At 41.2% G+C, this 144179-nt stretch overlaps 1 long non-coding RNA gene across 1 annotated transcript; it reads right to left on the reverse strand.

Moving 5' to 3' along the window:
• Nucleotides 1–5684: 5684 nt before the first annotated feature.
• LOC124777978 lies at nt 5685–110374 on the reverse strand. The gene is made up of 4 exons (XR_007015816.1): nt 110308–110374; nt 10397–10540; nt 5861–5926; nt 5685–5751 (listed from the first exon to the last, which is right to left on the reverse strand). It is a non-coding gene; the product is annotated as an uncharacterized LOC124777978 (long non-coding RNA).
• Nucleotides 110375–144179: the final 33805 nt, after the last annotated feature.

The following is a 144179-nucleotide window of genomic DNA, read 5'->3' on the forward strand; positions in this document are numbered from 1 at the left end:
GTGTGTGTGTGTGACACCCGCCCCCACAATCACCGCTCTAGGTGCACGTGTCACAGCCGCCTCCTGTCGTGGTGGTGTTGATGTCACCTGTGTAACATACGAATAATTGGAAAAATTAAGCACAGTGCACAAGATTTTTTAAAAATACATGCTGTAAACAAACAATAACAATTAGGTAAATCACCATTCGTGAATAATAAATGCATATTTTAGCGATGGCGGTCACATTATAATCACCTTTTACATTCTAGGTCCCAGGATTGAGCAGTTCAGTCGATCTTTCTGGTAGTTCTCCCATCCAATCAAATATCCCCACCTCCTGCTCCAGAAGGGAGGCATCATACTGCCTTTCAGCAGCCATCATCTAACGTTCCCACTCAAGCATCTCATCCTCACTGGAACTGATGTTGCTGTTGTTCAGCCATCTATCCTTCTTACGGATGTCGCCTACAACAAGATGTTGATTATCAGAAACGACAGGAAAAATTATGTACTGAATGTGACTACAGTGAGATATTGATTAAAACTACGAAAAAATTAAATAAATAAGTAAAAAGTTCATACCAGGTGGAAGTGATGACACCAGGTCATCATTCTCGACAATTACCTCTATAGGAATCTCATTTTCCTCTTGAGCAGTATATATATATATATATATATATATATATATATATATATATATATATGTGTGTGTGTGTGTGTGTGTGTGTGTGTGTGTGTGTGTGTTTATTTTATGTATTTAAAAAATATATATATATTTGTGTGTGTGTGTATGTATTTACTTATATATACCACACACAACTCTATATGATAAAAAGTCTAATGGCAACATATTACAACTGTACTTACTCTCTTGCTGCACTTCAGACTCCAGCAGCAGCAGCTCAAGGGCCCTCAGGTGCTGCTCTGATGCTGCAACAGCGAGATCAAAAGTTTTATAAACACGTGGTAGGATCTGAATACATCAAGAGCTGCTTTCTGAACACGTAAACTACCACACAGAATTTAGAGATGTACTTACATGCTGCTAGCACAAGCTATTTCACTTGGTGGAGACTTCCAGTTACCAGCTGCTGCTGCTCTAATGCTAGAACAACAGTAGAAATGTTATAAGCACTTGTTACGATTGGAATACCTTAAGAGATGTTTTCTGAACATGTAAACTGTCACACACAGAATTTTGAGATGTACTTATATCATGGTAGCTCAAACTCTTCCGCTTCCAGGTGGCGTTCTAGTTCCATGAACATTTCGGGAATGAATGCTGTAATATTAAGAAAAAAGAACTGTAGTAACCAGCTGTTACAAAGACCTATCACAATTTAGAAAAATTTGCATACTTTGCTACGAAATTTTATAACTGTCGCAATTTGAACTAATATTTTATAAACATTTACGTGGTAGTTCACCCAATTTTAGCCGTTTCCCACCACCCCTACCGCTGGCATCACTGCTGGCTGACCGTTTCATGTTGCAGGAATCACGCTGACACAACTATGCACTGTCAAAGATGGTGAACATCAGACTCCACCCTTTTTTTTGCAGAGGACCAATAATAAATCAGAATGTCATATCAGCAAGTTAGAACTTGCCTTCTCTTTCCTCAAGCAGGCTGAAGAAGGCTTGGTGCAGGTGTTTGAAGAACAGAACACTGCTGTGTGAGAGAGAAAAAAAAATTCTGAGACAAACAGATAGGGGGACCTTTCGAAAACATTCTTTGTTAGCTGGCAAGTGGCTGGCATGTTGCATGTGGCTGGAAAAGTGGATGCAGCTGCTAGCTCTAGAAAAACACTGTCATTCTGGAACAAACAGATGTCCTGACATTTCTGATATCATCTACATCCCTCAAAATACGTGTTGTTCGTTAGAATACAGCTGTCGGTGGAGGACTCTAACCTTACCTTCTTTTTCATCAAGCAGGCTGAAACATGCTTGGTGCAGATGGCTGCTGCGGGGGAGAAAAAAATTCTGAGAGAATCAGGTAGAGGAACCTTGTGAAGACATCTTTTGTGTACTGGCAAATGACTGTATGTGGCCGAGAAACAGGTATATTAGGAATCCCAATGCCAGCTGTATCCCTCGAAATATGTGGACTTGTTCATTAGGGCATAGCTGTGGGAGGAAAATGCCAACGAGAATTCTTCCGGGTTGTATGGCCGTGGTCCGTGGAACTCTTCTATCCCTGACGTTTCGTCCAAAACTACGCTGGACATCTTCGGAGCTTCTCCTGGTTGAGCTGAGTCTTGGCAAAACTCAGCAGAACTAGGAGCACCTCCGAAGATGTCCAATGTAGCTTCGGACGAAACGTCAAGGATAGAAGAGTTCCATGGACCAAGGCCATACAACCCAGAAGCATTCTCGGCAGCTGGAACATCCGGTGGTGAAAGCGTTCTTTGAATGAAAGTGCTAACCTTCGAAACCAAATCTTTTGTTCGCAGTAGATGCCCATCATTGCACATGTGCAGCTAACATTACAATCATCCATCAGTTTCTCTTCCACTGCGGGCTGCCACTCCAGTTAGCCCCTGTGGCAAGGAAGCGGAGAAGGCGAGGGTTCTAGTGTCTGCAGGGAAGGTAGCCGAGTGCGTTTGGTCTCCCTAGGCAGCTGCAAACTGCCAGACACCACACCAAGCTGGCCCCATCACTGCTCATTCATCGTCAGACTCCAGTGCGACCGACACACTTCCCTGGAGAGACACGTCTATCAGTCAGCAGAGCGACCGAAGTATGCGATGCAATCAGTAGATAAATAGGAAAATCCCTGCCCTACGAAATGCGCCTATCAACATTGTATAAAAAATTTCCATCAACAATATGCGTTAATATTAACCCCTATTCACGGATTCATGGATTTTATGTTCACAAACAACAATGGAATATTTATGGATGACATTGTGCCATGTCACCAGACCATAGTTGTTTGCGATTGGTTTGAAGAACATTCTAGACAATTCGCATCAATGATTTGGTCAGTGACATCACCCGATATGAATCCCATCGAACAGTTGTAGGAATAATTGTGAGGTCAGTTCACACACAAAATCCTGGACTGGCAACACTTACTCAGTTTTGAAAGGCTGTAGAGGCAGCATGGTTCAGCATTTCTGCAGGGACTTCCAACGAATTATTCAGTCCACGCCATGTCGAGTTGATGCACTATACTGGGCAAAACGGAGGTCTGTTACGATATGAGGAGATACCCGTGACTTATCACCTCACTATACAGGGTGAGTCACTAACTATTGCCACCTAGAATAACTCCGAAAGTATGATAGTAGCTGAAAAGTTTGTGGGACAAATGTTGCGTTGGACAATGGGGGCCATAATATGACGTTGGTGTTTTGTTGCTAGATAGCGTCAGAGATACGATGGTCAACTTTTTTTTTAATGGGATGCTTTTTTGGTACTTATTTTCTGATAGCGGCTATCGAGACGAATCCAATGATGTGTAACAGTAAAGGAAGTGGGGCATGTCTTTAATCCAATGTAATGCTGATTATCACTTTCAGAGGAGGGCAGCACTTTTACATGAAGATCATGCTCACCTGCACATTTCGAAAAATAGAGTGGACCAACTACATTAAGCTTGTCCTGCTCATCTGGCTTGCTTTTCTTCTTCTTCAGATTATAAATGTGAACTGACATTCTGGGATTTTGTGCGACGAATTTTGGTGTATTCTGGATCCTTATAGGAAACTTGATACCATCAAAGTTATACCTCCTCGGGACCATATTTTTGCACATGTGGTATTGACCTGTATGCCCTGGATATACATTGTAAATTCTCTTGCAAGCCAGGATTGACCATGCCAAACAAGCCTTATCCTTTTCATTTTGGACATTAATACATGCTTTCTTATCAGCTGTATCCCTAGGGAGTTTGATACAATTGTACCCTTCATTTAACGGATCGAAGACATGAATATGGATGTTGAGGTGTGGTATTTGGCTGAGTGCTTTAGCTGACCCTCTTACTTACATCTCAGAAAACCAGGCCAGTGTAGCACCCAAGGTGGATTCACAATACCACTCGGCTATTCATGTACTCTGAGATATAACGCCGTTACCACCCCTGTAGTGCAGCGTTTTCTCCTCAGCAGCACCCTGCTGTATGGCTGTATGGTCAACTCTCATCCGAGTACTGCATTACATTTCATGGCAATATATCTTGGATCTTTGAGGGCTTTGAGGAACTCTGCCTGCAGCATCGGGAGGTATGCTTCTAGAAACCTGTGTCACGATACCCCAGCTGGATTCTCAATTCTAGTGAACGAGATACGCCCCTCAAAGCAATCGCCAAGTATTATAGAGGGGTCATGATGCCATTAATCTGATGTGCTTCACTATCAGAATGGGATAGAGCACTACAGCTAGCCACAGGTGCATCATCATTAACACTACAACTAGGAGACGACTGTGTACACCCGGTGGGTGACAGCGTTGGGGGATCAAATGGCTCTGAGCACTATGGGACTTAACAGCTATGGTCATGAGTCCCCTGTAACTTAGAACTACTTAAACCTAACCAACCTAAGGACATCACACACATCCATGCCCGAGGCAGGACCTGCGACCGTAGCAGTCACGCGGTTTCGGACTGAGCGCCTAGAACCGCTAGAAGTTGGGGGTTGGTGCCTTCTGGTTTGAGGGGTATGAGCCAAGGCACACATACCTTTTGCTGCTGGCGTGGATGAACAGCGAGAGGAGGAAGAGGTGGTGGTTGTGAGCTGCTGAGGAAGCATCTAGGCTGTGGAGAGGGCACACGCTGATGCCGCTGCATCTTGGAGCCTTCACCATCGCCAGCCTCAGGGGTGGGAGATCGTTGCACGACGGTGCAGACCGCTCGTGTGTGTGTGTGTGTGTGTGTGTGTGTGTGTGTGTGTGTGACACCCGCCCCCACAATCACCGCTCTAGGTGCACGTGTCACAGCCGTCTCCTGTCGTGGTGGTGTTGATGTCACCTGTGTAACATACGAATAATTGGAAAAATTAAGCACAGTGCACAAGATTTTTTAAAAATACATGCTGTAAACAAACAATAACAATTAGGTAAATCACCATTCGTGAATAATAAATGCATATTTTAGCGATGGCGGTCACATTATAATCACCTTTTACATTCTAGGTCCCAGGATTGAGCAGTTCAGTCGATCTTTCTGGTAGTTCTCCCATCCAATCAAATATCCCCACCTCCTGCTCCAGAAGGGAGGCATCATACTGCCTTTCAGCAGCCATCATCTAACGTTCCCACTCAAGCATCTCATCCTCACTGGAACTGATGTTGCTGTTGTTCAGCCATCTATCCTTCTTACGGATGTCGCCTACAACAAGATGTTGATTATCAGAAACGACAGGAAAAATTATGTACTGAATGTGACTACAGTGAGATATTGATTAAAACTACGAAAAAATTAAATAAATAAGTAAAAAGTTCATACCAGGTGGAAGTGATGACACCAGGTCATCATTCTCGACAATTACCTCTATAGGAATCTCATTTTCCTCTTGAGCAGTATATATATATATGTGTGTGTGTGTGTGTGTGTGTGTGTGTGTGTGTGTGTGTTTATTTTATGTATTTAAAAAATATATATATATTTGTGTGTGTGTGTATGTATTTACTTATATATACCACACACAACTCTATATGATAAAAAGTCTAATGGCAACATATTACAACTGTACTTACTCTCTTGCTGCACTTCAGACTCCAGCAGCAGCAGCTCAAGGGCCCTCAGGTGCTGCTCTGATGCTGCAACAGCGAGATCAAAAGTTTTATAAACACGTGGTAGGATCTGAATACATCAAGAGCTGCTTTCTGAACACGTAAACTACCACACAGAATTTAGAGATGTACTTACATGCTGCTAGCACAAGCTATTTCACTTGGTGGAGACTTCCAGTTACCAGCTGCTGCTGCTCTAATGCTAGAACAACAGTAGAAATGTTATAAGCACTTGTTACGATTGGAATACCTTAAGAGATGTTTTCTGAACATGTAAACTGTCACACACAGAATTTTGAGATGTACTTATATCATGGTAGCTCAAACTCTTCCGCTTCCAGGTGGCGTTCTAGTTCCATGAACATTTCGGGAATGAATGCTGTAATATTAAGAAAAAAGAACTGTAGTAACCAGCTGTTACAAAGACCTATCACAATTTAGAAAAATTTGCATACTTTGCTACGAAATTTTATAACTGTCGCAATTTGAACTAATATTTTATAAACATTTACGTGGTAGTTCACCCAATTTTAGCCGTTTCCCACCACCCCTACCGCTGGCATCACTGCTGGCTGACCGTTTCATGTTGCAGGAATCACGCTGACACAACTATGCACTGTCAAAGATGGTGAACATCAGACTCCACCCTTTTTTTTGCAGAGGACCAATAATAAATCAGAATGTCATATCAGCAAGTTAGAACTTGCCTTCTCTTTCCTCAAGCAGGCTGAAGAAGGCTTGGTGCAGGTGTTTGAAGAACAGAACACTGCTGTGTGAGAGAGAAAAAAAAATTCTGAGACAAACAGATAGGGGGACCTTTCGAAAACATTCTTTGTTAGCTGGCAAGTGGCTGGCATGTTGCATGTGGCTGGAAAAGTGGATGCAGCTGCTAGCTCTAGAAAAACACTGTCATTCTGGAACAAACAGATGTCCTGACATTTCTGATATCATCTACATCCCTCAAAATACGTGTTGTTCGTTAGAATACAGCTGTCGGTGGAGGACTCTAACCTTACCTTCTTTTTCATCAAGCAGGCTGAAACATGCTTGGTGCAGATGGCTGCTGCGGGGGAGAAAAAAATTCTGAGAGAATCAGGTAGAGGAACCTTGTGAAGACATCTTTTGTGTACTGGCAAATGACTGTATGTGGCCGAGAAACAGGTATATTAGGAATCCCAATGCCAGCTGTATCCCTCGAAATATGTGGACTTGTTCATTAGGGCATAGCTGTGGGAGGAAAATGCCAACGAGAATTCTTCCGGGTTGTATGGCCGTGGTCCGTGGAACTCTTCTATCCCTGACGTTTCGTCCAAAACTACGCTGGACATCTTCGGAGCTTCTCCTGGTTGAGCTGAGTCTTGGCAAAACTCAGCAGAACTAGGAGCACCTCCGAAGATGTCCAATGTAGCTTCGGACGAAACGTCAAGGATAGAAGAGTTCCATGGACCAAGGCCATACAACCCAGAAGCATTCTCGGCAGCTGGAACATCCGGTGGTGAAAGCGTTCATTGAATGAAAACGCTAACCTTCGAAACCAAATCTTTTGTTCGCAGTAGATGCCCATCATTGCACACGTGCAGCTAACATTACAATCATCCATCAGTTTCTCTTCCACTGCGGGCTGCCACTCCAGTTAGCCCCTGTGGCATGGAAGCGGAGAAGGCGAGGGTTCTAGTGTCTGCAGGGAAGGTAGCCCAGTGCGTTTGGTCTCCCTAGGCAGCTACAAACTGCCAGACACCACACCAAGCTGGCCCCATCACTGCTCGTTCATCGTCAGACTCCAGTGCGACCGACACACTTCCCTGGAGAGACACGTCTATCAGCCACCAGAGCGACCGAAGCATGCGATGCAATCAGTAGATAAATAGGAATATCCCTGCCCTACGAAATGCACCTATCCCCATTGTATAAAAAATTTCCATCAACAATATGCGTTAATATTAACCCCTATTCACGGATTCATGGATTTTATGTTCACAAACAACAATGGAATATTTATGGATGACATTGTGCCATGCCACCAGACCATAGTTGTTTGCGATTGGTTTGAAGAACATTCTGGACAATTCGCATCAATGATTTGGTCACTGACATCACCCGATGTGAATCCCATCGAACATTTGTAGGAATAATTGTGAGGTCAGTTCACACACAAAATCCTGGACTGGCAACACTTACTCAGTTTTGAAAGGCTGTAGAGGCAGCATGGTTCAGCATTTCTGCAGGGACTTCCAACGAATTATTCAGTCTACGCCACGTCGAGCTGATGCACTATACTGGGCAAAACGGAGGTCTGTTACGATATGAGGAGATACCCGTGACTTATCACCTCACTATACAGGGTGAGTCACTAACTATTGCCACCTATAATAACTCCGAAAGTATGATAGTAGCTGAAAAGTTTGTGGGACAAATGTTGCGTTGGACAATGGGGGCCATAATATGACATTGGTGTTTTGTTGCTAGGTAGAGTCTCTAGTTCTCACTGAATTTCGTTGGCATTCTTCGTAAACGAGAAGCATATAGACTTGTTTTTCGAAGGAATGCATCATTCACATTCGCTTGATTCGACGATAGTAGTCTTAAGTTCCTATTGGTGTTGTATTGCGAAACCGTCGAATTGTGTTTACATATCAATGACACGTTAGATGGATACGGGAGAGAATTGTCAGAGCATGTGCTTCGATAAGTGCCGAAGTGATAAGGAATACTACTCAGTCCATGATAAGAAGATTGCACCACTGCATTGATACCAATGGTCTTCACTTCGAACACCTTCTGTAAATGGACGTTCATGCCACCTTTTTGATCTTCGTTGACCTTCAAAGACTTTGCTGTTACACATCATTGGATTCGTCTCGATAGCCGCTATCAGAAACTAAGTACCAAACTACAGCATCCCATTTAAAAAGACAAAATTGACCTTCATATCTTTGAAGCGACCCCATCTAGCAACAAAAAACCTACATCATATTATGATCCCCGTTGTCCCATGCAACTTTAGTTCCACAAGCTTTTCAGCTCCTATCATACTTTCGGAGTTATTCTTGGTGGCAATAGTTAGTGACTCACCCTGTATATCTACAGCGAAGGTGGAGTTAGTCATTTTTGGTGACACTACTGTTGTTGAGCTCCATAAAGAATCTATAGTCGAGACAATTCTAAACGCAGCATGCATCGACTGAAAGGAACAAGGTAATTTTTCAAATACAGACATGCGGACAGGTTACTGGCAAATCGAGTGCCTTTATCACTTCTGATCGCCTCTTTGATTTTAAAGTTATACTGCTTGACCTGTGTAGCACTGCGGCTGTCTTTGGACGTATGGTGAGCAACCTGCTTCAACACCTCAAATGGATGACGTGTCTTTCCTTTTGAGGACATTCAACGAACACCTAAGCCATCTGACAACCGTGCTGAAAAGTGTTCAGACTGCCGGCCTCTGCCTGAATCCAAAAAAGTACCTCTTTGTTGCCCAAGGAACAAAAGTATTGGCTCATTTGGTGAATAGCAATGGCATCCATTCCAATCCAGAGAAAATAAGGGCAGTCATAAATTTTAGACCTCTCAGAAAGTTTGTGATGCGAGAAGTTATCTCGATATGTGTTTATACTACTGGCAATTCACAAAGGACTTTGGCACCAAAACATATCCCTTTACAAGAACTTCTGCACGGCGGTGCCAAATTTTCCTCGAACAAAGACCAATAAAGATTTTTTGTACTTAAAAATGAGCTACTATATTCTACATTATATTAAGAGAAGCCAAAACAGTACTTGACGCTGGTGCTACCAGTTATGGGATACGTGCAGTTCTAGTAGCAATTCGCAGAATGTGCTGGAAAGGTGATAGCTTATGCTTCCAGAGTACTCTGAAAGACTGGGATGAACTGCAGTAAACCGAGAGAGAGTGTCTTGCAGTTCTTTGGGCCATTAACAAGTTTTGGCCATACTTATTTGTTGAACCATTCACTTTTGGGATGTACAACCATTCTCTGTTCTTGTTGACTATCTTGAAGGTCGTCAGGCAAGAAGGGCACTGAGGGTTCAGGAACATGACATCATAGTGGTACACATAAATGGATCCGAGGACAAGTACACTGACTGCCTTTAGAGGGATTCTTTGGCAAAACATAGCAGTGTGGAGTAAGTCTGAGCGATCGCTGGTTAAATGACATTTCTGCTGAGCAGAGGGAATGTTAAGCACTGCTGAAAATGACAGAAGTTCTGAAGGAAGAGAAACTAGTCAGAGGAGAATTCTGTTATATTATCTTCTCTCTGGAAACAGTCACGTAACGAATGCAGATTCATATTGCAAGATCCATTTGACCAGAATACTTAATTGACATGGAGAAATACGATGAACACCAGTGCTAGTGATTGTCGGTGAGTGGCAAGCAACTCTTCTATTACTCTAGGTTTGAATTTGCCTCCTTTGCAGAAGTGAGAGAAAGCTGAAAGCATTCTGAGCAGTGTAAAGAACACATGGGTTGCCAGGGACAACAGAATCAGTTACCAGTCCCAGAGCCAATTCGAACAAAAAGCCTGTTGAGGGAGAGGCTAGGATCAATATCCCTCCAGCCATCATCCGTAGTAATAGAGATAGAATTTCGCATGGCACAGTCTCCTGTTGGAACCATTTTAAAAACTGGGTGTTGAGTGAGAATACTTACTTTGTAACAGAAGGCACTATTACGTCCAAATATAGGAAGCTGACTGTTTCTCCACAAAGCACCAGACACCAAAGACGAACATCTCGAAGACGCCTTGCGGTTTTGGACCTTTGAAAATATGAGACACCGTTGAATGTGTTGACTCTGCAAGAAACAAACGTTTACACAATGTAAGAACCACCAGCATTGGCTGAAGTAAATAAACTACAGGTTAGAAAGGGGAACAGGATTGTGAAGACGAAGAGTTCCCCATTGGTTAGAGAGAGATATAGGCAGAGACTGAGGCGACTTTCCTCTGTGGAAGATCGTAGGACGAACATTATTATTAACCAGCTAGAGGAATGGAATTAGTGTTTTCCAAGGAGCTTTTTTATTGGTTGGTGCTTAGAAGATCCAGTGCCCAGCCAATTAGAATATAGTAAGAGAGACAAAATGCAGCAATATGAAGTTTCCTTATAGTAAACATTTCATCACAAATCAGCTTCATCTCCAAATCCAACACTTCTCTAGGTGTAGGATCCTACACGGACAGACTGCCACGCTGAGAGCCACCATCGACTCCGACAGCCTGCTGTGCCACCTGAGCTGATATATTTGGAAAATTTCGAGTTGGTTTGGCCTTAACTGCTGGCGAGGGTCGTTGGTTCCGCCAAAGACCGATTCTGCAGTCACCTCAGTCCCCATCAACAATACTATGGTGAGACCGAGCCACAGCCAAAAGATGAAATGCAGAGACATTAAGCCATTCGGTCACTCTGAAGACCTGTGTTTTAGGTTAATGAACAGTCCACAGGTGTGACTTATTCCATTTTGTTGTACTACCTGTTTTCAATTATCATGACAATTACTGGGGACTTTGCGATGATTACAATTAATTCACTTGCACGATTATTAGCATCTACCCCTCCCCCCCTTTTCCATACACAGAAACACATATGCCAAGATCTTACATTAATGTTACCACTGTTTGTCATTTGTTTTGTCAATAAGTTTATTGGAATAAATGAAAGTAATTGTGATTTGTGTCTCACTTAGTAGTCATTGTTTTGGAAGGTATCTTACGCTTCCTGTGACTCCTGCTAACCTGTTCTTGCAGTTTCAAAAACAAGTCACCCTGTAATTCCATTCGTGTAAGAGGAACTGTAATCTCCTGGGGCGGAAACGGTTGCACGTCATTGTCCTCTCACTGCACTTCCTCGCCCGGTGGGTTTTTCTGGATTTTGAGAGCACCGCTCTCTGCAACTTCAAGCGACTTTATCGGAGAGTCTTCCACTTGACATCACTGAGAGTCAATGAAAGTACAATGACATACAAACCTTCAGCTGCTTAGAGGCGTTGATAAATATCAACGGGGAGAGTTGAAAATACACTTCTGAAAATGGAAAAAAGAACACATTGACACCGGTGTGTCAGACCCACCATACTTGCTCCGGACACTGCGAGAGGGCTGTACAAGCAATGATCACACGCACGGCACAGCGGACACACCAGGAACCGCGGTGTTGGCCGTCGAATGGCGCTAGCTGCGCAGCATTTGTGCACCGCCGCCGTCAGTGTCAGCCAGTTTGCCGTGGCATACGGAGCTCCATCGCAGTCTTTAACACTGGTAGCATGCCGCGACAGCGTGGACGTGAACCGTATGTGCAGTTGACGGACTTTGAGCGAGGGCGTATAGTGGGCATGCGGGAGGCCTGGTGGACGTACCGCCGAATTGCTCAACACGTGGGGCGTGAGGTCTCCACAGTACATCGATGTTGTCGTCAGTGGTCGGCGGAAGGTGCACGTGCCCGTCGACCTGGGACCGGACCGCAGCGACGCACGGATGCACGCCAAGATCGTAGGATCCTACGCAGTGCCGTAGGGGACCGCACCGCCACTTCCCAGCAAATTAGGGACACTGTAGCTCCTGGGGTATCGGCGAGGACCATTCGCAACCGTCTCCATGAAGCTCGGCTACGGTCCCGCACACCGTTAGGCCGTCTTCCGCTCACGCCCCAACATCGTGCAGCCCGCCTCCAGTGGTGTCGCGACAGGCGTGAATGGAGGGACGAATGGAGACGTGTCGTCTTCAGCGATGAGAGTCGCTTCTGCCTTGGTGCCAATGATGGTCGTATGCGTGTTTGGCGCCGTGCAGGTGAGCGCCACAATCAGGACTGTATACGACCGAGGCACACAGGGCCAACACCCGGCATCATGGTGTGGGGAGCGATCTCCTACACTGGCCGTACACCACTGGTGATCGTCGAGGGGACACTGAATAGTGCACGGTACATCCAAACCGTCATCGAACCCATCGTTCTACCATTCCTAGACCGGCAAGGGAACTTGCTGTTCCAACAGGACAATGCACGTCCGCATGTATCCCGTGCCACCCAACGTGCTCTAGAAGGTGTAAGTCAACTACCCTGGCCAGCAAGATCTCCGGATCTGTCCCCCATTGAGCATGTTTGGGACTGGATGAAGCGTCGTCTCACGCGGTCTGCACGTCCAGCACGAACGCTGGTCCAACTGAGGCGCCAGGTGGAAATGGCATGGCAAGCCGTTCCACAGGACTACATCCAGCATCTCTGCGATCGTCTCCATGGCAGAATAGCAGCCTGCATTGCTGCGAAAGGTGGATATACACTGTACTAGTGCCGACATTGTGCATGCTCTGTTGCCTGTGTCTATGTGCCTGTGGTTCTGTCAGTGTGATCATGTGATGCATCTGACCCCAGGAATGTGTCAATAAAGTTTCCCGTTCCTGGGACAATGAATTCACGGTGTTCTTATTTCAATTTCCAGTAGTGTATATACCCCGACCTGGACTTGAAATCGGGATCTCCTGCTTACATGGCAAACGCTCTATCTGTCTGAACCAACGAGGACACAGTGGATGGTGCGACTCCAGGGACTTATCACTGGCACGCTCCCCGTGAGACCCACATTTCCAACTTACTGTCCACACACTACATTTCTGGTACCCCTGCGGCAGTCAATCTACCGATTCCCGTAAGAGTTCGGGCAGTGTGAGTGCATCCACACTGAAGAAGATCATTGGCCGGTAAGCCTTATCGATATGAAGATGGTATATGTTCTTTCGGACATGCCCAAATGAACATACCATATCATATATCATTGACAGTTTCTTTGAGGTTCTCGATCGGGCTTAATAAACCCGTGAAGAGCGCGTAGCGTTATTTTTAAGCCGTCTTCTGTACCCCTGCCCTCAATCCATCGTGGTAAAGGTTCCAAAGCGACGATCAACGGGCAAGGATTTGTCGAACAAAGGTCTGGATGCAACATCATTTGTGGGTAAAGTGCATTTCCTTAAGCTTTTCCTGATAAATCTTAGTCTGGCAGCTATCTTTCCCACTGTTAAATTGACGTGAACATTCCACATTCAGTCACTCAGCCAGATACTCCTTGACACTTGACGGATACAGCTGTTTCCAGTCTGCCAAGTGAAGGGCAGTATAGAGTCCGTCTACCTCGGTCTCATGAGAATCTACAGCTCTCCCCATCCCACGATCGCTGGTAATAGCCCAAGTGTGCTATCCAAATACTGTAGTGGAGATGGAATGTTCTGGGTTTGATTACAGTCATAAATATTTACTTAAATTTCGTCTGTTTTCCGCCAATTTCTGGATGGTGGATATAACTCAAGTGGTAGGGTTGTTGGTTCCAGTGCTGCAGGTTATATATTACAGATGTTTTCTTCCAATATGGCGGTGCCATTTTATTTATTATTCCCTGTGTAATGCTGTAAACAATTTACAGAGAACTGTTTGTGTGCAGACTTGCTACAGTCTGGAACCGCGCGACCGCTACGGTCGCAGGTTCGAATCCTGCCTGGGTATGGATGTGTGAGATGTCCTTAGGTTAGTTAGGTTTAATTAGTTCTAACTTCTAGGCGACTGATGACCTCAGATGTTAAGTCCCATAGTGCCCAGAGCCATCTGAACCATTTGATTAGCTTTTCAGAGCATTCACACAACGTTGGCGCCGGTGGCGACACCTACAACGTGCTGACATGAGGAAAGTCTCCAACCGATTTCTCATACACAAACAGCAGTTGACCGGTGTTGCCTGGTGAAAAGTAGTTGTGATCCCTTATGTAACGAGGAGAAAGGCGTACCATCACGTTTTCGACTTTGATAAAGGTCGGATTGTAGCCTATCGCGATTGCGGTTTATCGTATCGCGACATTGCTGTTCGCGTTGGTCGAAATCCAATGACTTAGCAGAATATGGAATCGGTGGGTTCAGGAGGGTAATACGGAACGCCGTGCAGGATCTCAACGGTCTCGTATCACTAGCAGTCGAGATGACAGGCATCTTATCCGCATGGCTGTAACGGATCGTGCAGCCACGTCTCGATCCCTGAATCAACAGATGGGGACGTTTGCAAGACAACAACCATCTGCACGAACAGTTCGACGGCGTTTGCAGCAACATGGACTATCAGCTCGGAGACCACGGCTGCGGTTACCCTTGACGCTGCATCACAGACAGGAGCGCCTGCGATGGTGTACTCAACGGCGAACCTGGGTGCACGAATGACAAAACGTCATTTCTTCGGGTGAATCTAGGTTCTGTTTACAGCATCATGATGGTCGCATCCGTGTTTGGCGACAACGCGGTGAACGCACAATGGAAGCGTGTATTCGTCATCGCCATACTGGCGTATCACCCGGCCAGATGGTATGGGGTGCCATTGGTTACACGTCTCTGTCACCTCTTGTTCACATTGACGGCACTTTGAACAGTGGACGTTACATTTCAGATGTGTTACGACCCGTGGCTCTACCCTTCATTCGATCCCTGCGAAACCCTACATTTTTGCAGGATAATGGACGACCGTATGTTGCAGATCCTGTACTGGCCTTTCTGGATACAGAAAATGTTCAACTGCTGCACTGGCCAGCACATTCTCCAGATCTCTCACCAATTGAAAACGTCTGGTCAATGGAGGCCGAGCAACTGGCTCGTCACAATACGCCAGTCACTACTCTTGACGGACTGTGGTATCGTGTTGAAGCTGCATGGCCTTCTGTTCCTGTACACGCCATCCAAGCCCTGTTTGACTCAATGCCCAGGCGTATCAAGGCCGTTATTACCGCCAGAGGTGGTTGTTCTGGGTACTGATTTCTCGGGATCTATGCACCCACATTGAGTGAAAATATAATCACACGTCAGTTCTAGTATATTTGTCCAATGAATACCCGTTTATCATCTGCATTTCTTCTTTGTGTAGCAATTTTAATGGCCAGTAGTGTAAACGACGTGACTATGTCAAGCAGTTCACTACTAATGTTGTATCAGAACATTACAGGTTTGTTTTTCCTACTCATCACCATTAACGAGAAGGCTTTGTCAAAGTCATCCTATATCTTCCCACAGTCACCCAGATTCGTCACCTTAACTTACACCACAGATTCGTCAGCAAACAATCGTTGATTGCAGCCCGCCCCGTCTGCCCGAGCTCCGTTTGAGACATGGTGCTGCAAAAGATTACGGAAAATTAGGTGGACTGATAAGGTAAGGAACGAGGAGACAGAAAGCAGAAACGGGGAAGAAAGGAGAATATGCAAAACGCTGACAGTACTTAGGAACGGGTAGATAGGACATGTGTCAAGACATGAGGGAACAACCCGCATGGTACTAGAGGAGGCTTAGAGGGTAAAAACAGTGAAGGAAGACAGAGGTTGGAATGTTGTTGTTGTTGTTGTGGTCTTCAGTCCTGAGACTGGTTTGATGCAGCTCTCCATGCTACTCTATCCTGTGCAAGCTTTTTCATCTCCCAGTACCTACTGCAACCTACATCCTTCTGAATCTGCTTAGTGTATTCATCTCTTGGTCTCCCTCTACGATTTTTACCCTCCACGCCCCCCTCCAATACTAAATTGGTGATCCCTTGATGCCTCAGAACATGTCCTACCAACCGATCCCTTCTTCTGGTCAAGTTGTGCCACAAACTTCTCTTCTCCCCAATCCTATTCAATACTTCCTCATTAGTTATGTGATCTACCCATCTAATCTTCAGCATTCTTCTGTAGCACCACATTTCGAAAGCTTCTATTCTCTTCTTGTCCAAACTATTTATCGTCCATGTTTCACTTCCATACATGGCTACACTCCATACGAATACTTTCAGAAATGACTTCCTGACACTTAAATCAATACTGGATGTTAAGAAATTTCTCTTCTTCAGAAACGCTTTCCTTGCCATTGCCAGCCTACATTTTATATCCTCTCTACTTCGACCATCATCAGTTATTTTGCTCCCCAAATAGCAAAACTCCTTTATTACTTTAAGTGCCTCATTTCCTAATCTAATTCCCTCAGCATCACCTGACTTAATTAGACTACATTCCATTATCCTTGTTTTGCTTTTGTTGATGTTCATCTTATATCCTCCTTTCAAGACACTGTCCATTCCATTCAACTGCTCTTCCAAGTCCTTTGCTGTCTCTGACAGAATTACAATGTCATCGGCGAATCTCAAAGTTTTTATTTCTACTCCATGAATTTTAATACCTACTCCGAATTTTTCTTTTGTTTCCTTTACTGCTTGTTCAATATACAGATTGAACAACATCGGGGAGAGGCTACAACCCTGTCTTACTCCCTTCCCAACCACTGCTTCCCTTTCATGTCCCTCGACTCTTATAACTGCCATCTGGTTTCTGTACAAATTGTAAATAGCCTTTCGCTCCCTGTATTTTACCCCTGCCACCTTTAGAATTTGAAAGAGAGTATTCCAGTCAACATTGTCAAAAGCTTTCTCTAAGTCTACAAATGCTAGTAACGTAGGTTTGCCTTTCCTTAATCTTTCTTCTAAGATAAGTCGTAAGGTCAGTATTGCCTCACGTGTTCCCGTGTTTCTACGGAATCCAAACTTATCTTCCCCGAGGTTGGCTTCTACTAGTTTTTCCATTCGTCTGTAAAGAATTCGTGTTAGTATTTTGCAGCTGTGACTTATTAAGCTGATAGTTCGGTAATTTTCACATCTGTCAACACCTGCTTTCTTTGGGATTGGAATTATTATATTCGTCTTGAAGTCTGTGGGTATTTCGCCTGTTTCATACATCTTGCTCACCAGATGGTAGAGTTTTGTCAGGACTGGCTCTCCCACGGCCGTCAGTAGTTCCAATGGAATATTGTCTACTCCGGGGGCCTTGTTTCGACTCAGGTCTTTCAGTGCTCTGTCAAACTCTTCACGCAGTATCATATCTCCCATTTCATCTTCATCTACATCCTCTTCCATTTCCGTAATATTGTCCTCAAGTACATCGCCCTTGTATAGACCCACTATATACTCCTTCCACCTTTCTGCTTTCCCTTCTTTGCTTAGAACTGGATTTCCATCTGAGCTCTTGATATTCATACAAGTCGTTCTCTTATCTCCAAAGGTCTCTTTAATTTTCCTGTAGGCGGTATCTATCTTACCCCTAGTGAGATAGGCCTCTACATCCTTACATTTGTCCTCTAGCCATCCCTGCTTAGCCATTTTGCACTTCCTGTCGATCTCATTTTTGAGACATTTGTATTCCTTTTTGCCTGTTTCACTTACTGCATTTTTATATTTTATCCTTTCATCAATTAAATTCAATATTTCTTCTGTTACCCAAGGATTTCTACTAGCCCTCGTCTTTTTACCTACTTGATCCACTGCTGCCTTCACTACTTCATCCCTCAAAGTTACCCATTCTGCTTCTACTGTATTTATTTCCCCCATTCCTGTCAATTGCTCCCTTATGCTCTCCCTGAATCTCTGTACAACCTCTGGTTCTTTTAGTTTATCCAGGTCCCATCTCCTTAAATTCCCACCTTTTTGCAGTTTCTTCAGTTTTAATCTACAGGTCATAACCAATAGATTGTGGTCAGAGTCCACATCTGCCCCTGGAAATGTCTTACAATTTAAAACCTGGTTCCTAAATCTCTGTCTTACCATTATATAATCTATCTGATACCTTTTAGTATCTCCAGGGTTCTTCCATGTATACAACCTTCTTTCATGATTCTTAAACCAAGTGTTAGTTATGATTATGTTGTGCTCTGTGCAAAATTCTAGCAGGCGGCTTCCTCTTTCATTTCTGTCCCCCAATCCATATTCACCTACTATGTTTCCTTCTCTCCCTTTTCCTACACTCGAATTCCAGTCACCCATGACTATTAAATTTTCGTCTCCCTTCACAATCTGAATAATTTCTTTTATTTCATCATATACATTTGACAAATAGCTGAGGACAGAGGTTGCTCAAGTGCTACTCTGAGATAAAGACGTTGGCAGAGAACAGGAATTCGTGGCGGGTGTCAACAAACCAGTCATAAGGCTGATGACAAAAAAGAAAAAAAATGTTCATGTGGAGAAGATTTAAGTTTGTTTACCTGACTAAGCCACCTAGATTCGGTTCTCCCTCAGTTTTCGCACGTTATCTCAGGTGAATGCCAGAACGGATTCTATTAATAGACCATAGCCGACATCATCTGTTCCATGTTCACTATCAAGCGCTAAAAAAAAATCTGTGTCATCATGTTATGGTTACTATCATTATAAGTATTATTTCCTTTCAGCATTTTTTAGTTCATGTTATTGACATTTTTGGATTTCTGATTAAAAAAACGTCCTGAACACGTCATGAAATCTACAATCGAATATTGGGGACAGAGAGTTACAACAGAACTAAATAAATTTTCTAGGCGCACACAGTAGGACGTTATCAGCTGCTGGTTATTGCTCTGTACAAACAAGTTTCCTGGTACCTGTTCCCTTATTATTCTATCAGTTTTGAGGTAACATGGCTTTCACCGTGAGGTACATGCCACAGATGCATGGTGCAAACAAATTCCCAAAATATATTTACTTGATTCTCTGGAACCTTACATAAGCATTCCCACTTTCCAATTCTATGTCAGCAAGTCCACAGAACCATAGAAAAGGAGGCTCACTTAAACTCGATCAACTCGAGCTCTTCTCTCAGCAGACAAACTACGCGAAGTTCAATTTGCTGACAGGTATGTGCATGTAATGTGTCAAAGAAATTAATATCTACAGTTTACTTTACTAGCTTTTTAGTAGCTTTTTGTTTTTGTTGTTTATCATCAGTGTCTTACTATTGTACACAGGCGTATCCCCATGCTTAAATTGCTGTATTTCATTTGTCACCGGCCACTTATCTTTCATACGTTCTTACTCACCTTTTTTGCTCTCTCCCACTACTCTTTTTTCGCAGTAGAGGAATACAGTTATTATCATGAAATGTCGCTGCATCTGTCGTCCGTATTTATTATGGCATGTCCTGCGCATTGCTATTTCAATGTTACGGCTAGCGTCAATAAGACCTTTACCCACTTTGTGGTTCTCGTTGTAGTTTCTTCTTTACAACTTTAACATGATTTTTGCGAAGTACCTAAATGTCACTCAGAATTAGTTTCCCTGACAAGTTCAGCAACTTTTTTAATCAAATTAGCCCAGAACTGTAACTCCAGAAGTTTATATGCATCCAGTCAATAAAAATGCAGAATTAAGTAAGGGGTTATCAATAATCTACATGACATGGATAGATTACTAGAAAATCTTAGGAATAAAACTTGAAAAAAACTTGACGTTGTAACAGAAACTGAATTTCGCATCGGTGCTAGGCAGAAAACGATGATGACGTTGTATTCTTCATTGGTTATACAATACTTTTCATTCTCCGTAATACAAAATAGAAGATGAATTTTACATCAAAAGAGGCAAAATTCTTTTCGTCAACTTTACAGCAAGAATTCTGGAAACTCGACTGAGTAGATCTAAGAATCTCCACCACAAGGAAGAAACGTAATCCATATGAAAGGGAGATGTCAGGGGAACTCAGCGAAATGAAGCATTCTAGCCTACACGTGTCACATCAAGCTTATATCAGCTGATCTGTAAGAAACCAGCAATAAATTTATGCAATATCCCCCTTGAATAGGCTCAGTTTATCGTATACCTCGACCAATTTTTTTTTCCTGCAAACTGGACCGTGACAATAAGGAACACGTGTAAGAGATAAGGTAACTTTGTATTTTACGTGGAGGTGAATTAATTCTCTACCCTGAGAGGACAAGCGTGAACTCGATATTATTTTTAAAGTTTCATCAAGTTAGGTTGCGCTTGCACTCGAGGGTTGCATAATTCTTCTATCCTAATTTAAGTTTTCCACATTTTTCTCAAAGCACTTACAGCGAATGTTCAGAGGTTACTCCAACTAGGAACCCAATTCCACCAAGGGAATATCAGGCCTCTGAAGACTGACCCCCATGAGAGGCAGCTGGAGGAGATAAATATTTCTTGCTTCGTGAGACCAACGAACTTTTTGGAAGTTTGGAAATTTGTGGTAAGGTCTTATGGGACCAAATTGCTGAGGTCATCGGTCCCTAAGCTTACACACTACTTAATCTACCTTAAACTAACTTACGCTAAGGACAACACAGACACCCATGCCCGAGGGAGGACTCGAACCTCCTACGGAGCGAGCCGCGCGAACCGTGACAAGACGTTCCTGACCCCGCGACTATCCAGCGCGGCAACAACAACAAACTTTTAAAAACCATTTTTGAGTTTTGTGTTTAATGATGGAAGTATCATGACCCATACTTTGTTTCATATTTCTGGAAACAAAACCGTACTTACTGAACAGACGCCCGTATTGAAACAATAAGCGAAGTATGGAATCAATTGTTTATCTGAGCAGCTTTAATGGGGACCAGTATTTTTATGATGCAGCTCGATTTTTTTGTTTTAATACAAAACAGTTTGGTGTGTCACACGCGATGCTTCTTCTGAGTTTTCGGTAGATGAAGAACTGATGCAGGTCAGAAATATAATTTGAGAACCACTCGATTAACGGTTTGTTCCATTGGTGGTGAGCGAGATAAAAAACTAAATTAAATTAGAAAACTTTTAAGTAAAGACTGACGTAAAACGAGTAACTTACGTGACACTTTTGTTGATAGTGATCTCACTTGCAAGATTATTGCAGAACAAGTCAGTGATCCCTTAGCACACGTAACCAATGTTGCTTAGTTACTACCCTCAAGCATTGAAATCTGGTTGACCATGCTGCAAACAGCGTGCATTACACATCGTTTTAGGTTATTATAAGTTTGCTAAGATTGTGTTTTGTGCTGTTCAAATATTGGCCCTTACTTAGGCCCGCACTGCACTGTAAAATAACATTGTCAAAGGTTTTGTAAAACAGACGTTTTATAAGCCTGATATGTAATCCTGCAGTAGATTCGGTATGAGACGATCCTGGACAGTCTCTATGCTGGATGAAGCTGCTTGTCGTGTCTACAACGTTATTTTGTAAACGTCTCGATGTTATTGCCTCATCACACCTCTGTAGGCCGCTTTTGTTTTCGCCCACAGCCGTGCGTGCTTTGCAGTTGAAAACTGTCAAGCGCTGCAGGTGTGAAGGTTCTTAGCAGTGTCTTAGAAGTAGGATAGAATAGACCTCTTAAAATTTCATACATTATGGGGCATTTTTTTCACGTATCTCAGTCTTTATGACATCATACCTTTTGCTCTACGTCTCTTTTAAGGATATAATTTTGTAGGTACTTTTAACGGCATATGCGGATACTGTCAGTAAAATGTGTTCCGCATAGAGTCAGTAACAGTGAAGCAATAAATTTAAACGTCATGCACAATGCGGAAACTTTTCACGCATCTAATTGTTTATAACACCATACGTCAAGAACTATGATAGGTAGGTGATTCTTACCCCCACAGCAATTGTTGCCTGACAATAAGGGACATGTGTACCAAGTTTCGTTGAAATTGGTCCAGTGGTTTAGGAGGAGATATGGAACACATATACATACATACATACATACACACATATACATACTCGTACATTCATTTTTAGATATGTACGGATTTATCATACACCTTTGACAGTGTAATATACACCCGTGGATATCTTCTCTTCGATTTTCTCCTTAACGTATCTCGTAATTTCGGAACACGTCCTTCACGGGCTATTTTCTCTTCTGGAACGAAGAGAATGATTTTCAGTTTCTTGAAAATGGACGTTTCCTTATGGAGATACTGTAGCTGTAAATGTTAAAAAATCTTATTTTTACATTTCATGGAGCAGATGTCTGATAATTAATTTTTATTAAATATAATACTCGTCATAGGTCGCGAGTGTTCACAATTGGTGATCGGTCAAAATCTTTCAGACAAAAGTAATCCGCCAGGATTTGCACAATAAAGAAATTATGTAATATCAGTATCAATCTCTACTAATAGTTTCTACTCGTAGGGTAAAACTACCCAAATGCGTGACATACTTTGTTTCGTGATAGCAGACATATCCTTTGTCCTAAAGTAAGGTAGGCGTTCCAACCGTCCTCAACAAATGTCAGGGGTTTCTTCACACGAGAAAGACATCCCGAGCGGGAATATTGGCTGGTTGCAGGACAGGTACTTCATTGTGTGTTGTGTGGCGGGATACACGCTGTTTGCAGGGCTCATCTTACAAGTTTATGAAGTTCAGTTATTCAAGTAATTATAAAGACACTTCCGTGGAATCGTATTAACAAAGAAACATACTTACAATCTTAATCATCAGAGTAGGATTTAAATGCATTATTACTGACATAAACGCATAGGAAAACGACGACCACGACTCTAGCGTGTTGTGGCCATTTCAGGCACAATGGCCCTAACTCGAAGCGTGCGAAGTAGGAAAGCAGCAGAAAGAAAGGGTGATACCCTTCCAAACGTCACAATGGCCATGTCATAGAGTGGATGGATTATCAGTGAACTTTCTCAAAACTGGTTCAATCAAATTGTGGGAGGCCATGATGCGGAAAGAATATGGATTCTGGTTTTGGTGTTCGGTATGAGCTACGTGACACCAGGCAGTGGAAACTGCATCCAAGAATGACATCATCATTGCCACAATATCTCCGCATAAGAGCCACATTAAACTACCACTGGATGTTTCAGTCCCTGAAAAACGCATAGCAAGAAAAACGGAAGTACTTTCAGGAGCTAATCCTTTCCTCAGACATGGTTCTTATGATATTCATCGTCTACTCCGCACAGATTGTCTGAAGGCAGTTTCATGCGGGAACATCATACTTACATTCAATAAAACGAAACTTTTTCCTGAATACTGACGAAGTTTCCGATTCGAATCCCACGGAACAGCTCCAAAAAGTCACAGCTCTTATGTGGAAGAAGCATGTAGGCCTATGGATGTTCGGAATGAGCCTTCCATTTCAGCAATGAGCCTCACACCATCTGTTGAGAGTCTTTGATGGGTGCTAGCCTTAAATTTGCCTGAGAAGAGACCCCCTCATTTGGCGGTGAACAGTAAAGAAAAATCCTAACGAGTAACGGCAGTTACCATTGTGGAAAGTATAAACGTTCCTGGATTCTGCGTTGTTTCTGTCTGTGATGATTCCACGAAAGTTGTCAGGTTTACTACTGAATGCTACTGAATTTAAGTTCAATATTAAATGAAACAACAAGTTTACTGTCACCAGTCACTGTTTATTTATCTCCACGACGCGTTTCAAAGGTTTAAACATCCATCATCAGGTGGATTTACATTTGTTAGTATGATATTGGTATGTGTGTTGTGTTACGATTTTTTTTGGAGGAATTGTGGCACTGTCTCCAGTGGTCACAGGCTCCTTTCACTGTCGTAATACATCACATGTATACTGTCATGTTTTGTGAACAAATATATTGTTTACAACATATGACAATATACATGTGATGTGTTTCGACAGTGAAAGGAAACTGTGACCACTGGAGAGAGTGCCATAAGTTCTTCCAAGAAAAATCCAACACGACACACACACAAATGTCATACTAACAAACGTAAGTCCACCTCATGGAGTTTTAAACCTTTGGAACACGTCGAGGAGATAAATAAACAGTGATTGGGGTAATAGTAAACTTGTTGTTTCATTTAATGTCAATAACACTCACGGTAAAGCATTTGAAATTAAGTGCCATATTTCTACATCTGTCAGTTACAAAGACATTGATGCTGAAAGTGAATGGAAAGTGTGTTAAATGAACTGTAACAATGAAAGGCAAATTATCACGAAGTTAAGGACATTATCACCAAGTTAAGTGATTAGTATCACGGAATTAGGTATGCTATAACGACGTGGAGTAGCACGCATACTTAGTTCCCTGCAGTTAGTAAATTCAACACTTACATTTCTTGGATGTTCTGTATGTGGTTTAGTACACCAATGTATTGGTTTATTACGTATAAAATATACATTTTTTAATTTCTCATTTACAATCCTTAACATCAGGAAATTGAGTAGGTTTACCCCACACATTATTCAAATATGTTGTTTACCAACAGGAATGGTTCTCAAGGGATTGAAGCTGGTACAGTAGAATTTCTTCATTGTGTAACTCCTAGCAGAAAACTGTAAAATTTTGACCAACTGCCAATGATAAACGGTCAAATGTGAAGAGCATTATATATTATCAGATCAGAAATATATGGAGACCTGTTAGTGGAGATTCATATGGGTTGTATCCACCCTTCGCCTTTATGAGGCCTTGAACTCTGCTGGGTACACCTTCAGTGAAGTATGTGAATTTCTGTAGAGGAATGGCAGCCCATTCTTCCTCAATAACCGAGACCAGAGGAGGTACTGACGTTGGATGCTGCGGTCTGGAGCGAAGTCGAAGTTCTACTTTATCGCAAAAATGTTCCAATGCGTTCTGATCGAGCATCTGGGAGGGTCAGTTCATTTCGGGAATTGTCACTGAACAATTGCCTAAAGGCTCTTGCTGTATGACAAGGTGTATTGTCATGCTTATGCAGTCAACATCTCTCAGGTGTACCTCTAGCGTATGAGGTACATACTGTTATAAATGAATTTACATCCTTCCGCATTTAGACGTTTGTAAATGGCAGTAAGGAGAACACACCCTAAACACGAGAAACACCTCTACACTGTAACACCAACTCCTATGCACTTCACTGTTGGCACTACACAGGTCGGCCTCTACCAGTTTTTCCAATTTCGCGATTCGTGGTAGTATTTTGCAACCATGACTAATGAAACTGATGGTTTGTATAAAGAAGATAAGAGAAAGCACTCTCATACGTCGGAAGCCGACACTCATGTTTTCCCAAGTGCACTCGCAAATGGAACAAAAGAATGTGTACGTGATAGTGGTACGGTATAACACCCACCATTATAAAATGACCTGCAGATTTAGACGAATGGGTGCTGCGCTACGTCACTCGACAGATGTCTTTTGCTGATATTGCCACCTAGTTCTGTGAGGAGCAAGGAATAACAAGTTTTTTTGGTCATTGTACCCCTGTTTGTGAAGTTGTGGTGGCGCATTTACACGTCGTAGTTTCTGGTGGTGGTGTCTGGGACTTCTGCAGCTTCGTCTTAGTCTGCAGTAGTAGTGGAAAGCGTTTACGTAGGGTGTCTGAGGAAACTTTTCAGTCTTCCTTGAAATAGTGCTTTGAATATTGTGTATTCGAGGTCAAATGATGAAGCAGCCATACGATTGCAGGAAACTGCCTGAAAATAGTTTCCAGACTGTAGTTGCATCTAAGAGAAATGCATCAATAGACGAAAGTTTTGTGTCGTCGAGAAAGGCAAAGGTTTTGGTTCAGGTCTGGCATAGGCTGTAGTTTTAATATGTCAGGAAGCCTCACATCTACGACTAAAATTGACATTCCCTACGAAGATTCAAACCGCGTGTGCTTCAGAAGCAAGTGATATGTTAGTTAGTTCCAGCTTCCGTATATCATATTCACGATCATATTACGACCTTAGACTTGTCAAAGGAACAGAATATTGCAGACAGTTGAAAATATGCTACATGCTGGTCGTTTATAGATTGTTATTTAGATTCAAGAGCCGTTCTACGATACATAAGGAGCTGTTAAAGAGAAATTCCTTTATTTTGTTTGCGTAGGAAGATTACCGAAGTGTTGTACAGTTGTTTATTTCTTGTGTATTTCACTCCATTCTCTGCCGAAGGTCAAGGGACGCGCAGATAACTTTTCCTTGCCTTACTGAATATCCCTAGTGCTCTAAAATGGCGACTAATTGTCAGCACCATATTTCATCGGTGAATAAATGTACTAAGATGTTAAAATATCCCATTATTTCAAGAGTTGCGTGAAGTTCGTACGTGCCTTAACCCCCAGTTACTTTCCATCGTGTAATTAATTCTTTTTGTTAATGTGAGGATTTATCCAAAATATTACCACAAAGGACGTCTGTGAATGAAAATATGCAAAATGTTTTAACTTACTGATTTGTTTGTTTCTTAATGTGGTGATGATTCTTATGGCAAACAGTTCAGTACGTCTATCATATGGTTTCTCCAGTTAAATGATGTCATCAATATGCGCACTCAAGACCGTAGAATCTTTTATTTGTATATCACCTTAATGTGAGGTGCTGTATTTTTGACTGTCCAAATCTCAATGAACTGTATTTTTGTCGTTGTTTAAAACTATTTCATTTTTACAGAACTAATTACAATTTTTAAAAAATGTTGATTGTTTTTTCCTGCTGATGTTTTTCTGTTCAGTTTGACAATAATGCTTGCGTTTTCTGCGAGAAGGATTAATTTTGGACTCTTGATTCAAATAAAACGATAGAACATTAACACAGGGCAGGAACAGTAACGAGCCATGTTTGAAATCTCCGACTGTGATTTCTTCCCATGTTCCTCACGTGGCGTCCATGTTTGTATTACACGAGCAACCCAGTTTACAAATTTCTGCCCCATGTTTGTGACTAGTAGCTAAACGAATCTTTATCCCAGAAAAATTTGATAGTAAAATACTATGATTAACACATAGTTCTGTACTTTTTACAATGTTTCTTAAAATCCAGCAGTACCGTTTATAACACGAAAATATATTTCATCATCCTGACTTGCTCTGGTTACAACATGATAAGTGTAGCGATACAGGGTATATTTGAATATTTAATAGTATCGCATTAGTTATGTTTTGGGAAAACTGCTTTCAAAAATCACACAAATTTGCTAAGAAATATATAGACTTTAAAACTAGCATTAGACACACCGTAAAATTCACCACAGTTGAAATTTTGTGAACTATCTCTTAAGTTTACTTTGCCTTGTTTGAATGTTCTTTGTCTGTGCACGTAGTTAAGTTATATAGTTGACAAACTGGCTCGTGAACTAAGACTCCATTTACCACAAGTTTGCTTATCTTCCGCTTGTTTTATGTATTTGCTATCCACCAGCTTACTACTGTCTGAAGTTACTCTTTTAGGAAAATTTATAATTGATGCTACAACGTAAGTGTCTAATAGCGTGTATGTCATTGCATTATGCTAAATGGGTAGTTAGTAACGCTCACGAAATAAATTTATATAATTGTGATAAGGAAGACGACAGTTTAATTGTGATAGGGGACTAGAAATCGACAGCAGGAAAAGGGAGAGAAGGAAAACTAGTAGGTGCATATGGACTGGGGGAAGGAAATGATAGACAAAGACGCCTAGTGGAATTTTGTACAGAGCATAATTTAATCATCTATAACTTTTGGTTTAAGAATCATTAAAGAAGGTTGTATACGTGGAAGAGGTCTGGGGACACCGGAAGGTTTCAGACTTACTATATAATGATGAGAGACAGATTTCGGAAAAAGATTTTAAACCATAAAACATTTCCAAGGACAGATGTGGAGTCTGACCACAAATTATTGGTTAAGAACTGTTTATTAAAGCCTAAGAAATTGCAAAAATGTGAGAAAGTAAGGAGGTGGGATCTAGATAAGAACAAGAGGTTGTTGAGAATTTCAAAGGGAGCATTAGGCAATGATTGACTACAAGAGGGGAAAGAAATACAGTGAAGATGAATGGGTAACTTTGAGAGATGAAATAGTGAAGGCAGCTGAGGGTGAAATAGATAAAAAGACAAGGACTAGTAGAAATCACAAGAGATACTGAATTTAACTGATGAAAGAAGAAAATGTAAAAAGGAAGGAAATTTAACATGCAAAAGTGAATACAAACGTCCAAAAAATGAAACTGAGAGGAAGTGCAGAATCGCTAAGCAGGAATGACTAAACAGCAAACAGGTATAGAATGAAAGGTTATAGATACCGCCTGTAGAGGCCTATGTAAAAAAGACGAACAATGGTATGAACATCAAGAACTCAGATGGACAACCAATTCTAAGCATAGGAGGGAAAGCTGAAAGTTGGTGGAAGTATATGGAGGGTCTATACGGGAGAGTCGAACTTGAAGGCAATATTATAAAAACGGAAAACGATGTAGATAAAGATGAGATGCGAAATATGATACTGGAGAAGAAGACGTAAGTCGAACATGGTCCTTTGAGTAGACGACATTCCATCATTACTACTGATATTCTTGGGAGGCCAGCTACGACAGAACTATTCCACTTGGTGTGCAATATGTATGAGACAGGAGAAATACCCTCAAACTTAAAAAAGAATGTAATAATTTGAATTCCAAAGAAAGCAAGTGCTGACAAGTGTGAATATTACATCACTATCAGTTTAATGAACCGTCGTTCAAAACACTAACACAAATTGTTTACAGAAAAATGGAAAAACTTGTAAAGCCGAGCTCGAGGACTTCTGTTAGAAGAAAGGTTAAAGAAAGGCAAACCTACATTTGTAGCATCTGTAGACTTAGGGAAACTGTTGACAGGAATACACTCTTTGAAATTCAGAAGGCAGGACGGGCAAAATACGTGGCGCGAAACGCTGTCTACAACTTCTACAGAAGCCAGGCGGCAGCTGTAAGAGTCGAGGGCAATGGCTGAGAAGGGAGTGAGAAAGGGTTGTAGCCTATACCGATGTTATTCTATCTGTACACTCAGCAAGCAGTAAAATTTGGAGGAATTATAGTTCAGGGGAAGTAAATACAAACTTTGAGATTTGCTGATGACATTGTAAGTCTGTCAGAGACAGCAAAGAACTTGTAAGAGCAGAGGAATGGAATGGACACTTACTGAAACGAGGGTAAAAGATGAACGTTAACAAAAAAAAGAAAGGGTAATGGAATGTAGTCGAATTAAATCAAGTGGTGCTGAGGTAATGAGATTAAGAAACGAGACACGAAGTAGTAGAAGATTTTTGCTATTTGGGCAGTAAGATAATTGAAGATGGCCGAAGTGGAGAGGATATAAAGACTGGCAGTGACAAGAAAAGTGTTTCTGAAGAAGAGAAATTTGTTAACATTGAATATAGATTTAAGTGCAACCTTGTATAGAAGTGAAACGTTGACAGTAAACAATTCAAGAAATATATAGACGATTTTGAAACATGGTTTTACGGAAGAATGTTGAAGATTATATGGGTAGATAGCGTCGTGCTGGGTACATTTGGAGGGAAAATAATTTTGTGGTAAAACTTGACTAAAAGAAAGGATTGGATGATAAACACGTACTGAGGTATCAAGGTATCACCTACTTAGTATAGAAGTATGTATATGGGAGGTGGGGGGGACTGTAGATAGAGAGCAAGAGGTGGATACAGTAAACAGGTTCAAAATGATGTAGGTTGCAGTAGTTATTCGGAGATGAGGCTTGCACAGAATAGAGGAGAGTGGACAGCTGCATCAAACCAGTTTTAGGAATGAGGAACACAACAACAACAATAACTGTGATATACTTATGGAAGACGTGCAATGGCTTGAAATTCCAGAAATGTCAAAATGAAGTAAATCAATGACTTTAAGCACTTGTGTGCTATGTTTCCTATGCAGAACTGGCAAACGACATACATCCCGGTAAGTACATATTGTTCCCACGAATGACACATATAACAGAAAACTGCACTAAGTCTATAATTATGAATTCATTTATACTGAATCGATCGATTTTATTTTGAACGTTCAAATAGTAGTAGACCTGCGATTCCTCATTTCACTGAGTAGTGGACCTATGGTAAGCAAGTTGTTTCATACTGTGAGAAGCAGAAGTACTTCATAAGTATAGCTCGATTTAACAAGTTAGAGAGGTTTTGTGCTCATACTATTTCAACTGTGACAAGTTAGTCACATGTTCCATAGAATATAGTCGCAATAAACAGTGGCACAATAACTACACACATTTAGTGAATATATAATATATAGGGTGTTAAAAAGTATTCCATGTTTTGAGAGGTGGTAGTGTGGACCAAAATAATACAAAAATATCCAGTAAGTATGAGCCCTAAAATGCATACATAAAGAGCTGTGAGCAATAATACTGGAATGTGTGTCCGAGTTGGTGCAAAACACTTTTGTTATTGATCTATTTATTCCCCCAATCTAGTTCCAGCGACAAATATCGCCATCATCAGTGGGTTCTATGATTCTAAAACAGGCAGAAAAAGCATACTTAACAAAATTTTGTAAAATATCGTTATATGTGTACTGTTTTGTTCCAGATATTGTTTCTGTGAATAATCTCATAATATCTTATTCACTATAATGTCACAGCATGATTTTACAATTGTTACCGCTGTTTCCGTCATATTTTCTGCAATTTTGTTTGCCATTTTTCTTGGCATGCCTCATGTCATCTGCAATTGAATTAGTGGCTATTAATAAATACAAAAAACATGAACTTCTGTATGTCAGCTTTACACAATTGAGATTACATTGTGCTGTGGATATAGTTTTGGCGTGTGCTAGGTTGTTACGTAGTTTGTCATGTACTCACGTTTATTGGACGACTTGTAGCAACTTTTAGACGCACAGAAACATAACTTTCGCACCTTCTTCGTCATCCAAAACATCACGCCATCTTGCTGTTCGCGTGTGTGGCGAGAAATGTATCGCATATTACGAGAGGCTATGAAAATTGTAGCGGGAGCTCTGATGACTTCTGTTCCTTGTTTGTGTCTCCGTGTGCTGGGGCAGTAAATGTGTGTTCGTGTGTTTTCCTGTTGCGTCGCATGTCCTGTGTCAGTTCTTTTACAGCGGTAAAGAGTGTGTTGTTGCCGAGTACGTATTATGTTTTCGTTTATTACGTTTTGTCCTTCCACTGTAGCCTTTTGTCTGTAATAATTTCCTTTTATTGTTAGTTTTCGGTATAAATTGCTTTCGTGTTTCGGGATGTGTAGATCACTTTCGATATTAGTGGGGTTGTTATTTTTGTTCATTAGGTGTTCTGCGAAAGTGGAATGTGTGTTGTCACTCTTTAGAGCTCCCATGTGTTCTATGTGGCTTGTTCGGAAAATTACGCATCTTTGTCCTGTATATTGGGCCTGACATGGTTTACATGTGAGATGACATATTCCAGCACTGCTGAATTTGCCGCAGGCTCTTTTGTCTGATCTTAGACTTTGTTGAACTGTGTTGTTTGTTCTTAATGTTATTACCTTACCTTTTCAATATGTTCCCAATTCTATGTGCTATATTATTGTTGTTTGTTAGTGTGTACCATGTGTTTCTTTTTCCTGTTGTGATGTGGACTGCTGTGTCGTCTGCGTGTTCTGCCTATGAGCTATCTTTGCTATTGTGAAATATCTCTTGTACTCCACACTCTTTGTTATTACGAATATTGTATACTCTACAGAACGCTAAAAATAAATGAGTAAACAAATGAGTAAACAAACTGATAAAAAATGAGAACAAATTATTCTGCTAACAATTAATCCTCTTGCTGTTACATACGACCTGCACTTGTTAGCCAGTGCTAAAGTAAATGCTCAATGTGCTGACCATTCACAGCAGGGCATGCCTCTGTCTGACGACTTAGGGAATCACACACTCTCTGAAAAACTCCAGTTGATCTCGCTGGCGCCTGTAGTCATTGCCGACGCATTCCTGCATTGGTTGTACATCACTAACGGGATCTGCATAGATCAAAGATTGCATGTGCCCCCACAACCAAAGATCTTGGGGTTAAAATCTGGGAAGTAACTGTATCCATGGACAATAATAAAGGAATGTGTCCTCATTTCTTTACAGCATTCTATAGGACGTTCATAGAAGAGATGTGTTTCACAATAGCAAAGGTGAACGACTGTTCATAGCTCTTACGGTATGCATTTTAGGGCCCATGCTAACTGGAAATATGTGTCTTGTTTAGGTCCCTACTACTAGCTCTCAAAATATGGGATACTTTGTTTCTACACGCTGTTGCGGCTATGCTTCTCACTCAGAGGTATTTTCTATCGAAGAATATGTGGTGTCACCGCCAGACACCACACTTGCTAGGTGGTAGCCTTTAAATCGGCCGCGGTCCGTTAGTATACGTCGGACCCGCGTGTCGCCACTATCAGTGATTGCAGACCTAGCGCCGCCACACGGCAGGTCTAGAGAGACTTCCTAGCACTCGCCCCAGTTGTACAACCGACTTTCCTAGCGATGGTTCACTGACAAAATACGCTCACATTTGCCGAGACGATAGTTAGCATAGCCTTCAGCTACGTCATTTGCTACGACCTAGCAAGGCGCCATTACCAGTTACTGTTGATACTGTGAATAATGTATTGTCAAGAGCGACGTTCACCATTTATGGATTAAAATTAAGTATTCCACCAGCTACGTCCGTTTTTTCTAAATTCTAATTTCCTTGTCCTGTTCCAGACCTCACGCCAGCCTGCGTGAGCTAAAACGCGTGCCTTTCGGCTTCCTCTTGTATCCCGGTGTTGGCTCTCCTGCCAACCCACAACAGAATATACCTGTCTTATAAAAGTGGCTGTAAATGAGAAACAAAACAACTGTAACATGCATTTTATTCTCGTAGGTATCTTGTCCATAGTTTTATAGCTGAATTTTACGCTCCTTTCTATGCCAATGTTAGATCATGTTTTTTTGCATTTGTTGAATATTGTTATAATATTACTCTCAGACTAAAATTAATTGTTGGCAACGACGAACCTAAATATCGTTCTACACTACCTGCCAGTCTATCAGTCTAAACAAGAATTGGCAGTTAGGGAAAATGGGTGCAGGGATGGACGGTGCAGCAGAGGTCACTATCCCACTACAGGCATTGTTGACAACAATATTCATATGTGGAATGGTGTATTGTGACGCTATTGCTGAAATTTCCAATCGTTTAAGATGAAATGCAGATGTTTGTTTGTAAATCACACCCTTTCTGATATGAACATTTTGTACATCACCGAGAAGTTACTTGGAAAAACTGGCCCCAATGATATTCAATCTGTACACTGAGCAAGCAGTAAAGGAAGGTAAAGAAAAATTTGATGGAGGAATTAAAGATCAGGGAGAAGAAACAAAAGATTTGAGATTTGCTGGTCACTTTGCAGCTCTGTCAGAGACAGCAAAGAACTTGGAAGAGCAATTGAATGGAATGGGCTACTAGCAGTCCAAGCTCATTTATTTTTAGTTGTGTTTCCAAAATTTGATATCTTTTACGCTACAATGGACTAAATCTCAATGGTTTTCACGCTTAGTATATTAATTATTATAGTTCAACTCATCTCAATAATTTAGGACTTTACTACATACATGTTTTTACTAGTATAAATCTGAATGAGGTGATTTCTTAATTATTTTTTTTTTCAAATCATGTAACACGCCTGCTTGGTCATTTAATATCTTTCAGGAATCATTATATTACCTTACATTAATACTTGTTTCATAGAGCGTGAATACGATATTTCGTAATGATGTGGAAGGTGTCAGTTTAACGAAAGTTTTCTTTAAACGATACAAAGTTTTTTTATTATTTCTATTAATTTACGAAAAACCTGATAAAAATGCCTGTATCATCTGCAAAATGAATTAATATGCCTCTCTATTAAAAAGAAATTGTGGCTTATTCGCACAGAGTAAGGAATTATGTGAAATGGACATTGAAGTTTCTCCAAATTATACTAACATATGAACTTTCGAGGGCTGTTTGAACAGTGTTGTGTAAACGTCTGCACTCTACAATGTAAACAAATTATTGAGTGCGATTTAGTATAGAAACACGATTTTGTTGCCTAATGAGTTAACTGAAATGGATTCCGGATCTAAATTACAACTATGGACCTCCTATGCTTGAGGCCAATAGAAATGACATGAGTTTACTGCGAAACGCACTACCTGAATCATTTATAACAGGGCTATGATCAAATTTACTCGTTGTCATTTTCAAAGTCATTTGCCTGAGTTCAAACCCCTCTGTAAAGAAAGACGACTGGTGGAACAATAACGAAAACGCACAACACGAGAAACATTCGACTGAAACCTTCTGAAACAAATCATATCTGCAGGCGTACGAGGGTGGTTTGAAAAGTTCTCGGAATCACCACGAGAGGTCAGCGCTAGAGCAAAGAGTTGTTCATGTGATATTCATTGGACTGTTGCCTGTAAACACGAGGCGTCAGTGCTCTTGGGAAAGAGCTGTGGCGGTGACGTGGTATTATTGTTGTTCCCACGTAATGATTTGCGGAAGATGGAAAAAATCGAGATTCGAGCAGTGATTAAGTACTTCATAAAGAAAAGCATGAAAGCAAAGGTCATTCATGTCGATTTTCATAATATACTTGGGGACTCTGCTCCTTCATATTCAACTGTTGGCAAGTGGACAAATGAATTTAAATTTGGTCAGGAGAGTTTAGATGACGATCCGAGAAGTGGTCGGCCAAGATGTGTCACTGCCCCAGAAATCATTGCAAAAGTTCACAAAATGGTGTTGAAGGATCGCTGATTGAAAGTATGTGAAATCGCTCACGCTTGCCAGATGTCATCTGAAAGGGTGTATCACATTTTAACTGAAAAGCTAGGAATGAAATAATTATCTGCAAGATGGGTGCCGCGACTCTTGATGCTGGATCAAAAACATGTGCAGTCGCCATAGCAAAATTACACGAACTAAGGTATAAATTGTTGCCACACCCGTTTTATGCACCTGATATGGTTCCGTCAGGCTTCTCTCCCCAAAATTGAAAATTCTTCTTGGTGGACGAAGATTCACTTCTAACGAAGAATTGATGGCTGGAGTTGACTACTATTTTGCAGGCCTGGAGGAAACTCATTTTCGTGATGGTATCAAGGCACTGGAACATCGTTGGACCAAGTGCATTAATCTACAAGGAGACTACATTGAAAAATGAAAAAAAGTTTCAGTGATGTAAGTACTCGTTTTCTACTCAGTTTCGAGAACTTTTCAAACCATCCTCATATTGAAACCTCCGCAGTAAAAATTGCTCCTCTTTCTCCTGTTCAGTATTCGCAAAGACGCCATATAAATCAGCACTGATCGAACAGTAAGGTGAAAACCTTTTTTTTTTAATTCCCATAACTTTGACCCATTTCTAAAAATCTTTATCAATGAGCTTAGAGATTTAAAAAATTGTTCAATGTTTATTACTTCGTGAAGATTTTCCAATCCGGCTTTAATCTCATATTGACAGCTCTCCTCGCAGTCCCTTGATCCATATTGCTCTCGTCGAGAGGTAGTTTACATCACGTAGGGACAAACAGACAGCTAGGACATATCGTGACGTAATTGAGTGACTGTAGGGAAACTCGGATACAGCATTAATAGTGTAATGCTTGACACAGTCACATCATTTAAATATCTGGGCGTAACTTTGCAAGGCTACATGAAATGGAACGAGCAAATGAGGTTTGTGGCAGGGAAAGACTTTGGTTTCTTAGAAGAATTTTAGGGAAGTGCGATTCATCTGTAAAGTAGACTGCATACAGGACGCCAAAGCGACCTCTTCTTGAGTACTGCTCGAGTGTTTGGGATCCCCACCAGGTCGGATTAAATGATGACGTCGAAACAATTCAGAGGCCGGCTGCTAGATTTGTTTTCAGGAGGTTCGAATTTCGTAACTATTATGGAGATGTTTCGGGAACTCAAATGGGAATCCCTGGAGGGAAGGCGACATTCTTTCGAGGAACACTAATGAGAAAATTTAGAGAATTGGCCTTTGGAACTGACTGCAGAACGATTCTGCTGCCGCTAACAAACAGAACCACGAAGTTGAGAAACGAGAAACTGGGGTTCATATGGAGGCACGTAGACAACAGTCGTTTTTCTCACGCTCTAAAAATGTTCAAAATGTGTGTGAAATCTTATGGGACTTAAGGTTGCTAAGGTCATCAGTCCCTAAGCTTACACACTACCTAACCTAAATTATCCTAAGAACAAACACATACCCATGCCCGAGGAAGGACTCGAACCTCCGCCGTTTCTCACGCTCTGTTTGCGAGTGAACAGGAGCTGAAATGAATAGTGGTGCTACAGGGTACTGTCCACTACGCATCATGGTGGCTTGCGGATTATGTATGTAAATAAAGGTATACTGGATTGTAAATGTAGAAAGGAACGCAGCTTTCTTGTTTTAACTGCAACGCTTAAAGCTATTACGTAGGTATATTTTCCAATACTTGACTGGATCGCACTGTAACAATCATACTGTTTCATTTCATCAGTAAAAGTCTAGTGTGTTAATCATTAATGCTATAATAAACCCCCATCACTCTGATTTTGCCAAAAGGTAGTTTGTTCCGTTAAAAGCAACAATTACAGCCAACAATACTCATTTAGCATTTATACAGATATCATTGCAAAACAGTGCTATACAGGGTAGAACAAAATGTTCTTCAGAGAAATGTTACAGCGTTATTTATTGATGAAAGACTACGCATATCTACGAACCAGCGGTGAAAAGATTACTGTGTGACATACAATACTATGCTCCTATTAATTAATATCTTATGCAAATAAATGTGTTTTTGCTGTTATGGTCTTTAGTCCGAAGACTGGTTTGATGCTGCTCTCCATGTTACTCTATCTTGTGCGAGCCTCTTTGTCTTCGAATAACTATTGCCACCAGTATCCTTCTACTTACTGAATTCATTTCATGGTCTCCCTCCACGATTTTTACCCCCCACATTTCCCTCCACTACTAAATTTGTGACCCCTTGATGTCTCAGTATGTGTCTGTCAACCAATACTTTCTTTTAGTCAATTTGTATCACAAAATTCTTTTCTTCCCAAACCTATCCAATACCTCCTCAGTTGTTACATGATTTACCCATCTAATCTTAAGCTTCTTCTGCAGCACCATGTTTCAGCAGCTCCTGTTCTCTCCTAATCTAAAAGGTTTATCGTCCATGTTTCAGTTTCATATACGGTTGCATTCCAGACAAATAACTTCAGAAAAGTCTTCCTAACACTTAAATGTATATTCGATTTTTACAAGCTCACCCAAGTTCTTTGAAGTCCTGAGAGAACTACAGTGTCAACAGCAAAACCTCAAACTTTTTATTTCTTCTGCTTGAGCATTAATTCTTTCTCCAAATTTTCTTTGACTTACTTTACTGCTTGCTCAATTTACAGACTGAATAACATCTGTCATAGGCTAGAACCGTGTCTCACTTCCTTCTCAGCCACTGCTTTTCTTTCATGCCACTCAACTCTTAACCGTCGTCTGGTTTCTGTGAGAGTTGTAAATAAATCCTCGCACGAACGACAAAATGGCTGACTTCGAAATAAGTGTCCAAGGAATAGAAAAGCAACTGAAATCACTCAACAGAGGAAAGTCCACTGGACCTGACGGGATACCAATTCGATTCTACACAGAGTACGTGAAAGAACTTGCCCCCTTTCTAACAGCCGTGTACCTCAAGTCTCTAGAGGAACGGAAGGTTCCAAATGATTGGAAAAGACCACATGTAGTCCCAGTTTTCAAGATGGGTCTTCGAGCAGATGCGCAAAACTATAGGCCTATATCTCTGACATCGATCTGTAGTAGAATTTTAGAACATGTTTTTTGCTCGCGTATCATGTCATTTCTGGAAACGCAGAATCTACTCTGTAGTAATCAACATGGATTCCGGAAGCAGTGATCGTGTGAGATCCAACTCGCTTTATTTGATCATGAGACCCAGAAAATATTAGATACAGGCTCCCAGGTAGATGCCATTTTCCTTGACTTCCGGAAGGCGTTCGATGCAGTTCCGCACTGACGCCTGATAAAGTAAGAGCCTACGGAATATCAGACCAGATGTGTGGCTGGATTGAAGAGTTTTTAGCAAACAGAACACAGCATGTTGTTCTCAATGGAGAGACGTGTACAGACGTTAAAGTAGTCTCTGGCGTGGCACAGGGGAGTGTTATGGGACCATTGCTTTTCACAATATATATAAATGACCTAGTAGGTAGTGTCGGAAGTTCCATGCGGCTTTTCGCAGATGATGCTGTAGTGTACAGAGAAGTTGCAGCATTAGAAAATTGCAGCGAAATGCAGGAAGATCTGCAGCGGATAGGCACTTGGTGTAGGGAGTGGCAACTGACCCTTAACATACACAAATGTAATGAATTGCGAATACATAGAAAGAAGGATCCTTTATTGTATGATTATATGATAGCGGAACAAACACTGGTAGCAGTTACTTCTGTAAAATATCTGGGAGTATGCGTACAGAACGATTTGAAGCGGAATGATCATATAAAATTAATTGTTGGTAAGATTCCTTGGGAGAGTCCTAAGAAAATGTAGTCCATCAACAAAGGAGGTGGCTTACAAAACACTCGTTCGACCTATACTTGAGTATTGCTCATCAGTGTGGGATCCGTACCAGGTCTGGTTGACGGAGGAGACGGAGAAGATCCAAAGAAGAGCGGCGCGTTTCGTCACAGGGTTATTTGGTAAGCGTGATAGCGTTACGGAGATCTTTAGCAAACTCAAGTGGCAGACTCTGCAAGAGAGGCGAGCGCGGCGTAGCTTGCTGTCCAGGCTTCGAGAGGGTGCGAACCATACGCGACTGGAGAAGGAAAGGGAGGTAATGACAGTGAGACGTAAGGTTCCCTCCGCCACACACCGTTAAGTCTATAAATGGTATAATGTAGGTTTTGCCTTTCCTTACCCTATTTTCTACGAGAAGGCGTAGGGTCAGTATTGGCTCGAGTATTTCATCATTTCTCTAGAATCCAAACTGACCTTTCCGAGGCCGGCTTCTGTCAGTTTCTCCATTCTTCTGTAAGGAATTGGCGTTAGTATTTTTCAATCGTTTCTTATTAGCTGATAGTTCGGTAATATTCACAGCTGTCAGTATGTGCTTTCATTGAAATTGGGATTATGGGATTTTATGTTGTGAAAGAGTGACCATCTAACATGTCGTGCTCCATGTCGTAACTAGGATAAGCGCGTGAGGTAAAAGTTTTCCGTTGAAATCATGATGATAGCAATGATTATTTCTGCCACGCAATAATCGCCTAACTTGATTCCTGGCAGTGGAGTGCGCACGCCACTCCGACACGGCGGACTATGTTTTCCAGCAGAACGGCCGCTAGTTGATAATCGATTAGCATCAGCTGCGTGTATCGCGCTCTCGCGTTCATTGTACTTTGCAACTCGGTTAATTACTCACGGTTAATGAGAGCCGGCCAGCCGTGTGTCTCTGACTTGCTTAGCGCGTCACACAATTGCTTTCACAGCAGACTGTCGGCGAATGATCTGCTTCATTTGCAACTCGCGTCTGACATTCTTCCTGCAGTAGGCTGCAGTACTAGCATTTCCCGGTGGACGAATCCGTCATGAAACCTTCAGTACGGACTGTTATTCACACAATGAAACGAGATTCAAGGTATGTCCGTAGCGTCGATGCAGCACCTGTATTATTCGTCTTTCGTTTTACTATAAGTTGATCGATCTGCTTTGATGCCATACTTTAGGAATTTATTAGATACTTACACATTACTTTTGGAAAATGTAGGGTGACCAGATGCAATTGTTTAAAAAGACAAACAGCTTCAAAAAGGACAAAGGAAGAAAAAATAAGACACATCAATGTGATGCTCAAGATCTTGGGCACCTGTGCAAGAAATTTAACATTTCAGTAACAAAGCAACACGCATTTCGTTTTATAGCGTTCAGGCAGCCAATAAGATTGCGTGTTTCTGCCGGGAATTAAAACTAGTGGTCAATTATTACTGATGGTCAGATGGTGGTTAACTGAGCAATATAAAAAAATTAAATTGATTGTGATGACAGTGTGGCGTCAATTGTTTTGTTATGTCAACAACACGGAATTGTTTACAAAGCGAAAAACGTAAGACCATTCAACTCCCTTCATTCGATGCACCGCTACCAACATCTACAACTCAAGCAGCAGCTGACGGCATGTAAACTGCACTTTACCCTTCCGAATACAAATAAACTGAATGACTATGAAACAATGAAATAAAACCATGACAGTTGATCTGTCGAGGTATTTCTTACCTTTATTGGCCACTCAGACGTACGTTCCAGCTCCACATATCTTTCATTCCGCTTCAAATTCATTTCTCCCTTTCTTGAAAGCCGGATATTTGCAGGAAAGGACATCAGAAAATGTACACTTTCGTTTAGGCATAGCCAAATATTTTACGCAAGTCACTAGGTTAAAAATTACACTCACAAATCACACGTGCACTACAGGTAGCCAAGTCAATACAAAGTGAAGATACGAAACGATAATTTTAAATAATCGATATTTGCATTCACTTATAGGTCGATCAACGATAACATCGACGATCCTGGTGCCACCTACTAACACCGCCTTCGTGCGTGTTTATCATGAACGCTTTGCCAATAGTTAAAGTATTTAAGAAAAGAGCAATAGAACGGGACGAATTGTAAATTTAACTGTATTACGCTCAACTTTGCGAGAAAGCCGGACACTGTAAAAATCCTCCCAGACTCCGGACAAAGAGCTAAAAAGGAGGACACGTCCGGATTAATGCGGACGTCTGGTCACCCTAGGAAAATATATGTTGTGAAGCCTTCTTGACAGGTATCCTGAACTACACTTGGAGCACTTAGTTCAAACACAATATGAGTCTCAATTGTGTGTCACAATGAGAAAAACCTATGAGTCTTGGTACAAATTAGTAAATAACGTAGAAACTGATGTACACGTTAAGCAGGAAATAGCATACTAACTCTTGAAACAGTAGCAGAAAGAACTGCACGTCATTGATCTGGCTACTTGCACTGACCACTACCAGAGGCTACAGAGGGAAGAAAATGAGTCGGCAGATAAGAGAAACACCATCCAAGAATACAGCAGAATTTACCCAGAAGACGAAAACCATGACGGGCTACATGCAGCCCCAAGACAAATGAAAAATAGGAAAGCTGCAGGGCAGGACGGCATTACACAGAGTTACCAAAATGTGGAGGACCACTGCTGGAAGTACACTTATAGGAACCAGTAAATACTTGTTGGAAAACAAATATAATACCAGACTTTCGTACAACAGCCGAGATAATGAGCTTTATAACAAAGGAAATCGTAATACTGAAAAACTACCGTGGAGTAAGTCTTCTTAATAATAATTCAAAAGCCAAGATCGCTTAAAAACTGTTTACTGGATAACCTATTTCAACAAACTAAAGATGCAATCATCGGATCTGAATGTATCTAAACATCTATAAACCATTTGAATATAACGATACATGAGGCAGACCAGCTTGTAAATAACTCGTACAAGCTATATGCTTTCGACCAAGCCAGCGGACATTTTTATGAGGTATTTTAGAAAGAGGAGAGTATTGCCGAACAGTGAATGCATTCAATTCAAAGTCTATATCAAAAACCGAAACTCCTGATAAACGCATAAGAATTAATAGATTTGGCAGACAGGTGAAGTTTATACCCCACACTTATAGATGCTGACGACATTGTTAGAAAAGGGGGACTCAAGGTCATCTGACGCATCAAAAGCCGGCCGGCGTGGCCGTGCGGTCCTAGGCGCTGCAGTCTGGAGCCGAGCGATCGCTACGGTCGCAGGTTCGAATCCTGCCTCGGGCATGGATGTGTGTGATGTCCTTAGGACAGTTAGGTTTAAGTAGTTCTAAGTTCTAGGCGACTGATGACCTCCGAAGTTAAGTCGCATAGTGCTCAGAGCCATTTTTTTGACGCATCAAAACATGAGCAGGTAATTGCATAAACACCATGATATTTGCTGACGGGCAAATAATTTTACACGACAGTAATAGAGGGCAATATGTCGCCTAGATCAGATGTGCAATTACTACTACAGTCTTCATACTTCTCAAGAGAGAAAAAAAAGGATTAAGATTAGGGTTTGTAAAGGAAAATACCCTGTCCGTTCCAAAATAGTGCTAAATAGTTCTGTTTTAAAACAAGTTCGAATTTTAACTTACTAGGTTTTCGCTGTAAGGTACTAGATTGAAAACGACATACCAAGAAAGCGTACCGTTTCTCATTTCCCCTCCTCTTTTCCTTACCCCCCTGTTCCCCCTACCCCTTTCCCTGGTTATTCTTGGTAATTGTACTGATTGCCCAGATACAGTTGTTTATGTAATCACTTTTCATTTTATTTAACTACGTCTACATGTGATCCTACTGTTGTATCTCTCTTTATGTACGACGTAGACTGGTCCATTTTTATTTCAAAAAATGTAAAAATGATTAGACTTCCGGATGTCTTTTAATGGCACGTCCTTTTAAACTGTTAGAAACATTTGAAACTTCCTGGCAGATTAAAACTGTGTGCCCGACCGAGACTCGAACTCGGGACCTTTGCCTTTCGCGGGCAAGTGCTCTACCAACTGAGCTACCGAAGCACGACTCACGCCCGGTACTCACAGCTTTACTTCTGCCAGTATCTCGTCTCCAACCTTCCAAACTTTACAGAAGCTCTCCTGCGAAACTTGCAGAACTAGCACTCCTGAAAGAAAGGATATAGCGGAGACATGGCTTAGCCACAGCCTGGGGGATGTTTCCAGAATGAGATTTTCACTCTGCAGCGGAGTGTGCGCTGATATGAAACTTCCTGGCAGATTAAAACTGTGTGCCCGACCGAGACTCGAACTCGGGACCTTTGCCTTTCGCGGGCAAGTGCTCTACCATCTGAGCTACCGAAGCACGACTCACGCCCGGTACTCACAGCTTTGCTTCTGCCAGTATCTCGTCTCCTACCTTCCAAACTTTACAGAAGCTCTCCTGCGAAACTTGCAGAACTAGCACTCCTGAAAGAAAGGATATAGCGGAGACATGGCTTAGCCACAGCCTGGGGGATGTTTCCAGAATGAGATTTTCACTCTGCAGCGGAGTGTGCGCTGATATGAAACTTCCTGGCAGATTAAAACTGTGTGCCCGACCGAGACTCGAACTCGGGACCTTTGCCTTTCGCGGGCAAGTGCTCTACCAACTGAGCTACCGAAGCACGACTCACGCCCGGTACTCACAGCTTTACTTCTGCCAGTATCTCGTCTCCTACCTTCCAAACTTTACAGAAGCTCTCCTGCGAAACTTGCAGAACTAGCACTCCTGAAAGAAAGGATATAGCGGAGACATGGCTTAGCCACAGCCTGGTAGAGCACTTGCCCGCGAAAGGCAAAGGTCCTGAGTTCGAGTCTCGGTCGGGCACACAGTTTTAATCTGCCAGGAAGTTTCATATCAGCGCACACTCCGCTGCAGAGTGAAAATCTCATTCTGGAAACATCCCCCAGGCTGTGGCTAAGCCATGTCTCCGCTATATCCTTTCTTTCAGGAGTGCTAGTTCTGCAAGTTTCGCAGGAGAGCTTCTGTAAAGTTTGGAAGGTAGGAGACGAGATACTGGCAGAAGTAAAGCTGTGAGTACCGGGCGTGAGTCGTGCTTCGGTAGCTCAGTTGGTAGAGCACTTGCCCGCGAAAGGCAAAGGTCCCGAGTTCGAGTCTCGGTCGGGCACACAGTTTTAATCTGCCACGAAGTTTCATATCAGCGCACACTCCGCTGCAGAGTGAAAATCTCATTCTGTTAGAAACATTTGTTTGCTGTTTATGCTCATGTTTGATGTATGCCACAACTGTGCTACTAAATGGTAACGCTACATAGGAATGCTATGTTGTAGTTTCCTGATGAAGTACTGACATTTTCATGCCTTACGGAATGTACATCTTACCCCCTCTGTATCTGTAAGTAAGACTTTAGTATTACATTGTATTTTGTTCGTGCAGGTATTCACACTTACAAAATGTATGTATGTGGTATGTATGTTGTGTAATCGTTTTGGACACTGTTTGTTTTTAAGATTGTGAATCGCTATTGAAACAACCTATCCGAAATAAAAGAATCACCGTCTCCTAGGTTTGCTAGTAGCTTCCAACTTGACCAGTATTATTTGTTAACGAGTATTAGTTGGAATCATTCACATGCAATGAGTACCAGTTTATTTACTGCTATTTTGTACATTTTACTTGCAAATATTCGTAAGTGCTGGTTGCGATATGTTACTATGTTACTCATTTATGCTTTGCACTCGTTTTCAATGTAAACTTGTGTTTCGATATATTACAATTTTAACTTTTGTGCATAGATTGGTTTGAGAATTAGCATAGCACGAAACCGGTCACCGACTAAATAAACATCCCTTTTAAAACTTTGAACATAGCTGCTAAGGTTCAGTGACCGTGTCAGAATTATATTGTAACAAATAAGCCCTCGGTCACAAATATTAAGTCAAAAATTGACCTGGTTTCGACGCTACTATGAGCGTCATCCTCAGAATTAGACTAACTGTACTAAAACATTAGGTACATAGTACATTAATAAAATCGAAGTTTGTACTGACTCGAAAAGATGCAGTACTTACAATTCACATATTAAAAAACATCTCAGCCGGGAAGGCGACGTCATGAACACTTGTGAGATGGCGAGCCGCTAAGGGCTGCTCATACTGTGAACAAGGGTTGCAACAAGACTGAGGTGCCCACTTAGGAAGTGTGGGCAAGTAAACATGGTGTTGCTACGAGCGCCATCTCGTAGCCACAGAAACAACTAGGCTACTCATCATCATCATCATCATCATCATCATTTAAGACTGATTATGCCTTTCAGCGTTCAGTCTGGAGCATAGCCCCCCCTTATACAGTTCCTCCATGAACCCCTTTTCAGTGCTAACATTGGTGCTTCTTCTGATGTTAAACCTGTTACTTCAAAATCATTCTTAACCGAATCCAGGTACCTTCTCCTCGGTCTGCCCCGACTCCTCTTACCCACTACTGCTGAATCCACGAGTCTCTTGGGTAACCTTGCTTTTCCCATGCGTGTAACATGACCCCACCATCTAAGCCTGTTCGCCCTGACTGCTACATCTATAGAGTTCATTCCCAGTTTTTCTTTGATTTCCTCATTGTGGACGTCCTCCTGCCATTGTTCCCATCTACTAGTACCTGCAATCATCCTAGCTACTTTCATATCCGTAACCTCAACCTTGTTGATAAGGTAACCTGAATCCACCCAGCTTTCGCTCCCATACAACAAAGTTGGTCGAAAGATTGAACGGTGCACAGATAACTTAGTCTTGGTACTGACTTCCTTCTTGCAGAAGAGAGTAGATCGTAGCTGAGCGCTCACTGCATTAACTTTGCTACACCTCGCTTCCAGTTCTTTCACTGTGTTGCCATCCTGTGAGAATATGCATCCTAAGTACTTGAAACCGTCCACCTGTTCTAACTTTGTTCCTCCTATTTGGCACTCAATCCGTTTATATTTCTTTCCCACTGACATTACTTTCGTTTTGGAGATGCTAATCTTCATACCATAGTCCTTACATTTCTGATCTAGCTCTGAAATATTACTTTGCAAACTTTCAATCGAATCTGCCATCACAACTAAGTCATCCGCATATGCAAGACTGCTTATTTTGTGTTCACATATCTTAATCTCACCCAGCCAGTCTATTGTTTTCAACATATGATCCATAAATAATATGAACAACAGTGGAGACAGGTTGCAGCCTTGTCTTACCCCTGAAACTACCCTGAACCATGAACTCAATTTACCGTCAACTCTAACTGCTGCCTGACTATCCATGTAAAGACCTATAATTGCTTGCAAAAGTTTGCCTCCTATTCCATAATCTTGTAGAACAGACAATAACTTCCTCCTAGGAACCCGGTCATATGCCTTTTCTAGATCTATAAAGCATAGATACAATTCCCTGTTCCACTCATAACACTTCTCCATTATTTGCCGTAAGCTAAAGATCTGGTCCTGACAGCCTCTAAGAGGCCTAAACCCGCACTGATTTTCATCCAATTGGTCCTCAACTAATACTCGCACTTTCCTTTCAACAATACCTGAGAAGATTTTACCCACAACGCTGATTAAAGAGATACCTCTGTAGTTGTTACAATCGATGTAACTATTCGCGTAATGAATGGGTGATAGAGGATCCGACCTTCAACACTTTTCGTCACACGAGAGGTTCCGTCTCGTAGCAAGTGACGAACTCCCAGTTCCGCCTGCATGTGCATTCAAAATAAGACACATGAAATTGTGATGCAGCTGATTCAGGCATAACGTAAGCATTAATAATAACAGGATGAAGTTACATATTTATCTGCTTTAGAGATACATTTTGTAACGTAAAAACGTTAGTTATGACATACAAGAAAACAGCAAAGATGTGACAGGAAAACAACGTTTCGGTAAACTGCATGAGGAACAATTCCTCTAAGACATCTAACTAACGCCCCTTCTTTTCGGTATGCAGAATATTGTTATCGCCTATGGCTTTAGGCACGTGTCCAGTAATTAAGAGATGATAGGCAAAGGATGAATTTAGGGGACTGGTGCCGTTCTTTCTCAAAAGATGTTCTTTATATCTGACGGTGAAAGAACGTCCGGTTTGCCCTATGTAATAGGAGGAGCAGGTATCGCAGATGATCTTATAAACGCCAGAACTTTCTGTAGGGGAGCGAATGGATTTCAAATTATGAATGAAATTTCCCTTTAGATTATTATTAGTAGAGAAGGCAACATTGCAGTTGTATTTGTTGCGAAGCATGCGCTGAATCTGATAGGAAATGAGTCCTATGAAAGGAATAGAAAAAGGTTTTTTTTTGGGTTAATTTCAGTGCATGAGGTGTTGAGCAAGGTAGTTCTTGCAGTTTTCTCTTTTAGGATATCGTCCACTATGTTAGGCGTATGTTCATTATTGACTGCTATGGTTTTAAGTAAATTAATCTCCTCATTAAACTTTTCTGTTGAAAGTGGTATGGAGGTGGCTCGGTGGACGGCAGAGTGAAAAAAGGCTATTTTTTGAGACTGTGGATGAAAAGAGGACGCAGGCACGATTTGGTCAGTATACGTTTCTTTTCGAAAAATATTGAAAGTGATGTTATTGTCTTCTATTGTAAGCGTCAAGTCTAAATAATTTAATTGGCGGTTATTGTTTTCGAGTTCAATAGTGAAAGAAATTTTTTCATGGAGGTCGTTAAAAAGTTTAAATATATGATCAATTCTATCGGCGGGTCCGTTATAGATGACTAGAATATCATCAACGTATCTTGTGTAAGAAAAGATACCTAGTGAAGCGGCTGAGACACGGTTAAACAGCTTTTTTTCCAAGGAATTGATAAAGATGTCGGCGAGGATGCCGGCTAAAGGGTTGCCCATAGCGAGCCCATCAGACTGCTGGTACAGTTGTCCGTTGAATTCAAAGTAGTTGTACTTGAAAACGACATTAATGAGATTCATAAAATCAGTAATCTGTTCATCTGATAGATCTTTTTTAAATTAACGAAGCGCCTAGAACCGCACGGCCACACCGGCCGGCACAAACAGTTCATAAAGAGCAAGATGAATTACGGCTGCATTCTGTATGACTTCGCTCCTATGTCACGATTGAAGATTCTAGCTTGTGTACAGTCAGAATCTCTGCTTATTTGTGGAGGCTATACTAAGATAACACACACATTTGTCATGCAGGCAGAACTGGGAGTTCGTCACTTGCTACGAGACGAAACCTCTCGTGTGACGAAAAGCGTTGAAGGTCGGATCCTCTATCACCCATTCATTACGCGGATAGTTACATCGATTATTAAATCTGATCCAGGCTAAGTCATACTGACAGAAGAAACTCGAATTCCTACTACCAATGTCACATAGTACTGGTGAAATCTTGGAACATCCGACAGCGCAATGTTGACATAATTTCCGCAGCGGACATATGGTGTCAGTCGAACGATATCTCTTCAGAAATTCACTGTGTGTATGAGATGGTGATAGAACTAAAGGATCCGTACATCTCAGTGAAATGAGTGCGTATACACTGTGAAAATTGGACGGTAAATGGCAGGAATGGTACAAATTGTACACGGACGATTTCAAAATTTATGTATCCACCGAAGCGAAATTTTTTCACGACCCAAGAGGGTGGGCAAAGTCCTTGTTATCAACAGGAGCATCGATATTAACCGCGGAAATGTATGCTATTCATCAAGCTAGTCTTTACACAGTCGAATTACGAGTTGACGAAGTTCTGTTATGTACTGACTCGAGTAGTGCCCTACAGTTTCTTACGACGGCAGGCGAAGGGAGAAGTGTAAATCCCTTCGCACACCATGTACTGAGAAGTCACAAAACAGCAAAGAAGCTGTATCAACTGTTTCGTCTACGTTGGATAGCGGGACATGTTGGAATGAGAGTCAACGAACGTGCAGACCGTCTGGTGAACATCGTTCATCGGCAGATACCCCTATCATACATTGCTTTCCGTCGTGCACTCGTCAACCAAGCAATAATGGAATTGTCATTATTATTGGACGTGAACCACAACATCAAGGCACAGAGTGCTGAGCGGCTAAGTAACAGATTGTGCTTGATTTCTCAAGCCTGTGCTCAACAATAAAAGAAATGGCTACTATTGACCGACTGCGAGCGGGCCATACGAATACTAATGAAACGGGACATTTGCTAAAGTTAGTCCACTCTCCGAACTGTGATACCTGCCTCCTTGACGAGGACACTGTACATACGCTAATAGAATGTGATAAATACAATCATCGAAGAACACTTACGGATTCTTTTTCTGTTGTAGTTACTCTCAATATCATATATAGGTCCTCTGCAACATATACACTCGAACCTGCGACCGTAGCGGTCGCACGGTTGCAGACTGCAGCGCCTAGAACCGCTCGGCCACTCCGGCCGGCAAACACTAATGGTTCAAATGGCTCTGAGCACTATGGGACTTAACATCTTAGGTCATCAGTCCCCTAGAACTTAGAACTACTTAAACCTAACTAACCTACAGACATCACACACATCCATGTCCGAGGCAGGATTCGAACCTGCGACTGTAGCAGCAGCGCGGCTCCGGACTGAAGCGCCTAGAACCGCTTGGCTACAACGGCCGGAAAACAAACACAGTGACATCCATTCAGAAACGAAGGCTTCACAGTAATGTTTGCATACGAAGCGAAGAAGTGTGTGAAACCAATTAAATGTAATAGTTTCATGCGTAAATAGTTAAAAAATTGTCGTCCGTGGGGTTTGAAGGCGAAATCCTTGGTACGAGGATCTCACAAGCTCTACCACCTCACCCACACGAGACGGTGAACAATACTCACAGACACGCCTTTCTGGTGCTTCGTAGTTTCGATGTTATTTTTAATTACCGTTTACGCTTGTTCAACTGGACGGCAGCACTTAGTGTGAACTGAGTCGGTGGTTTGGTTGATACTGTGTCGACATACAACGTTTGGCACCGATCTGAACGGCTGACATCTGGGGGTTTGCGTGCCTTGGCCAGCAAGGTCGCCGGGCCTCTCCCCAATTGAAAACGTTTGGAGCATTACGGGCACGGTTCTCCAACCATCTCGGAATTTTGACAGTCTAACGCCCCAACTGGACAGAATTTGGCACGTTATCTCTCACAAGAACAAGCCAAGTAACGGCTTGCATAAGGGCCAGAGGTGGATCAATCCGTTATTGACTTGCTCAATTTGTGAAGCTCCTTCTCTTCAACAACTCATCCAGTTTTCCTTAAACTGTAATCATTTGTTTGTCCGTACATGTACATCATATCTACGGATTTCCGTCTCATTCGGATAATTCCTCCGTGGTGCGTCGTGTTTTTTTGCCTTAGGGCGTATTTGCCTAATCATACGTCTTTTTAAAAGGGAAGTTTACAATTTGAGGATATTTCCCTAATATGTATTTGTATTTTACGTTTTATAATAAAGTCCAACAAATGTCCTGTTGCCAGCCGCTGTGGCCGAGCGGTTCTAGGCGCTTCAGTCCGGAACCGCGCGACTGCTACGGTTGCAGGTTCGAATCCTGCCTCGGGCATGGATGTGTTTGATGTCCTTAGGTTAGTTAGGTTTAAGTAGTTCTAAGTCTAGGGGACTGATGAGCTCAGATGTTAAGTCCCGTAGTGCTCAGAGCCATTTGACCCATTTGATGTCCTGTTTTTACTATTATGTAACATAATTATAGCTACTGAAACACGCTTCGCCAGAAGCCAATAAGAATACAAAAAATGAAACTATAAGAGGCACGAAAGATTGCTTTGTGAAGGATCCGTTAAAGAGTGAAGACATCAGTGCTACGAATTAGGTAGTTAAATGAGTAAAGCAGATCGATAGGATGCCAGAAAGAAGAATAGCATGAAAGTATTCAATTAGAAACCGGAAGAGAAACCACATCTTGGAAGAGAGACGTGTACTGAGATAGGACCAGATGAGGGTATTGCTTCATGAAGAGAAAAGTAATAAGAAGATATCTCATAATCACGGTTAACAAATGTGACAAGTGTATAAAGCTAGTAAAAAATAGAAATCGTACTGTCATCTTTGGGACTGAAGTGTGAGATTAGTGCAATAGGACTGGCTTTAAGTATTACAAATCGAGGTGATGCAGTGGTAAGTCCCAGCACTCGCATTTCGCAGGGCGGCGGTTCAAATTGCCGTCGAGCAAACCAGATTTAGGTTTCCCGCCGTTTCCCTAAATCGGTTGAGGCAAATGCCTGGACGGTTACTTTGAAGAGGACACAGCCGATTTCCTTCCCCTTACTTTCTCAGTTCGAGCTTGTGCTCCGTCTATGGTGACACATCGTTAGCGATAATTTAAAGACTAATCTTTCATCTTTCCTTTACATACTGCGCCATTATGGCTCTTATTTGAAGTGGTTGAATTTTGAAAGGTGCTATCTTAAGCCACAGATACAAATACATTACACTCTTTAACCGGGAAGAAACCTGTAATTTAGAAAATAGGTTCAAATGTTGCTTAAGAGTAGCCTAGTCGTCTAGAAAGTGAGTGCTGCAGAACTAATGTCTGAAGCTATAAATTTCTTAAGGTTGAATAAATAACATGTCTTTATGAACTATGGCGGTATAATCAATGATTCACTATGGCTCTGTGTTTTTCATCATTTGTATCCGCCAGTAGGAGATGAGTATTACTTCTCAGCCTCAACTGCAATGAGGTCGTTGGCATGTATTCACAAATTCTGGTTGGGCCTTGAAACAGCACAAGGGTTTCAGGATGGCTATTGATACAACCTGGTACTGGTGACCTGGTACTGCGACTGTACTGTGTGTACTTCAGTGCATTAAAATGCCAACAGTAGCTACCTGTAAATAGCCCTAACCTGACACTTTTTTGACGAGGAAGTGGGGAAAACGTAGGATACAATGTGAACCGTGTCATTCACTGCAGCGTTAAATGCTAATCTTTGTTGCCTAGAATTGGAATATTGTTGTAACTGATGTAATAAACGAATTGTCACAATTCTGTCAGCGGACACCAGACATAGAACTCTATTACGGTAAATTGCAAGGCATGGGTGCAAGAACTATTTCGTTAACACTGGACGTTTTGAAAGGTCAGTGGTTGAAAGTATTATCAATATTTTGATTCTCTTTACAGTTGTTGTTGCTATGTTGTCCTGAAGTAAAACTGGGTAAGATTTCTCTGGGTGGGTTCCTGGTGTTAATATTCTGTCGTAATTCCTCCAACGAACTCAGCAATAACGCAGCTCTGTGGTGATCTAAAAATAACGTGTAAGATGAAATTCCTTCAAACTGAAACTCCTGTCATATTAACTGTAGTGTGTATTCTTTCCCTCGGACAACATGTTTCACAAAGATGCACTGGAGACAAGTCACACTCTTGTCTCTCCACGTCCGATCGCCGACACAGTTACAAAATGACTTATCTCCTATACAGCTTTCCACCAAGCCTTTACATAAACCAATGATACAAAAGCTTTGCATCGACAGATCACAAGCTTGATTCATGTCGATATTTGTTCACAAATGACAGTTAAGTAAAATAGTTTACGTCAAACGGTAACAGCATTTAGTTAAGTTTGAATATGAGTCAGGAGAAATACCCTCAGTCTTCAAGAAGAATTCCACTTCGAAAGGAAGCAGTTGCTGACAAGTATGAAAATTACCGAACAATCAGTTCAGTAAATCACGGTTTCAAAATGCTATCATGAATTCTGTACAGAAGAATGAAAAAATTGGTAGAAGCAGACCTCGGGGAAGAGCAGTGTGGATTCCGGAGAAATGAAGGAACACGAGACGCAGTACTGACTCTACTACTTCTCAGAAGATAGGTTAAGGAAAGACAAACCTACATTTACAGCATTTGTGGACTTTGAGAAAACTTTCGACAATGTTGGCTGGAGTAGTCTCTCTGAAATTCAGAAGGTGGCAGGGGCAAAACACAGGGAGCGAAACGCTGCGTACTGCTTGTACAGGAATCAGACGGCAGTAATAAAAGTCGAAGGGCATGAAAGGGAAGCAGTGGTTGAGAAGGGAGTGAGACACGGTTGTACCCTATCCCCATTGTTATTCAATATGTACATTGAACAAGCAGTAAAGGAAACCAAAGAAAAATTTGAAGCACGAATAAAAGTTCAGTGAGAAGAAATTAAAACTTTTGAGTTTTGCTAACGACATTGTAATTCTGGTAGAGGCAGCAAAGGACTTGGAAGAGCAGTTGAACGAAACGGATAGCGTCTTCAAAGGAGGTAATAAAATGAACATCAACAAAAAAAAAAGCGAGGGTAATGGAATGTAGTCGAAGTAAATCAGGTGATGCTGCGGAATTAGACCACGAAACGAGGCCCTTAAAGTAGTACATGATTTTTGCTATTTGGGCAGCAAAATTAACTGATGATGGCTGAGGAGGTAATAAGAAATGTAGACTGGCAATGGCAAGAAAAGCATTACTGACAATAAGAAATTTGTTGAATCGAATATGGATTGAAGTGTTAGCAAATCTTTTCTGAAGATATTTGTATGGAGTATAGCCATGTACAGAAGTGAAACATGGACGATGAACAGTTTGGACAAGAAGAGAACATAGGCTGTCGAACTGTGGTGCTACAGAACAATTTTGAACTTTAGATGGGTCGATCACGTAAGGAGATACTGAATAGGATTGGGGAGACAAGGAATTCGTGGCAAAACTTGACTAAAAGGAGGGATTGGTTGACAGAACTCATTCTGAGACATCAAGAGATCACCAATTTGGTACTGGAGGGAAGTGTGGGTGGTAAAAATCGTTGAGGGAGACCAAGAGATGAATACAGTAAGCAGATTCAGAGAGATGTAGGTTGCAGCAATTATTCGGAGATGAATCGTCTCGCACAAGATAGTGTACCATGGAGAGCTGCCTCAAACCAGTCTTCGGACTGAAGACCACAACAACAAGTTTGAGTAACCAGTTAGTTTTACGAAAAACAAATTATAATGGGTGTCTAACAGTTTTATATGTGGTTAAGATCAATATTCTCTGCTGATCACTGATAAGCGGAAATACAATTAGCTGCGCGTAAAAATGTTCTGAGAAGAAACTCTAAAATACGAAGATATAGGTTTTCAGATTAAATGAAGGTTAATAAACATGTAAGAAATGTAGACCACCATACATCAAAATAAAACAAACTCACATTGGGGTGCTGTGCTTTACCAATCTTACAAAATATTGTGAGATCAAAAGGTGAATCGTGTTATACAATTAGTTACACCTGTACGGCCACCTAATACACTCCATAATTGCACAGGTGTAGGCGCATTATAAGGGCACGTGATATTTTTTCCTGTTCAGCTGGTCAGATGCATAGATAATTCCTTCAAATACAACAGACTGATCTCAGTAAAGCATATTTTCACGTATCTATTTTTGCACAGGTACAATTACAACAATAACTACTAAATTTCCTAGTGTATTTGAATATTAGTTTACTTCTTTAATTTCCTTAGAGTATTTCATTATGCTACTTTCTCGTTTCTTTTGAAGGAGTATTAGAAAGTAACGGTCCAAAGACGAAGCTGTCATTGCAGACATGCAATAGATTCACAGTTTGGGCGAAAATGAAAAAACAGTCTTTCGCGTCATGGCGAACCTATAGGTACTATGATTTTCCTCGTCTTCTACGGTGTTCTGATCCACAAACAAGGTTGAAATATGTGTTTACCTCCAATACAAGATTCACTGTCTATTCCATAGTTAATCAGCAAGTTACAGAGAGGACTATTTTATACCTTGACGTTTTTCAGTATAAATAACACTTTGTTTTTTGGAAGCATAAGCAGTACCGCGGCATGCATGGGTATTTCTGTCAAAATTTATGCTTACCATTAGCGGCATAATAACAAAACCACAGAATAGTGAGGAAAATAGCAGTAACTATTTACCAGTAAGCAAAATAAAGTCTTGCATAAGATGTGTTGTTTGAACTACTTTTGTACCCATGGAACACTAAACATCAACTGATGGCATTTCACTTATTTAGGACGTCACGAACTATTTATTTTTCAACGCCAGTTGTGTTAAAACATAGCTGGGGACTTCATATCAGAAAGCAGTTACAACTGATAAACCGTACCTAAGACTATGATTTTATACAAGTCGTTTAATCAATGGGTAACTGCCAGCCACAGCTTCAAAGACTCGAGACTAAATCGCTAGTGTACTATAGGCACTGCTTTTCTTCCCTCTCCCTTGATACAAAGGTACGGAGTAACGAACTTGGATATGCAATGAAAGGACGTAATTTTTTTTATGGAAACGTACACTCAATATCGACGTAGTCACCTTTTACGACCAAGGTTTTTCCTGTGAATCGAAGAGTTATATCCAGTTCTGTATAGAATACCCTTCCACCGATGTCAGAATTTCTGCTTTCGATTCACAACGCTTTCCACCCACAAATATCTTTACGTGTAGGATCAGATGGAGACGCGAAGTCCCGGATACAGTTAACAGGGTGCATTGTACAACAACGTCTTCAAGTGCCTTGGTTTTGACATTGCCGCAATAGATTGCGTAGTAACTAACAACAAAAATCAGTTTTGTGTCCTAAAAATTCACTGACCCTTACTTTCCTGGGAGCTGAAATCGTCTTCTGCTCTTTGATGCAGGCTAACTTCCTTTCATACATAGCTTTACTTGGTGCTTCATTTGTGGCATGCAATCGTGGAACAATGTAAAATCTACAGCTGACAACTAGTGCCAAAAACCTATGTCTTTCTTTTTTTGAATTCTGCAGAACGCACTAACAATTCCTTAGACACGTTTACTTTTGGTCAACGTACAACAACCGTGACACCAGTCTTGCTCAGAGTTGATGGATAGTTGATTCTTAGTGCAACATCTGGGAATACAGTAGGCTTTCTCCTCATATGCCCAAGGCTTAGAGTTATTGCATATGCTGTTTTTAATAGACGATCGTTCAGTTCTATTTTCTTCACTTCCTTAATATATTCAGTGGTAGCAGTCGTGGGTCACCCTTCAGATGGATGATATTCCTAAGATGCACGACCTTATTTGAATTCAGCCAACCAGGCTTAATTGCTGAAAATGAAAGAACAGACTAATTTAGGACTAATATCCTTTGGCCATAAACCGCCCGAAAATAAAGAATTCTCTAACGCTACGGTACCCCACTTTATCTATTTGTACAACACACAAGTAGCATGATTACTTTCAAAATAGAAAAGAGAACTGCTTAAAGGATCAAGCAGACTTGACTACAGTTAGTCAGTTACTGAGAATTTGTTACACCCGCCTCATCTATGTGCCACATGGAAAAACGCAATATTTTCTTTCGTACTTCAACGTGCCTTTTACGTAGGCCGAGCTTTGCTTAGTAAGACACAATGGTTTTCATGCCAGCCTTCGAGTTGACTATCATATTTAACGCTGTATCCGCGTCGCAGAAAGATAAAATTATTTGTGACTTGTCAGGCGCTGTTCGTCTTCATTCAGTGGCAGCATAAGCTATTAGAGTAAAAATAAACATGTACGCTCTTCGTGGTAATCTAAGCGAGAGCATTGTTATCAAGTTAGAAGAGTTTTAGCCTTATGCCGCAATCACTGTTGGCACAAGCACTAAATTTTCATTAGTAACGTCCCACCTATAGCTCAGAGTTACAGTCTATGTTCTAAATCTGCGCAGATGTTTTGTTACAAATATGCCTTACCGAACGCGTTAGTAACAGAGAGCTGGCCAAATTGTACCATTTTTGCGATTTTATTTATTATAGCCTAAACAGTAAGTTATAACATTATTTAAACAATGCTATCCTCAACTGCTGGATGATGTTCTTGGTGCCTGATTAGAGTGGAAATGCTGAGAAAAATTAACACACTACTCCTAATTTTCTAAACATCTCTGCAAGTGGCACGAATTTCGTTTCCCAATTTATGCCAGTGAGTGCCTAAATTGTAGCACCACTAGAAACTATGTTACTGAATTTCAAGATGCGTACTTGTCTAACTTTAAGAAAATGTTCCATATTTTAGTTCCAACATCACTGTTTTCAGGTATTACAATATAACTTTTTCATTGCTTTCCCCATCACTGACACTTTCCATGAATCCACATTTTTCATTTCATGCATCTGATCATTTCATTCATTCGATCTTCCTCGCACAGCTCGTAATATTCCTGTTTCCTCACCGAGTTTCCAAAACATTTCCTTTCCACAGGTGAAGCTGTAGTTCTTGATTTCCTCTCCTTTGCTTCGGTAACTTTTTTTTCGTATGGGTTACTCGTGAGCTCACAGGAATGCCTAAGACATTGAAGTTTTTTTGGAGCTTCCATCCTTTCTAAACGGATTCAGTTATATTTCTTGGACGGACAGCCCAAGCATTACAAGGATTATTCTTCACAGGTCTACTACGACAGTATTTCACTTTACTTCGAGCATATGAATATTGAGAAGCCCCCCTCCCCCACCATCACTGATGCAGTTTATGGATCAACATTTTTCATTGCCACAGGCCTTCATGGACTCCATGTAATTATTGGAACAAGCAACATGCTTACTTCGACGTTCGATAAATCAACTCTTGCCAAGAAATCGCATTGAGTTTGAAGCTCCAGCATAATATGGACACTTTGTAGATGCAGTCTACAATGTTTTCTTCGGCAGTGAAATTATGGCGCAATCCGTTTCGTTGTGCAATGTCGAAAGCAAGTTTCCTTAAGCTCTTTATACATAAGTCGAACATCATATCTTCAAAAGTAAGAGTATTCTCTTTCAGTTCGTTTCAACTTCGTTGTAAAACTCTTTACTGCGGCCAAAAATATTAAAGCTCCGTTTGCATTGTTGTTTTCAGCATGCTCCTTCATTGTTGACTTAGGCACATTCATTATGCCACGATCCCCATTCAGATATACCGTTACAGCTAAATGCTACACGTCTGTGCTCTACTGTCCATAACACCGATGTGTGGCCATTTTCTAAAACAAAATAATTATTTAATGAATGACTTAGCATTAGAAAATTCTCCACATCCTTTCTAAAAGTCGTTATGTTGTATTAATAATGGAAAACGGATTTTTGAAGCTCACTGCATGAGAAAATTTCTGAGGGTATACAGGTGCCACATCGTAAACAAAGTGGTACGTTATAGGCAACGTCACAATTTTCTCTGAGTTAATTTCCTACAAAGGCATCATAACAAAAGTATAGATTCGTGACAGTCTGAAAAGTAAGAGTATTGTGTTAGCTTGTACCTTATGAAAGTAATTCTCTTCGCCACGTACACAAAATATTACATGAAAACTAAAAACTACGTGAACATTGTCTTCAAACAATCAGTTCCGCAACACACAGAAGTCACAGCTGACAATATGGCTTCAAGAACCACACAGTTCACACTAACCTTACTAAATGTCTGATAGTGCAAGACGCACGAATTTTATAACAGTGGTACAAGTTAGTACCTGGTACAATTCTCTAAGCTATGGAGACATTGTAGCTGCGAGAATAGGTCAACAAAATCTGGAAAAAGCTTTAGTGTACGGAAACGACTAACAGGCACACACAATTTTCGAGAAAATTATTCTTATTACGTCACAGACTATTTTTAAATTTGAAGGTTGCATCAGTGCTGCAATGGACGCTACAAGAAATACATGGAAGTCACAGGTGGTGTGGTGACTGCTGCTTTAATGACGCTTTTCGATTTATACATCAACAGATTAGTCTGAAAAAATCCATAAACAGCCACAGATAACATTAGTGCATAATAGTACTCAGCTGACCACTGAGAAACAATAGGAAATAAACCAAAGTACAATATGAAAACACACCAAGGCTAAGGAGAACTCGTCATCCAAATGTATGTAGTCAGATATCTTATCCAGCAGATCGCGCGAAACTGGATCATTACGGCGGCTGTGTCGTTCAGGAAGACAACTAGGTCACCAGGCGCAGTACTTGTGATCGTTCATACCGTTAATACTTAAAGAGCTGATCATATTTATTATAGTGTCATGAAGAATGACAAAAGACACGACCTGCAGGCGGTGTATGTACATCCAATCAAAAAACTTAAAATAACAACTGCCTTAAACATAAGAACAAATCTCATGTTGTAGGGGAGGGGAGCCAATAGGAGACCGCCAGGTGGGTCAGTCTGTGAGTCGGCACGATGAATAAGTTTTTTATTACAGGATATTTAAGATTAAATATGCTTCATAAACAACACTGGTCACTGGTGTAAAATGACATTGGATGGTTAGAATTACAACACACGGCAGGAACGACATAAAACAGACATTCAGTTGTACATCAGTCAAGACACCCATATGTGGGAAGCTGAAGCCGAGGCTTTGGAGTGGGCAGAGAGATACACATCGGTAACTGCCGGAAAGAAATTTGTCAAATGACAGATATAAATAAAATAAACATGATGAGCCATGTAGGTAGAATTCCAGAAACATGAAGTAACCTTCACGTACAGAAAGTGAACTTGTGGGCTAAAAAGGACTGGATTAAATAATTACACGGAGATAGCACTTTGCCCACTCCACAGCCTCCGCTGCATTTTCCCACACACCGATGTCTTGACTGATGTACAATTGTATCTTTCCTTCATGGCATTGCTAGTGTGTGTTGTGATTCTTACCAGCCAATGTCATTTTACACCAGTGACTAGTGTTGCCTATGAAGCACACGTAAAAGTGTATAAAATAATACATGTATATCCTGGGCCTGATACTATGTACAGGCGGTCAGTGTATGTATATCTATTTTAATCTTAAGTGTCTTGTAATAAAAAGCTTATTCATCGTGTCGATCCACAGACTCACCCCTCCCACCTTTACCCGGCCATCTCCTATTGGCTCCCCTTCCCTACAACATGAGATTTGCTTCTGTGTTCAAGACAGTTGTGATTTTATGGTTTTTGATTGGATGTACATTTGTTTTGTACACATACACGGCCTCCAGGTCGTGCCTTTGTCATTCTTCATGTGACTGTTATAATTATGATTAAGTCTTATGCATTGATGTTCACCAGTATTGTCGCATGGTGGTCTGGTGGTCTTCCAGAACGGCACAGCTGCCGTAATGATTCAGTTTCGCAGGGTCTGATGGATAAGGTATTTGATCCCATGGCTACGCATTAAGGAAAAGCAAACCTACGTTTCTAGCATTTGTACACTTAGAGAAAGCTTTTGACAATGTTGATTGGAATACTCTCTTTGAAATTCTGAAGGTGGAAGGGGTAAAATACAGGGAGCGAAAGCCTATTTACAATTTGTACAGAAACCAGATGGCAGTTATAAGAGTCGAGGGTTATGAAAGGGGAAGCAGTGGTTGGGAAGGGAGTGAGACAGGGTTGTAGCCATCCCCGATATTATTCAATCTGTATATTGAGCAAGCAATAAAGAAAACAAAAGAAAAGTACGGAATAGGTATTAAAATCCAGGGAGAAAAAATAAAAACTTTTAGGTTCGCCGATGACATTGTAATTCTGTCAGAGACATCAAAGGACTTGGAAGAGCAACTGAACGGAATGGACAGTGTCTTCAAAGGAGGGTATAAGATGAACATCAACAAAAGCAAAACGAGGATAATGAAACCTAGTCGAATTAAGTCAGGTGATGCTGAGGGAATTAGATTAGGAAATGAGACGCTTAAAGTAGTAAAGGAATTTTGCTATTTGGGGAGCAAAACAACTGATGAGGGTCGAAGTAGAGAGGATATAAAATGTAGACTGGCAATGGCAAGGAAAGCGTTTCTGAAGAAGAAAAATTTGTTAACATCGAGTATAGATTTAAGTGTCACGAAGTCGTTTCTGAAAGTATTTGTATGGAGTGTAGCCACGTATGGAAGCGAAAAGTGGACGATAAATAGTTTAGACAAGAAGAGAATAGAAGCTTTCGAAATGTGGTGCTACAGAAGAATGCTGAAGATTAGATGGGTAGATCACATAACTAATGAGGAGGTATTGAATAGAATTGGGGAGAAGAGGAGCTTGTGGCACAACTTGACTAGAAGAAGGGATCGGTTGGTAGGGCATGTTCTGAGACATCGAGGGATCACTAGTTTAGTATTGGAGGGCACAGCGTGGAGGGTAAAAATCGTAGAGGGAGACCAAGAGATGAATACACTAAGCTGATTCAGAAGGATGTAGGTTGCAGTAGGTACTGGGAGATGAAGAGGCTTGCACAGGATAGAGTAGCATGGAGAGCTGCATCAAACCAGTCTCATGACTGACGACCACAACAACAACAGCTACGTATGATATGTTCTCCTTAGGCTCGGTATGTTTTTCCATGTACTTTATTTCCTGTTAGCTCTTAATGTTCAGTTAACTATTATTATGCATTCTGTAGGGATTTTTTCAGATTAATGTACTGATGTAGAAATCAAAACATGTCATTAAAGAAATTAAATGACTTCATGATCTTCTGTAGCGTCCATTATAGTACTGATGAAACCTTCAAATTACGTAGAAATGGTCGCATACCTCTTAAGTGGCTTAAAGTCACACCTTTTATACTCAGATTTGTGCATACTACTGCGCGACGTGTGTTTGCGAAAATAATACCGTAACAAAGGGTAGTGTCTTCTTACTTTCATCCTATAATTATGTTCCTAATGCTTTTGTTAATGACAGACGGAACGCTAAATCAGAATCCCCCAATGTTTGTTCTTTCATCACACTTCATCACAGTTTTCGTCCCAGCCTAAATATGAACTTGCTTATTGTTAAAATCTGTCCTTGGAGCTGTAATGTCGTTGTTATTAATCGTACACCTGTACTGAATAATCAACACACTGACGGTAAGACTTCACCATAGAAATATTTCAGCAACGTGCAAGGAGTAATGAAAGGGTAAAAAAGAAAGCAGAACTATAAGCTTCGTTTGCGGACTTAGCGTATACTTGCAGCATATGCTCGTTCCCTTGTTGCTGACAGACAGACAGCCACAATTCTCTGTGACGTTATGCTCGTCTGTGCTCACCAAGCTGGTCTGCGCAGAGGTTAAGACGCGGGACATACCTCCTCCGGGACAATCAGTTTATTGTTTATGAAATTCACAACCCAGTTGCCGTCTTTAGCCATTTCAAGCGGGACACAGAGAGAATTTCGTACCTCAGCACATGTTAAAACGTAAAAATATGAGATATGTATGTATGTCATCATCGGCCTCATTTAGGCTTTTCTGCCTTTCCCTGCCATCAGTTTAGGCGGGACGGTATCTATAGTAACGCCATGGTCAATCATATGCTCTTTTTAAAAGACATCATCGTCGTCTTTGTCTGTTAAAATTATTTATTTATAAAGTCCACAATCGTAGTTTCAGATTTTATCCATTTTTAAGTGGAATACAACCACAATTTCACACCTAAACGATTTAAAAATATGAGACGTTGCTTCTCTATTGACTGGCTATGCATACTGAAAGAATTCGTCAACATTAGGCGAGAACAAGAATATGTACATAATAAAAGTGACGTAAACAATACGCATACTTATCTTCTAGGGAACTAATGTATTAATAAAAGCCAAAAACTGTGTACATAGTTTACACTACTTTTTTATGTACATAGCTTCGTTTTCATACAACTCGGACGCATTCCTCCACTTTAAATAATCAGTTAATGAAGGTGGACTATGTAATGACATGTCTGATAGTTTTACATTTTAACGTGCACTGACATAACGCAATTTTCCTCGTGTTCCGCCTGAAAATAGGGAAAGGATTAAATTTCTCTGGCGATTTGATAAATAATGAGCTACGCAGACAAAGCCGACGATGATGTCTTTCACAAAAATTTATGTGAATGCAAAAGACATCCAAGAAACAATGATCACATTATTTAGCACCTCCATTTCTAACTGACCTTGTCTTACGTTTTGAATGTCACTGAAATATTTAGGACATTAAAGTCAAAAGTTCGGTCCTTCTTTTTACACTCAAGTAAAGTCCACCATCCAATATTTCACTGATATCGTGTCTGCAATTCAGTCTTGTTCTCTGTCATGGGCTAAGGGCCGTATAAGAATAATTATTTACTGCAATATTTTACAGTACAATTCTACTATTCGTTTAAACGTTACCACATTCTACCTGAATAGCATATTTCTATGTAGTGTTCACAGTTACTTTGTGTAACAATTCTTTAATAGCGTGTATTTCTTCCCCCCCTTGCGTCTCACAGTGCTATACCTGTGGTAAATATTAGTTATAGGCACAAGAAGGTATTTTTCTATACATCATGTTCGTCAGAGACAAGGATATCGTTAACGGTGCCACCGGGGAGTGTGACAGGACCGTTCTAGTTCTCCATCTGCATGAACCCTGTGACGGATAAGGTGAGCAGTAATTTGTGACTGTTTGCTGATGACGCCGTAGTGTACGGAAAATTGTTCTTCAGTGGCTGTAGCAGAATACAGGATGACAGACAGAATTTCTATCCGATGTGATGGCTGGTAGCTTGTTCTAAACGTTGAAAAATGTAAGTTAATGCAGATGAGTAGGAAAAACGATCGTGTAATGTTCAACCGCAGTACCAGTGATGTGGTACTTGACACACAGTCACGTCGATTAAATACCAAGGCTTCGTTGCAAAGCGATGTCAGATGGAATGAGCACGTGAGCTCGGTAGTACGGAAGGCGAACGGCCCACTTCGGTTCATTGGGAGAACCCTACAAAAGTATAGCTCATCTATAAGGAGAGCGCTAGTAGCACACTAGCGTGACCGATTCTTGAGTACTGCTCCAGTGTTTGGGATTACCACCAGGTCGGATTAAAGGAAGACATCGAGGCAATTCAGAGGCGGGTTGTTAGAATCGTTACTGGTAGATTCGAACAACTCGCGAGTATTACGGTGATGCTTGGGGAACTCGAATGCGAATCCCTCGAGGGAAGACGTTCTTTTCGCGAAACACTGTTGAGAAAATTTAGAGAACTGGTATTTGCGGCTAACTGCAGAACGACTTTACTGCCGCCAACTTAAATTTCCGTCAGGACCACTGAGACAAGGTAAAAGCAGTTAGGACTAGTACAGAGGCGTACAACAATCGTTTTTCCCTCGCTCTACTTGAGAGTGGAGCAGGAAAGGAAATGACTAGTAGTGGTACAAGGTACTCTCCGTCATGCACCGTATGGCGGCTTGCGGAGTACCTATGCAGATGCAAATGTAGATCTCAAGTGTGATTCAGTTACGCACTATCTGTACAGAGTAATGAGACCATCCTCCTTGAGTAGCTTAATTTTGGTTGTTCTGTTTAATGTTGAACATTACGTGTGATTCGCGTCGAACAAAGTACTTATCTATGTTAGTAATGCTTTATGTTTCCAAAATCAACCTAGCGACGGTCACTGATAACCCACTGAAGTAGCAGGTATTTTCCCTCTTTCGCTTCGTGTTCTCGTAGGGTACAGCTGTCTCGACAGTTTCAGGGGAATTTCACCTGATCACAATTAAGCAGTAATGAAGAATAGACTGAAGTTTAAGAGAGTGGTCCGGAGGAATCGGTGTAGAAGGAAGTCAGATACTGAAGTGCTGATGTTCGCTAAGGATACGGAACACCAGAGTACGCAGTTCAGTTGAAGAGGTGTGGACGTCCCTAGAAACGGCAATAATCTAATAGTCTGTAACGTACAATGCAACCGGATTTTCCAGCTTAACTTCGGTTTCTATTGTTTTTACTATGTTTATGTTGCTCAAAGCGTACAATTTTACCGAAAGACATTTCTTAAAATATAAACAATGAACAAACAACAGGTAAAAAGGAAGTCTGGTAAGATTTAGAGAGAATTTCGGTTATCAATGACCAGTGGCCTGTTTTGTCTTTAAAATAATATAACATGAAACATAGAACATCTACAGTCAATTTATTAACTGGACTAATGACTGCAGTAGTACATCATGTCGACAGATTATAACGATTGCTGCAACTATTGGTAGGAGAACGGATGTGAGGATTTACTTTTTTATTTCTTTTATACTACTGTTCCCATCAAATAACCACGTTTGAGTCTTGGTCCGACAAATTTAGTGGAAGCTGTCAGAAAGGTTTAATTCCAGGGCAAGTTAAGACACATTATGTTACGTGTTCTGCCTGCTAAATACGTTCCATGTAGTGGTATAAGAAAAATACAACTACCATTGACGACGTTCTTGAAAGAGATTATGAAATGGATCGTTACAGCTCCAGAGTTACATTTATTATAACTGACGTATGCATATGTCTGCGTGCTGATCGTCTGTATGGCTGTAACTGATAACTTAATTCAGTTCAAGAGCTAGAATATGCAACAAAAGGAGTTCAAGGAAAAACTACTATAATCTGCATATTTCTGTTGTTGTAGTACAGAAGTATTTAATCCTGCTGTCAGTAATTTATCAAGCAATTTTATAGCAGTGTTCCTCACTCCTTTCCTCGCCTTCACACGCTAAAGAATAGAATTTTCGTACGCCTCAATTTTTGCACATACCGCTAACATCCCCAAATAAAATATGATTTAAATTTCGCCATATTGCATGGAATTCCTTAGGATCTGCGACTGTTTTACGTAATTTGTAGAGCTATAATTTCTCAGGTTCATTTACTTTTTATATTTAATACTTACTGACACGACTTCTTTTGGCGCCTGATGGTGACAACATCCTGCTTAAACTCGTCGTGTCAATAAATATTGGAAAAAAAGTGACCGAAGCTAAGAAATGAACTATAGACCAAAACTTCCATCAAACGATTTATTATACAAGTTCATTGTAAGTGGTCCTATTAAATAATACAGTTTACTGCCAGATTTATGTCCATACTTACCGCATTTAACTATAACCACATTTTCGCTATTGATTTTTCTTTGTTGAATAGCTTTACAACATTTTAGAAGTACTGCTTATTTCTGCTAAGGTTTGAAACTCCCCCTTAGAAAAATTTATGAATGACTGAGCTTAAACTGACACACAGTAATTTTAGCGCAACGCAATCTGACTTTCAATAATCCCTACAAAAGAATGGCCTTGACTAACAATAACCTATACCTTTCATGAATCACTTACCTCACAAACAACTTCGTTATTCAAACTACTGCAATACATAGAGCGCCACTACTGCCAGCTAAATAAAAGATTCAAACTACTGAAGGCACTAACTAGTGATAGGCATAGTATTCAATGAAAGATTTTGATAGAGGACGAACAATGTATTTACCTTAATAGTGTTCAAAAGTCATAATATATATAGCAGTTCATGACCAGTCTTACAAATTTACTGTCTCTGATGGACACACGTCCAGATCATCCGCTCTCAAAACTCCTCCATTTCTCTCCCCACATTCACCACTGCTGACGGCTCACCTCCAACTGTGCAGCGCTACCCGCTGTTCACATCAAACTGCCCAACAGTAGAATATTGCAACAATGCAAACCAGCCACAGACTGCACACAGCACAGTCAGTGATTTTCATACAGAGCGCTACTTGGCGTTACCAACATAAAAACCTAAACAGCCTCTATTAAAAATACCTGTTGAATATTGATGATGCGCCTATTTTCCTTAGTAAAACGATCGTCTGACGTGTTTGATTTCCTTGTCTCCCTTGTAATAAGACAATATGTTAATTTCATCTTATTGTCTAGGCTTTGAATTTCAGACTTCATTTGCACGTCTCGCGATGGTTTTTGCTACGTTATAACACTGTTTATACAACGACATTTCTTCTATATTACTTACTGCACGGTTGTTAGTCTCTGTTACAGATTTCCTGCTTTTCCCTGTGAGCCCAGCAGTGATTTAGTGCCTCGCTGGCCATATTCTGGAATCGTATTTAACCGCACTTTAGGAAACTATCTGTTTCAGTGAAAGACCTACATTACTGAACAGCTGAAAGGGTCACCTTTTGCAACTGTAGACTGCTTACATAACGACTTCCGGGAGCAACAAAATTGATTTCCAGCAATTCGTATTATCACTGGCAGAATTTAAAAGTTTAAAATGCTTTCTTAATATAATCATTAAGAGGAATAGATTTAATAGAGTACGTCGAGTGTTAAAGTTAGAAACTGGGTGTATGTCCTCAGGCAGTCTAACTCATAGCGTGTAGATTACCCAAACTACATGTGTCCCATATTTGAGAGTGAGGGCATTTAGCGACTTTACTCGTAATTTCAAAACTTTTAGAAACTGCGGCAAAATTACATTAACGTAGAAAGAAATTAACATTTGGTGCATCAGTTTTAGTTTTGACTTTTTTAATTAGTCTATGGGTGAATGATCCGAAACTAACAGAATCATCACAATTAGGGTTTTGAGTCTTCGACCACGTAGGTTTTATACACTTCACGTCAGATGTTTAGTACATTAATTCACATGTAAAGCAATTAGACATTTAGAGATGTTTTATACATTGAAATTGGATTCCTTAAAGAAACGGACGTGGTGGTGATGGTGATGGTGATTGGGGGGGTGGGGGGGTTACTGGTAGAAGCTAGGAACTAAAAAATGTGTAGGCTGTAGTTGCGATAATAGGTCAATGTCTTTCAGGTGTTCTCTTACAGTATATAACGAAAGAGAGAAAACTGTGCAAGGCATTTTTAATATTAGTGCATTTAAAGAAAAGTATGAAGAACACCGATGGCTGATAGTGACATTCTCGAAGCAATACCAGATGACGCATATACAGCCATTCGAGACGTGAGGAAAGGAAAGGCAAAACAGTTCAAAAGAAACTTCCACAATTATTTATAGAAAGTCTAGGCATAAGGAACATCCACAAAAATGGAAGAATATGCCATATTCTGATTCACAAGAAAATAGACGGACAAAGTAGAAAAAGAAACTATAGACCTGTTAGCCACTCTCTGTAACGTTCAAGATAATTACTAAAATTATCACTAAAATAATTAAATTACAATCAAGTAGAGACAAAGTAGCATTATAAGTGGATACAGCACCACCATTGTAAGACCAAAATTACAGAGTAATAACTTGTCACATTGTCCGTTCACAGGTTGCAAAGTAAAGTGTGACTGAGTTTCCATAAAATTTTAGAAACAAAGCGTTGATTTAACCCATGTCAGTAATTTGAAGACTATATGAGCGAATGCTACTGATTCTACTACATAAAATCAGGGTAGTGAGAAATACAGAATTAAACGTGTCGTGACTAATGAAAATTGTGCCACGCCGGGACTCGAACTCGCATTTCCCCTTTTTTACGTGCAGCCGCTTTAATCTTCAGGCCAATCCTGTAGGCATCACGACATAATCTTTCCATTGGGATTCCTATTACAGAGCGTCATTTCTCTGTTACCGTTCCATGAAACCGCACTTCACCGATTTTCTCCTCACTACCTGTATTTATTGCAGGCAAGTGTAATTGATTCGAATGCAGCTCAAATATGATAGAGAAGCCGGAAAAGGCGATTCCGTATCAGCAGAATTACTACTTTCAGAACCATGCCGTGAAACAATGCGTCTTGAGAGAACATAATATGTAAACGACTTTCGTTATATGTGACATCGTACTGTTTGCCTATGGTGCACATAAACTGCAATAGTCGTATGAAGGAGAGTACGAGTAATAGGGTCTGTTTGAAAGTAGGCCTGAAAAGCAATTACAATAACATTAAAATAATCTGTAACCCACATATCGGAAAGAAAACAAGGCTAACGTACAATGAAGCCACAGAGCCACTTGAATTTTTTAAATTCTTTTTTGAGGCTGTCGAAGGACAGTACGATTAACAATAGGTAAATACCTGAAGGATATAACTGACCTGGAGTGTTTTTGGCAAACTAAGCAGAATTTCAAAATTCAGCTTCCAATATGCTTGAAAAAGGAAGTATGCACATTTCTGCTGGTAGTTTCGACTAATAACAGTGAGATAACCATGAGAAATCCACTGAAAAAAAAGAAAAGAATTACTCTGTGAGTAATGGAGAGATGCCCGCCGGGGATTTCTAAGTGATGGGAAAACAAATAGTGAAATGAAATGATCGTATGGCATTTATTGGCCGGGATATTCCCTTCGGGGTTCGGCTCCGTATTGCAAGTCTTTTTAGCTGACGCCACTTCGGCGACTTGCGTGTCAGTGATGATGAAAATGATGATGGAGGACACACAACACCCTCCTGCCGGGAATCGAACCCGGGCCTCCTGCATGGTAGGCGGTAACGCTACCGCGGCGTTACGGAGGCGGACCATTGTGTGAGATAAAGAATGAAGTGGAAGAGGTAATTACGACGCTAATGAAAATGGAGTGAAAGTGGATGGGACGTGTAGCCAGGTGAATGGAAGGTACATGGATCAGTCTTCTTTGTGGGTTACCAAGAGAGAGGAAGAAAGCGAGACAGTGGAAGCGGGGTAGATGACGTTAGAAACCGTGCACGAGCAACATGGAAACGTAGACTCGTAGGTGAAGACAGTCACCGTCATCATCCGTTGTCTGACATATTAGCAGATCCTCTGTGTCTCCACTGCATGCGATCCACAGCTTCCATCCTAATGCTACTTTATGTGTTACCGACCGTCACGTCATCCAGGACCTCAACTCTCTCCCTCCCTCGCCTCCTCTTTACTTCCACGCATCCATCTAAGACTGTTATTATCAGACCTTCCTTCATCCTTAATATATGTCCAATCCAGTTTAGTTTACTTAAGTTTATTGCGTCCAGTAACTGCCTTTGCTCTCCCTCTCTTCTCAGTTCCTCCCACTTATTCTTTCCATCCTTCGCGATGTCCACATTTCAGCAGCCTCAAGCCTTACTCTGTCTTTCATCCTCACTATCCATGTTTCAGCACCGTACAAGAGGACATTCCATATAAAACATTTCACTAGCCTTTTCCTTAAATCTTTGCCCGTAACGCTGAAGAAAATAATTCTTTTCTTATAAAAGCCACCGCTGTTGAGTAAAACTGAACGTACTCAGACATTTCTCTCTACTTATTCTGATCATCACTAAACTGACACACAATATTTTTAGCGCAACGCAATCTGGCTTTCAATAATCCCTACAAAAGAACGGCCTTGACTAACAATAACCTTTACCTTTCATGAATCACTTACCTCACAAAAATCTTCGTTACTCGAACTACTGCAATACAGCGAGCGCCAATACTGCAAGCTAAATAAACGATTCTATCTACTGAAGGCACTAACTACTGATAGGCATAGTTAGTAAATGAAAAATTTCACATTTTTTTGACATCCAATTAAACAAATTTCCTTTTTCTGACGGACACACGTCCAGATCGTCCGCTTAAAACTCTGCCATCTCTCTCCCCAGATCCACCACTGCTGGCGGATCACCTCCAACTCCACATCGCTACGCGCTGTTCACATCCAGCTGCCCAACACTACACAAGCAAATATTCCAACAATGAGTCGAACCAGCCACAGACTGCACAAAGAGCAATCAGCGACTTTCATACTGAGCACTAAGTGGCGTTAACAACATTAAAACCTAAACAGCCTACTTACAAACGAAATTGTTCTACAGCCAGATGATCCTCCATTACCTTTTCCAGTCTTTCATTAATGGTTCTTTATATAATTATGGCTGCTTGTGAATTGCAACTAATTTTCCTCTGGTCACTGGGTTTCTTGGTTCCTTGTTTCATTTGTATTGGAATCATTACTGTTGTCAGAAATTCCTCTGGTCATCCACCACTGTCATATACTTTGTTACTTAAACTCAGTACTTCTCTTATACATTCTTGGTTCAAACAGTTCTATATTTTTCTTGGTATTGTATCCGTACCTACTGGTTTCCCGTTTTCCAATGAAACTATTGCACTCTTTACTTCTTCCATTATGATAGTTAGTCCTTTCAGGCAGTAATGCATTGTAAAGTCTAGAGGAGACTTATCGAGCAATGGATGTCAAACAACTGAAGATAATGATCTTGTTGTACTATTGAACATTTTTACTTTTTTTTTAAATCGTCTCGGAAATAGCAATACAGTCAGTCAGCTTTTTTTTACTTAGTCCCTAAATCGTCACCAGCCGCTGTAACAGACTGCGTATCTAGCGGCTCCCACGAGAAACAAAAACTTGATTTTCATATTTCATACGTTTATTGACAGAATTGAAAAATTTTAAATGCTGTCATAATTTACTCATTAAGGTCTATAATCTGAGATTAAAGGTTTATTTAACGCAATAAGCCATGTATTAAAGTTAGAAGCCGTGCTCGGTCGACTATATTTATTCACTACTAGCAACCCTACCCTACTTCGCACGTCTAACATTAAATGTGTACGGTCAGATGACTTGACTGGCGTAGCGTGCTTTGTTTTGGGGCCACGTTAAGTAAATGGGTATCATGACATTCATATAACTTACGCAGTGTAAGCAGCGTACGCAAGGAAAGTTGTCATGAGGCGTGGATGTAGGGCCTCCATATACCTATGGATAAAGCGGGGGGCAGCCCCCCGCCCTCCCCCCCCCCCCCCAGTTCTAACTCTCAGGGAAGGAAAAAATATATATATATACTGTATTCACGTGTTTTTGTTTGAAGAAAACGATTTAAAAGACAGTACTGCACAGGTTTTTAACATGGTCGGATCTGAAAAGTTTTTGTAGCTACTTACAGGTCACCATTCGAGTTCCAAAATATTAAAAATACACCGTACCCCCAGGTCTACCGCCCCCCCCCCCCTCCACAAATTATGGTACGGGCGTCCATGCATGTATGTTGTGTGGACGATATTGAATTGGTGTTTGGAGTAACATCTCATGTCAATGATGGGATCACATCGTCATGTAATTAATAAGTTTACAACCAATATAAATATTATATGCGAATCATAGGTGTGTGTGTGTGTGTGTGTGTGTGTGTGTGTGTGTGTGTATGTGTGTGTGTGACCCAATATGTATCGAGGCTGGCTGACATGGCACAACTAAAGGAAAAAATAAGAAAGGACGCGCATGTTGTACACGTTAAGGTCAGGTTTCATTTAAGGAAAGCAGAAAGCTGAAAGTTGAGTCATCTGTTGCGCTGCGGAAAGAACATACTGTATGTAAACGAAGCAAAGTTGCTAAAAAAATTTTCGGAAAACGCATACCTTGAAGCATAAAAAATAAACCACCTCATATTTGGATTTTCATGTTTTTTCGCTAGGCAATTGTTCTCCACCGACAACAGGGAAACTATTTGTTACAATTATTTGATTATTTCAATTTGGCTCACATCACAGCCTGATGACGAGGTGGCTATCTTTTAGTTGTTGGTCACATTTATTACGATACTTCGAAATTAAGTAAGTCACTGCCCGTTGTTCCAAGAATCTGCAGTGAATTAAGAGTATGAAATGCGACTGGTAACCTGAGGGAAGCAGAAAATGTCAGTCTGAAATTGTCGTCATATTTCGAAATGTGTCCCTCAGCTGTCTGTTGAAGTATTTCGAAATCTTACGTATTCATCTGCAAGAAATTTCTAAAGTCCATTCATGAAGATAATGCCCATGTCTTTGATTTTTAAAAAGTCTAAGCATCTTTCTCACCAGTGGAAATTCGTTTACGAGTCTTCCGTATAATCTGAAAAAAAAACAAAAAAAAACCTTCGCCCCACTACGGAGAAAATCGCAATGGAATCTATGTACGAATCTAGGAAAGAAGAAAACTTAAAAACACTTTTTATACGAACGCAATAATGCTGCATCCCATGCAGCGTTTTACTTTTTGCATAAATAATTGAAAGCCACAGATTGTGAATACGCATATTTCTTCCGGTGTGCAGTTGTTCTGCGACGACTGCAGTCTCCTAGATGCCTCTTAAGCGATTTTCATGTCTGTAAAGAGTTACCAAACTACCAAACCGGGGGAACGGGGAGCTACAGTGTAAACCGGAATCCGAGCTATGTTTCTTTTCTGGCGATTCTCCACATCACTGAGTGGTGAGTGTTTATTAAAAGGCAGAGCGAAAAAGAAGACCCAGCAGCGAATCGATCCTAAAACCTGCAGCTTTGCAAACATACGCTCTACTATTATCCTATCACAAAAAGATGAGAATTTGGTTATACTCTCTGCTAACTCAGGAAGCTACTGCTCTCGTGTTATGACGATTATTGAGTAAGTGGCACTGACATCGTTTTCACAACTTAGATTTAATTCGTCCTAATTCAGGCAGTTTGTACGAAATGTTTATAAATTACACACAAAGACCTTCCCCTTGGATCATTGTACGTATTAGTGAAAACGGGATGAAAATCCCGACATCACTTACCGAGATTAGCCCACACATACAGACCGACGCAAGCAGGCGACTTTAGTTTGTGTACATAGATATTTGAGAATGAAAGCACTTAGCGACTTCCAACAAACTCGACGTATTATACCAAATCTTTTCAAAAATTTTCCTCCTTGAACCTCCGACAAAATAATGAAAAGTTAATCGCGTACTACATTTTCGCTGTTCATGCAGTACAACTTCGGCCTCAGGCATGATGCTTTTAATTCATTACTTGTTTAATACTAATTCTATTCGCAACACATTTTCCTCGCAGTATCCACATTTATTACTGTACGTACTTACAAAATTATATCACTGTATAGCACACGGTTCATGGCATATGACGCAATAAACATTGAAATGTGTGGAACGGATGTTTTATACAATGGAGTCCGATTCCTTAAAGAAACGTGGGTGGGGTTACTAGTTCTCTATAACGGGATAACTGATAATTAATCTACATAAGCTCTTTGCTTGTTGCTGTGCGACTGCATTTTACATTTGGTAGCCGAGAGGTGTCCTGTTTGAAGGCAATGAAGTCTGGTCAGCTCAAGTACTTGTATTCAGTACTTTGAGTAACGAATTTAAAACATGATTCGTTATATCATGCTTCAAATTATAATCTCTACCTACCACAAACGCCTGGTCATTGAATTCCTAGTTAGACTTAGCATCTAGTAAAATACGATTTATTCAGATCACTATTCTATCGATATTCAGTTCCTTTTACTCATTCAACGTCTTCCGGTGACTGATAGTTGATCTAAAGCGTCTAAAAACATCTCACGATAACTGTTTCTGATTGTTTTCATTGGTTTTCTGATCGGTTTGATGCGGCCCGCCACGAAATGCCCTCCTGCGCTGACATCTTCATCTCTAGAGCAGCACTTGGCAATCTATGTCCTCAGTTATTTGCTGGACGTATTCCAGTCTCGTCTTCCCCTACAATTTTTACTCTACAGCTCTTTCTAGAACAATCGAGTTTACTCTCCGGTGTCTTAACAAATATCCTATCATTCTGTTCCTTGTTCTTGTCGTTGTTTTCCATATTTTCCTTTCTTCGCTGATTCTGCGGATATCCTCCTCATTCCTTATCTTGCCTCCGTCCATCTGATTTTCAACATTCTCCAGTAGCAACAAATCTCAAACTCTTCGATTCTTCCCTGTTCCGATCTTCCCACTTTCCATTATTCACTACCATACAATGTTGTGCTTCAAACTGCATTTTCAGGAATTTCTTTCTGAATTTGACTCCTATGTCTGACACCAATGAACTTTTGTTCTACAGGAACGCCATCTTTGACTGTGCTAGTCTGCTTTTTATGCCCTCCTTGCTACGTCCATCACGGATTATTTTGCTTCGAAGGTAGCATAATACCCTAACTTAGTCTTCTTCGTGATCACCAATTCTGACGTTAAGCATCTCACTATTGTCATTTCCGTTACTTCCCATCACTTTTCTCTTTTTCTGGTTCATTCTTAATCCATATTCCGTACTCACTAAACTGTTCATTCCATTCAGTAGATCCTGTAGTTATTATTCAATTTTTCTAAGGATACCAATGTCATCTTATCACTGTTATCATTTCACCTTGAATTTTCATACCATTCTTGCACCTTTCTTTTATTTCCGTCATTGCTTCTTCAATGTGTAGATTGTACAGGAGGGGTGAAAGATTGATTCCCGGTCTTACACCCCCATTTTTAATCCGAGCACTGCGTTGTTGGTCTTGCAGTCTTATTGTTCCCCCTTTTTTCCTGTACATATCGCATATTACCCGTTTTCCCTATAGCTCACTCCTTTTTTTTCTCAGAACTTCGAGCATTTGTACCATGTAGCATTGTTGAACGCTATGTTCTAGGTCGACATATCCCATAAACGTATCTTGATTTTCCTGGAGCCTTTTTACCTTTCCTAGAGCCAAACTGATTGTCATTTAACAAATCCTCGGTTTCCTTTTCCATCATTCTGGGTGTTTTTCTTGTTAGAAACTTGGATGCATGAGCTGTTAAGCTGACTGTGCGACAGTTCTCGCACTTCTCAGATCTTAGAACCACCAGAATTGTGCGGATGATGTGTTTTTCGTATGTGTAATGACACACATCAACTGAAACAGTCGTTTGGGTGCCACCTCCGTCAATGATCTGAGAAATTTCTATGGAATGTTGCCTATTGCTGCTGCCTGAAATTGATCTCTAGTCTTACAGAGCATTTTTATAAACCAAAGTTTCTCCGTATTTACCTTTCTTGTACCTATGTTTGACTGCCCAATATCTGTGATTTCCCTTTTTAGAGATGTCCACTAGTCTTAAGTTGAACTAACTGTTATGGTAGCCCTTATCGCAGTATCGACATCCTTAGTGAACATCAAACGCGTCTCGTACGCTGTCATTAAGATACTTTATTTAGGAAGGGTGCTGGCTAAGTTTACTGGAATGACAGGGAGAGAAACCACACAACAGTCCTAGTTTCGGTGCGAGACACAGCGGACTGAGACCACTGTTATTTCGTCTCCCTGTGTAAATCAAATTGAATCAAATGAAAATATTTTCTCAATTTTTGAGTGCTAAACCACATACAATGAGTAAGAGCCGTTTTCTAACATTCTCTGATCTGTTACTACACTCAAAAAATAATGTATTGTGCTTTAATTTACAGAAGAAATGGTTCTTTTACGATGTTGGTACATATATTATACACGCATTAGTTTGCATCCTTCTTTTTTTTGTTTATGGCTTGATCCCGTTTGGTCCTTTAGCTGCTCGTTGCGTGTAGCTGCAGAGTCAATATAATTGAACAGTGTTTTGGTCTTTATCGTTGTCGCCAAAGTTCGTGTTGTGAACGCCCTGACGATGAACGAGTCTCAGTGGGGTCAGGACTTGAAAACCAGGATCATTGTTACATCATGGACAACGTTGGACCACCTGTGCTATCCGAGTTCGGTACACAGACTGTCAAAGTAGTACGCAGACAGTTTCTCTGTCTTTACGTTCTCAAACTCTGGAGATCTGGCTCCGATTCCCGGTCTTACAGATTTAATTTGTCGTGAAGCTTCGGAGCAGTTCACGATGTCATGTACAAAGTTTCATTACAGGAATTTATATTATTTTTGAGAACTAACTCACCTGGTGATACCGTCAGAGCTTGGAAGGAAAATCCTTTAACTTTGTCAATACATAGGTACGGTAGATTTGATATGGGGTTTTGTTTTTGTGAAAGGCAGGTGCTTTCAAGGGCGCACCAGAGCGTAATCGCACCGACATATGCTCACGCACCATTCAGACGCGTCCCACAAGACTCTTGGTGTGCGTAAAAAAAACGCAATCTAGGAGATGCGTGCGAGCAACAGGTTCCGGCTTGCAGGTGATCAGCGGGCGGCGCGCGGCTATCTTGTGATGGCGGTACAGTTCCGCCCACACGTTCTGCGTCTCTCCCGCCTTTCATCGTGCCGCCGCCTCACTGAATGGCGGTAGTTACGTTACCCATTCCGTTTCCGCGTGACTGCGCTCCATGACAACATACCACCAGATATGACTTCAAACTAACCTACGGCTCATTAACTATTCACGCCTTACGATAATTGTCTCATTTTATCCGCAGAAGGTGGTACATTTCCTATACCTATTACCGGTGCCGTAGGTATGGTAACAGACGCCCAAGGTAAACTTTGATTCTTTGCTAACCCCCCCCCCCCCCTCTCACAGATCCACTGCCGATAACACCCATTTTTTTGTTTAATCCACATCGTTCCTTAGCCTATTAATTCGCTTATTCGACTTTAATGACTTTAACGATTTAAATAACACAACACTTCTTATCATGCACAGCACGACGCGTTTCAGGGAAATTGGAAATTTGTGGTAAGGTCTTATGGGACCAAATTACTGAGGTCATCGGTCTCTAAGCTTACGCACTACTTAATCTAACTTAAAGTAACTTAGGCTAAGGACGACACACACACCCATGCCCGAGGGAGGGCTCGAACCACCCACGGGAGAAGGAGTGCGGACCGTGACAAGACGCCTAAGACCGCTCGCCGACCCCGCGCCGCGCGTTTCAGGGAATTATTCCACTTTTCAAGTATAAGATTTTTCATTGGTATTGTACATGAAGTGTGCGTCTCTGTTGTTCTTTTTCTCCTGTCAATCAGAAGTTGATTTTTCACACGCCAATATTAGAAAAAAAGTACTTTTTGTGTTTGTGCTTGAGCGTATTGTCCCTCCTTCGATTCAGAGTAACACTACTGACTACTTAAACGGTCAGTAATGAGTTTACAGTACTCTGATGCAAATATTGAGTGTAGTGTGCGAAGCAATGAACATGCATTAATAATAATAATAAAAGAATTAGCCGAATGGGACGGAATTCATTCAGTAGACGTAAAGTATGTGTACAGGCAAACGAATGATCAAATTATTAGAATATCAGAAAGAAAATGGATGATCCAACCCAAAGAAAGAGTTTCACGCATCTCTGGCCCTTATGCAGGCAGTTATTAGGCGCCGACCGGAGTAGCCGTGCGGTTCTAGGCGCTACAGTCTGGAGCCGAGCGACCGCTACGGTCGCAGGTTCGAATCCTGCCTCGGACATGGATGTGTGTGATGTCCTTAGGTTAGTTAGGTTTAAGTAGTTCTAAGTTCTAGGGGACTGATGACCACAGATGTTAAGTCCCACAGTGCTCAGAGCCATTTGAACCATTTGAACTAAACTGGTGATCTCTTGATGCCTCAGAACATGTCCTACCAACCGATCCCTTCTTCTAGTCAAGTTGTGCCACAAACTCCTCTTCTCCCCAATTCTATTCAATACCTCCTCATTAGTTATGTGATATACCCATCTAATCTTCAGCATTTTTATGTAGTACCACATTTTGAAAGCTTCTATTCTCTTCTTGTCTAAACCATTTATCATCAAGGTTTCACTTCCATACATGGCTACACTCCATACAAATACTTTCAGAAACGACTTCCTGACACTTAAATCTATACTCGATGTTAACAAATTTCTCTACTTCAGAAACGCTTTCCTTGCCATTGCCAGTCTACATTTTATTTCCTCTCTACTTCGACCAGCACCAGTTATTTTGCTACCCAAATAGCAAAACTCATCTACTACTTTAAGTGTCTCATTTCCTAATCTAATTCCCTCAGCATCACCCGACTTAATTCGACTACATTCCATTATCCTCGTTTTGCTCTTGTTGATGTTCATCTTATACCCTCCTTTCAGTACACTATCCATTCCGTTCAACTGCTCTTCCAAGTCCTTTGCTGTCCCTGACAGAATTACAATGTAGATAGTCAAAGTCCCGAGCTTGTTGGAGGGCCCTGCCCGTACTACTCCAAACGTTCTCAACTGGGGACGGATCCGGCGACCCTGCTGGCCAAGGTAGGATTTGGCAAGCCGGAAGACGAGCTGCAGAAACTCTCTCCGTGTGCTGGTGGGTTTTATCTTGCCGAAATGTAAGTCCAGGATACCTCGCCATGGAGGGCAACAAAACGGGGAGTGAAATATTGTCCATCTACGCCTATGGTGTAAGTATGTCGCGGATGACTACCCGGAGTTCTGCTATGAAAAGAAATGCCACCCCAGACGTTCACTCCTGGTTATCGGGCTGTGTGGAGGGCGACAGTTAAGTTGGTATCCCACAGCTGTCCAAGACGTCTTCAGTCGGAACAGCTCTGGATTTTGTCGATCTGACGCACCAGTTGGACAGAATTATCACGGTATGCTTCAGGAAGCCGTCCAACAACTCTATCTATCTATGCCAAGCCGAATAACTGCTTGCATAAGGGCCAAAGGTGGACGAACGCGTTACTGACAGGGAAGTGTGATAGCACCGTTGTTGTTCACAGTATATATAAATGATCTAGTAGAAAGCGTCGGATGTTCTTTAAGGCTACTCGCATATGATGCAGTTGTTTATACCAAAGTAGCAGCTCCAGAAGATGCAAGAATTTGTAGAACGATCTGCAGAGAATTTATGAATCGTGCAGACTCTGGCAGTTGACCCTGAATGTAAATAAATGTAACATATTGCGCGTACATAGGAAAATAAATCCACTGCTGTACAGCTACGCTATTGATGACAAACGGCTGGACACAGCGTCTGCCGTAAAATATCTAGGCGTAATTATCCACAGCGACCTTAAGTGGAACGACCATATAAAACAGATACTGGGAAAAGCAGACACCAGACTAAGATTAATCCGAAGAATCTTAAGGAAATGTAACTCATCCAAGAGAGAAGTGGCTTATAAGGCGCTTGTTCGCCCGATTCTTGAGTATTGTTCATTTATCTGGGATACCCATCAGGTTGGACTGATAGAGGACACAGAGAAGATCCAAAGAAGAGCGGCGCGTTTCGTCACGGGATCGTTTAGCTGGCGAGAGAGCGTTACGGAGATGCTAAACAAACTCCACTGGCAGACGTTACAACAGAGACGTTGCGAGAGATTTACTATTGAAATTTCGGGACAGTACTTTTCAAGAGGAATCAGACAACATATTACTTCCCCCACACATACATCTCGCGTATTGACCACGAGGAGAAAATTCGAGAAATTAGAGCCAATACAGAGGCTTGACGACAATCATTCTTCCCTGGCACTATTCGAAAGTACCCTCCGCCACACACCATTGGTGGCTTGCAGAGTATGATGTAGATTGACTTGCTCAATTTGTGAAGCTCTTTCTATTGAATATATCATCCAATTTTTCTGAAATTTTAATCATTTGTATGTCTGTGCGCGTACGTCACATCTACAGATTTCCGTCCTATTCGGACAATTCTTTCGTGGTGCGTCGCTTTTTTACTTTAGAGTGTATTTATGGATTTACTGCCTTTATTATGCACGGAAGAAACCTTTGAAGAAACTAACCGATTCACTATCTAGGTTGCAATTGAGCTTTTTTGTGGCCTACAAAAATTTCCAGGTCTTCCATTGTTCATCTGTATGTGATTTCTGTAAGCGATGGAGTACCTTGAGATCTTCTTCTATGTTCGTAAATGTGGGCGATTGTTTTCGTGCGTGTTGCTATGGCTGATACTGGTAAGTGCTTACGTGTGTAGCAGTTGATAATTCAGTGTATCGAATATGAAAATTCCTGTATGTCTGTTCCATGTAGCAGCTTGAACAAGTTTTACATGTGATTTTGCACATTCCTCAGTCTGACAATTTATATTTTATTGTTTAAGGTGTGAAGTGTTGTAATTTGTTATTTAATAAAAGGTAAACATTTCAAGTCTTTTTTATGAAACAGTCTAAAACGTGGTCAACACTTGGTTCAAAGTTTCATTGCTTGCAACAACAACTCGAATCCTCTTTAACTGTTTAGCTGCCGATAAACAAAAAATATACTTCTTACATTTTAGTTTCGTTGAGTCACCTGGTATTACGAAAGTGGCTCATTTACAAGCCGAAAGCAAGACACAAGCGTCTCTGCACCTCGGAGAGGGAGGCTGGTCTTAGGGAATTGTTACTCACATCAGCACAACATAGTCCTTATCTCCTTATGAATTCCTCTGCATCTGCATCTACTCCGCCGATTCACAATTTAGTGTCTGGCAGAAGGTTCACCGAAACACCTTCAAGCTATTTCTCTACCGCTCTGCTTTCTAACAGCGGAAGGGAAAAACGAACACTTAAATTTCTCCGTGCGAACTCTGGTTTCTCTTATTTTATTATGATGATCGTTCTTCCTAGGTGGACGCTAACAAAATATTTTTACAGTCTGAGGAAATAAATGTCACGTGACGAGGGCCTCCCGTCGCGTAGACCGATCGCGGGGTGCAAGTCTTTCGATTTGACGCCACTTCGGCGACTTGCGCGTCGAACAGTCTGAGGAGAAAGTTGACGTTTGAAATTTCGTTAGAAGATACTGCCGCAACGAAAAATGCCTTTGTTTTAATGACTGCCACCTCAATTTGCGTATCATATCCGTGGCAGTCTCTTCCCTATTTCACGAGAATACAAAACGAGCTGTCCTTCTTTGGACTTTTTAGATCTCCTCCGTCAATCCTAACTCATGCAGATCCCAAACCGCACAGTATTACTCCAGAAGAGGACGGACAAATGAAGTGTAAGCAGTGCCTTTAGTAGACCTGTTGCATTTTCTACGTTCTGCGGCAATTTTGGTTTGTTTTCCCCACAACATTATCTATGTGATCGCTACAATTTAAGTTATTCGTAACTGTAACCCTAAGTATTAAGCTGAATTTACTGTCTTTAGAGTAGTGCGATTTATCGTGTAACCGAAATTTAGCGGATTCATTTTAGTATAAATGTGGATGTGTTTTCATTATTTAGAGTCAAGTGTCACTTTTCACACCAAACAGATATCTTGTCTAAATCATTCTGCGATTGGTTTTGATCAACTGACGACTTTACAAGACGATAAATGACAGCATCATCTGAAACAGTCTAAGTGGGTTACTCAGATTGTCTCCTAAATCGTTTATGTAGATCAGGAACAGCAGAGAGCCTATAACACTTCCGTGGGGAACGCCAGATGTTACTTTCGTTTTACTCGATGACTTTCTGTCAGTTACTACTAACTGTGACATTTCTGGCAGGAAATCACTTGCCTTCGTATACTTCTTCTCGTTTCCCATTTTAATACCCTCCAAGGCACTCCCGTCTTCTTCTTCATCTTCTTCTACTGCTACTAATACTACTACTACTACCACTTCCATCCCCCAAATACTCCTATCTTCCTCTTCTCCTTTCCTTTAGCCTTTTCTCATTTGTCTCGCCTGTCCCAGAAATGCTCGCACACGTAGATAGTGCACAGAGCACAAGCTGTGTCTGCCATATACTAGTTGCGCCACTACCTATTCTCTTGTGGTAAGGCTCTACGAAACTGCTGTAGGGAAGATTAAAACTTACATATTTTCAGCCCAGATTTTAACACCTTGCAATTTTTTTTTCTGATGCGACACTATTAGCAGTCCGTGATCACCGTTGAAATATGTTGGAAGGCGACTGGAGAAATGGTCGTGGCGGGTGTAAAACAATGCTGTAGTCTGGACGAAAAAGGAGGTATTTCAATTGACTTGCCTGTTAGATCTTGGTCAAACATTGTAAATAGTTACCCAAGAAGGCACATATTTTTTGTCTATGTTTTTAAATATTTTATTTTCCGCGGTCAAGGTAGAGGTCAAAATTCGAAAATGTACTTCTAACTCGAAATTTCGTGAATCACTGGAAAAGGGTGTTCTCTCGTGTAAAAATGTAAATATGTTTTATGACGTGTGTATTCTGCTTAATGTAGGGGAAGGTTTCTACCGTTGGGCCGCCCAAAAGAAAATGTATAATAAAAGCCTCGGATATTGTAATAAATATTTTATTTTCAGTGAACTTTAACATTATCTTTAGTATTTCACTACAGTAGACACAGAAGTCATAAATATTCATTGCTAATGAAATTTTTGAAAAGTAATAAAAGAGTGTCATCACCCCAATCAAAGGGACTGGTTCCTTCATTGGGCCAGGCAGTTTCCTTGGAGAGGCTGTGGTGTAATAGCTGTTAAATGCTACACGCACCTAAATAAGCGTCAGTGCATTTCGTAATGTTTATTTTTAGGAGTTTCTTGTTGGCATCTTATACCGAGTAAATTGTAGGAGACTAAAAGTAAAAACGTCATCTTCTAAGGTAATGTAAAAGCACAATTGACTGATTACCTAAACGCTTTCGAACTATTAGAAAACATCCAATGAAAACAACTACTTAAATTTTGTTCAGAATGACCTATATAGGCCTAAGACAGACAAAATCGGAAGGGGCTCATGTAAGGTAACTCGACAGTATCTAGTATCCGTCCACAGTACGTAACTTTATATTGTCAATACTATGATAAATTTTTGTTAATTGCTCCTATTTTTAAATCGTGAAGTCAAAAATTAATTGCTACTATTATACCATTATGACATTTCAGTAATTAATATTAGTCAATTACAAGAACATAAGGCACAGTTGATTTGTGTTTTCATGGAAGAACTGGCTACTAAGACTGTGAATTTTTGGCATCACCGGGTGTACTTAATGGTCGCTAGTATGAGCCTATCGTCAGTATCCAAACAAAAATCGAGTTGGCCCATCGATGGAGCCGACTTATCTATAGCAACCTTACCCTACGTCTAAAATAGTAAAATAGACTAAATGATATTCACAATAACACACTGTATAAACTTGAGAGAATGTTACAGTTTAGACTGCTACTTCACTTGCTAAATCGTACGGAATTAGCTAATGAAAAAAAAAAAAAAAAAAAAAAATTATAAACTGCTGGGTACAGACATTAGTCGCAAAGTATATATTCTCCATCACTGTCAGTGAAAGAAAATAGCAGTTTTTTGCAACGGCAATGGTTAATATTTTGCGGCACGAAAAAATAAGGTACGTGTTGCCTCTGAGCAATATGGGACTTAAGTTCTGAGGTCATCAATCCCCTAGAACTTAGAACTACTTAAACCTAACTAACCTAAGGACTTCACACACATCCATGCCCGATGCAGGATTCGAACCTGCCACCGTAGCGCTAGCGCGGTTCCAGACTGAAGTGCCTAGAACCGCCCGGCCACTACGGCCGGCTAAGATACGTGTTGTCTCATTAGTGTGGGGGAAAGTATTGTACCTTAGCACACCTTTCGAACTTCCGCGTTTAGCCAGTCCTTTAATGAAAGTTTAATATATTTTCTTACACTCTTTTTAAATGATGGCACTCACTTTTTATGTGCTGCAGTCTTTTCTGAAATTACAAAAATTGCTCCGGAAAATTAAGGTTTTTCCACATATGAATACATGTCCCAAGGAATGATATGCTGATGTGCCTAGGAACAAATATTTAGAGTGTTGAAATAGAGAAAATCTTTTCAATACTATATTTTTAATAGTCTATGTGTTACGTAATTAGTCTACTACACATCAATATTAAGTAAAATCGAACCAAAGAGAAGTTTATCAAAAACCTGTTACAAGTGAAATACATTTTGAAATATAAGCTATTGGCAACGGATACAAACATCCATTTTCAAGACAGCAAAATTGTTAGGTCATTAAAGAAAGTCGGTTCGGTTGTAAGTACCACATGTTCCGTCGTAAAAGACTTTCTTCTGTTTCAAGCTACAAGGCGGAGCACGACTAGTTTAAGTACGTCTCAACTGCCCACATGTTATGTTAACAGTTCCAACAGCATTTTACTGCCAAAAATTCTGACCTGAAGTATTAGCAATATATTCCAAAAGCTTTTAATACAACATAAAATACACGTATGTATGTGTAGAGCGCGGTATACTTACAGGTGTTGCGTAAAACACCACCTCATATCTAACTACAAAACCTTGTAGAAAATGGTGTAAAGTGTTTAGGGTGATTTCTAGTGCGTGTTTTTCTTTGTGTGATTCTAAAACCACTCACTAGACTAAAGCACTGACCAAACAACATCGTGTGTTCCTAGGTACACTATTCTCCGGTACAATAATTTCTTGTACCTGACGAAGCAGAACTCTAGATATGTGTATCACCAATGGTAACACAGCGAGTTATGTGCAATGGTGTTTCCATTAATTTAATTTTAGTGTATAAGAAGTAAGCAACAGTAGTTCTTGACTATTGTCTTAAAAGGACGGGCTTATTTACAGACTTCTGTGCGAAATACTTCGTCCCCTTAGATATTCGAAAGCCTTCGTTGACTTGAAAATGTCTGTAACAGAGTTAAACATAGCTGATGTTCTTGGCAACGCTTGAGCACGTCGAATTTTCACGAATTTATTATTGTGCGAAATATTCATCCTCAAATGTTAGTGTTACAGGCGTTACAAAACAGCCCGATTTGGCGACAGGTTAAGGACAACTCATAATTTTTATGAAAATTTTTAGTTCGTATAAGCCTAGTCACTTAAACATTATTTTTAATGACTTCTTCGGGCTGGCCCTTTCAGAAAACCATTGACTGTAAAACGCATAGAATTTTGTATAGCAATTACAGCCAAATGAAAGAAAAATGAGGTCAGTTAATTATCTTAACGTTATTTCTGAAGATTTCTATCTTATACCTGTACTCGACATTTACTTGCACTCTACTACTGTTGATTAGATACCTCAAAATTTTTGGTTACATTTAGTCGGAATCTTGGTTTTGTAATCCTTTAATAATGACCAATTTTTTTCTCAAAATCGAAAATATTTGTATCGTGAAACGAAGAGTAGCAAGTTCTGTTTGCGACACGTTGCTAGGGCTTGATTTGTAATGGGCATACAATGAATTATTGACAACACTTTGGTGGAGCCAGTTCGTTAGAAACTTAGTTCTCATCTGATAAGCATAACATTCTGCTGAATAATTTGTAAAACCGTGACGCGAACTTCGTGTTGTATTTCTGATATGTTCCATTTTGTATGGTGTCATGCTGCATGATAGAAAACATTGTGCGCTCGAATAAATCTTTCTGCTTTCCCTTAAAATAAAAAGTTGTGAAAAAATAAATTCTTATCTAGTTATGTAGAATGGCTTACGACACTAACTCGAAGCGAAATCTCAATTTCATGGTCGGTTACTTCAGCTCCATCTTAATTCCACAGCACCGAGTAATTTGACTTGACTTGTATTCGCGTCTGCCATTACTAGAGTAGGTTTTCAGTAATTCCTACACATTGCTTCAAGCCATGGTTCCTTAATAAAATCTCGGCCGGTTTCTACTCCGTTTCTTATTGAACAGAGCTCGCTGATGACATCGGTGGTGGCTTTTCTCTTATCCTGCGTTGGCTCTTTCAGCGGATAGCTTGACTGTTTCTTCCACGTATAAAGACAGGCCTACTGTTGCTTATTTTGAAACTCTCTCCCTGCTTTCTGGTTATTTTCTTGTGCACTTAATTCACTGTTGAACTTCCGATTTTTCCTCGTTCTATTCACTGGATTTTTATTCAGATATTTTTCCCTCTTTGCTAACATAATCCATTGCAGGCTTCTTATTTTCTTAGTGAAACATATTTGCATGTTTAGCCATAGAGCCCAAATTTTCTAACATTATTCATTTCAAATTTTTCCTTCTCTACGATTGTCTTTAATGCTCTGTTATAATGTTAAGATAAAGTGCGACTTAAATGTTGTATGCACTTAGCTCCCGACTTCACGTTTCTTTTTACAGATAAGTTTTTGTGTTCTTCAGTTTTTAATAATTATTGGAATTCTGTTTCTTTAAAGAGGTCATCCTGAAAAACGATAACACTCAATTTTCCCCTCGTGTTAGCATACAGAAATACAGCGGATGATTTGTCCGTCTTATGAAAAACATCAGTCATTTCATATACGAAGTCATACGCTAAAGCTATGGTGACATCCATGGTGTTAGTTACAAGGAATGATGCTGGACAGTTGGATTACGCTGCCATTTAACTGTTATAAATTTTGTTTTAGTAGTGTTACCTGGCCTTTTACTTTTCAACATTTACAGACGCATTGTAATATCTGCAGATAATCGTGTGCTCTTCCCCATAACATAGAAATATCAGGACCGTTACAGAACAAGATATATTAATATATCTTATTTCACCGTTTGCAAGTTCATTATTAATGTGAACGACATTGAAGGGTAAGTGTTAAATTCTAAACTGTGGGTGGTTCGCTGTGATTTAGCAGAAAAACCATGTAATCATATGCAACTCTCCGTAATAGTTTTTGCTGTTAGTGAATATAATTCTATGTTTAACCATTTCCATTCACTGATCTGTGAGTATTTGCCAATGTTTGCAAAAATCATACGGACACACCATTCTGTGTAATAATTCTAGCTTGACTTGCATTATTATTTATTTTGCTAGCAGTATTCATGTACTTTTGTGGAGCATACGCCACAAAATCGACAGTCTGTGTTGTTTCATGTTCGGCTTCAGCATTGTTAATGTTCCCGAGTTTATGGGGCTAATTAGGTGAGTTGTTGTGACAACAGTAAACATCTTTCTATCGCGTGAATTCAGTAATTTGAATGAGTTCTCAATATCAAAATCAATTCCTGCTGATTTCTCTCTTAATCCGACGGAGGCGAGGACACTGCAACTTCTGTACCGATGTTTGGATGTAGCTATGGCGAGCATCTGAAAAACAAACTATGTTACACGTGCGAATTTATTGTAATGTAATATGTATTTTTGTCCATTATGTTACCTTTGCTGCCATTATGTTGGGGTGACAGAGTATCTGTTATAATCTGTTTTCTAGGTACTTCTTACAAGCGTTACAAGTTTTTCAGTCCAGATAGTCAAGTAAAGAATGCAGACTTTCGAAATTACTTATCAGTTGTAAATTGATTTGTTTGTAAGGACATGTACCATTTCATCTCCTTCTCCCTCCCATTTTCTAACAGCCGTATACACACACACACACACACACACACACACACACACACACACAAACAGACAAATAACCAGGAGAGTTTGAACAACCGAACAACAGATAGACAACTCTTGTTGATCTGCATGGATAACGCGTTGATTTCTTTATGAAAAATAAAGACTGCAGAATGTTCTGAAAACTGTTTGTGCCACAGACTCAGATAATCTCAGTTACCTGCTTGTGACAAGTAATATATACACCTTTAGGCGGAACGCCAGAAAGCCGTAAATAGGTACGTTTCCAATGGAGATGGGTCAAACAGTTACACATGCCAGAATCTTCTAATAACATCCTAATTTCCTTGAAAATAACTGCGAAAAGGGCGTTTCTTAAGCAATTACTGTATGTCACAAAACAGGGGTAAAAGTAACAGACTGAAAAATTGCTAGTGTGAAAGAGATAACTGCTTTTTATCAGTCAACTTGGTCACGATTTAATTGGAGGCAATAGTAGAGAAAAGTCTTCAGGATGTGACATTAAGCTGCAAAATATCATAAGCAATAAAAAATTTGTAGGCAAAATTGCAGACCGTTTAACGTTTCGTCGACGACGAGGTCAGTGAAGGTGGTACGGAAATAAGGGTTGAAGAATGATAGAAAAAGAAGTCGGTCGGGTCCTTTCCAAAAGAACCGTCATAACATAGGTCTTACCAATTTCTGGAACTAAGTGAAAAATAGACCAGCACAGCCAGAAGGGATTTGAAAACCATTCCTTCGGAAGGTGAGCCAGTCCCTCAGCTACCACTCAATTCGAGTAATTCGAGTGATGTGACGCGATGGTTAAATCAAGGCGCAGTTTTGGGCAGAAATTTATTTAGAATTCCGTAGTTACCATCAGATATTCCTAGCAGGGGGCAATCACAATAAGCTGAAGAGTGGGAACTGCCAGAGAGAGAACGACATTTTACTGAATATTTACAGAAGTAGGTGATTAATGGTGCAGCTTCAAGTTGTATATTTGAAAGACCTTAGTGACAACTTTCAAAAAAGTTGTAATATCAGACAAATATGATATTGCGCAATAACCTTTCTCACCTTAGTGGTGCTTGTGGCTGTTTCAGAGCCGTGAAGAACTATTCTTGTTCTTTTTGGTTTTACTGCCTATGGACCACTTCAATCAATCATTGTCTGGTCATCTTCTTCAAAAAGATTTTTCTTGTCGAATTACCCAGTATCTGTTCATTCGCTCTGTTGTTTTTTGTCGTTCTTCATATGTAAATACCTTCTTATTGTACATCGCTTGTCTATTTTTAGTCCGAATATTATTTTGATGTTTTTCAGTTTCTTTAAATTTTCTGCTTTGTTTTTCAAATCGTCCACGGTTAATTCTGGCTCTTTCATATCATCCTTGATTTCCTTTATCCATCCTACACGTTGCTTCATGTTCCAAACTTTCTCTATAATTTTTCTTGGTAATCTGGTTTATGGTGTCATAATACGACCAAAAAATGATCTCCTTTTGTTCCGTGTAATGTCCGTAATGGCTCCAGTTCGCTGTACAACACTTCGTTTGGCACTATCAGCCATTGTCTATATATTATTTATGCATGATTTATTTATTCTTCTCTCTACTTTCGAAATTTTGCCGATTCTATTTTGCTGTGTGACTTTAAAAAAAGTTTCACTTCCGTTTGTGACCTCTGGTTCAACCACCATCTTGCAATGTTTTAATTTAGTTTCGATTGACAGACATTTTTTGTTGTGTGTACATCGTGTTAATTTTTGAGCTCTTATCATTTTATTAGTTCTTTATTCCATGCAAGTTTCTCGTCCAAGTTGTGTATTATATTTTTTCCTAGATATTTAAATTGTGCCATTGTTCTTGGTTTCCTGTTATTTACTGTTATGTGGATTATTACACATGAAACTGCTACCATTATTTCAGTCTTTTCGAATGGCATATTTTGTAAGCTTGTTATTTGATTTCTGTCTTCTTGGTTGTTATTAGCTGGTAACGCTTAGCCATTTGCGAATCACAAGTGATTTAAGTTTATTTGCTCTTTCTTGGTTTCTGTTCTTATGTACATAGGATTTCTCAGGTTTATAGGATTTTCCTTGTATCATTCTCTTGCGACATGCTGAAGAGCACAGTTGAAAAGCAATGGCGACAAACCATCCCCCTGCCTCAACCCTGTTTTAATCGTACATAGCTCTAATATTTCTCCTCTGAACTTTACTTTACATTTGGTGTTTGTTAGAGTTAACTTTATCATTTATGTTAATTTGGGATAGAGTCCGAAATTCGTTAGTATCTTCATCACTGAAGATCTGTGGATACAATCAGAAACCGTTTTGGATTCTACAAAGTCCATGACTTGTTGTTTTTTCTTCTTTTGTGGTAATACACAGCCAGTTTCAAAGTGATTATCTGTTCTAGACAGCTTCTCCAGGGCCTAAGTTGTCCTTGGTATTCTCCTAGTTCCAGTCCAAGTTAATCTTCATATCGATTCTATAGAGTTCTTGATATGACTATATAGGTGTTACTCTAAAGGGAAATTCCTCTGTGGTTATCTGGATTTGATATGTCACCTTTTTGTGTATTGGACGGATTATTATAAAGAATGATTTACAAAATTTGTCGGTATCCATAATGAGACCAACTCGAAACAGTTCCACATAATTAATGTGGAGAATTTACAAACAAAGAAAATTTATAATCGCGCTACGCGTAAATGCACATTTTAAGCAGTAAAAATTGACAATAGCTGCAAGTAGTTCATAGTAATAGTAAACATCATAACATGTAAATGTCACATTCAGCCAGTACCAACCAAACAAATCTAATATTTCAGACCACTGGTATTAGGATAATAAATGTACCAAATCTTGCCACTGTTAAGTTTGATCTTATTCTGTACAGTTTACACTTCGATATTATACATTTTCTTCACTTCGTCATGAACGAAAAGAGATTAAACCATTCAAGAGCCTAGATTTTTAAGAAAGAAGTCATACAAAGCAAATAGGTTTTTAATGTAATTCTAATCTTAACGTCTTGTTTTTAGATGAACTACACTGCGTCAGTATTGCAGTGGGCTGCCAATGTTAGTCTTCTCTCAATGTTCCAAAGAGAACGGAAACCTGCAAAACAGGGGTACATTTATCGCAGGAGATGTTGTAACATCCAATTACGTCAGCCTGCAAGGAACTGTGCCGAACTGACTGTGCGACAAATTTAGGCTCACAACTGAAACAATAAGAAAGAAGCAAAAGCAGGCCTATTACACATGAACGTCATTTTCTGCCGTCCCAGCCTGGTTATATTTAAAAGACGTATGCTATTGGTGGAAAGTAAGAAACGTAGTTCACGGGACACAACAGTGAACTTATTCTCTCATCTGTAGCAATTTCCCTACAACAACCGTATGCCAGACTGAACAAAGTGTATTCTTGCTGCACTAAAAGGGGATTTTGAGCATCCTATAACAAACATTTAGAAAGAAGCTTCGCGTTAAGTTCAAAGTATATTTGGTGACTTAGTTTTGCTGACCGTTGAGCGATTTCCGAAGAAAATGGCACGTAACGCCCATTTTTGATGGTCGAGCATTGCGCCTGGTGTCAGCACAGTGAAAACAGTGTCCGGCATGAGCATCTTAAAAAAAGAAGGGGTCATTGCGCCCACATTTCTTAATATTTGTCTAGGCTGCATGATTCGCAAATGGATTGGCGATAACGCTCGAATACAATGAGATGTATACATTGTATTACATTATCAGTTACTCCCAGGAGCACTGCTACTACTGTCTGATCAATAAAAGACGTATACTGGAACGTGAAGAAGTGAATTGAATGTATCCAAAACATTAAAACAATTTCCGTTGAAAAGGATAAAATAATTGTTAACAATAAAAATAATTTAAGTTAGTAATTTTAGCTACTTAAGGAGAGAGATAAAATTCATACACTGACACTGACACTGACTTTTTTAAACAAATCAAAATCTCTCGTTTTGTTGTTGAACGAAAGTGGACTCATAATCAAGACACAATAACAATAGCGATGAAAGCTTGAAAATATTTTCTGCTATTAAAAGTTGGAAGCAATGGAATTTTCGACTGCAAGCAAGACAGCTACACCGGAGCATCATAATTAAGATGTTTTAACACTATTAATCATTCAAATATGCAGATATCCGAAAACTGCTGAACATATTTATTCTACACTGCATGAAACGAAAATCACGATAAGAGGTGAAATTAGAATGGAAGTGTTATTAGAATCACTAGTGATTGTTATCTCTCAAAAACTGCAGACGCATAGGAGAAAGCAGTCCGGACAAAGAGAGGAAGCGATTATTACTGTAGAGGATGAATGACAAATATTTCAAATGAAGTAGGAAGGAAATGTTACGGAAGTTTCAAGGATGACCTCTATAATGAAACAAAGGTTCCACTCCCGTCAATTGGTGATGGTAACATGCGGGAACTACTATCGTGTAAAATCCTACTTCGGTTCGGGAAATCACCAAATTGAAATTGTAAGCAAATATCATCCGTAGAACACTGAAATTTTCCGTTGTTCCTATCCTTACAAAAAAAAGTAAAATTCCTAACATTAATTTTAATGTATACTGTTTTATAAAAGGTAAATTAATGCAACTATTTCGATGAAGCACGTATTAGGTAATCAATGGCAGAAGCCAGCAAAGCGAAATGTAGAGACTGTAGTACAAATATAGACACCGGAAAAAAACAAAGTAAAAGTAGTCATCAAATGACCTCACTGTCACTTTTATCTGTAACTGTTTTTATTGTGCTACTGCAGTTTCTGCTTATGTACCATACATTGCAGTTTCGGCTTATGTGCCATAGTCAAGCATAAGAACTGATGTCATATTACAGCACAGAAACAGATTAAAAATGAAAACTTGTAAGGCTGTGTCACTGTTGATGCTAGTACAGTCACAGCTGTTATCAATGACATGAGTAAGGTCGCGGTATTTACATTCAGGATGAAGTGATTCTGGCACTAGCTATGCTTCACAGTGGCACATAAGCCGAAACTGCAATAGCGCGATAAAAACAGTTATAATTAAAACCGAAAACTACGAGTGTTTAAGAATTTATAGAGGCTATGCACCTGTATTTGCGAGAAGTTAAAAGATGCTTGAGGAACAAGTGAGATTTTGGTCAAATTTTATAATGGATATTCATAGCACATTGCTGTAAAATTTTGAAAAAGACTATTTTTCCTTTTCTATCTAAAGTTTCTCTCATTTTGTAGATGACACAGATGCTCACTGCGACAAGACGGAGAGAATTAAACCATGTTAATGCCGATGGGTTCCTCGCAGCACTTGTCACACACAATTGCTCTGAACTGTAGATAAAAATATCAGTTATGGGAACCAAAACAAGATGTGAAGTAATTTTCATACATCTTATGAGCCTAACGTTGTAATCTTCAGTCTATATGACCAGTGTCGAGTCAAAATAAAGGCGAAAGGTGACTTTTAACGTCTGGTCGACACCTATGTAATTCAAGACCCAACATAACCGAATTGGAAAAAGAAAGGGATAGGAAACGGCCATGACCTTTCCAAAGGAACTATCTCACATTTAGGATAATGGCATAAAACCTGCATCTGGGATACTTTATCAGGGAGTAGTGGTACTCGGTACTCTCCACCATGCACCATACGGTGGCTTGCGGAATATCTATGTCGATGTAGATGTAGAAGTAGATTTGAAAACCGTTCCTTCCGAATGTGGGTCCGCTGCCCATCACGCTTGGTAAACTTCCTTAAACATTCGATTTTAAAAATAATCTTTTGTCTTTTCCTGAAAATTATTTTATGTACGCTAGCGCAGAAAAAGAGTGTTTAAGAAGTATGTCCCGAAATGGATGCTGCTGCCCGATTCCGTCTATTACAAATTATGTGTGTATTGGAGGTGAATGGTAGAATGCAGAATTGCGCATTCGTGCACGTCGCATCAGCGACTTATTGTTTAAATCACATCAGTTTTATCATGTATCTATCTATTTCATTACCGGTTTCATTAGCCTGATCTGATTAGAGCCTTGTGGTGCTCTCTTACATCAGACCAGGAACTACACGTATCAAAAACTATTGCAAAACATGCTCAGTTTTTATAGGTAACTGATGCCTTAGCTATATGAGAAGCTATTACGAAACTAACTATCAATACCAACATAAAAATAATAGCAACTAGTGTAAGGAATTAATAATAATATCTTCAGACATAAAGAAAAATAATAACATTAATTAGGTTAGTGTTTTCGAAGGCAAGTTTAAAATAATCGGAAACGGAAGATTTAGTGAAATGACACGGACACTAACAGTTAAGACTTTGAAGATGGTTGGGGGGGGGGGGGGGACGTGAGGAGGGTAGGCCGGAGTGACTAGAATGATTGTAAATATGTCACCTTATTAATTAAGTGTTCGACAAAAGCTGCTCTGTCGTAGTAATTTACATCACCAGACTAGTTCCGGGCGTTGCTCATAATCATCGGTATCTGTATTACACAAAACACTCATACTTCTTACAATAAGATACCTACAGTGTATATTGTAAAGGTTTACATATCTCTGATGTTTCAGTTCATTGTTATTCGACTTGCCTTGTATGTAATGTTCCCTGGCGTATTCAAGTGGCAATATTTCTTAATGTTCGTGCAACAATACGATTACATATAATGTGTGTGTGTGTGTGTGTGTGTGTGTGTGTGTGTGTGTGTAATCAGCATAAGGAATTTTTTAAGAAATATATTTAACTGCTAAGGGCAATTGCTGTACACGCAAAGATAATTTTTGGTGTACATCATCGGATATATATATAATGCTACTTATAATTTCTTATCTCTGTTAGCAGAGAAGTTATATTTATGTGAATATAAATCATGTAATCGTCTTATTACGTGAACATTACGAAATATTGTCTTTCAAAATAGCTAGAGAATATTACATATGAGGAAGCTGAATTACAACGAACGGAAATATCATGGATACATAAAACTCTACAATACACAGTGAACTAACTTATTATAAGAAATATGTGTCTACCGTGTAGCACAAATACCGCTGATGATGGGCAACGCCTGAAACTAGTCCGGTGGAATAAAATACTACCGCAAAACAGCTTTTGTCGAACACCTAATTAATAAGAAGACATATTTACAATTTCTACAAGCAGAGCACCAAACGTACAAGACATTATGGCTGGAGTGAGTTACAGAAAAATATGTGGATAGATAGCGATTGATAAAAGGTGGACTGTTAATTGTCTTTTGAAGTTGGAAGTGAGTGTAGTGTACCTGAGATTTTGAGGACCATCGTTTCATTGCATGGTTCTTCATACGGAAGACTATTTTTTGAGAAGATGGCTGTGCTATGTAGTGGCACAAAGAAGCTTTTACTTTGTTGAAATTAGTATTCTGCTATGCTGCTCAGATAGCATGCGTTCTAATTGAATATTAAGAAGGGAAAGTCCAATGAATGACCAGACAGTAGACCATAGAGAGGGTGTCATGGTCTCTATGCTCTTCTGCACCTACCTGACATGTGCATTACGCATACGACAAAATCGTTAGGTTTTCGGTAAGTATATTGGTTTCTTGACAACGGGGCTACTGCAAGGAAGTATCATTCTCGTAATATTGCATTTGTCTTTTCTCTTGTGCATTCTTTGAAACGTTTGAAAAAGTTCTTCAGTAAAAGGTAACACAAACGGTGTAACAAAATTTCAAGTGTAACTGTTTTCCTGCATTTTCTTTAACGCTACAGTACCAAATTAAATAACAATCGGAAAAACTCTAACAAGAGTTAGAAAAAACATTTTAGAACAGAAAATAAGATTTAAAATATTGTTCGGAGCTCTGGTGTGTACAAAGAAATAACAATCGCTTAAAATGTCTCTTTTGATGTTTGACAGATTTGGTGACACAGCTGATTCGTCATACAAGTAAAACGAATGAAAAGTTATGCTTTACGTACTAACGTATGTGCCTGCATACATCTTTATTGTTCAACATAGCGATGAGAAATTTAAACGTGATTGTAAGAGAAATGAAGGCCGTTCAGCTGAGAGGGAGTACCTCAGAGATTTGATCTGATCGAAGTCCATAAAGTAATAACTCCAGAAAAGCCTCTCTTGACACTGTCATTATTATTTGATCAAAACTTGACATATCCGCGATTCTTATTTATACAAAATAGGCTATTTTATGTCTGTCGATCGCTGTTTTTTTATCTGAAAATGTCCGGTTTCGTACAATGGTGCCCATCATCAGATCATTTGTGTTGCTTACGCAGTAATCTGTCCTAACGGTATTACCAGTTCATTGTCATATATGGTAGTGAAATTACAATTCCAGTCGAACAAATTATTCTGTAACTGTGACATATAATCTAAAGATGGGCAACATCGCGCAAAATCTATCACTTTGAAATGAAAAACAGCAATCGACAGACTTAAAATGAGCCTACTTTGCATTGTTATTATTTTCTTAGTTTAATGGAATAATTTCAAGTTATTGTAGGTATGTGACCGCAGTTTTCCAAGTAGAAAAATGTTTAACGGTGATCATAATTTATTATCTTATTCATTTTAACTATCTAATTTAGGGCCTCAGTTCGTCTCTCATATCTCACCAGACATCCTTCGCGAATCAACATTACAATACGCATAGTACATGAGCAGCACATAACGGTAACAATAATAGCAATACAGTGTTAATAGATGTAATAATGAATAAATGGAACTAAAGAAATATCAGCATTGTTAACACTGTGTTAAGCAGTTTCTTCTTCTTGTTCTTGTCGATTGTAGATAATGGTATTCAACAGAAACATTTGGCAGCCGTACAAAAGGAGTCAAACATGACGAAGTAGTTTTCTGGAGAGAGAAAGCGCAAGACTCATCAGGATAAGTTAAGCAGATGAAATGGAATCAACTCCCCGTTACGCGAGCGTTAATTCCTCACACGGTTATTGTCGCCGAATATAGGTATTTGGACACAAGAACGGTGTGTATGAATGACTTTCGGAGGGTTCTATTTACGCATAATACATTTAAAACACATATACAGTGAGGCATCCGCAATACAATAGGTGAGAAATATTTTTGGCAATTGTTCGTAAATAGCTCCAGTACCTCCCTGCGGAACACCTCTATCAAGGATACTATCAAACGTCATACATCTCAAGAGCAATCCTAATCGATTTTCACTCATTTGTAAGCAACATGATACGAGTTATCCTTCGACCTCGATAAATTCTTCCTAGAACATCTCAGACTTCCAAATATATATTACAAACAAATGAAAGCTCTGACCTCTTCAAAGCATGTATCCTTAGCAGCACATGCCTAGATGTTACGGCGAACTTAATCGATTTACATATTAGTGCGTGTTCCAATAATGCGTATTATATTTTGATCCAAGAATAACTTCAGAACGTCTATTTTTGCCTTTGTTACAAGAGCTGCATTTTTAGGTCCAAGTTAATGCGCAAAATATTAGATGATCTTATTCTGACATTGGTAGGATATTTACTTTTCTTCCGTTTAGTTATTTCATCTTTTTCTAAAAGGAATATGGCCCCTGTAATTCAAATTTTTTAATTATTTTTTGACATTTTTTGTTCTGTTCCTGTATGAAAACCGTTTTCATGTACATAATCCTCATTTTCCGAGTCAGCAATATCGCCGTCAGGATCTTCATCACTCAGCTCATAGAACAATTTTAGACATATATCAGGATCTCTGCTAAATTCTGTCCTAGGCTTTTTACCTTTGACATTTATTCCACAAACTACTAGCCCGGACGATATTTACTTTTCTTAGGTAATTATCCTACTTAAAAAACAAATTACCTGTAATTAGTTTCGATAAGCTAAAATTACCAAAATTGGATTGAATCTAGGAAAGCAATGAAGTAACATACACTTACTTTACTTCCACGCGGATGACCAATGTCCTCCATGCTGTAATAATGTTCCAGTAACAATGCAGCTTGGGTACCTGAAAGGCAGTAATGGCTGAACCGAACGGATGGTGAGTTAACGGAAAGGCACTGAAAATGGCGCAAACTCAGTCCAGCCCAGTCAGACGAAATAGAGCGAAAAAATCATGTCAATGACGAGTTGTGCGAGCAGTAAAACCGAAACAGAGAGAAAGATGAGAAAAAATAATGTTTACAACGTGATAGATGTAATAGTTCGATGTTAGACAGATTGCGAATACCTGGGATGTACCGAAAGAAAAACTACTATGTTGATAACAGAGCTTCAGCCTCCTTCTGAATGCAGAATGGATTTGGATGAGACGCAGCGTGCAGGGCAGTTTGGTTTTCAATGTGGTGTTGCAGGTATGGAATGATGGCACGAATCTGATATGCGAGGAGGGGCGTTGAAGACACCAATGACTGAGAAAGCGATGAAGAAAACAGAATGTGTGAAAATCACGTCGCTTATCCTGTCGCATCCAACCTAACTGAGCATGGAAGTGAATGACACATCAAACAACCGAGTGTTAACAAATACCTGAGGCAAGCATTCATGACTGGCTCAAAGGTTCTGGAATTTTCACTGTTCGTGCGGTGTAGAGCTGTGTCACAGCAGTAAGGATTTGGCAGGATTCTCGACTGCGGTAGTTTCAAACAAAAATTTAAATTAGGCAAGAGAGAGATTTTTTGCTTATGCAACAGCCTATTTTCTCAATTTAGATGGCTATCCAAGATTATCTATAGATCTCCTATTGTTTTTTGATTAATGGTATTGATTTATTCATCTGAATAGCATGTCAAACTGTGTTCAAGAACTTTTTGTGGGAATATAATGTTCTTGACATGCAAATATTGTTCCGATAGGGCATAGCAAAGGAAGGAAGAAAGTATACCTGAAAACAATTTTGTTTGTGGGATTGTGACCTGAGAAAGAAATTCGTCAGTAATTCTCCGATTCTCGTGCACACATTTTTTTCCAAAATTCTTCTTTTCTTCAGGAAAAAACGGCGATCACAGTTTTGCATTAGAAAACTAAACGCGATACACGAATGAAAGTGCTTATTGCGAGGGTAGCTGAATCAATTATCATTTAGTACTACAGGAAACACGCTACGTATCAGTCATTATCTATAGTTTTCCAAAATGGCAATTTACTTAATTTCTTCAAGGAAACTGGTCATTCAACAACTTCCGTGCAGACTGTTTCGCAACTCCCTGGGTGAGCGTTTTCATAGTACATTCAAATAGAATTGTGTAAAACATAATTTCTGCATGTACCAAACACTCCACAAGCCACTATACGGTGCGTGGCGGAGGATAGCTTGTGCACTGATAACCGTTCTGTTTCCTGCTCTAGTTTCATATGGAACGAGGGAGAAACGAATGTCTTCGCGCCTCTGTACTAGGTTTAATTTCTCGTATCTCGTCTTCACGGTGCTTAAGCGAGATGTGCGCAGGTGGTAGTAGAATCGTTCTGCAGTCAGCTGCATATGCCGCTTCTCTAAACATTTTCAGTAGTGTTTAAGGAAAAGAACGTCGCCTTCCCTCCAGAGATTCCCGTTTGAATTTGCAGAGCATGCCCGTTACATTCGCGTTTTAGGAATCTCATAAACTTGGCTGCTTGCGCACGCAACAGGGAAACGCGTGTGCATGGATGAGGTTACTTATGTGGCAACCTTTAGTGGAGATTAAGATTTTGTTCTTCTGCACCGTTATTCAAGAAAATGACAGTTAATGCAATTTGGTGCAATATGCTTGACATGCGACTTGCAATAGCCAGTTTTTCGTACCAATGATGGACGTTGACCAAAAGCGGTAGTAAATTAATAAACTGTTCTACTTCAGACAACTGTCATGAGTTTCCTGAAGGAAAACAAATAGTTTCAGTCTGTCAAGCACGTTTTTCGAGTGTCTATAATTTAAGTATTTATACTGTACACCCTCGTATTACGCCATCGGCTTGAAAATGTACGCGAACGGAATGTTTTGAGGCATGCACTACACCTACTAGGATGTAAGAAAGATGATTACGAAAAAAAAACAATATTTGAATGATAAATTTATTTCCATTGTTAGCCTTTGAGTGTTGATGAAAATGACAGTCATACGTTTCTGCTTTGTACAAAACGAAATCCTTTACAGGAAGAGGTACGGTGAAAAAGATATGAGTGACGTTTTCTAAACGCAACATAGCAGTCAGCTTGAATAAAATTAAAGAGAAAAGAAGAGCAATCAAATCTACAAGATAAGTTCTTCAAAGAACATCCCTTTTTGTGGTCATTTACGAAGAAAATTTCGTGATTTAGTGGAGATTAAGATTTTGTTTGCTACGTAAATTCTGAGGTAGGGACAACAACTGCAACATTTTTTCCTGCAGAATTTAGAGGTTAGTTGCGTCGTGAAATTGTGACTTCGTAATGAACACATATTACAGAATTATGAAGCCAGAAGCTATTCGTGCACGTTGTCGAATAGTTATTAAGTAAAGAATCTGTTATTATGATGACAAAAATTTTAACGGATGTTGAAAGATTGGCAGGTGAATCTGCTTAGCGTCTGAAACAAGTAAACTGATAACCAGACGAAAAAAAAAGAAAAACGTCGCTCTGTTTTCAGAAAATGCAGCCGTGGTATGCATTGCCCGTGAGAAGAAAGGAATGAAGGAAGAGGTAGTAATACATATTGAGTATCTACAAATTTAACAGTTCCTGATTACCAGCAGGCTTAATAAATAAGATTTTTAAATTACCGAGAGAAAATAATAAGCTTATATGTAGATATGTACTTAGTTTTGACATACTCTCGGTTTGATAGTGTGTAATTAATAAACGGGAATTATGTCAACCCCAGTATTATTCGTGTAGGCGTACATGCCATAGGTGCAGTATTTACCTGTTACAGTGGCAGTTTGGTAACCGCGATCCCTAGTAAGCAACTTGCATATTCATATGTGCATACTACAAAATGTTTAATAGAGCAGAAAACGTCACATGAATTCTACAATGCACAAACAAATAAACGGTTAGAAACTGTTTCATTATACTACCTGCCTAAGAGTTTCATCTCCCCTGTCGTTTAAGTGTGATTGTCGATCTTGCGTTTTTTCTGACAAAAAGTTCACTAACCGCTTTAGTGTCCACTCATACAAACAAAAATCTGTACCGTTTTGAGTTCATACTAGCATAAAAAAGAAATAAATGACCTTTTTTGTTTAAAATAGGAAGGTAACGTTTTTGTTAGAAAAGTTATAGTTTAAATTACCATTTAATGACAATATATAGTTGGACAAATTTTGATTGTTTTCTCTAACGTTTTTATTCCGTGCAAGAAGAGCAACTCTGTAAGTCTAATTGTTTTTCCTCATATTATGCTATTGATGATTTCGTAAAGGGAAGTGGCTGCAAATTGTTATGAAGTCAGTAAGCATCGCTCTGCAATAGAACAGTATACCGTGCCACCGAATAGACAATATCTGTTACTTTTAAAACACTGGTTTGAAGCATTACATAGTTTAACAAAAGTACGAATCACCATAGAGTTTACAAAGAAATCAAGCTTCTCGACGACTACAACGCCTGAATATAAATAGTTCTAATTACGCACAACGATTCACACTGTATTTCAGTCTTACTATTATTGACACTGTTTAAGTTTAATTTACTGCAGATGATACCGTCGTACCGAGACCAGATTATAATGCATGTCTCCTTGTAACAAGCGGGATATGTCAGTTCAAGAAACGAAGGAAGGCAAAGGTGTGAAACAACAGGATCTTGCGTAATAAACTACTGCGGTGTTTAAACCTACCTTCTGGTTCAGCACAGCTTTAATACCTTAGATTTCCGTTATCTCTGAGTTTTGTCCTGTTATATTAACTTTGTGGTATCTGTACAACAGACTTATAATTCATACAATGTCATTTGTTTTGAAAGCAAACGAGCGAACTCATTTCCATAGTTCGAATTGAAACTGATTTATTATTTTGAGAAAACTGACATGGGGCTGCAGTCTTGCTATGTACTTCTACTACACCTTTCTGTAAATGCTGGAAAGGCTGCATACATAAATTAGCAGCGGAAAAATCTTACACGGAAAACGTTACACGGAAACCTGGAACTGTTGGGAAGTGAGAAACAGTGTATGAACAACGACAGTGAGACACGCGATGCAAAATTTGGCAGAGTGTTTAAGCTTCATTCTTGTTATGTCTTCCACGATAACTGGAAAGCGAAACTGACAGTCAGACATCCCGAAAGGAAAAAGAACCGCATGAAACTATGCTCAGATAACTTACTTCCAGAAAAAATGAAGATAAAAGTATAAATTTATGTTGCAGTCTAGTCAGACCACCACCAAACGGCTTGATTTGCATTGAAACATATGTCTGATCTTTCTTCCTGAGAACACAGATGTTTTTCAAAATACCTTAGCAAACAAAAGTGCGTTAGGAAGTTATGTACATTGGTATTTGGCTAGCCCAAAGCTGTACATGATTTCAGCTTATATGTCTGCATAAATGAAACGTTTTTCATCGTAATGTTTGCGGTGAAAATGATCCACGTTACATGTAACTGTCGACATGCTGTTGAAGTATTTTCTCAAACTAACGCTAGCGTATGAGACACTGTCTTAGCTCTCGTAAATTCTCTTAACAGTCCGTGACATAACGAAAACAAATATCACACTTCTTCGACTACTTGGTAATGAATTTAATCTGCGGCAAATTTTAGGTACTTTGTTCGTAGACAAGTAAAGCATAGAAGATATTTAGTTAATAGCAATGTCTAGTTTTTTCATAATAATTTGTAGAAAATACGCATACCGTTTCATAAAAGATAAGTCAGTGGTGGCGATAGTCGGTCACTAAATATATACGATGTTTCCAGAATGAAATTTTCACTCTGCTGCGGAGTGTGTGCTGATATGAGACTCGAAGTATGGAAGGTAGGAGACGAGGTACTGCCCGAAATAAAGCTGTGGGGAGGGGTCGTCAGTCGTGCTTGGGTAGTTCAGATGGTAGAGCGTTTCCCCGCGTAAGGCAAAGGTCCCGAGTTCGAGTCTCTGTCCGGCACACAGTTTTAATGTGCCAGGAAGTTTCATGTACGATGCTATTTTGCCAAATAGACTCCGGGCGTATCACCTATTTTTAAAAGCGTACATACTTTTTTACATACATTCTTTAAATTTCTGTATGTTACTGGGATAAAATACGGGGAGCGAAAGGTTATCAGCATCTTTTACAGGAACAGAAGGCTGCTACAAGTGTCGGAGGGCATGAAAGGAAAGCAGAGGTTTAGAAGGGATTAGACGAGACAGGGTCGCAGCCTATTCCCAATGTTATTTAGTGTGTACATTGAACAAGCTGTGAAGGAAATCAAGAAAAATTGTAGAAAAGTTTGACGATGACGCTGTAATTTCAGACACTTGGAGGTACAGTTGAACGGAGTGAACGGTGTCTTGAAAGGAGAATGTAAGATAAAAGCGAGAAATTTGTTGACATCGAGTGTAAATTTCAGTGTCAGGAAGACTCTTCTTAAGGTAATTGTCTGGATTGTGACCTTTCGCGGAAGTGAAATGTGGACAATAAACAGTTCTGACAAGTAAAGAGTAGAATCTTTTGAAATGTGGTGGTACAGAAGAATGCTGAAGATTAAATGGGTGTATCGCGTAACTAATGAGGAGTTACAGAATAGGATTGGGGAGAAAAATTTGTGGCATAACTTGATTTGATAGGACACATTCTGAGACATTAAAGCATCGTCACTTCAGTACTGGAGGGGGGGGGGGGGGTGTTCGTGTTTGTGAGGGGGTGGGGGGTAAGAAATTGCAGAGGGAGGCCATGAGACAAGTACAGTTTGCAGGTTTAAATGAACGTCTGTTGCAGCAGTTATTCGGAGGTGGAGAGACTTGCTCAGCATTGAGTAGCATGGAGAGCTGCATCAAACAAGTATTTTTTTTTACTTTATTTTAACTTAGAAATGTGTCGCAGCATTTTGGAGCGACATACTTAAGATTAGAAGCATTAAACGTGGAGAAACGTGCATTGAATGTATTGCTACTTCAAATATATAGTAAACGATAGATATGCTCTCGAGCCGTTGAATATGAGCACGTTTATTATTACTGGAAACTGCAAATCGGGATGTATTTATTGTAACTATATATGAGAACAAACTGCATTCTTCTATTAGCTAATTAACTTCGTAGTTAATTTTATAATATCATTTGTTATTCAGCGTCGCTGAGCGATCTTTGACATTTAAAATATTAACTTCCTGTACATGAAAGCGGTATTTAATGCATATTTGTAAATAAAAGAATGAGAGCAAAAAAAAAAAAAAAAAACTCTCAGCTTTAGTATCCATAAAATACTGGTATGGTAGCTTATATTATTTTAGTCTGCTGGCATACTAGTAAACGATAATTATATATTTTACTCTTTCGTGGTTTTTCTGACTGCTACAAAAATCATTAAAACTATTATTACTTGTTTGTAAACGCTTAAAAATATAATTGTCTACTTCACAAAACTTGTTACTAAGTAACATTTTACTGATTGTAATTAGAAAAACACAAATATACAGAGTTATTTTGTTACAATGAATGCGGAATACAGCTAGAACGTTTATGTGTAATTCCTTCTGCATAACGTATAAGTCCAAGGAAAACATAAATAACCCCTATAAATAAATTTGTTTTTGGATGGGATCCGTCTTAAGCAAAATACAATTCGTCTTCCCTTCTATCACCTACACAGGTTTCACTTAAGTTTCAACATCATCAGTGGGATTTCACTTTCCTTCTTGTTACCACGTACTGTGGGTTTCCAGGTCTTTTATGTTCCGCATTACAGTTGTTATCCTTTGACAGCGACGTTTTGCTGCTAGTTTGTAAGCAGCAACAGCGACAGTTTTGCAGTTTCTCACAGTGAAGAAAAAAAACAGAAAACAGAAAAAATTAGACTGTGAAAGGAAAACAGCTGTGACACAAAAAAAAAAACAGAAAAACCCCAGAATGTGGCAACAATACAGAAAATAAAAGCCCAATAATAATGCTGAAAGTTCATCGAAACATGTCTGGGTAATAAAAGAAAAGATAAATTATGTTTTGTTCCAAACATAAAATTATTTGTAAGCATATACGGACAGAAGGGCTTCAAAGTTAAGAGGAAGAAAATATCTATAACAATCATTCAAGAAGAGAATTCTAAAACAGTTGTGACATCAGTCTCCTCAGTCACTTGTGCATTGTAAATAGTGAATGAATCAAGCGTTGCTGTTCTGCATGCTAAACTTAATTTAATTTACTTATAACATAAATCCCTCTCTCACTGTATGTACCGGAGTGGAACAGAACAGAAAACCGCTAACGTTAGTTAGAAGTACTCTCCACTTTTTACCGTGTAGTGACTTGCGAATGTGAAAATCACTTAAAATAAATGAGTGATTACTGAGGGGAAGAGGAACTAGACATGACTGTAATCTTTTTGTATGTACATTACGAAATTAACTCCACTACGAGCAAAAGTTGTCACCGCCCTGAATTACAGTTTCGAAATATATCGATGTCCCATAACGAATACCATCGTGTGAGATGTAGAAACTAACATACATGTTAAATCACCAGGTTAGGAATATTGTTTTTAAATTACGACGTATTCAGTCACAATAATTTATTTTAGGGTTTTATCTCTAGGCGTTGCTGAGCTGCAACTCCATTCTTAAGAACTATAATGACGTTTATGAGCTTTACACCTCATTCAGTTTGTCATCTAGTAGCAGTTTACATAACGGATAACATAACATGTCTGTCAATAATGTGAAATCACCCCGTTAATGAGAGAAGAGGGCATCTGCAAACGAAATCACATATAACACTCCAGTGCGCGCAGTGTTTATCCAGTATCTGCTGTCCCTAACAAGTACGCATGAGAACGGATACCTAATAATTTCAGAGACGTGTTGCTAGGATCGTTACGGATGAGTATAACCCATACGAAAGCTTAACAGAAATGCTTTGAGAAGTTACATGAAAATCTTTGGAAGAAGGGCGACGCTGTTTTCGCGAAACCCGACTGGATAAATTTAAGGAATCGCTGTTTGAGGGAGACTGTCACAATTCCGCTATCACCCTGGTACATCTCAAGTAGGGATCGAGAGGATATGAGAGATTAGGGCTCGTGCCGTAAGTTACATTCACTCCTCCCTCTCTCACTGTCTGTACCGGAGTGGAATAGAACAGAAAACCGCAACGTTAGTTAGAAGTACTCCACTTTTTACCGTGTAGTGACTTGCGACTTATACAGAATGCTGCTGCAGCTGTCTAAAGATGGAGTCAAAAATACAGTTGAGGTTGCGAACATCGACAACTGATCCTTGTCATAAAAATCTAAAAAAGGTGGTAGAGAAGTCGCAGTAAAAGGCGAGACGGAAGGGAGACCGTAAGCAGTGAAGCACGAGAGAAATGTGTGTTAGCAAAATCTACGAAGAAAAATAGGGGAAATATTTTTTAATAATGAAAGGCGCCCAAGAGAAAGCTGACTGGGAGATCTGAAAAAGACGTTAAGACTTAGCATGAACTAATGGGGTGGGAAAAATAAGAGAGCACGTTCAGTGGACTGGATGAAAGAAGCTCTATGCAGAGACTGACTGTTGCAGTCAGTGTGACCTTGGACGGTGTGGCGAAGAAAGCCAATACAAGGAAGGAACACCTGGAGACAGACAGGAAACACGGGCTTGCAAAGGCTTGAAGAATATGAAGATAGGTATTGCGAGACGAAGGAGAAGGCGGAGATCCAAATTTATTGAGAGGTTCCCCTAACCTTGCTTGTTATTTACATTTTTGGCAGACGTAATTAATGTTTTATGTGCTCAGTACGTATCCACAACTGATCGGCCACTATAGAATTGTTCATATTGTTTACCTTATGTCAGGGATGACCTATAGATATAGATGTAATCCTTCATAAACTGATAATGCTTTTTACAAAGACTACATTTTACGTATTGTGCGTGAATTGTGTTAAGCACGAAAATGGGATGTTTCTTGTCAGAAGGATGATGTTTTAAAGAAACACTTTTAACTTCGTTAAACAATTTTATTGTGTCTTCATTTCTAGGTAAGTGGTTTGAGAGCCTTCGACTGGATAAATTTCACATTATTCCTTAATAACCATGTTAGTGTCTGCCTTAGTAATACTTTATTTTTAAAGGTGATTCATATTCTTATTTCTTCTGCGTTAAAAAAGACATGATTTTTCGTGTTGCCTCAGAATAAGTATACATTTTAAAATACTTTGTAGATGCTGTCGTAAGCGGATACTATTTTTCTCTTGGACCTAAATATATTTCAGTGCTGTTGCATCATCACCAGTGAGATGTTCTCCTGCTTAGCCCTACATTTGCTTTATTTTTGAGTGCGCCAGCGTTGGGTTGTACAGGCGTGCTTCACAGTTTTGGGGGCAAAAAAGAAAACTCATTAACAAATGGTGGGAAATTGGCGGTTGTATCGTCCAAGACAATGCTCATAGAAATAAACAAAAGTGGAAATAAGTAATCAAAACAAACTCGCTGATGATAAAACAGCACTGAAACATGTTAGACCGAAGAGGCCAATGATAAAGGTGAAATCTTCAAGTAGCTGAGTTAACACGGGCTTAAGTAGTGAGGTTCTAAAATCGCAAGATGACAGCGTGCACTACGAGCACATTAGGCAAATGACTATAAAATAAACTCCTAATAAATTTCGCTGACTGTAAGTAATGGACATAAAAGTCTGATGTGCTGCTACTAGACGTGTACCACGAAAACTTAGCTAGGTGTGATTTCTACTGTTATGTTCGCTTATCCTATGTCGTAATTGATTCTAACGATGATAAGAATGGAAAAAGTGTCTGTGTCCACTTAAAGTTTGTTTAATAATAAACATATGTCAGTTGTTTTTTGTGCTAAAGCTTTGTCAGTGACGCTCTACAACAGATTTCTTTTTCGTAACTAGAAACAGTTCGTAAGAAGAATCAAGTCTAGCAGCTTAGGGTTTCAAAGTCAACTGACTTCCGTGCCATACAGTGAGACATGACTAACAATTCTTTCATACAAAAGAACCTATTTCGTGTTTTTTTTATTTTATTAATTTCAGCGTGGAACAGGAATGTTGGGGTATATGTGACTGCAGGCTTCTACCAGCTAATGTAGGAACTAGGCTGCAGTAGTAATTTTTGAATGACATAAACGGGAAGCAGTAGTTGGAAAAGTAGTGATACAGGATTGTACCGCATCCGCGGTGTTATTTACCTGTACATTGGACAAATAATGAAGGAAAGCACGGATAAATTTGGCATGGGAACTGGGGTTCAGGGAGAAGAACACAAAATATCGAGGTATGTACAGGCCTACTGTCTCAAGGAAACACAGTGGCGGTCTTGAAAATAGGCACATAATAATAAGAATAATTATGATAATTAATGTAATTATTATAAACAAAAACTTTGAAGTTTGACAATGAAATTTTAAGACCTTGTAAGGGCAGCTAACGTCGTGAGTAAAAGAGTTACAAAATGAACATCAATAAAAGTGGAACGTAGGTAACGGAGTGTAGTCGAATTAACGCAGGCAATGCTGAGCAATTAAACTGTGAAACGAGACACTGCAAGCAGTAGATGAGTTTTAGTATTTATGCAGAAAATAGAAGACGACAATCGAGTGGGGTTGTAGACTGGCTATAGCAAGAAAAGCGTTTCTAAGAAACAGAAATTTGCTAACGTGAAATATAAATTTAACTTTTAAGAAGTCTTTTCTGAAGACATTTGTTTGAAGTGTAGCCTTGTGCGGAAGCGGAACGTGGACGATAAACATTTAACACAATATGTGAATAGAAGGTGTGACTGTAGTGTTACAGAAGAACGTTGAAAATTAAATAGATAGACTGATTAAGTAATCAAGGACAAAAGAAGGTCAGCATCGGTCATAATGTTGTCTATACTTTTTATCGCATTGTAGATCTAGATTTAAATTGACAGTGTATTATAAGTAGTCATGTAGACTTACTAATGCTTGTACATGGCAGAGTTAGATGTCAACATGTGTCGTTATAATTACGTTCAGTCTACATGACTACTTATAACGCATTGATGACAGCTGCTTTGTCAGTTGAAGGCAGAACCATTACGACCGATGCTGACCTTCTTTCTGTCCAGGATTGCTTCACAGCCGTATAGCGTAATCATGCCCAGGGAATCAAACATGAAGTCGATTAAGTAATGAAGAGGTAATGAATCGAAATAGGGAGAAAAGAAATTAGACTTGACACGTCCTGGCAGGGCAGATGCTGAGGCACCAAGGAATAGTTGATTTGGTATCGGAGGCAACTGTTCATAAAAGGGAGAGGAAGTTTGGACAGAAGTAGGCAGATTCAAATGGGTGTAAGATGTAGCTGTTAGACAGAGATGAAGAGGCTTGCATTGGATTGACTAGTGGAGAGATGGTTCAAAGCAACTGTCAGACTGAGACAACAATAGAAGCTTTCATGAAGGTATTGTTTCAATAAAAGCCTCCTAGATGTGTGACCAAGTCAGGCTGGAATGTGGTCCAATTTATAGACAGTGACATATGTGGTTAATATTACACGAGTGACACGGCCACGTACTGAGGAGGACTTAAACGTCATATCAAAAACGCCTTCGGCCGTCTGTATTTCAAATTTTATTTTACTTATGCAACCAGTTCAAATGGTTCAAATGGCTCTGAGCACTATGGGACTTAACTTCTGAGGTCATCAGTCCCCTAGAACTTAGATGAAGAGGCTTGCATAGGAAAGACTAGTCGAGAGATGGTTCAAACCGTCAGACTGGGACAACAATAGTAGGCTTTCATGAAGGTATTGTTTCAATAAAAGCCTCCTAGATGTGTGACCAAGTCAGGCTGGAATGTGGTCCAATTTATAGACAGTGACATATGTGGTTAATATTACACGAGTGACACGGCCACGTACTGAGGAGAACTTAAACGTCATTTCAGAAACACCTTCGGCCGCCTGTATTTCAAATTTTATTTTACTTATTCAAACAGTTTCAGCTGACGCTTGGAGAGAACGGCAGAGGATAGAATTCCAAAGAAAATGATGAAAGGTATGATCCATTTAGTTAGGCGAAAAGGGAGACATAGAAGAAGACGGCTCGACGAGGTAATAATGGATATCACCAGTATGGGAGTCCGGTGGTGGAAAAGAGCAGCAAATAACCGAGAAGTGTGGAGGAAGGTCGTTGAAGAAGCCAAGGCTCACCAAGGGCTGTAGCGCTACTGAAGAAGAAGAACCAGTTTCGGCGTTTCATTAGCTATTTCGATTGCTCGTGAGATTGGATTCTTCTCATACGTCGGTCAAGCGCCTGAAGATAGCATAGTGAAAGTGGCCGCATAGGTAAAATAAAATTTGGGATAGAGACGGCTGAAGGCGTTTTTGATTTGATGTTTTGTAGCGAACAGACGAAGTCCCTCAGCCATCCTGTATGCAGATGGACTCACGGGGACTCGAGAAGGGCGTTGCTGAATGTGTTAGTGAATGTCGCGTACCGTTTCCGCGTTACTAGTGAGCGCGGATTGATTCGCGATGTCGGCCATTGTGGCTACCAGAGGAGGGACGAGCCATTTGCGATGCCATAGCGGAACCCCGTCAGGAATCTAGGCGCCCTATTCTCTGTGACGTAGGTGCGTGGGGGAGGCCGGCCGTGCGCGAGGCGTATCGATCGCGCGCACTGCCGCCCCCGGGCACGCGGCGCCGCTAAGACGGCGGTGGCTCGACGGAGATTCGCGACCAGAGCAGAGCACGCGGGGGGCAGAGCCGGGGCCAGCTGGAGGGCGCTGCGGTACTGACCTGCAGCAGTGCGGCGGCGGAAAGACGGCGGCTCGGGGACCGCTCCGGGCTGCCGCCGAAGCCTCACTGAGCGCGCCGTCTCTTCATCTTGTAGTGGTGTGGCGGCGGCGGCGGCGGCGGCGGCGGCAGCGCCGGCCCACCCCTGAAATAACTGCTGAGAGGGGAAGCGCCTCGGCGCGCCAGCTGCATTCCGAGCGCGGCGCGTCCCTTGTGTTCCAAGACGGCCGCGGGCCAGGTAGTCGCCTCCAGGCTGCAGGCTCCAGGCCGCCCCGCGTAAACAACCGCCGGGCTCTGCGAGGGGCCGGCCGGCAATTTAAAACTCGCCCCCGGCGCGCGGCGCTGCGCGCGACCGTTAAAAAGATGTTACGCGCCGCAACGGAAGCCGCGCCGGCTCCGGCGCCTCGTAAACTGTTTTAAAATCCCTTCTCTGGCCGACGTCTTTCTACCTGAGCGCTTCTGCTAGTGTGTGTGTGTGTTTGGATGTGTATGTGTGTATTTGTGTGGGTGCGTGCGTGGGCAGCCGGTATTCGGCGATCGGGTAATAATCTTCTTCGAGGAAGGAGGACCCTAATCACGAATAACAGCCAAGTTCGAGCAGATGGAATTGCGAAGTTCCAGAGATAAGGGGGGTTCTTAGCCACATACAGGGTGTTACAAAAAGGTACGGCCAAACTTTCAGGAAACGTTCCTCACACACAAAGAAAGAAAATATGTTATGTGGACATGTATCCGGAAACGCTTACTTTCCATTTTAGAGCTCATTTTATTACTTCTCTTCAGATCACATTAATCATGCAATGGAAACACACAGCAACAGAACGTACCAGCGTGACTTCAAACACTTTGTTACAGGAAATGTTCAAAATGTCCTCCGTTAGCGAGGATACATGCATCCACCCTCCGTCGCATGGAATCCCTGATGCGCTGATACAGCCCTAGAGAATGGCGTGTTGTTATCACAGCCGTCCACAATACGAGCACGAAGAGTCTCTACATTTGGTACCATGGTTGCATAGACAAGAGCTTTCAAATGCCCCCATAAATGAAAGACAAGAGGGTTGAAGTCAGGAGAGCGTGGAGGCCATGGAATTGGTCCGCCTCTACCAATCCATCGGTCACCGAATCAGTTGTTGAGAAGCGTACGAACACTTCGACTGAAATGTGCAGGAGCTCCATCGTGCATGAACCACATGTTGTGTCGTACTTCTAAAGGCACATGTTCTAGCAGCACAGGTAGAGTATCCCGTATGAAATCATGGCAGTGAATCGAGGAAGTACAGTACATACTCACGAAACTAAAATGAGCTCTAACAAGGAAATTAAGCGTTTCCGAACACATGTCCACATAACATCTTTTTTTATTTCTGTGTGAGGAATGTTTCCTGAAAGTTTGGCCGTACCTTTTTGTAACACCCTCTATGTAATAGCTCTATGGAGCAGGGTATTTTCCCAGATAGACTGAAGTATGCCATTGTTAAACCACTGCATAAAAAAGGGGAACACGAAAGACCTAAGTCGAAACAAGGCCCCGGGAGTAGACAACATTCCATTAGAACTACTGACAGCCTTGGGAGAGCCAGTCCTGACAAAACTCTACTATCTGGTGAAGAAGATGTATGAGACAGGCGAAATACCCTCAGACTTCAAGAAGAATATAATAATTCCAATCTCAAAGAAAGCAGGCATTGACAGGTGTGAAAATTACCGAACTGTCAGTTTAATAAGTCACAGCTGCAAAATACTAACTCGAATTCTTTACAGACGAATGGAAAAACTGGTAGAAGCCCACCTCGGGAAAGATCAGTTTGCATTCCGTAGAAATATTGGAACACGTGAGGCAATACTGACCCTACGACTTATCTTAGAAGCTAGATTAAGAAAAGGCAAACCTACGTTCCTAGCATTTGTAGACTTAGAGAAAGCTTTTGACAATGTTGACTGAAATACATTCTTTCGAATTCTGAAGGTGGCAGGAATAAATACAGGGAGCGAAAGGCTATTTACAATTTGTACAGAAACCAGATGGCAGTTATAAGAGTCGAGGGACATGAAAGGAAAGCAGTGGTTGGGAAGCGAGTGAGACAGGGTTGTAACCTCTCCCCGATGTTATTCAAACTGTATATTGAGCAAGCAGTAAAGGAAACAAAAGAAAAATTCGTAGTAGGTATTAAAATCCATGGAGAAGAAATAAAAACTTTAAGGTTCGCCGATGACGTAATTCTGTCAGAGACAGCAAAAGACTTGGAAGAGCAGTTGAACGGAATGGACAGTGTCTTGAAAGAAGGATATAAAATGAACATCAACAAAAGCAAAACGAGGATAATGGAATGTAGTCGAATGAAGTCTGGTGATGCTGAGGGAATTAGATTAGGAAATGAGACACTTAAAGTAGTAAAGGAGTTTTGCTATTTGGGGAGCAAAATAACTGATGATGGTCGAAGTAGAGAGGATATAAAATGAAGACTGGCAATGGCAAGGAAAGCGTTTCTGAAGAAGAGAAATTTGTTAACATCGAGTATAGATTTAAGTGTCAGGAAGTCGTTTCTGAAAGTATTTGTATGGAGTGTACCCATGTATGGAAGTGAAACATGGACGATAAAAAGTTTGGACAAGAAGAGAACAGAAGCTTTCGAAATGTGGTGCTACAGAAGGATGCTGACGATTAGATGGGTAGATCACGTAACTAATGGGGAGGTATTGAATAGGATTGGGGAGAAGAGGAGGTTGCGGCACAACTTGACTAGAAGAAGGGATCGGTTGGTAGGACATGTTCTGAGGCATCAAGGGATCACTAGTTTAGTATTGGAGGGCAGCGTGGAGGGTAAAAATTGTAGAGGGAGACCAAGAGATGAATACACTAAGCAGATTCAAAAGGATGTAGGCTGCAGTACGTACTGGGAGATGAAGAAGCTTGCACAGGATAAAGTAGCATGGAGAGCTGCATCAAACCAGTCTCTGGACTGAAGACCACAACAACAACAAAAAAGGGGATACGTCTGATGCCAACAACTACCGCCCAATCTCTCTTCTGACTGCCTTATCCAAAATTCTTGAAAAAGTACTGTAGAGTAGCTTCACACCTTTGTATAAATAAAGTTTTAACAAAATGGCAGTTTGGTTTCCAGAAAAGTTTTTCAACGGAAAACGCTGTATATACGTTCACTAATGAAATATGAAATGCTCTGAGTAAAGGCTTTTGAGTTTGTAAATCATGGAATACTTCTAGATAAACTCAAGTACTGTGGCATGAACGAGACAGCGCTCAAATTGTTTAAATCATACCTAACTGGAAGCGTGCAGAAAGTTGAAATAAGCAGTCCACGCAATATGCAAAAAAACTGGTGATTTCTCAAACTGGGGAACAATCAAGAATGGGGTGCCGCAAGGTTCGGTCTTTGGTCCTCTGCTGTTCTTAATATACATTATATATAATATATATACTTGCCATTCTACATTCACGAAGATGCAAAACTAGTACTTTTTGCCGATGATACAAGTATAACTATCACACCCAACAGACAAGAATTAACTGGTGAAATTCTAAACGATGTTTCTCAGGAAATCATGAAGTGGCTCTCTGCAAATGGGCTCTCGTTAAACTTTGACAAAACACAGTATATACAGTTCCACACAGTAAATGGAATGAGAGCATTAATAAATATGCACTTCGATCAGAAATCGGTAGCTAAGGTAGAATATTCGAAATTACTAGGTGTATGCATTGATGAGGGGTTGAATTGGAAAAAACACACTGAGGATCTGCTGAAACGTTTGAGTTCAGCTACTTATGCTATTAGGGTGATTGCAAATTTTGACGATATACATCTCAGTGAATTAGATTACCACGCCTATTTTCACTCTCTGCTTTCGTATGGCATCATATTCTGGGGTAACTCACCATTCAGTAAAAGAGTGTTCATTGCACAAAAGCGTGTAATCAGAATAATTGTTGCTGGAGCTCATCCAAGATCATCCTGCAGGCACCAATTTAAAGAGATAGAGATCTTCACTGTAGCCTCACTATATTCACTTATGAAATTTGTTATTAAGAATTCAAAAGTAATATCGGTGTACATGGCTACAACACTAGGAGAAAGGATGATCTTCACTACTCAAGGTTAAATCTAACTTTGGCTCAGAAGGGGGTAAATTATGCTGCCACAAAAGTCTTTGGTCACTTACCTAATAGCATCAGAAGCCTGACAGATAGCCACATAGCATTTAAAAGGAATTAAAAGAATTTCTTAATGGCAACTCCTTCTACTCATTATATGAATTTTTGGATATAGTAAGTGGGTAATTTCCCCAACCCCAGCCCCCAAAAAAAATTTAAAAATATTAAGTGTCTTGTAATATTTTGTGTGATGTAATATCTTGTATAGACACCTTTTATTAACCTGACACGTTCCACATCATTACGAAGTGTTGTATTCATGATCTATGGAATAAGTACTAATCTAATCCAACCTGTCTTCGTCGTCTAGGAGCACGTGCGCTGCATTGCTGCCTTGTAAAGGCGAAGATCACCCTTTCTGATCCTGGCCTTTGACACGGTTTTAGATGTGCCCTACTATGCAAGTGTCGTGAGAATAGATGTCCCCTATTATACAATTATCTCTTCTTTTTTAATGTCCCAAATAGTTTCTGCACCTTTGTACCATCATCAGCACTTTTATTTAGGTCTGTAAAATGCAGACGTGTCTTAACTAATAATAATTGTTGTTGGACCAAAAATTAGTCCTAAAATATTGTTATCTCTGCTTTGATTATTACCTTGTTCTCTAAAAAATTTTAGGTTCCATGAAAGTTTCTTTCCATTATTGTACAGGGTGTCTCACAATGAACAGAGAAGACACACAGGTCAAAGAAGACAATTATACAATCAAAAACGTTCCAGTAAACATAGGTCCGCAAATGAATCGTTTGAGAGGTAGTGCTAAGACACCACTGACTGTAATGTCAACTATTGTCCCACTTAGTACAAATGCATTTAAACTGTAAGTTAGCACATGGCTCACATTGGCAAGAAATGCAGTAAGGATTCAACACGTCCCATCTCACAACATAACTCGTCCCTGCCACTCCATGTATCATCTTCCCACTCGGATGCATTACATTACTCGTCTCTGCAGTGAGCTACGACATCTTTCAAATACCCCTCTAACATCTTGTAAACCTTGACCGGACTGTTTCCAGGAATGCTATGTCCTGTGACTTTTGAGACGGTGCCAGACAGAAAAATCCAGAGGAATAAGGTGAGGTGGTTTTGGGGACTAAAGTACAGGTCCTGTTAGGCCTCTCCACGTTGGCCTATACTGCCGCGTTAGATGTCTGCATCTACACCTACTTACACCTCTGCAACCCATAGTGCAGTGAGTGGCGGAGGGTACCCTGTACCAGTTTTCGTCATTTCATTTCCTATTCCACTCGTAAATAGAGAGAGGGGAAAACGACTGTCTATATGCCTCTGTATGAGCTTTAATTTCTCGTATCTTATCTTCATAGTCTTCGTGCGAAATGTAAATAGGTGGCAGTAGAATCGTTCTGCAATCAGCTTCAAATGCCTGTTCTCTGAGTTTTCTCAATGATGTTCTTCGAAAAGAATGTCGCCTTCCCATTTGAGTCCCCGAAAACCAGCGTGTTGGTCGAACCTACTGGTAAGAAATCTCTGAGTTGCTTCCACCTCTTCCTTTAACCCTGCCTGGCGCAGATCACAAACAGTCGAGCAGTGCTCGAGGAAAGGTCGCACTGGCGTCCTACGTCCTATATGCGATCTCCTTTACAGATGAACACGATTACCCAAAATTCTCTCAATACATTTACATTGCACAATCACCTTCCCTATCACAATGCTGACACGCTCGTGTCGTGACTGTGTCAATCAGGACAATACCAACGTTCTATCACAACATTACAGGTTTGTTTTTGCAACTAATCCACTATAACTTACGTTTCTCTAAATTTCAAGCTAGCTGCCATTCAACACACCAACCTGAAATTTTGTCTAAGTCATCTTGTGCCCTGCTATAGTTACTCAACTTTCATACCTTACCGTACACGTCTTGAGGCGCGTACACATTAGGCCAATGAAGACCAACAGACGACAGTCAGTGAATTGGGTCGAACGTCAATCGCCAACTCACTAGCGTTCGGCTTCTTAACAAACGAAGGGGATGGGGTCAATGGATTTGGCCATGTGGAATCGCAGATGGCTATGATAACTTGTCGAGGTTGCTCACATTTTGCTACTGTCATAAAGTAACGTAGCGTTTTAATTACAGTTCGCCAGCCGATGTTATCAGAGAAGCAGAGGTTTTAAGGAATCGTCGCATATTCAGAATTTATTTTATTATTTTACTGCAAGGTGCTGATCACCAAAAAAAAAAGAGTAAAAAGGAAGAAACGACGCTGGTGGACGGCATCTCTTTTAAAAAGTAGGGAGGAGTGTCCTGCGACGGAATTAATCATTGACTGAAAGCTGAATTGGAGTATGGGCTATTTGATAATTCTTTTCGACTGAAAGCTACAGATTTCGAATTATTATTGAATTATGTACGCCCTAAAATTTCCTTAGGTGACACTTCTTTTAGGAGAGCTGTACCTGCAGCAAAAAATCTGTCAATAAAGACTCAGTTTTCTCTTTCACATCGTGCGAGTTATTTTCTAACAGCTCACTTATTTCCCTCCAAGCGCCTTATCACAGTTCGTAGATTGCCAGAAACATTCTCGTTCATGATAAAACCATCAGCTGTAATGCCGTCTCCATATTCCACTCAGTACTCCAAGATCTTAAAACACAATAAGTACACACCCGTTTAAAAGACACAGCAAAACGCTGTTGAACCAACGAACATTCCACAAAGCAAGGAGAGGGACCCATCGCGAACGCTTTGACGTTGCTGCCGGCAGTCCGAATCGCAACCAAGGCCAACCGCTTCGTTGGCTCCCGTTTTCCGGTTGTGCCACTAAGCAAATATCTTTCAACGAAGGTGTTCCTTGTCGTTGCTGGCCTTTGTTGGTCTAGTGTGTTCGCACCTTCACAACAGCAGTGAAATGTACCGGTGGTCCGCCATGCATGTACCACATTCCTCAACGCTATGCAGTAAGCACATCCTCAAGCAATCCTAGAAAACCCCACCGCAAAAATCGAATGTCCCCTGTCCATCAATTTTCCCTGGAACAGTGTGTGGCCTAGTGAGACGATCACCTGGTACCATCCTCAGAGCGTGAAAATATTTTGTTGGTGCCTACTTACATAGGGAGAAATGATTATCGTTACAAAATAAGAGAAATTAGAGCTGGCACGGAAAGGTTGAAGCGTTCGTGTTTCCCGCGCGTTGTTCGAGAGGGGAACGCAAAGAAATGGCTTGAAGGTGGTTCGATGAATCGTCTGCTAGGCACCTAGTTATGAATTGCAGAGTAATCATGTAGAGGTAGATGTAGATGCAGGTTTCCTTTTTAGGGACCAGCCACCAACATATTAAATAAGCGTAGTGTGACTAGGGGCTCCCGTCGGGTAGACCGTTCGCCGGGTGCAAGTCTTTGATTTGACGCCACTTCGGTGACTTGTGCGTCGATGGGAATGAAATGATAATGATTAAGACAACACAACACCCAGCCGGGAATCGAACCCGGGCCCTTAGGATTGACATTCTGTCGCGCTGACCACTCAGCTACCGGGGGCGGACACCAACATATCGAAAGCCCAAATTGGTGTTTCCCTTCTTAAAACACTGTAATTCTTCCTTTTGAGTCTGACAGGTTTTATTCATCTAGTCCACATCCAGATTCTCACATTCATGCTACCCTCATACTCCAGGGTTAAGAGCTCTTACGCAGTGTCGACCAGTCACTGGCGGCTGTGATTGACAGCAAACAAAAATAGAAGCACCAGATGGAGGCGACAAGGAGGCAGCCACTCCAGGCTCTATGCTGTAGTGCCACCGCAGTTTTTGGTGCTACCGAGTAACACCAGCAGTGCCGCAGCTGTCGCAAACGGACCACAGACAAACACGCCGGATTATTGGAGCTAAGTCCACTCCTTTGGACTCGATGGCTATCAGCTGTTGTGCCATCTCGGACTCAGTTCAACCACAGCTGAATTCCTGCCTTGGAGGGCACAAGTTCGTGACCGGGGTGGTGCAGCCGCCCAGCCACCTGTACTCGTGCAAGAAAACAATCACTGCGTTCCAAGGCTCACAGGTCGGGCTCAACTGCTCGAGCCTGTCTTCCACTATGAGAACCGTTGCAGGCTTCAGCGGCTGCCCTGCCCTGAGTTGCTCAGCAATGCCGCTACAGGTGTCCCAAGTCAGCAGTCCTGCTGCATGCTGACGCCAAAGTGACCACAGGCCGTTCGCTGCCTCAGCGACCGCCGCCCTTGCTGCCATCAACACAGGCGTAGGGGGTCGTAAACACTACAGTCAACATACGGGTGTTGTACCTGGAAACTGAACAAAATATTTGACTGCTGATGCTGTTCACATATGCTATCGATAGCCAAAGTCCCGACAAGGAGGCACCGGTGGAACCCAATCCTGGCAAGGCAGTGGCCAACAACCACAGCCACACAGTTGGTGTCAGAAGATTCGATAATTACAGCTACTGACGTTTGCAGTAACATGCGTCATCACGTCACAGTCACAGCTCGTAGTGTGAGCAAAGAGTGGAGTGAATGAACGAACTGATTTGTTTCTCCTATTTTCATGTAACGTCTCAAAAATGAGATCGACAGGAAGTGCTAAATGGCTAAGCAGGGATGGCTACAGGACAAAAAATGGTTCAAATGGCTCTGAGCACTATGGGACTCAACTGCTGAGGTCATTAGTCCCCTAGAACTTAGAACTAGTTAAACCTAACTAACCTAAAGACATCACAAACATCCATCCCCGAGGCAGGAGTCGAACCTGCGACCGTAGCGGTCTTGCGGTTCCAGACTGCAGCGCCTTTAACCGCACGGCCACTTCGGCCGGTGGCTACAGGACAAATGTAAGAATGTAGAGGAGCACGTAACTAGGGGTAAGGTAGATACTGCCTACAGGAAAATTAACGAGACCTTTGGAGAAAAGGGAACCAGTTGCATGAATATCAAGAGCTCAGATGGAAACCCAGTTCTAAGCAAAGAAGGGAAAGCAGAAAGGTGGAAGGAGTATATAGAAGGTCTATACAAGGGCGATGTTCTTGATGAAAATATTATAGAAATGGAAGAGAATGTAGATGAAGATGAAATGGGAGATATGAAACTGCGTGAAGAGTTTGACAGAGCACTAAAAGACCTAAGTCGAAACAAGGCCCCGGGAGTAGACAACATTCCATTAGAACTACTGACAGCCTTGGGAGAGCCAGGCCCAACAAAACTCTACCATCTAGTGAGCAAGATGTATGAGACAGGCGAAATACCCTCAGACTTCAAGAAGAATACAATAATTCCAATCCCAAAGAAAGCAGGTGTAGACAGATGTGAAAATTACCGAACCATTAGTTTAATAAGCCATGGCCGCAAAATACTAACGCGAATTCTTTAAAGACTAATGGAAAAACTGGTAGAAGCCGACATCGGGGAAGATCAGTTTGGATTCCGTAGAAATGTTGGAACACGTGAGGCAATACTGACCCTACGACTTATCTTAGAAGCTAGATTAAGGAAAGGCAAACCAACTTTTCTAGTATTAGAAGACTTAGATAAAGCTTTTGACAATGTTGACTGGAATACTCTCTTTCAAATTCTGAAGGTGGCAGAGGTAAAACAAAGGGAGCAAAAGGCTATTTACAATTTGTACAGAAACCAGATGGCAGGGATATATATCCCCGATGTTATTCAATCTGTATACTGAGTAAGCAGTAAACGAAACAAAAGAAAAATTCAGAATAGGAATTAAAATCCATGGAGAAGAAATAAAAACTTTGAGGTTCGCCGATGACATTGTAATTCTGTCGGAGACAGCAAAGGACCTGAAAGAGCAGCTGAACGGAATGGACAGTGTCTTGAAAGGAGGATATAAGATGAACATCAACAAAAGCAAAACGAGGATATTGGAATATAGTCGAATTAAATCGAGTGATGCTGTGGGAAATAGATTAGGAAATGAGACGCTTAAAGTAGTAGATGAGTTTTGCTGTTTGGGGAGCAAAGTAACTGATGATGGTGGAAGTAGAGAGGATATAAAATGTAGATTGGCAATGGCAAGGAAAGCGTTTCTGAAGAAGACAAATTTGTTAACATCGTGTGTAGATTAAGTGTCAGGAAGTCGTTTCTGAAAGTATTTGTATGGAGTGTAGCCATGTATGGAAGTGAAACGTGGACGATAAATAGCTTAGACAAGAAGAGAACAGAAGCTTTCGAAATGTGGTGCTACAGAAGAATGCTGAAGATTAGATGGGTAGATCACATAACTAATGAGGAGGCATTGAACAGAATTGGAGAGAAGATAAATTTGTGGCACAACTTGACTAGAAGAAGGGATCGGTTGGTGGGGCATATTCTGAGGCATCAAGGGATCACCAACTTAGTATTGGAGGGCAGCGTGGAGGGTAAAAATTGTAGAGGGAGACCAAGAGATGAATACACTATACAGATTCAGAAGGATGTAGGTTGCAGTAGGTACTGGGAGATGAAGAAGCTTGCACAGGATAGAGTAGCATGGAGAGCTGCATCAAACCGGTCTCTGGACTGAAGACTACAACAACAATATTTTCATGTACAACGGAGATCCGGTCGAAGGGTGTGTGTGTCATCAAAATTTAAAGGCACCATTTTTTAAAATCATTCTAACCAGCTGATATAACACAATTTCGTGGTAATGTCAGAGAGCACTATTTACAGCCAGTGAGGTGTTCGCAGTGCAGCTTAGTAGGACAGAGTGCGTCATTTGATGAGTCTGTTACAGTGGAGTGTTAAGTGCTGGGCAGTGTACTAAATCAAACTGCTTAATTATTAAGCGTAAGGTGTGAGTTAGTATGCTGTGATTCTGAGTGTGTTAACTATTGTTTTACATTGCTGTTGTTATGTGTATGTGGCTGTGTATTATGAGTAAAAGAGCTACAGTGACAGAGTCTGGGACAAAGGATGTTTCCAGGTGGGAAGTAATTCAGTTACTGTGAAACTTCGTGGCGGATTAAAACTGTGTGCCGGACTGAGACTCGAACTCAGGGCCTTTGCTTTTCGCGGGCAAGTGCTCATTCTGGAATTCAGTTGCTAGTTAACCAGATAGCGCAATTGTAGGGAAATAATACAGAGTCGCTCAGGTAACAGGAAGTTGAGAATGAAATGGAGGTATTGTCCAAGCCAACTACTCCTCTACTACATTCAACCATTGCTAAAATTTTGTTACCCCCTTTTCTGTCAAGTCACTGAAGAGGTTGTGTCTATCTTCTATGAACTGAAGCAGCAGCAAAGGTCGCGGGTTGGATGGGTGGTCAGCTATTGCAAACGGCAAAATTGAGATTGGCAAGAGAGGTTTGATAAACGCGCTACCGATTGACAAGAGAGGTTTGAAACACGCGTAACCGTTTGAAGATTTAAAACAGAGCCTCCAGCAACTTAACAAAAAGCAGAAGAGTCCAAAGATTTACGCGAGCAGTTAAGAGGAGTGGTGAAGAAACACATTGAGTTGGTGGAAAATTTTTCTGGTAGAATGTGGTACGTTAATCTATAGACATATAGTGCGAGGGGAGTACGACTCTGGAAATAGTGTTATACTCCCAGAAGCCGAGTATATGGCACTAGATGCCACTGGAAGTTCTAGGAGGGTTCGGACTCGTATCCCGAAAGACATGAATGCCACTGTCAGGTTGGCTATGGAGTTAGTGGATATTCTTATTGTGATAGGGGTGCGCTATAAGCGAGACGTATTTCCCATTCAATTAGGGTGTTACAGGTGTGGACGATCGGGGCATGTACAGAGGCAATCCTGTTAGTCGCGATGTGAAAAGTGTAGAGGCAGGGATTGTAGATGCAGACGACATTGTAGGCAAGGGGGAAAGAAACAAATCAGCCGAGCGGCGTTCCCGTTAAATTCTGAAGCTACAGACGCGTAGATGTAGTTTGCAGAGATGTAGTGTGGTGTAGAAGGAACTGTCAGAGGAAAGAAACATGAACTTCTGTTGCACAGAAGGGCGCTCTCGACAATGGCAACTCTGAACCTCGTACGGCGCAGGCAATTAAACCCCTGCTGTTTGGTGTGAGGGATGCTGATGTGGAATCGTTTAGTTCAGCGGTTCTGAGTTTTAGGCCTGTGGCAGAGAAATTTGAGCAATATGTAGAATCACGCCAAAACTGACCTTCAGTGGCGCATGGTGAAACTAAGACAATTTTGCAGCTAGGGGAAGCTGTCACCAGTGGAGCCCTTTCGCAAGGATTATGTGCCTTAAAGGACAAATACACTAAGACTTAATTCATGTGATGTAGTGCTGGGATGCATCGAGAAGTTCCTTTGGATGTGTGTTGAGCTGGCGCTACCTGTTGACATGTTGTGTGTAGTGAGAGAAAGTAATGTATTGGCCACATGTTGTTTCGTGCAAAGAAGCGCTGTATATGTACACGAAGGAATGGTACCTCTCAGTTTGGAACATTTTGACACTAGTGAGGTTGAAACGTGCTCTTAGAAAAATTATAAATGACAGTGGTGGAAAAACTCTTCCGTTATTTGATACAGGAACAGCTGAGTAATACACAACGTACTCAGACAGTTCTCTCTTTACTTATTCTGATCAGCACTAAACTGTCACACAATATTTTTAGCGCAACGCAATCTGACTTTCAAAAATCCCTACAAAAGAATGGCCCTGACTAACAATAACCTATACCTTTCATGAATCACTTGCCTCACAAAAATCTACGTTACTCGAACTGCTGCAATACAGCGAGCGCCAATACTGCCAGCTAAATAAAAGATTCTATCCACTGAAGGCACTAACTACTGATAGGCATAGTTAGCAAATGAAAGATTTTGATGGAGAACAAACAGATCTATTTACCTTAAAGCGTTCAAAAGTCACCATATATATATATGGACACACGTCAAGATCGTCCGCTCAAAAGTCTGGCATCTCTCTCCCCACATCCACCACTGCTGGCGGCTAACCTCCAACTGCCCAACGCTATGCGCTGTTCACATCCAACTGTCCAACTCTACACTAGCGAATATTCCAACAATGAGTCCAATCAGCCACAGACTGCACACAACGCAGCCAGCGATATTCATACACAGCACTACATCTACATCTACATTCTACATTGATACTCCGCAAGCCACCCAACGGTGTGTGGCGGAGGGCACTTTACGTGCCACTGTCATTACCTCCCTTTCCTGTTCCAGTCGCGTATGGTTCGCGGGAAGAACGACTGTCTGAAAGCCTCCGTGCGCGCTCTAATCTCTCTAATTTTACATTCGTGATCTCCTCGGGAGGTATAAGTAGGGGGAAGCAATATATTCGATACCTCATCCAGAAACGCACCCTCTCGAAACCTGGCGAGCAAGCTACACCGCGATGCAGAGCGCCTCTCTTGCAGAGTCTGCCACTTGAGTTTATTAAACATCTCCGTAACGCTATCACGGTTACCAAATAACCCTGTGACGAAACGCGCCGCTCTTCTTTGGATCTTCTCTATCTCCTCCGTCAGACCGATCTGGTACGGATCCCACACTGATGAGCAATACTCAAGTATAGGTCGAACGAGTGTTTTGTAAGCCACCTCCTTTGTTGATGGACTACATTTTCTAAGCACTCTCCCAATGAATCTCAACCTGGTACCCGCCTTACCAACAATTAATTTTATATGATCATTCCACTTCAAATCGTTCCGCACGCATACTCCCAGATATTTTACAGAAGTAACTGCTACCAGTGTTTGTTCCGCTATCATATAATCATACAATAAAGGATCCTTCTTTCTATGTATTCGCAATACATTACATTTGTCTATGTTAAGGGTCAGTTGCCACTCCCTGCACCAAGTGCCTATCCGCTGCAGATCTTCTTGCATTTCGCTACAATTTTCTAATGCTGCAACTTCTCTGTATACTACAGCATCATCCGCGAAAAGCCGCATGGAACTTCCGACACTATCTACTAAGTCATTTATATATATTGTGAAAAGCAATGGTCCCATAACACTCCCCTGTGGCACGCCAGAGGTTACTTTAACGTCTGTAGACGTCTCTCCATTGATAACAACATGCTGTGTTCTGTTTGCTAAAAACTCTTCAATCCAGCCACACAGCTGGTCTATTATTCCGTAGGCTCTTTGTTTATCAGGCGACAGTGCGGAACTGCATCGAACGCCTTCCGGAAGTCAAGAAAAATAGCATCTACCTGGGAGCCTGTATCTAATATTTTCTGGGTCTCATGAACAAATAAGGCGAGTTGGGTCTCACACGATCGCTGTTTCCGGAATCCATGTTGATTCCTACATAGTAGATTCTGAGTTTCCAGAAATGACATGATACGCGAGCAAAAAACATGTTCTAAAATTCTACAAGAGATCGACGTAAGAGATATAGGTCTATAGTTTTGCGCATCTGCTCGACGACCCTTCTTGAAGACTGGGACTATCTGTGCTCTTTTCCAATCATTTCGAACCCTCCGTTCCTCTAGAGACTTGCGGTACACGGCTGTTAGAAGGGGGGCAAGTTCTTTCGCGTGTAGAATCGAATTGGTATCCCGTCAGGTCCAGTGGACTTTCCTCTATTGAGTGATTCCAGTTGCTTTTCTATTCCTTGGACACTTATTTCGATGTCAGCCATTTTTTCGTTTGTGCGAGGATTTAGAGAAGGAACTGCAGTGCGGTCTTCCTCTGTGAAACAGCTTTGGAAAAAGGTGTTTAGTATTTCAGCTTTACGCGTGTCATCCTCTGTTTCAATGCCATCATCATCCCGTAGTGTCTGGATATGCTGTTTCGAGCCACTTACTGATTTAACGTAAGACCAGAACTTCCTAGGATTTTCTGTCAAGTCGGTACATAGAATTTCACTTTCGAATTCAATGAACGCTTCACGCATAGCCCTCCTTACGCTAACTTTGACATCGTTTAGCTTCTGTTTGTCTGAGAGGTTTTGGCTGCGTTTAAACTTGGAGTGGAGCTCTCTTTGCTTTCGCGTGGCGTTACCAACATACAAACCTCAACAGCCTACTTACAAGGTAAAGCCGACCAAGAGGATGTTGATAGTGAATCTGGACGTCCTAGAGGAGAATGATTGGGACATGTCACGTGTGAACCATCGTTGTTCTCAAACGTACATTACATACGGAAGAGGAGCATCTAAAAGGAGTAGAGACAATGGAAATGTAAAAGTTATTGCTGGAATTCAAGGATCTGTTTAATCCTCGAGGTCCAGCATCAGCAACGCTCATAACGCAACATACAATTCCGACAGGGGACGAAGCACCAGAACATCATAAACTAATCATAAACTATATCATACACTTCGGCATTTACAGCCAGTGACGCAGGTCTTCATTAACCAGCAGCTAGTCGATGGAGTAATTGCGGAGGTGCTAGTCTGTATAAGGTAGATGCCGTGGTCGTGCCCAGAACTCAGTAGATGTTTAAAAAAAAGTATAGGTTCCGTTGTACCTATCAACATCTAAATTGTAAGACGGTAATGGATGTGTATCTGATATCCAATATCACGGAGACCATCGATAACTTGGAGCAGCAACAGATTCAAAGAATGAGTACTCCAGCTGGAAATGGTTCCCAAGGATCAAGAAGTCGTTCTCAGTTCCTCGGGGTCATTACCAATACCAGAGGAGGCCATTCGACGCCCTAGCAACATTTAAGCTTTTGTTGGACCGGTTGGGTCTGAAACCTCGGCAATGTTTAGTATACCTCAGTGACATAATATTGTTCTAGAGGGATGTGAAGGAGCATGAGAAGTGGTTAAAGGAAATTTGTAAGTGGTTACATGCCACATGTATAACGATAAGCACTAAGAAGCACCATTTGCTCTGGAATAAGTTAGTTATCTAGGGCATGTACACTACTGGCCATTAAAATTGCTACACCATGCAGATGACGTGCTACAGACGCGAAATTTAACCGACAGGAAGAATATGCTGTGATATGCAAATGATTACCTTTTCAGAGCATTCACACAAGGTTGGCGCCGGTGGCGACACCTACAACGTGCTGACGTGAGGAAAGTTTCCAACCGATTTCTCATACACCAACTGCAGTTGCCGGCGTTGCCTGGTGAAACGTTGTTGTGATGCCTCGTGTAAGGAGGAGAAATGCGTACCATCACGTTTCCGACTTTGATAAAGGTCGGATTCTAGCGTATCGCGATTGCGGTTTATCCTATCGCGACATTGCTGCTCACGTTGGTCGAGATCCAATGACTGTTAGCAGAATATAGAATTGGTGGGTTCAGGAGGGTAATACGGAACGCCGTGCTGGATCCCAACGGCCTCGTATCACTAGCAGTCGAGATGACAGGCATCTTATCCGCATGGCTGTAACGGATCGTGCAGCCACTTCTCGATCCCTGAGTCAACAGATGGGAAAGTTTGCAAGACAACAACCATCTGTACGAACAGTTCGACGACGTTTGGCTGCGATTACCCTTGACGCTGCATCACAGACAGGAGCTCCTGCGATGGTGTACTCAACAACTAACCTGGGTGCACGAATGGAAAAACGTCTTTTTTTTCGGATGAATCCAGATTCTGTTTACAGCATCATGATGGTCACATCCGTGTTTGGCGACATCGCGGTGAACGCACATTGGAAGCGTGTATTCGTCATCGCCATACTGGCATATCACCCGGCGTGATGGTGTGGGGTGCCATTGGTTACACGTCTCGGGTACCTCTTGTACGCATTGACGGCGCTTTGAACAGTGGATGTTACATTTCAGATGTATTACGACCCGTGGTTCTACCCTTCATTCGATTCCTGCGAAACCCTACGTTTCAGCAGGACCGCATGTTGCAGGTCCTGTACGGGCCTTTCTGGATACAGAAAATGTTCGACTGCTGCCCTGGCCAGCACATTCTCCAGATCTCTCACCAATTGGAAACGTCTGGTCAATGGTGGCCGAGCAACTGGCTCATCAGAATACGCCAGTCACTACTCTTGATGAACTATGGTATCGTGTTGAAGCTGCATGGGCAGCTGTACCTGTGCACGCCACCCAAGCTCTGTTTGACTCAATGCCCAGGCGTATCAAGGCCGTTATTACGGCCAGAGGTGGTTGTTCTGGGTACTGATTTCTCAGGATCTATGCACCGAAATTGCGTGAAAATGTAATCACATGCCAGTTATAGTATAATATAACTGTCCAATGAATACCCGTTTATCATATGCATTTCTTCTTGGTGTAGCAATTTTAATGGCCAGTAGTGTAAATAGTCAGACACGAGGCTAATACAAGAAGTATGGAATTTTCTGACACCTAAAACTAGGAACGAACTAGAATAGAGTTTTGGGTTGGCCAATTGAAGATTCGTGTTAAGGTTTGCGGATGTTGCGTGGCCACTTACGGAACCGCTAAAGAAAGAAGTGAAATTCGAGCGGGCGAGGGAGTGTCAACCCATGTTTGGAGGGTGAAAAGAAGCTTTGACATTAAGTCAGCTGTTACTTCTTCAGACGATGAGGAAGAGTTCGTACAATAGTGTGACGCTTACAGTCAAGCATGGGAGTGTGTTTCGAATCAGGTAATAGAGGCGAGGAGCATCCTGTGGCTTACACTACTCGGCAGTTGAATACTGTACAAAGGAATTACTCCACAATGCAGAAGATTTTAAGCTTAATATTTGAAGTTACGTATTTTCGAGGCATACAGCAATGAAGTGGTTGCTGAGGTTGAAGTATCCTTCAAGTGGGCACAGAGACTGAGTGAGTGTGACTATGAGGTTATTAATAAGCTGGGCAAGAAGCACAAGAATGCGGACATTCTAAGCAGGGAGGTAACGGCAGTGGAGGTACTGGGTCACGCTCTTACAGAATGGTAAACAGCACAAGGTGTTGACGCCGAATGCAAGCTCTACACAACACAGCCGCAGTTCGTTGTGCACGACGGCCTGTAGTGTTGGTCAATTAAGTTGAGAAAAGAGGTGGTAAACGAAGTGCACGACCATGTGCTATCAGGGTTGGGGGTCTAAAGGCTACGAATTGAAGGGCTGTGGAGTGGTACTGGTCGAAAGCAAGGAAGGAAGATGAAGATGGAAAGCTAGTGGGCTGGAACCGTAGAGTGTTCTACATCTACATCAATACTCCGCAAGCCATCTGACGTTGTGTGGCGGAGGGTACTTCCTGAGCCTCTAACTGATCCCTCTTTCCCTGTCCTATTCGAGAATGGCATGTAGGAAGAATAGCTGTTGGTACGCCTCTGTAGTAGCTCTAATTTTTCGTATTTTCTCGTTGCGGCCGTTTAGCGAGACTAATGTGGTAGGAAGTAATATGTTGTTCGACTCTTCATGGAAAGCACTGTCTCGAAACTTAAACATTAAACCTCTCCGTGATGCTCACCGCCTCTGCTGTAGTTTCTACCACCGGAATTTATTTAACATCTATTTAACGCACTTTAGCCGACTATACAATACTGTGACGAAACGCAATGCAAGAATTCTCCTAGATTTTCACCTCCATGAGACGAGATAACAAACGTGTCTTCGACGTAACTCTAAAAGCAACTACGCTTTGCAGGAGCCGTGATCAGGGCGATATGTATAAATACATTTTCCATCATAAAAGAAATACAGTGTTGCCAGAGTAGGCTTAACTAAATCCACAACAGTGTTGCCCGATATGTGGAAGAGCAGATTTATAGAATCATTGATGGGAACGCGGATGTCATCACATCTGAGCTCACCATAATACGCCCTTCTCCATGACGTAGGCATTTAATTCGACTGGTGATACCGGTCGTACACTTGATGTGGTGCGGTGCACACAGTCACCATCGTGCAAAGTAAGAAGGCTAGCTAGCCAGATATTTCGTGACTCTGTAAGTCGGCGATCCAGTGTTAGTTTCTCGTCAGTGAGGCGCAGAGGTGTGTTCTTCTTGTGAAGCCTATACAATGTAGGTGCGATACTGCAGTGCCTATATTATTCCGAATTACAGTGCATAGTTTCAAGGAACTTTGTATCTTAATTCGGACTAACATAACACTGCAATATCCGTTTTTATCCGTGTTCAGTCGCAGGACCCTGTGATTCAAACTGACTAAGGACGAACTGGATACATTGTACACTGTTGTCCATCTTTGTTGAGTCTTTGCAGGTTTATCAAGGGCAGAGGCCGAACGGCCGGGTCTATCGCAGGAGAGAAGTATTTCTTCGTACTACTGAATAACAGCGGCATTGCCACAGCTGTCGCAAACAGGTCGTGGACACCACGACAGGCACAAAGCGGACGCAGTAATACTACCAGCTGGTTTTTTCATTACCAGCCAGGGGCCATGACTCGCAGGTTGAGTGGAGTAACCTTCACGATCTTCATTGTGGTTACTTTATGTCCCACAAATACTTTTACAAAACATCTAAGAAATGTTAATAGGTACTTAAAGTAAAAAAAATTACGTAAATACCGGGCGATCAAGAAGTCAGTATAAATTTGAAAACAATAAATCACATAATAATGTAGATAGAGAGGTACAAAATGACACACATGCTTGGAATGACATGGCGTTTTATTAGAACCGAAAAAATACAAAAGTTCAAAAAATGTCAGACAGATGGCGCTTCATCTGATCAGAATAGCAATAATTAGCGTAGCAGAGTAAGACAAAGCAAAGATGATGTTCTTTACAGCAAATGCTCAATATGTCCACCATCATTCCTCAACAATAGCTGTAGTCGAGGAATAATGTTGTGAACAGCACTGTAAAGCATGTCCGGAGTTGTGGTGAGGAATTAGGGTCGGATATTGTCTTTCAGCATCCCTAGAGATATCGGTCGATCACGATACACTTGCGACTTCAGGTAACCCCAAAGCCAATAATCGCACGGACTGAGGTCTGGGGACCTGGGAGGCCAAGCATGATGAAAGTGGCGGCTGAGCACGCGATCATCACCAAACGACGCGCGCAAGAGATCTTTCATGCGTCTAGCAATATGGGATGGAGCGCCATCCTGCGTAAACGTCGTACGTTCCAGCAGGTGTTTATCAGCCAGGCTTTGGATGATGCGATTCTGTAACATATCGGCGTACCTCTCACCCGTCACGGTAGCAGTTACAAAACCAGAATCATGCATTTCCTCGGAGAAAGAAGACCCGATAACGGTAGATGTGGTAAATCCAACCCATACCGTGACTTTCTCGTCGTGCAATGGAGCTTCCACGACAGTTCTAGGATTTTCGGTAGCCCAAATTCTGCAGTTGTAGGCGTTGACTGACCCTGGGAGCGTGAAATGAGCTTCGTCGGTCCACACACGTTACTCAACCAATCGTCATCTTCCGCCATCTTTTGAAACGCCCACACCGTAAATGCCCTCCGCTTCACTAAATTGCCAGGTAACACTTCATGATGCCGTTGGATTTTGTACGGATAGCCTAAGTGCCAACCAAACAGTAGTGTGTGGAATGCCGGTGCGACGTGCGTTTGCGCGAGCGCTGACTTCCCCGTGCATAGACGAACCCGCTACAGTCTCCATTTCTTCCAGAACTGTCTCAGCAGCAGTACGCCTTGTGCTCGGTCGGCCACTACGGGGTCTATCGTCTAAACTGTGGTGTCACCGCCAGACACCACACTTGCTAGGTGGTAGCTTTAAATCGGCCGCGGTCCATTAGTACATGTCGGACCCGCGTGTCGCCACTGTCAGTGATCGCAGACCGAGCGCCACCACACGGCAGGTCTCGAGAGACGGACGAGCACTCGCCCCAGTTGTACGGACGACGTAGCTAGCGATGCAAACTGACGAAGCCTCGCTCATTTGCAGAGCAGATAGAATAGCCTTCAGCTAAGTCAATGGCTACGACCTAGCAAGGCGCCATTAGTAGTTTATTGCCTGAATCTACAGAGTCTCACTTGTATCGTCAATAGCGATGTACAACAAGGATGGATTAAAGTTAAGTATTCCAGCAGCTACCTACTTTTCTTTATAGCATTCATTACGTATCCTGTTTCAGACCTCACGCCATCCTTCGTGAGCTTATAGCGTGCATTGCGGTCCCCTCAAACCACACTGTGTCGGCACTTCTGTCGACGATCATAAACAACCCGTGGCTTCGAACTTGGAAATCATTCTCGCCACAGCTGCATTTGTCAACGGACCTTTACCCGTCCGAATCCCCTTCCTATGGCGATGGGATCGTAACGCTGAACTAGCACATTTCCCATTCTGATAATACATCTTCACTAAAGGCGCCATTTCAGGTAACGTCAACATGCTGCGACTGCTGGCGCATCTGATTCTCTCTCTCATTACAGCTCCCTTTATACACGGTTGTCATGCGCAGTCCCTGACGTTTTGCTGTCCAGCGCCATCTGTCGGACATTTTGTGAACTTTTTTTTTTTTTGTTCTAATAAAACCCCATGTCATTCCAAGCATGTGTGTCAAATTTTATCTCTCTATCTACATTATTCCGTGGTTTATTAAGTTTTCAAGTTTATACTGACTTTTTGATCACCCGGTATTTAAAGTTGTGTTAAGCGCCAAATGTAAATATGAGTATTAATTAAAAACTTCTTCTGAACGAAAACTGTTGCTAACCTTATTTCTGATTTCCTTGTCATCCTGTTCTTGGCCCTCATATATGTAATTTACTCCCATTCACTTTTTTCCATATCTCAACTTGAATATTCAGGGGATTTCGGTGATAAACACTCTGCGTAAGCCGTCATGTTTTGAAAACCACACACTAAGGGCCTGGTTGCCTTCTCGTTGCTGAAGTGGGAAGTGTGTGTGAATACGTTGCTTGCCTCAAGCCACCCCTTCGTTGTCACACTTCTTGGTCTCATCAGCATTCCCGTTCTCTGTTAACTCGCTATTTATGGCAACCAGGTGCGTAACTGCCCATGTTTTCATTAATGTCGACTTACATCGAGCGGACTGTGTTTAAGAGGGATACTACACAACAGTTCTGCGCCACTGTAAACATAATTTTGTAGCAAGTAAGTCTTTTTCTAAATAGCGACGTTTACCTTTAATACCCTCTTCAACTGCCCGTCTCTTAAAGTAGAAAGTGTCTTCGCGAAAGAAAAGAAAGATCACAAGTGGAGCACTACCTGCAGTGGATACGAATGGGGTAGCAAACCGTCTCGTCATTCACCTGAACTGACTGCAGGACACCATGGTAATTCTGAATCAGAAGATCGCGCATCCTACTGAATACCGTGGCTGCTGGAATCGACTCTGTTATCTCTACCACTGCACCAGGCAGCCTGAACCACAAGTCTTCACACGTTACAGATCGTTACCACTGCTGAAACACAGGAGAGGAGTTGCTGATGGTTTTATTTCGGCTCATCTGACTTGTGCATCCATTAGCGTTTCAGGGTGAACAGCGAATCCTTTTAGCAACATTGTGCTCTTTTGTTTACTAGTGTAACATGAAAATTATAAGAAGTAATACAGTTACTTTTTAAGATTTTGAACATGGTTGCGCTTCGGCAGCTGTGCATGCAAGAGTTTCAATGAATTGGGAATAACGCCAACCAGTTGCAAAATAGAGGTTTATTAAACTTTGACCATGGTTTCGGTATTTTTATAACTGTATTCTTCAGAAACTATTGTACGTACTATCACATCCAATGTGGGAGTAGTTGACTCTGTCTAGTACATGTGCGTGTTATCCACTTAATCATCTTTTAAAATACGTGATTTAAAAGTAGTAGCACATTATTTAAAAAGTTTTAGGACAAAGATCTACTTACAATACCTCCTGAAGAAGACAGTTTCAAAACTGTCGAAACCATGGTCATAGTTTAATAAACCTGTATTTTGCAACTTGTTGGCTGTTATTTCCAATACAATTACTTACGTAGAAATCTCGGTGCTTGAACTTTGACCTCAATCTTGATCTGAATAGCAAGAAGTCTACTCGATAAATCCTAAAAAAATGTAACAAGCTTCTAATGATCAGAAGATCTACATCTGTTCGCCCCACCGATCCGATGAATGTCAGAACGTGAAGATGAAAACAGATGACCACAGCTGAAGGTAAACAAAATTATACGGTCAGTTCTCGGCACCTACTATTTATCTCTCATAGACCGTGCACAAATTATTTGATTGTCCTTCTGAGATTCGAGCATGCGAGGACGATACCAGATCAGGTTAACAGGGGTAGATGACTACCTCCACACGACAGCAATAGCAGCTTTAATCGCTTCGTTTGGCTCACATGGAATTGTTGCAGGAATATTGGGTACTGTGACATGAAATATGTTTGAAACATCGTTCAGAATTTCAGTGATTTATTTTCAGCCTGGAATTTGGTACGAATAATTTGAACACCAGTCTCATGTAAATGAAGTTTTCAATTGCATTTTGTACAAACTGTACTCTGTTGTTGCTGTTGTTTTAATCCTTAGACGGAAGACTGGCTTCCACGTTAGCCTGTCCTGTGTAGCCCTTTTCATCTCTGCATAAGTACTACAACGTACATCCCTTTCAATCTACTTATTGTAATTTAAGCCTTGGCGTCTCCCTACAGTCATCACGCCCCTTGCCTCGCAATTCCTTCTATTACCGAATTAACTGTAATTGATAGCTTAGGTTCTGTCCTATCGCCCTATCCCTTCTATTAGCAAAGCTTTGTCATAAAGTACTCTTCATTACAAACCATGTCGATACGTCTTCATTACTTGGCCGATCAACCCATCTAATTCTGCTGCAGCACTACATTTTCAACTTCTATTCTCTTTCTGTCTGTCCCGTTTATCCTCCACATTTCACTTCCATACTTAGGACAAGCGCTGTACTGATTTGGTTGAAGAGTGGTCTGTTGTTTCAAGCTCCGCAATGAGATAGTGGACATGGTACAGGGATCATGATCAGGTGGAGCGTGCAGTTGCACAGATAACTGTATTTCATCGAGATCGTATTGTTAATCTACAGGATGCAGGAACTGTATACACTGTGTGTGATTACAATCAGAATATCGTACTACTGCAGCAAGATTACCGTGGAAAAGCTTCATTATCGTAAGCAGTCTCCTTTAGCAGCAATGCGGTCCTGTAATGGGAGGCAGAGGCGGTCAAGAAGGTGTTGGATGTCCTCTTTGGAAATAAATTTCAGTGCTGAAATGCCATGGAATAACAGGCTTTGCATAGTGGAGTGGAGTAAAATTTTGAAGTCTTCATCTGGTGGTGCAAGTGGCAAGCAAGGCAGGTCAATGCGAGCCGGGTGGAATTGAAACAAGAGAGAGCCACTGATGTTGCAGATGATACCGTTGCAATTAATTTGTTACAGACTCTGACAGCTGTCTGCCTAAGGTGCCAATGCAGCAGAATCATGTCATAGGGAGAGAGATGCTGTCATTGTGCTGACTATTAGAGTGGAGTAAGAAGTCATAAGTTGGACACGCGGTTAACTATTCATTGTACTGACTCTATATTCAGTACACTGACTCTACGAAATACACCTGCCCCCTACTCTGAAAGACAATGTAGGGAAACTTTCCAGCTGCAGCCAGAGTGAGTAGAGGAGCTGATCAGACATGATGTTATTACCACCTCAGTAGCAAAGCTCATTCCCGTTCCTGTTCCAGTGGAGGTATCTACAGTTATCAAGCCTACAGACTGGACCTACGTCAGTCTCTTTCCCATTCAAATAGCCATCTGCAACCGTTCAGGGAGTTGGTAGAGTACTTGCCCGCGAAAGGCAAAGGTCCCGAGTTCGAGTCTCGGTCCGGCACACAGTTTTAATCTGCCAGGAAGTTTCAGCAGTAGGTCTTATCTGCGAAGGAGTTGCACCACCACGAGCACAGCATCACCATTTGAGTCAAGAATGGCGAGGAGCTGTGGGCACTAGCGTCCAGCGGGCCTCCCAGTAGTCTAACCATTGGGTCCAGGAAACAGGCCACCATCCGTCGTCGTGGGAACGCGCAGGTGCTGCTGCCCAACTTCCGTTCCCGTGAGCAGGCTTCGATGCTGCCCGCCATTCTGACGTCGGCTGTCCACAGCGTGAGTCTACACGGCATCGCAGAATTTGTCCAGAACTAATAGTGCTTCTAATAATGGTCTGCGAAAATGCAGTTTGAGATATAGCAGCCATGTTGCACTCAGAATTTCAAACTGTATAGCCACACTGTTTAAGATTGGAACTGCCGAATTCATTTTGACTGTACATCATTTTCAAGGGTACATGTAAACACCTTTATACTGAAAGCACTGCGTATATTGAATGTAAGTGTACGTAGTACCTCGTCATCCGTTATGAGCCACAGACTGTTTGAAATTTTGATGGCGCTCCCATTCATACAGTCTATGGCATGATCACTTGTGCCCTGGTCACCCATTTTCTGGACCTGCTAGAAGCCATAACCAGAGCGAGCAACACTACCTGTACAACATGACCACTCGCCCCATGTCTTCACTGCGTGTTGAAGCCGTGGTCCCGGCGGTGCTGCGGACTAGACTGTATACTACCGGGCTGGTGTCGGCACATTCCCGGCAAGGCGCACGACACTCCCACCCACCACCGCCCACCACCGCAGGTGGCCTGAGAGTCAGAACACGTGCGTACCTTTGAGTAATCAATTTTTACTCTGTTAACAATGATTGACCAGCGTCTTCGGGCCGTCAAACCGGCGACAACACAGTCCACGCTACACCATTGCAACGCACTACTGTAGCTTATACATTTGGTGTCAGAACGTTCTGTCACCTACAGGTTTTGTGACAGAGGATCCAGAGAATATGGTTCGACTACTACAGGGCTGTAGCTTCTTCGACTTTTTTCCTGCAAGCGTCTTGGAGAATTAAAGGATTTCTGTTATTTGTGTCGACACGCAAGTTGCCGAAGTGGCGTCAACTCGAAAGACTTGCACCAGGCGAACGGTCTACCCGCCGAGGGGCCCTAGCCACACGGCATTTCCATTCTGTTATTTGTATTTCTTTGTATAGGATCAAGGAAACGAACAGACATTATACATGTGTTCATATACAGGGTGGTCCACTGATCGTGACCAGGCCAAATATCTCACGAAATAAGCGTCAAACGAAGAAACTACAAAGAACGAAACTTGTCTAGCTTGAAGGAGGAAACCAGTTGGCGCTGCCATAGGTCAAACGGATATCAACTGCGTTTTTTTAAAATAGGAACCCCCATTTTTTATTACATATACGTGTAGGGCGTAAAGGAATATGAATATTTTAGTTGGACCACTTTTTTTCGCTTTGTGATAGAGGGCGCTGTAATAGTCACAGACACATGACTCACAATTTTAGACGAACAGTTGGTAACAAGTAGGTTTCTTAAATTAAAATACAGAACGTAGGTACGTTTAAACATTTTATTTCGGTTGTTCCAATGTGATACATGTACCTTCGTGAACTTATCATTTCTGAGAACGCATCCTGTTACAGAGTGATTACCTGTAAATACCACATTAAAGCAATAAATGCACAAAATTATGTCCGTCAACCTCAATGCATTTGGCAATAAGTGTAACGACATTCGTCTCAACAGCGAGTAGTTCAGCTTCCGTAATGTTCGCACATGCATTGACAATGCGCTGACGCATGTTGTCAGGCGTTGTCGTTGGAACACGATAGCAAATATCCTTCAACTTTCTCCACAGAAAGAAATCGGGGGACGTCAGATCCGGTGAACGTGCGGGCCATGGTATGGTGCTTCGACGACCAATACATGATATTCAATGCACGCAAGCTATGTGCCAGACATCCATCATGTTGGAAGTACATCGTTGTTCTGTTATGCAGTGAAACATCTTGTAGTAACATCGGTAGAACATTATGTAGGAAATCAGCACACATTGCACCATTTAGATTGCCATCGATAAAATGGGGGCCAATTATCCTTTCTCCCATAATGCCGCACCATACATCAACCCGCCAAGGTCGCTGATGTTCCACTTGTTGCAGCCATCGTGGATTTTCCGTTGCCCAATATTGCATATTATGCCGGTTTACGTTACCGCTGTTGGTGAATGACGCTTCGTCGCTAAATTGAACGCGTGCAGAAAATCTGTCATCGTCCCGTAATTTCTCTTGTGCCCAGTGGCAGAACTGTACATGACGTTCAAATTCGTCGCCATGCAATTCTTGGCGCATAGAAATGTGGTACGGGTGCAATCGATGTTGATGTAGCATTCTCAATACCGACGTTTTTGAGATTCCCGATTCTCGCGCAATTTGTCTGCTACTGATTTGCGGATTAGCCGCGTCATTGCTGCAGGTCATGGTTGACGTTTCACATGTGGCTGAACACTTACTGTTTCCTTAAATAACGTAATTATCTGGCAAACGGTCTGGACACTTGGATGATGTTGTCCAGGATACCCAGCAGCATACATAGCAAACGCCCGTTGGGTATTTTGATCACAATAGCCATACATCAACATGATATCGACCTATTCTGCAGTTGGTAAATGTTATGTACATAGTTCCTCGTAGTCAGTGCGTACACAACTTTCCCACTAGAGCGCGCCCCGCTAAGCACAACAGCGCAGGCGCAGCGCTCGGCCGTCTCCGCACTACGAGATGGCGCCGCCATAGAGACGGACCAAATTCTGCTGCCGCTGATCCGGTATTAATATGCAACGCAGCCAATGAGATTGCTGCTAACGTAGAACCTTTTCTCCTCGCAGATCACACTGGCGCAGTGATACATGAACGCGCGAGGTATTATAACGAGTGTACAGACCTCCGATTAGCATTTGTTTGCACCAGTGTGTACCAGTATGCATTAGTCTGTATCAGTCTGCATTTGTCTGCACCAGTCTGTACCAGTCTACATTTGTCTGTAACAGTCTATAGTCAAGTTTCAGTCTGCGCCTAATAAGATTACCATATACCTGTACATAGCCATGAAGATAAATGTATAGACACTTTTGTCAGGTATCAGAGATATATGTGAGAATAAGATTAACGTACCAATACCAAAGGAACTTCAGATTGGCAATTGTAAATAGCATCCAGAACCAAGTTAAGTAATTTTTATGCTTGTTTTTATTTTAATAAATGTGTGTGAAAATTAATCACCTTCTGTTTAAAGTTGGTCACCGTCAATCGGCTACTCTAAGTGTGCAAGTGGCATTTCTATCGTCTGACCTAACGGCAGAAGATTAACACGCCACGATAAGACCACGAGACATATTGCTGACACTCGCCTACTTCGTTAGAGCGACCAGTCAAATAATCTGATGGTGTGTGATACTGAAGGTCTTACAGTAAACGGTCCATTTTAACATGGGTAATGTATCACGAAGCAAATACCGTCTGCACTGGCGGATGGTTACGTGAAACCACGTACTTATACGTTTGTGACTATTACAGCGCCACCTATCACAAAGCGAAAAAAGTGGCCCAACTAAAACTCATATTTCTTTGCGTACTGCACGAATGTGTAATAAAAAATGGGGGTTCCTATTTTTTAAAAAAGAAAAAAACGCAGTTGATATCCGTTTGACCTATGGCAGCGCCATCTAGAGAGGCCAACAATAGCGCCATCTGGTTTCCCTCTTCAAGCTAGACAAGTTTCGTTCTTTGTAGTTTTCTCGTTTGATGCTTGTTTCGTGAGATATTTGGCCTGGTCACGATCAATGGACCACCCTGTATACTGCTAGGAAGTGGCGATGCATTTTGTTGTGGAGAATGAGTATGATTCATTGTGCTTAAATTTGTGATGATGATAGCTGTTATTAGTCATTCGAATAGAAGTTATGTTATAATACTCGTGTGCTGTAGTGTACTTAAGTATCTGCGATGTCTTTTTGGTTTTTTCTCTTTCGCGGGTTTTGTGTAACAGTTAAAGGGTCAACCACGTCTGAATCAGAATTGTAGGAAGCGTTGTAAGTTTTGGCAATACAAATAGCTGAGTTACAGGTAGCCCTCAGCCGAGGAAAAGAAAAATGAGAGGACTCTGGAGGAAACATGTCTGTGTCTAGTTTACCTGCTCCTGCAGTACGTCCAGGTACTGTTGACCTAGTTAAACTTTTCGAACCTGTAATTAGTCAGAAAGTATGGAACGATTGTTGGGAAAATTTAAAAACTCGTTGGATGAGAAGCAGAGAGCTATTGTTGTGCAAGTTATTGTAAGTTTATTTGATGTACAGAGTACCGTCTTTGTGGTTGTTTAGGAGAGTAGTGTAGCACAATGAGTTCCAATATCATGAGAAAGCGCAGAGTCTAGAGTAGATGTGGTGTCAAGCAAAGTAAGTGAAGTCTGTACTGAAGTAAACAATTGTAATAGTAGCAACAACGAGTGATACTGATTTAGGTACTGCAGGATCTACACATTGGATTATATTGGTTGTTGTTTTGAGGTCGTGGAGCTTGAACCAGATGTACGGGTAAGTACACGTGCCAAAGATTTTTGCGTCATACAGACAGTGATTTTATGGTCAATGCTATGGAGAATGCACAGGAAAGCTATTGACGGTGTTAGTTGTGATGCAAATTGAAATGGTGATAATTACGACCTCTTAATTCAACTAGTTAGAAAAACTGGGGAGGGCTGGACCAGTGTGAGATTTTACACACTTCACTCACTGGTACAACACAAATTTATTTTGCACAGTTTCAATCACATAGCAGCCAACAAAGCTTTTTTAATTAATTAAAAGGCCAAGCTAAGAGAAAATCATTTAAAACTCAGTGCCAATTTACAGCTACTTTTAACAAAAAAAACTTAATAATCCTCAAGGCAAAGACACGCCCTACATAAGGCCCAGAATGTAATAAGGCTAAAGGCGTTATAAAGGTAGACATAAATGTAGACAGCAGTACTCGAACAGACCAGAACAGCCTTACTTATAAAACGGTGAGAATAAAACAAGGCCGGCCGGAGTGGCCGTGCGGTTCTAGGCGCTACAGTCTGGAGCCGAGCGACCGCTACGGTCGCAGGTTCGAATCCTGCCTCGGGCATGGATGTGTGTGATGTCCTTAGGTTAGTTAGGTTTAATTAGTTCTAAGTTCTAGGCGACTGATGACCTCAGAAGGTAAGTCGCATAGTGCTCAGAGCCAGCCAATAAAACATGGTTTAATCTTTACCAATTAAGAAAAGATTAAAACTGTTGCGGATTGGCAAGAGAGCCAACCCACTATGAGAGGAAGCCGAAAGGCACTCATTTTAGCTCACGCAGGCTGGCGTGAGGTCTGGAACAGGTCGAGGAAATGAGACTAGCAAAACAGGACGTAGCTGTGGAATACTTAACTTTAATCCATAAATGGTGAACATCGCTCTTGACGGTACATGTTTTACAGCATCAATAGTAACTGGTAATGGCGCTTTGCTAGGTCGTAGCAAATGACGTAGCTGAAGGCTATGCTAACTATCGTCTCGGCAAATGAGAGCGTAATTTGTCAGTGAACCATCGCTAGCAAAGTCGGCTGTACAACTGGGGCGAGTGCTAGGACGTCTCTCTAGACCTGCCGTGTGGCGGCGCTCGGTCTGCAATCACTGATAGTGGCGACACGCGGGTCCGACGTATACTAACGGACCGCGGCCGATTTAAAGACTACCACCTAGCAAGTGTGGTGTCTGGCGGTAACACCACAAAAACCATACTCAAAAACAATGAAAAACAATTTAACACTAATACCTAGACAATATAAATTTAAATCCAGGAAAACACATCAACTGAAAACTTAACAGCTTTTCTTCAGTAACACAAGAATAATTAAGTTACAACAAATTAAGGTGTATGTTGGGATTCCAATACACAACAAAATCTTCTTAATGTGAAGGCTACAAGTTAACGGACAGAAATTCAGAACTATTCCAAGAATAAACGTAACTTGAACTCGAGTGCGGCTACGGTTGGAGGAAACAGCGGGAAAAACAGGCAGCGGCGAGTGTTGCCGAGCGTATGCACTGCAAATGACGTAAACAGCCGGCTATGCAAACCGACGAGGCGTTAGTATGTGGGGCCCAATCCTAGGTAACAGGTATCAGCAATGAAGTACAAGAGTTTATTAACGACAATTTCATGGACGAAATTCCAACACACAGCCATAAATACTCTAGGGGTAGAGTCAATTAATCTGAGCTCTTGTAAAAACCATGACAACTTAACTGACTTTTAAGAAGTTAACCAAAGGATTTAAGAAACCAGCTACAAATATGTTAAAAAATAATTTCAGTAATAAGATAATAATAACAGAAACATTTTTCTTTCTACCTTACCATTAAAGCAGCCTTGAGGACGCTCGCATGACATTCAAAACTCATTAGCACACACATTAGTCTATAGCAGTTCGGAGAAAACAAATCCGTCCTGGAACAGACTAAAATATATCTGAGCCACTTAAATAGTACAGACACGCTGTATAAATTCTTAGGCAACATAGGCCTTTGGGATTAGCTTTTAAGAAACCAAAAAACAAGAACAAAATTATAAACAGGGCAATACAGCAGCAAACACACACATTTTGACACGAACAATTAATCATCTGTGTTAACTGGTAGTACTAAACATTTCACTGCGCTTCCAATAGAAAATTACATGACCAATCATTTACTTCAAAACTTGAGAAGAATTAAGGGAAGGCAGATAACAGTAAGTAACGCATATACTAACGTACAACCCCAACATTCAAAATAAGCTTTCTTCTGGAACACAGCACTTAACACTGGCTAAAGGTTCACAAGCACCACAGAAAACAAAATTACAATGAGATATCAGCCAATGAATCAGTTTAAAATGTCTATCAGATTAGAAGTCACATTTCCCTTTTAATGTCACTAAGACGCGCGCTTCCATACCCAACAAACAGAAGGAAAACCAAAATGACAGTGAACAATGTCCTGACAGCTCGGCGCCCTTCCGATAAATCACAGCAAAATCCACATCGGCACTCGATAACTTACATATGGTAACATCACCCCAATATTTGTAGCCTGCCAATGACTAATGGCTCTGAGCACTATGAGACTTAACACCTGTGGTCATCAGTCCCCTAGAACGTAGAACTACTTAAGCCTAACTAACCTAGGGACATCACACATATCCATGACCGAGGCAGGATTCGAACCTGCGACCGTAGCGGTCACGCGGTTCCAGACTGCAGCGCCTAAACCGCACGGCCACTCCGGCCGGCGCTAATGGCTAACGCGACGGTGAAGGGGCCCCATGGAATGCTCGTTACAGCTTTCTTCCTCAGCTCATCATGCCACCAAACCGATCACCACACTCAGACCCGCCATACCAGAGGGCGCTACGCTCCAATGGCAACATGTTAGTCAAAGATCATATGAATGGTGATGACGATATACGAGGTGCGACAATTAAGTAATGAGACTGATTTTCATTTCAAGATGTGGCAACCCTGAGGGCTTGCATAGGCACAATATCTTTGACGTTGGTTCAAAATGGTTCAAATGGCTCTGAGCACTATGGGACTCAACAACTTAGGTCATAAGTCCCCTAGAACTTAGAACTACTTAAACCTAACTAACCTAAGGACATCACACACACCCATGCCCGAGGCAGGATTCGAACCTGCGACCGTAGCAGTCCCGCGATTTGACGTTGGTCTATAAGCTGCTTCTAGTCCAAGCGGCATATCGATGCAACTGCTCAGGCGTGATTTGTGCTGTAATAAGTTAAAACTTCTATAACGAAAATTTCGCTCTACAGCGGAGCGTGCGCTGTATGAAACTTCCTGGTAGATTAAAACTGTGCGCCGGACCGAGACTCGAACTCGGGACCTTTGCCTTTCGCGGACATGTGCTCTACCAACCGAGCTACCCAAGCACGACTCACGCCTCGTCCTCACAGCTTTAATTCCGCCAGTACCTCGTCTCCTACCTTCCAAACTTCACAGAAGCTCTCCTGCGAACCATGCAGAACTACACTCCTGGAAATGGAAAAAAGAACACATTGACACCGGTGTGTCAGACCCACCATACTTGCTCCGGACACTGCGAGAGGGCTGTAGAAGCAATGATCACACGCACGGCACAGCGGACACACCAGGAACCGCGGTGTTGGCCGTCGAATGGCGCTAGCTGCGCAGCATTTGTGCACCGCCGCCGTCAGTGTCAGCCAGTTTGCCGTGGCATACGGAGCTCCATCGCAGTCTTTAACACTGATAGCATGCCGCGACAGCGTGGACGTGAACCGTATGTGCAGTTGACGGACTTTGAGCGAGGGCGTATAGTGGGCATGCGGGAGGCCGGGTGGACGTACCGCCGAATTGCTCAACACGTGGGGCCTGAGGTCTCCACAGTACATCGATGTTGTCGCCTGTGGTCGGCGGAAGGTGCACGTGCCCGTCGACATGGGACCGGACCGCAGCGACGCACGGATGCACGCCAAGACCGTAGGATCCTACGCAGTGCCGTAAGGGACCGCACCGGCACTTCCCAGCAAATTAGGGACACTGTTGCTCCTGGGGTATCGGCGAGAACCATTCGCAACCGTCTCCATGAAGCTGGGCTACGGTCCCGCACACCGTTAGGCCGTCTTCCACTCACGCCCCAACATCGTGCAGCCCGCCTCCAGTGGTGTCGCGACAGGCGTGAATGGAGGGACGAATGGAGACGTGTCGTCTTCAGCGATAAGAGTCGCTTCTGCCTTGGTGCCAATGATGGTCGTATGCGTGTTTGGCGCCGTGCAGGTGAGCGCCACAATCAGGACTGCATACGACCGAGGCACACAGGGCCAACACCCAGCATCATGGTGTGGGGAGCGATCTCCTACACTGGCCGTACACCACTGGTGCTCGTCGAGGGGACACTGAATAGTGCACGGTACATCCAAACCGTCATCGAACCCATCGTTCTACCATTCCTAGACCG

The sequence above is a fragment of the Schistocerca piceifrons genome, chromosome 2, assembly GCF_021461385.2.
Source record: "Schistocerca piceifrons isolate TAMUIC-IGC-003096 chromosome 2, iqSchPice1.1, whole genome shotgun sequence".
Lineage (NCBI taxonomy): Eukaryota > Metazoa > Arthropoda > Insecta > Orthoptera > Acrididae > Schistocerca > Schistocerca piceifrons.